Source organism: Myotis myotis, unplaced genomic scaffold (assembly GCF_014108235.1).
Source record: "Myotis myotis isolate mMyoMyo1 unplaced genomic scaffold, mMyoMyo1.p scaffold_m19_p_15, whole genome shotgun sequence".
Lineage (NCBI taxonomy): Eukaryota > Metazoa > Chordata > Mammalia > Chiroptera > Vespertilionidae > Myotis > Myotis myotis.
In genome coordinates this window covers 41316449-41459376 of record NW_023416319.1, presented here as the reverse complement: position 1 = coordinate 41459376, position 142928 = coordinate 41316449, and the positions used below count along the sequence as shown (strand labels likewise).

Genomic DNA, 142928 nt, shown 5'->3' with positions numbered 1-142928 from the left:
CGCGCCTCCCCGCCCCCACCGTGCCTGGGCCGAGGGTGACCCTGCGCTGTCTTAAATGCCACCCCTGCCCTCTCCCCCGCTGCAGACAGTGTCGTGGGCTGCCCAACCCACCAGCCAACTGGGCCACGGCCCTCGGAGACCCTCCGGTTCTCAGCTCCTGGATGCCCCTCAGGGTCACGGGGACCCCTTACCATTCTCCCCGCATCTACTGGTCAGACCCCTGGGGTTGGGGAGGCAGAGCCTTCCTTCAGGCTCCCGGGTTTGTCCTGATGCTCAGTGGGGGTTGGGAACTACTGCTCCAATCCAACCCTCTGTACTAGGGATGGGAAACTGAGGCCCAGAGAGGGAGAGTAATTCGCCCCGAGTCACACTGCGTGTCTGCAGCAAAACCAGGACGCAGAGAGAGGTTTCTGGCCCTGCCTTGGGGGGCCCCCGTCCCCCGAGGCCCCAGGCGTAGGGAGGGCGAGCCTGCGGTCCTGGGAGCGGGTCAGGGGCTGTGCTGCCCAGCTCCACTGGCTGTCACCCTCCCGCCTGAGCCGGAGCTGGACGCAGCCCTCCCTCCTGCCCTGCACCTCGATCGGTCTCCTCCATGCTGTAAACCTGTCTTGTAAAAGCCAATGAAAGGCCTGGCCGTGGGCCACAAAAGCCTTCTCGGGCCCCCTCTCTGGTCGCATGTGGCTCCTGGAGAAAGCAGGAGGGGCAAGCTGCTGGCAGTCAGCTGCTCGGTAAATCTGTAGGAGATATATTTTATCACTTCCCGACATTCCTCTGTAAAAGCCACTCGGCTGCGTTTACAAATTACAGAATTCGCATGATGTCAGGGACCTGGCCGATGGCCTGGGTGAACCCAGCCGGAGCTGATGGGCGCCCTCCCCGCTCAGCGCCTGTCTGGCAGTGCAGCCTCTGGCGGCCGAGTCATGGCGCTCCAGCCTCTGCCTCCGTCCATAACAGGGGATGCCGGGGCTGTGAGGCTATGAGGTCACAGATGGACACACCCAACTCGAGGCCTGGCACAGAGGAGGCCCTTAGGAAAGGAGGGTGGCGTGACAGGTACTGGAGGCTGCTGGAGGCCAAGGGTTATTGAGGGTAAAGGGTGCAAAACCTAAAAGGTCTCTGCCAGGCAGGCGCCTTTGAGCCTCAGGGCACCCTCAGGGCAAGAACGCTCTGGAAGCAAGGCCTGGGCACCTTCCTCCTCCTTCCTCTTACTCCCCCTCCTCTCACACTGCAAGCCTTAGATCCTCCCGTCGTGGAGTTCCTGAGCTTCCCACATCAGGACAGATGTGGCCCTTAGACGTCCATCCTTAGAAGCTCAAGCCCTCCATGGACTGACTGGTTGAGGTCCCCTGCATTCTGGGTGAAGGATTCCGAGGCTGCGTCAGGTGATCAGCGAGTCTGCCATTGGCCTTGGAGCGTGTGGGGCAGCCCCAAGGACGCCCTCATGCGTTGCCATCCTTTCAAGTTCCGACCCCCTTAGCCGATAGATGGGGAAGCTGATGTTTAAGGAGGGGAAGGCTTGGGTAGAGGAGGTCAGGAAGTGGGGGCTGGTATGTCTTAACCACCCACTGTGTGCTGCATGCCAGCCAGCATGTCCATTCATGGACCCTCCTGACCATCCCAGCCATTTGACACAAGATCTGAGGTGGGAGCCGTCACCCGGCAAGCTGGCAGCACCATGGCTTCCAGGAGCGATGGCACTGGGTGCCAGGGTCTCAGAGAGCAAAGACCAGCTAGATCCCTGGAGCAGAAGGAACAGGGGCACAGGGGCAGATGTGGGGGTGAGGCAGCGGCTGCACGGACCTCACCGAGGGGTGATCATTAGGGCTGGAGACTTCCTCTGGCAGGAGTTTCTCCTTCGTCACCTGAGCAGTAACACGGAGCCGACAACCAGTAGTCCTGGAAGCACCAATCTTCTGAAACTTTTCCGAGAGCTCTCACACCCATGGCCTCGTTCCAGCCCCTGGGAGGCCCCAGAATGGGGGTGAGGGCGGCTCAGCCTGTCCCAGTCATACAGGACGAAGGGGAGGCTGCAGAGGTGCCCTGACACAGGTCACCCCCACCCCCGACTCCGTAACTCCTGGCCTACCACACGGTGCCGAGCGAATGCTTCTGGGGAGGCAGATGGGAGCACAGGCCGGAGGGACATTTCCTGAGCTTCTTGGCTTATTTTCTGGAGAAAGAGCCACCGTGCTCTCCTCCTCATCGTCATCTTTTACCCCAACCTCTCCTGTGCCGTGTGCACCAGGGGTTTGCACACCCGTCTCACAAGGACCACAGAAGGCGGGCTCTCATTGGCCCCATTATGCAGAGGAGGAAACTGAGGCTCAGAGCACTGAGGTTTCAACAACAAGACAGTGACTCCAAAAGCTTGCTCTTCCAGCTGCCAGTCTCTGCTGCCGCTGCTTTCCTGCCCCCGTGTCAGGTCAGGAAGCTCGGGCAGAACGTGTGCACAGAAACCCGCACCGGGAAAGCCGCTCGGCCTCCCTGGCTGAGAACGGTGGAGAGAATGAGCGCCCTCTCCCCTAGTTCACTGGAGAAACGGGATCACGGACATGAAACACAGACAGACACAAGGAAGCACGCCGATTGCTCGTCACCACCACGCTGCCGCTGCTGCCGCTGCTGCCGTGAGACGCCACACGGGATGACACACACCGGCTGTAGCCAACGCAGGGACTGGGCACCTCGGATGGAGGGCTCCAGAGGCGGAGGATGAATTGAAGGGCTATTGAGGTTTTGCATTTTCAGCCAGGAGCCTAAAGGGGAGGAGCCGAGAGGGTGGCCTGGCTGGGCCAGACCAGGGCTGGATTCCAAGCCTGGTCCGCCTGGGGAGGGCCCCTCCCCCACACTGCTGCTCCGAGGTTTGGGAACCCAGTCACCCCTTGGGCTTTGATCAAGGGGCCTGCCTCTGAGCAGGAGGGCGCAGGGGGAGGAAAGCTGCCTCAGAGCGGGTGGCCTGGGGTAGTCCCTGCTGGGCTGCGTTCCAGGGGAGCCCTCTCTTCCCCACACTGGCCCACCACACAACCCCCTAAAAATGAATACATGACTGAGCAAATGACTGAATGGACGAAGCGCCCTGGCCTCTCTCTCTCCCCATCTGTAAAATGGGAGATTAACAACAACCCCACAAGACTGTTGCAAAATTCAGAAGCAACGTACACACAATGCTTCCCACGCAGGTGCACTGAGCCCTCATACCAGCAACTCTTAGTTTCAGGAAAGATCTTTGCCACTCAGGGGTCACAAGCTAATTGCCTCTCCATGTTGGCCTTCCCCCTCCCTCCTGAATAAACCCCAGGTCAGCCCACAGCCCCTGAAACTCACTCACTGTCTAATCAGGTCCAGGGACACGGACACACACACACACACACACACACACACACACACACAATTGGCAACAGATGTTACAGAAAATCAGGACGACCTGGATTTGAAAAATTCTGCAGACATTTCTGAGTTTTGTTTCAAAAACTGAAGTCACCGTGTGCGACACAAATCAATACTATATAATTAATGTCTGCCAGCCTGGCCAGCCTTCAGTGCAAAGGAGGGCACAGTGTTGTCAGCCCCCAGGCCGCACCAGCTCAGTCTCACCCCCACAGCCACAGCCCCGCCCGCCTCCCGGAGACCTGGAGGCCGGGGAACAGGACAGGGCTCTCGCAGCTCCCTGTGCCCGGTCATTCCTGGGGCCCCACGAGAAAGGAGCTGAGGCGACAGCTCTGGTCCCTCCCCGGAGCTGCCCTGGCGGGGTCTCTGCATCCTGGAGACCCTGATGTTGTGGCCGACACGGAGGGCGGGGGTGCCCCTCTCCCAGGCCTGGGCCATGCTGGGGGGCCAGGGGTCTGAGCAGCCCCCCTTGGGAGCTCCACATGACAAAGTCCCTTCGACGTGGCCCACCACCCTTCTCTGAACTCGACTTTTCCTTTGGCAAACATTCGTTGAGTGTCTGGTCTGTGCCAGGCAGAGTGGCCCAGCCCTGACCCAACAACTACAATCCAGCCCTGTGGGCTGATGGTTCCAACGGGGAACCTGCCCCACCTGGTCGCTGCCCAAACCAGCTCCAGTTTGCTCAGGGCTCTAGAGGCAGGCCCGGGGCTGGGGGGGCAGGCCCGGGGCTGGGAGGGCAGGCACGGGGCTGGGAGGGCAGGCATGAGGCTGGGGGGCAGGCCCGGGGCTGGGAGGGCAGGCCCGGGGCTGGGAGGGCAGGCCTGGGGCTGGGAGGGCAGGCATGAGGCTGGGGGGCAGGCGCAGGGCTGGGAGGGCAGGCATGAGGCTGGGGGGCAGGCACAGGGCTGGGAGGGCATGCTCAGAGACCTAGCGTCGTGGGGTGGGTAAGCAGATGGATGGAGGACTGCAGGTGTCACAGTGGTGGAGGGAGGCAGGGACAGCCTGTGCAGAGGGCTGGAGGTGGAAGAGAACAAGACACATTCACGAAAAAGGAGGAAAGCCGTGTGCTTGGTGCAGAGTCAGCCACAGGCTCCTGCTGGGAGCAGGGGACCAGTCTCACCCCAGGTTCCCAGCTTCTGATTCTCCTCATCCCATCTCTGTCCCCCACAACCAGGTATGAAATTTCTTCTTCACATACTCCTCTTTTTTTAAATATATTTTATTGATTTTTTACAGAGAGTAAGGGAGAGGGATAGAGAGTTAGAAACATCGATGAGAGACAAACATCGATCAGCTGCCTCCTGCACATCTCCCCACTGGGTATGTGCCTGCAACCAAGGTACATGCCCCTGACCGGAATCGAACCTGGGACCCTTGAGTCCGCAGGCCGACGCTCCATCCACTGAGCCAAAATGGTCAGGGCATACGCACCCCTCTTGCTGATCAACTCATGAAAATGGGTGGCTGGGGCTGCTCCTGGCCTCACCGTTGGGCAGGTGCAGTGCAATTCTGGGGCCACTTTAGACTCAGCTGGGACCTCCTGAGCCCTCCCCAGCTACAGCCCCTGCCTGCCCCCAGGTGCTCACAGCAGCCACAATCAGAGGGAGCCTGCAATGACTCAAAGCAAACTGCACAAACACAGTGGCATCTCCAAAGCCATGGACACTCATGGTGTGACTAGCAATTTACTGAACTTGGCAGTGGGCACAGGGCTAGGGTGGAGAGTCTGTCAGTGGCAGAGTCACACACCTATGATTTACCCCAAGAAAAGATGAGATAGGCACTTGAGACTCGGGGTTCAGAGCCTAGTAGCCAGAGCTTGCTCCAGGCCCAAGCTCTCTGCAGCCTGACCTGCCACCCCATTACACCCGCCTCTAGGCAGGCCACTGTCCTCTCTCCACGTCCCTGGTTGTCCTTGTCCCCATTAGAGGCTGAACTGGGGACTTCATTCATCCTCAAAGGCCTGGACTGAGACCACCCTGTCCCCTCCAACTCTGGCCCAGGGGAGATTCACAGTGAACAATTCAAGATGAACTCAAAGGCCACAACTAGTACCTCCAGTAAGCAATCCTGCCCACCTCCCATGAAAAGGAAGGCTTGCTTCTCTGATTTGAGAGGCAGACAGAAAAAGACAGAAGGAGAGAGAGGCAGAAGAGAGAGACAGAAGAGAGAGAGAGAGAGAGAGAGAGAGAGAGAGAGAGAGAGAGAGAGAGGTGGTATCTGTATCCCTAAAGGCACCTCATCTGTACTGCTCTGCCCGGCACCCAGGACAGAGAGTGATCAGTGCAGGGCCAATGAACGTTTGTTAAATGAAGGAAAGAGAAAAACCATGAAGCAAAGGAGGGCTAAGAGAAAAACCAAGCAGCAGGTCTAGAGAGGAGCTAAGTGAGTCTCTCTCTCTCTCTCTCTCTCTCTCTCTCTCTCTCTCTCTCTCTCTCTCTTTCTCTCTCTCTCTCTCTCTCCCACTCTTCCACCCTCCCCCCTTTTTATTTTTGTATCTTTTTTATGGAAGTGGAGGGAGGCTAGGTGCCAGGCCCGACCTTGCTAACCCAGGACATCAGCTGTCTCTTGTACAAGGGGAAGCCGAAAGCTGAGATCCTTTCTCACCCATGCCCGACCCTCCCAGGCTGCCCAGCACCCACAACTCTAGCTAAGCTCCGCCCAGCCAGGGAGCCACTCCTGGACTCTTGCTCCTCCTCCAGGCCCTGGCAGCAGAGGGCTCCAGGGGCAAGCAGGCCAGGACAGCACCACGGCTGGTCCTCTGGGTGGCTCCTCACCGCCCATGCGCAGAGAAAACAAAGCAGCCACCTGGGCGTGTATGACTTATGGCTTTAATCTCCCTGATAGAAGGCCTTTAAAGATTATTTCAGGGCTGAAAAAAATAGTCCTGGGTAATGAATCACGGCCTTAAGAAGCTGATAAGCAGCAGGGAGCTGGCAGCGCCGGGTTCCTGATTTAATTAAAGTCTTACAGATAGTCCCGGAAACAAAAGCCATTGTGGCCATCGAGGTGATAAAAAGACTGCAGGTTCCTGAAGGAACCCACCTGCCTCGTGAATCTTCCCAGGGAAGAGGGCGGAGGAGGCCATGGCTCAGGCATCACTGCAGATGGCCCAGTCTAGAACCGGCTGAGGCCCCCACGGGGTCGGGAGGTGTCTCACGGAGACCAGGAGCTAGAGCACGCCAGAACCGGGCGGATGCAAATGTGCTGGGACAGGGAGTAGAACGCTGTCCTTCCATCCATCGCTGCCCCTCTCTGGGACTCAGTTTCCATGCCTGGCATCCAGGGAGCGAGAGATGAGGCCCTGGATCTCCAGGAGGTGAGGAGCGATGGGTGACGTCTCCGCCTGGAAGGCCCTGCCCACAGTGTGGTCTCCCTCAGCCCTTGTTCCTCTGTCTTCCTCTTCCCTGCCTTCCTGCTCCCACTCATGCACACGACCGCCTGGCAAATGGGCAACTGCTGAAACTCTTGGGGACACTGAGTGACCCTGGCCCTCTGGGCACCCCTGGGCCAGCCAGGGAACAAGTGACGTGTATGTGTAGCCAGAATGCACCACGGGGAGCACAGCCTCCGGAGCAGGCAGGAGTCCAGGGTCCCATTGAGTCCGCTGCCAGGCTCTGCAAAGGCTCAGACAGAAGCCAGGGGGTGGACCTGGAAGGACAGAGGTAGAGCCCGTGAGACTGTGAGGGCAGTGGCTGGTGGTCTCTACAACCTCAGAGCCTGTTGATTCTCAGAAGGTGAATCAGACAGGTGAGTGGCTGGCTGGCTAGCTGGCTGGACAGATGGATGGATGGATGGACGAACAAGTATCCAGGGGGCATGACTGAGCTGACACTGGGTCCAGTCCTCAGCCCTGGCAGCCTAGGCCTGCACCTTGTGCTCAGAGCAGATGTGGGTGTGGCTGATCTTATCCCCCACGAGGGCAAGCACTGCAGAGTCAGGATGAATTTCCGATTAATTACGAATAACTTTAGCATCATTATATTCCAAATATTGTATTTATTGCTACGTCTGCACCCCTACACAGCGTGTTCCCTGCGCCCCATGCCTGACACAGAACCGCCCTGGAGGTGCCCACAGGGGCAGTGTGTATGGCAAGTTTCTCATTCACGGCCTCGCCTCTAGGCTCTGAAGCCCCCAAGCCTCTGGCTGGACTGGAGCTGGTGGGAAAGGAGAGAGACTCCACCAGGAAACTGCAGGCTGTGATGGGGCAGCACTGAGCCTGGTCCCCACAGCAAAGTCCTCCTGCTCCAGTCTAAGGCTGTGGGCAGCGCTGCTGGGGGCTGGCTGCCACCTAGTGGCCAATGTCAGAATGGCATGCCATGGCACCCAGAGAAGATGGGGCAGGTCAGTGTCCCCGCAAAACAGCCTCCTTATGCAAGATTAAGATTGCTACCCACTTGACAGAAAGGGAAACTGAAGCCCAAGGTCCAGGTGACCCCAAAACCTAAATCCATAGCCAGACCCCAGCGTGGGCTTAGCTTAGTCCCTACTTCCAGGCCGCCCTCCTGTTCATAGGCACTGAGTGGGCCCCCAGGGCTTATGCTGTCATGTCTTATGGGCACAATTACAGTGTTTGGACAGGTTCAAGCCTTGGACTGAGGAGAGGGCACAGTCCTCTCATTGCACTGAGAGTGCAAGTCCCAGCTTGGAGGGCAGAGCCCTCCCAGCACAATTATAGCCAACCGCTATCACTGTAAGCTTGAACCTATGGTCCGAACACGTGGCCCCACGTGCCTGAGTGATGTGGGCTTGATAGAGTTCAGGTGCATGTAGTTGAGAAAGGTTGAAACCAACGAGAATGCTGTAAACATCTTGATCACGCCCCTACTTTGCCTCGTGGCATCTGCTATAAAATGAAGACACGGCTTGTGGGCGCTGGCGCTGTCCATCAGAGGGGCAGCGGCCCACCGAGACCCAGCTTTCATTCTCTTGTCTGTCTTTTCTTAGCCTTTCACTGCCCCCACTCAGAGTCACTGAACCAGGCTGAGCTGGCATGAGTATGCCATGGCCATGCCGGCTCCCCACAATGTCTGTCTCCTGCTCACCAACCTTTAATGCTCCCTGTTGCCGTGGAATGAAGCAGTCTCTCTCTGTGCTGCTGCTCAGAGCCCTCTACAACAAAACCCAAACTTCATTTCCCAGACTTTCTCCTGGGCCCTCCCCCAACCCACCTCTCTCTCCCTCCTTCCCTCCCACCAGGCCCCCAAGCTACAAGGCTGCCCCCATCTCCTCGTGGCCACCGATCCTAAAGCTGAACAGAACTGGGGAGTAGACCTTGAACATCTTCTCTGTCTACCCTCATACCCTTCATAAGCTCATTTAATTTCATACCTTTACCTCCCATGTATTCACCGAATCCAGAATGGATCCCTCTGGCCCAAGTCTCTGCCCCAAACTCTTAGACCCACAGTGTTTACAGTCCACCAGAGCCTCACAGGCGACCCAAACCGAAAGGTCTCAGAACTGAGACCCCAGGCCTCCCTCCAAAACCTGCTCGTCCGTCGATTTCCCATCTCAGTGGCATCTGCATCCCTCCAGTTGTTCAGGCTAAAATATTTCCCACACACCCCACATCCAATCAATCAGCCAGCAAAGCCTGTAGGTGCTGCCTTCAATATCAGCCTGAACTCCCCTCCACCGCTGCCCCCTAGCCCAAGGAAGGCCAGCCAGCCAGCCATTCATGCCCGTGCCTGGATGCCAGCCATTCACATTCACCAAGCAAGGGCAGCTGGCCCACTGCCACCCCACCTGGACCACTACACAGGCCTCCTGGCTGGCCTCCCCGCTTCCCCTCTTGTCCCTGCAGTCGCGTCTTACACAGTCACTCATCCATTCATTCAAGGACAGGCGAGGCCCCCACTGTCATGGAGCTTCCATTGGGGGGAGGCGGGTCTGGGAGACAGTTTATTATTCACTGGATTCACAATTGCTACTAGACAGCAGAAGCGGAGGGAGACACAAAAGCGCACAGCAGGTGGAACCAGCGTGGTCTGAGGCACAGAAAGGCCCCCCGTGAGGAAGGGTGTTTAAGCAGCGCTCCCGAAGCCGGGCCTGTGTTATCAGGAAGAAGAGGGGGTGGGGTGGGGGACGTGAAGGGAAGGGAGACTCGGGGAGAGGGGACAGCCCAGAGCAGCCTGAGATGGGAGGAGTGGCCCAGAGGTGGGGGTGTGGTGGGAGCCGAGACTGGAAGTGAGGCAGGGATGGACCCTTCTGGCCTCAGGGCCTCAGGAGGCGGTCAGGGTGTTATCCCAAGGGCCACAGGAGTCCCTCTTCTGGACAGTGGGTGGGGGTACACCAGGCCTTCATCCTTCAGGACCCTGGAACCCTCCATACTGACTTGTCCCCCAATTAATTCTGGACAAACAGGGCAATGAGGGTGAGTGAGACACCGAGCACAGACAGTAGGTCAGGCTGTGACCTTAGTGTGGAAACCCTGAAGCCCACCCTAAACCCGAGGCTCGGAGTCCCCAAGCGCCACCGTCCGGTATCCGGGTGGGTAGAGACCCCTGTGCCAGCCCCAGCCCGCCCAGGCAACACAGGAGAGGGTCCCTCGATGGCAGCGCTGGCCTTCCCAGAGGCAGTGGTGGACCGAAGCCCACCACGAGGGAGTGGGCCCATTTCTCACAGAAACTGGAGTGTTCCCAGGCCCACCCATCCCAGGGAGTGGCCTGGGGCTGCCACAGGGACACCCAGGGAGTGAGGGAGCAGCCTTCCAGGGGCCTGGGGTTGTGCTGAGGGCTGCAGGGAACGAGGGGAGGCTCCCTGGAGGAGGGGCGGAGAGGGTCTTGCACGTGGAGGGGGTGGCAGGAGGAACATTTGTCCAGGGTCCAAAACAGCAAGGTGCAGGACAGGGCTGCATCTGCCTGCCCTGCCCAGCACCCACCTCAGCAGGGGCTCCGGAGCTAGGGAGGATGATGGAGTGAGTCAGGTTTCATCGTTGGGGGTGGAACACAGTGGGAAGGACAGATGTGGCCGGATGGGGAAGGGGGCTGGGGAGTGTCCCTAACTGAGGCTGGGATGGCACCTTGCGGTCAGTGCCGGCTGTCTCAGTGGGAACAGGGCAGTGATGCCACGGTCGCTGCATCTGTCCGGCTCAGTGTGGCTGCTCCCCAGCAGGCCGAGCAGATCCCCAAGAAATCAGACCCTCCGTCTGGGGAGAGGGGAGGTCACCAGGGGCCAGGAGCAGTGCTCCCTGAGGAGGCAGCAGATGGTGGGCCAAGGGCAGAGGGGGGCACCTGGCTGGGCACTCAGAGGTGACATGGAGTCTAGGGGGCACTGGCCTCAGAGCTGGGGCAGGGCTTCTGTCCCTGCTCTTCACCTCTCAGCGCCTCTGTTGCCTCATCTGCCAACTGAGTAGGTGGTCCTCCATCTCCCAAACACATGGGTGGATGGGGGTGATGTTGGTGGGCACAGGGCTGTGCATGAATGCCAGGCCTCCCTGAAGGGTGACCTGAGGCTGGGGGTGGAGCCAAGCCTTACACAAGGTCCCTGCCTTCCTTCTGCAGAAAGAATCAGGAAGCGCAGGGAGCCCTCCTACTGTCTGGCCTCCTCCCGAGAATTCACAACAGCCCATTGTCCCTCCCCCGCCCAAGCCAGCCCGGCCTGACCCAAGCAAGAGCTGGTTGGGTCCCTCCTCCCCCCTGAGCTCCTGGGACCGTCCATGGTGCTTGCTCCTAAGGAGCTCCAAGCTCTCTGGTAGCTTCTGCTGTTCTCCGTAATCAGAAGGAACATGGAGGGCCTCCTTTCCCCACTGAACCACCAAGAGGGCACTGGGACCAGAGCTCTGCTCCGCGTCCCTTCTCCCGGGGAGCGGCAGGGAGCGCCCCAGGCCCTGCCGATTATCTGGAACAGGTGCCTAGGGGAGCCCAGAACCTACAGGCCGTCTCAGGACATTAGATTAATTAGCTCAGGCTACACACACACGGTAGCCACAGATACAAGGCATCCTAGAATACTTGGTTAGCTCAGAATACCTGTTAGCTCAGATAACCCAGAACTCAAAGGTCAGTTCAGAACACACAAGTTAAAGCAGGTTAATTCATAATTGTTTACTTGGTACACCCAGGATAAATGGGAACAAATGTATTGGTCCAAAACAATAATTTTTCAAAACATTTTTAAATCATCACCCAAGGATATTTTTTCCATTGATTTTCAGACGGGGGCGGGTGGAGAGAGAGAGAGAGAGAGAGAGAGAGAGAGAGAGAGAGAGAGAGAGACATCGATTGGTTGCCTCCCACACAAACCCCAACCAGGCCAGGGATCAGACCTACAACCCTCAGTCCACAGGCCAACGCTCTAACCACTGAGTGAACTGGCCAGGGCTCAAATTTGTTTAAAGCAGTAGAATCCTCTTCAAATATTATTGCATCCAATGGGCGAGCCTAGCAGTACTCTGATGCGTAGTCTTGCTAAGACCCCAACACATACAACAGATAAGGCGGAGCTGCTGTGGTGGGAGGGGGAGGGTGGGGGGCCCAGGCAGGGTGTGCTGATAAAGGCCCAGCACTCAGCATCCAGGAAAAGCTCATCTTTGTGGCATTTGCTGATTTCCGTGGTGTAAATACTCCGGCTGACCTCAGGCTGCCCACCTCCAGTCACTGAAGTCGGAGCTGGCAAGAGATGTGCCTAATTGACTGACTACACGAGCCAGGTGAGCCAGCTCGGCAGAGAGCGGCCCGTTGGGCGTCTGGGTGCTTCTGGGGAAGGCCTGGGACTCTGAGGCTCTCGTGCTGGCCACCCAGGTCGAAGACACGACCCAAACCTGGGGCTGACTGTGCAGCTTCCGGTTTCTGAAACCAGAGGGGGGGCAGGACAAGGCTTCCCATCACCCGCAGGCGTGAGGCCAGGGGAGATCTGACCCCAAGACTTCGCCACGTGACCTGACCAAGTCCTCTCTGCCCTGGGCCTCAGCCTCCTCATCCGTATAACAGAGGGCCTGAGGGCTGTGACCTCCGGAAGTCAGCAAGCTCCCAGCTGTCATTTCCCACTTCCGCCCCCCCAGGCCGGGCACCTCTCCCCTGGCGAAGCCCAGCACTGAGTCACTCTTCCTCAGCCGCACACCTGCCCTGGGCAGCTGGCCTCGAGGGAGGGTGGGAGCTAGTCCCACAGGCCGCCGGCACCTTGGCCAGAGCTGAGCGCTACACGCAGCGCAGGGCCGCCCTGCACCGGGCCCCGCAGGTCATGCCGGTGCCGGAGGGAGCGACAGGAAGTGACTCCCGAAACCAAAAGCCCAGCCTGTGCTTTTATTTTTTATTTTTTTATTTAAACAATTTAAATTATAAAAGACTTCGGACATTCAGAAAAGGACATTTAGCAGCCACCGGGATTTTGCAGATGCTCCTATTCGGTGGGTTTCCCCGCCGGGACATGCCACTCCCTCCTCTCCTCCGGCTCCATGCCCTCTCCCCGGACCCCTCCTGTTCTCACACTGGCCCCAGGGGCGGGTGTGACATCGCCCCTCCCAAGCGGAGACTCCCGGGGGACAGGAATGGCTTCTCTGCACATCTGCATTGTGCTCCTGTCACATGCTCACCTGATGTCTCACTTCCCCTATAGCCGCCTGGTAAGACACAGTGAAGGAAGAACTATTCTCCCCATTTCACAGAAGGGGAAACTGAGGCCTAGAGGGTGAGAGCACAGCACACTGGAGACAGGTCAGCACTAGACCCAGGTCTGTCCCTGAAGTGAATGTGCTCTTCCCAGTGGTCTCATGGTGCCCTCTCCCGCTCCCCTCCCTTCGGGGCCTCCAGGGGGGGGTTATTAACCACCAGGCTGTGTCCATGGGGGTAAACTGGGGCTCTCTGAGGCGATCGGGCCACGCCTCAACCCCACCTTCGAGAGCTGGTTGAGAACAGCATCAGATGAGGTACAGGGCCACTACGAGACAGAGATGACACCGTCGTCCCCAGAGGCTCAGAAAGAAGCCAAGATGTCCCCTCCGCACGCAAATGGCTAAGATAAAAAGGAAATAATAAATCCCAATGTGGATGAGAATGTGGAGCGACCAGACTCACACATGGCTGGTGGGAGTGTAATTGGTTAGGCCCCGTGGGAAACTGTTTGGCAGTATTTGCTGAAATTAAACACGTACCTGTGTTATGATGCAGAAATGCCACCCACAGGTCTTACCCCAAGAGAAATAAAAGCAAATGATCACTGAAGGCCATGTTCAAAAATGGTCATCGCAGCTTTACTCATAATAGCCAAACACTGAAAGCAACTCTAATGCCCATCTACTATAGAGAGGAAAAATAAGTGACTCGTCCTTTCGATGAAATACTACACAGCAATGAAAAAGGAGAAATTGCTGATCCATGCAACTCAGTGGGTGCATCTCACAGGCGTGATGCTGAATGAAAAAAGGGCAGCAGGAATGAGGAGATGCTGAGTGCCGCCATGTAAACGAAGCTCAGGGGCAGATGAAATCAACTTTGGGGATTAAAGTCTGACTAGCAGTCCCCTCGGGCGAGACTATTGACCGGAAAGGGCACAAGAGAGCCCCTGGGCTGTGGGAATTGTTCTGTGTCTGGCTTGATGAGGCGCTTACACAGGTGGATACACATGCAGAAATCCACTGAGCGACACACCTAAGATCTCCGCACTTCATGCTAAGAAATCCTCCAATAAAATGGGTTTTAATCCCTCCAGACGGAGTAGGAAGGGGCGGGACAACCTCTTGGAGGCGTTTGCAACAGCTCAGGTGAGAGAGAATGAGTAAATCAGCAGAAAGCAGGTGCCAGGCGTGGGCTCCGCTAGTCACGCGGCAGGAGGCCAGGGGAAGATGTCAGCGGCGTGGGCAGGCAGGGCCGGCTTCTGGGAGGAGAAAGAGGGGCGCGGCCGGAGCAGGCAGAGACCCTGAGGCATTGCAAGGTGTTGTACCCCTGCCACCCCGTCCCAAAGCTCCAAGCAGCCTCAGGGGGTGAGCTTCTCACCCTGGCAGGGTTCGACCAGAACCGTCAGCCCCGTAGGTGGAGCCCTCTGACAGCGGGGGAAGGCCCTGCCAGGGGCTTTACAGGAGCTCTCTCGTCTAGAGCTATTCTGAAGGAAGCCCATTCTTCCTGTTTAACAGATGTGCAAACTGAGGCTCAAGGATGCCCATCTGTTACTCGGCCTGTTAACAGTCATGATCCACCGGAGGCGGATGACCATTGGCAGGACAGTGTGGCAGGGACAGAGCATGGGTGGAGCTGGCAGGGCAGAGTGTGCTGGGAGAAGGGGGCTTGGCAATCTGTTCCTCTCGGGGCCGCCCGGAGTCTTGGGCACACCCACATTTGGGAACGGGCAGGTTGGATGACAGTGGCAATAACTCTGAACCTGGGTGCAGGGCAGAGGGGCCTTGGGAGATGCCCAGCTTTGTCCTCAGCCCTCACTCCCCCCACCATGGCCCTCTGAGGGAAGGACTGCTGCCCAGTGCACAGATGTGGAGACGGATGCTCACGGTGGTCAGCCAGGGAATGGCAAAGGCCTCAGAGAGCAGTCCCCAAGCCCAGCCTGTCACACTCGACTCATACACCCCCCAGGGGTCCTGGGCATTGGAGGGTTGGCACTGCCAGTGGATGGTCAGAGATGACCAAATACAAGTGTCTCAGAGAATGGGAGAGAGAAGAGAGGAAAGAGACGGGGCGGGGAGGGGGTGGAGGAAGGAGAGAGAGGGGAGGCAGGTGGTGCTGAAGTGGGAGACGAAGCAGATGTTCCCGGCAGCTGTGAACTCACACAACAGACAACAGACGCTACGGACAAACTTGTGGGGCAGGTCCCCACTCCCGCCTGCCCCCTGCATTCCTGTGGTGCCACCTGGGTCCAGGCAGCTAGGAGTGTAAGGGGCGGGGGGCGGGGTGGGGGGGCCGGTGTCAGCAGAAGGCCAGGCCAGACTCTTCCAGAGACACTCCCACTCAAACTGTGTGACCTTGGGCCCCTGTTCCATCTGAGCCACCGAGGTATGTCCCCTGCACCCCCCACTCTGCAGTGCCCCCACCCCCTCCCCCAGCCTCCTGGCTCCCTGTGGGGAGTGGCCAACTCCAAGTGGGCACCTCCAACTTGGAGACTTCGATTTCCTCCCCAAAGGACAGGGTCAAAGACTGCCTGTGACATCTTTGTCCTCCGTTCCGGGGCCTCCCCATGATCCTGGAGGCGAGCTTTGAGCTCTGGGGAAGGGGGTGACTGTGACCGACAAGGGGCTACGTGGTGGTAGGGTGGTGGGGGCGGGGGGAAGCCAAGGAAATCCACCAACATTATCGATGGCTGGGCTCAAGCCAAGCTTTGCCCCTGAAGAGCTGTGTGACCTGCAGCAGGTCACTCGACCTCTATGAGCTGCTCATCCCTGAGGTGGGGACGAGGCTTCGGTCTCTGCAGAGCTGGTGTAAGCACTGGCTGACCCCACAGGTGTGGGAATCGCCCCTCCTCCCACCCCCCACCCCCACCCCCAGCTCAGTGCCTAGACTCCGGGGTGTGAGAACAGCACCTCGGGCAGGAGAGGAGCCGGTGACCAGCCTTGGAGCTAGAAGGGACCTTGGGCAATGCCGAGTCCACCCTCGCTCGCACCCGGGAAGACCAAGGTGCAGAGGCAGCCACGCAGCCCTCAGGCCCAGGCCGGCTGCAGCCCAGGCCTCCGTGTGCCAGGGCAGTGCTCCTTGTCAAGGAGGGGGCAGGAAGGGCAGAGGCCGCCTAAAGTCACTCCGCCGCTCATGCAGACACAGCAAATGCCCGGTCCATGATGGCATCTGGAGATGCCAAGAAGAGTGGGCAAGCCACGAGCCCCCGGAACTCTGCTCCATCATCCGGGACAAACCAATAGCCTTCCCTGGGCCCCAGGCGGGGCACCTGCAGGAGGAGGTGGCTCAGGTGGGATCCAGGCTGGTGGCGCCGGGCTCCCTCTGCCCGCTGTCCTCTGAGGTCCCCTCTCCCTGGCACAGGCTCCGGGCTTAATTAAGCTGACACTGCCACTTGCAATGTCACCCCCGATAGAGTCCCAGAGGGACGAGGGACGAAAGTCACGGGGACCAGGGTCCCTGAAGCCGGCTGCCCTGAGGTCAGGGCCTCCTGGGACTTTAGTGCCGGCCAGCTGCCCTCCAAGTGCCCGGCCCGGCCCGCGGCCTCAGGCTGAGGAGGGGGCACTGTTTACGCCCCTGCTTAATTAAATCCATAAACCGCCACGCAAACCTGGCTGAGGGCCCGCTGTTTACGGCGCCCCATGCCGAGGGGCCTGCATTAGCAGCGGCAGCGGGACGGGAGGAGGAGGGAGGACAGGAAAGCCAAGCTGGGAGGGCTCAGGGGCAGGGTGAGTATCCGGCTGACCCTCCTCTCAACCATCACGGCCACCTCTGTCGCAGCCGCTGTCGTCCTCTCACTCCCAGGCTCCCCTTCCCATCTTCCTGCCCATGTGGCTTGAAACTGAACAAGGCGGCAGCGACGCCTGCTCCCACCTCATTATAGCGGTGCTTACCGCTCCATCTCGGTCACTCACAGAGTCCCCCAGGCAAGGACTGGGGACTTCTAAGGCCCCAGAGCACCCGTGGCCTCACTGGAAACTTCTAAGCCCCAGGCCAGTCCAGCCTCCATGCGGCACAGCCTCCCACACCTAGGTCTGGCTTTCCTTCCTCACAAAGTGTCCCCCTGGGGGAGAGAAAGGCACGGACTAGTCAGTGCCATGCTGGCCAGGGCAGGCTCCCCGAGCAGGAGCCCTGCAGAGTCCCCTTCTTCAGGAAGGGCAGGGTCCCAAGGGCGCAGACGAGCAGCCCAGCTCACCCTCTCTTCTGCACCCCCGGGGACCTGGGGACCAGGAAGCCTGTCCATTAAGGGGGCTGTGTGGTCTGGGCCAGCCCCTGGCTCTTTCTGGGCCCCGTTCTCTCCACCTGGATCACGAGGGGCTCAGAACTGAGCATCTGTAAGTGACCTTCTAGCTCCGACTCTGGACCAGGGTCCATGAGGGAGAACTTTCTCCTCGTCATGCCTGGGGCCTGAGCGGAGACGCCCCGCGTTCAGAGCCAGAACCCCTCCAGCCACCACCAACCTGCTGGGTGAGCCCTGAGGTCCAGCTGGGAACCCCCGTTCCTCCGTTTTCCCATCTGTAAAAGGGAGATAATGACAGGAGTGGAAGCCACGTGTGGGGGGACGGTGCACTGATGAGCGCTCTCGGATCCTCAGATGAGAAAAGGGGGAGTCTCTGTGGGGGTCGGGGGGTAGAGGGCGGCAGCCCAGGGACTCCTGGGGCCAGGCTGGATGCTGGCCGGCCCCACGAGTCTAAGAGGGGCCTCAGCCGCCTCAGCCCCAGGGGAGCCTTCCCAGCACTCTCCCTCGGACCTGAGGAAGCGCCTCCCACTTCGGGACCCCCAGCTCCCTCCCCGGTAAAGGACTCTGAGGCCCTGTGGCCCCGGTTCCCAGTTCCAGGGAAAGTGACAGCATTTACTCCCGGCCCCTCCATGTGACTAGGGCTCGCTGAGCCTCCACAGGTGCCTGGTGCTGTGAGGGACGCAGGGGGAGCCCGGGCAGGAGGCTATGCTGCCAAGAGGCTCTGTCTCCCCTGGGTAGAGAAATTAGTAAAGGTTAGTGCACAGATGCTAAGATAAATGGCCACATGGCCAGACGCCTCGGCAGGAAAAGCAAACATAAGCACTCCTGTCCTCCATGCCCCAACCCTGGCAGACATCACTAATCAATCACGCAACTCCTTCCAGCTGCTCGGGATGCACCTCGCTGATCCTTCTATCACGGGCTCCAGGCAGCCCCCTGCCTGACTTCGGGACTTAGCAAGCAAAATGGGGCTCCCCTGCCCCCAGAGGTCTCAGGGTCACAGCGGGCCCAGCCAAGGAGGCTTCCTGGAGGCAGAACGCTTCTCTCTGTTCTTGAAAGAAGCAAGTGGGTGGTTAAAGGGAGAGGAGAAGGTGTCCAGGTGGCAGGTACAGTGTGAGGAGAGATCTGGAGAGGAACGTCCGCGCAGCACATTCAAGGACAGCTGGATCAGCTGCCAGAGGGGAGACATGCGCAGGGGAGGAGGAGAAGGCAGCGTGGGAGGTGGGAGGTGGGAGGTGGAAGATGGGAGGTGGGAGGTGGGAGGTGGGGGTGGAAGATGGGAGGTGGGAGGTGGGAGGTGGGAGGTGGGCGGTGGGAGGTGGGAGGTGGGAGGTGGGAGGGGTGCCCAAAGTCAGAGGCCAGCCCACTCCCCCCTCAGGCTGGTTGATTGGGCCCGAAGCCCCGGTGCCTTCTGCACTCACTCCGCAGCCTCGGGGGGCTATGGAGGGGCCAGGGGTGAGTGAGGTGGTGCTGGCCATGCCCATCAACCTCCCAAGTGGCGAGGACATTTGCAACCTCATTAAAATGACATGTTGCTGCCCATTCTGAGTTGCAGGGTAGTGCCTGGGATGCACCAACCATCCCTATCAGCCTGGCTTCGTGGGTTGTTTATAGCCATGTCCAGCCACTGGCCCAGGGGCAGCCCACGCCACAGAGGTGTCCTCCGTCTCTGCACCCCAGGGACCAAGTACAGGACAGTCAGCTCAGACACCAGTCCTTGCCCAGGCTTCCAGAACCCAGGATGCAGGGGCACACAGGCCACGGACGGTTGCACAACCCAACTCCTTTCCTTTCCCCTGGGTTTCCTCCCTGGAAGGCATCTCTCTACTCATGTTCTCCTTCAGGGCCCATTTTAGCTCTCACCTCTACCAGGGAGCCCACCAGGATTTACCCCCAAGACTAATCAATTGTACAGAGTGAGGGGAGACCTGTTTATCGCTCCGACCTCATGCTGACATGCTGAGGGATTCGGGGAAGCCATCCCTCTACCCAGGCCCTGGTTTCTCCAACTGTCACTAAGGGAGCTGGACAAGAGCGCCTCCAGGCCTCCAGCACAAGAGCTCTCCCATGATTTCCTGGTGACAGAGTCTGGCTGCCTGGCTGGCCTGTGGCCACCGGTCATCTGGTGTCCATTCACCTTGTCCTGCTGCCCTCAGAGCTTAGCCCAGGTGCTGACCAGCAACCTGAGGAGGGTCGAAGGCCCAGAACCTTCGACCGCCACAGCTGGAGGAGCCTTCAAAGACCACCTGGTCCATACCTCGCCCAGTGGAGGCCCAGAGAGGGCAGTGACTTGCCCAAAGCTGCACAGCAAGTCACCCCCGGCAGGACGCGTTCCTTAGTTGGGTCTCGCTTGGCTCCTGAGTACAAAGCTGTGCTTACTGCTCCATCTCTGTGGCTCACAGAGTCCGCGAGGGAAGGCGGGGAGGAGTGTCGCTGAACCTGACTGGGGCTAGGACAGAAGAAACGGCCCCCGTCTGCCCAGAGCCTCCAATTAAGACGAAAGGAAGAGAGTTTAGTGGGAATGAGAGAGCCACAGAGAGAGCCTCCCCTCCAAGTCTCTCCCCACCAGCTCCACTGCCTGTCATTCCATCACAGTGATTTGGGTTAAAACTGCTCTCTTTAGAGGAAATTCCAAATTAATTTCCTAGCATCTCCTTCTCGGGGAAAGTAGAGCGGAAATCAAGTAAGAGACTCAAAGAGAAACACCCTGACTTCCTTTCGGGGTGCAGAGAAAACCTCTTAAAATTCTCCCCCCACAGGCAGCCCTGTGGCCTCAGATGCCGAAAGCATCAGCCAGGCGACGACCTTCTCCGTATCGCAGCAGCTTTCTCAGGGCGGGAGCGGCCTGACCCTGGAGGCCCCCAAGCCAAAGCGGTGAAATGATGAGGGGGCATCCCAGGGAGACTCGGACACCTGGTCACTCACCCTCCTCCTCCTCCATTAGCCCCAGGCCTCTGGCCGGACGCAAATGGCCCTGCCTGGCCCCCGGGGCCCAGCCACCAGGGTCCCAGCATTCAGGGATGTCCTCTGGGTCCCAGAGGACATAGGCGACAGCAGCGCTGGCTCCTCACAGGGGCTGACAGCCCTGCTTGTCACGAAGCTCAAGGGTCCTCAGCGCCCCCATGGATCAGGCCACAGCCCACTCCTCAGCTGCTGGCCCTGGGCTGCAGTCCCTCAATCGGGGCCCAGGGAACCTGGCCTCCCTCCCACCCACATTTCCTCAACTCGCTCTCTGCCTCTCCCAATCCCTCTCTTTTCGTTGTTGTCTCATTCTCGGCAATCTCTCCCTCAAGTCTCTTTCTGTGTCTCTCCTCTTCTCTCCTTCAGTCTCTAGCCGTGCTTGTGCGTGTGCATGTGTGTGTGTGCGTGTGTGTGCGCATGTGCGTGTGTGTGCACGTGTGCGTGCGTGTGCGTGTGTGCGTGTGTGTATGTGCGTGTGTGTGCGTGTGTGTGCGTGTGTGTGCGTGTGCATGTGTGTGTGCGTGCGCGTGCATGTGTGTGCGTGTGTGTGTGCGCGCGTGCGTGCGTGTGCGTGTGCGTGTGTGTGCGTGCGTGTGCGTGTGTGTGCGTGTGCGTGTGTGTGCGTGTGTGTGTGTACGTGCGTGTGCGTGTGTGTGTGCGCGTGCTCTTCCCCTCCTTCCCCCCACTGCCTCCTGCTCCTCTCCCCCTCTCTGCACCCCCAGCCTCCCCGCCCTGCAGAGCTTCCCACGGGGAAGTGAGCGCTGAATCCGTTTCTCCAGCACAGTTGTGAGCTGATGGGACCTGTCACGGACCCCCCAGCAGAGCCCGCCCCGTTGCCAGCCTCCTCCGGCTGCTTCCCCACAGGCATCTGCTGGGTGCCCAGCCCCGAGCCAGACTCCAAGGCGGGAGAGGAGGGGAGAGGAGCCTTGACGGTCGTGTGAGCCACTGAGCTCCGTGCTGTCCCAGGCACTTTCCAGGTGTTATCCTGAGTCATCCTCAAATAGGAGGGGTTTTAATTTCCTCGTTTTACATGCCAGGAAACTGAGGCACCGAGAGACCACACCGGCCTGGCTGAAGTTCAAACCCAGGTCTGCCCGACTCCAAAACCCACGGGCTTTCTGATCGCCATTTTACTGGGTCCAGAAAGCGGAGCCACTTGAGCTCATGGTGCAACCAGGATTGGAAGCTCCAGGCCTTGAGGTGCATGTGGACAAGTTCTGGGGTGGTCACCAGACCACCACCGTGGGCACCGCCATGGGCACCGCCGTGGGCACTGCCGTGGGCCACCCTGTGCCGGGCGCCAGACAGAAGTCGAAGGGGAGGGCTAGGGGAGGTCAGGAGGCAGGCTCACTGCGGTGGGGTCAGGGAGGCCTTTGCGGAGATGGCTGTCCCCCAGGCAGGGGGAGGGCCCCCCAGGCAGGGCGAAGGGAGTGAGTCAGGTTTGAGGTGGGCCTATGAGAACCAGGGAGGGTTGGCAGAGCTGGACTGGCCAGTTAGGACCAGGCTGGAAGGCCCGACAGAGGAGTCTAGGGCTGTGGGTGGGGAGAAATGCTGGGCCCCACAGTGTTTGTTCCCCTGCAGAGCTCAGCGGCCGGGGAGCCACAGCCCTTTGATTTGGTTTCAGGCCCCTGGGAGTCTCCCAGCCGGTTAAGAAGTGCCCAGGACAGCCAGCACAAGGCCATGGTCCTGGCCTAGCCTGCTCCAGACCTGCTGTGTGGCTACAGGCAAGGTGCTTAACCTCTCTGGGCCTCTCTGTAAAGTTAAGTGACAGAGCCTGCTAGTCTCCACAGGCCTCCTGCCCTGACATCTTGTCTGTCCACAAAGGACCACGGCGCTCTGGGAGGTGGTGACCCAGGCAAATCGGGTGGCGCTTTGGCCAGCAGGACTCCCAGGCAGGGACCCAGACAAGCACACATGAGGAGGAGGGGGAGGGGGAGGGGGAGGAGGGGGAGGAGGAGGAGGAGGAGGAGGAGGAGGAGGGAGGGGGAGGAGGAAGGCTCTTCTGAGGAGGATCCCCAGACTCAGTGCAGCTCTGGGAAAGTCTCGGCCAGGCTGAGGGGGAAGCCCAACAAAGGCTGCCCGTGGAAGAGTCCTACGTTGGGCAAACGAGCCTGGCTCCAGTCCCCGCCCTGTGCTCAGCCATTCGCCAGGGGCAGCCCGGGAAGAGGAAGGACTGGGAGCGAATGCCACAGCACATCCTGAGGTGCAGCGACGGGAAGCTGTCATCCAACTGTGTCCCGTGGGGCAGCTTCTCTTGACGGGAGATCTGAGGTATGGACACCATGGTGACCTCTTGGTGCCAGAGTCCTTCAGGATATTGGTAGACCCACCCCGTACACACACACACACACACACACACGCACACACGCACTGGAACAGGCCCTCCCGGCACAGCCCCAGAATGCAGCACCCTCATCTCCCCAGGATGGGAAGGCGATGCTGGCTCAGAGGCAGATTTGCTGGCTGGGGCTGGAGCAGCCTGGCCTCAGAGCAGCACCCGGGCCTCCTGGGCCTGCCCTGCCTCAGGTGCCTGCTCCCACAGGTCCCAGCAGGGTCTCTGGTCACCCCAAATCACCTCCAGCTGCGGTGCACCTGCAGATGGCTTCCTCCTGAGTGGAGATGGGGCTGGGGCAGAGTTGGAGACAGGAGATGAGAGTCTGGTGCCATCACCTCAGAAAGATGTGCAGGTGCCTGAGTTAGGGCAGGTGAGAGAAGGGGCCAGTTTGAGAGCAACTCTGGAGGCAGAGTCAACAGGGTGTGGCGACTGCCTGACCAGGAAGAGTGGGGACGTGCAGGACAACTCCCAGGACTCTGGCCTGAGCGACAGGAATCCTGGCTCTCCACTTCCTCCCTGGACATTACTTAACCCCTCATACCTCAGTTTCCTTATCTCTAAGACAGTGATAATAATACTACCCGTGTCACAGATCTGTTCTGAGGATTCAACGAGCAAGTATGTGTACACTGAATAGAAAGGTGCCTGACACCAAGTGAGCCCTCAATAAACACAAACTATTATTATCATCATTGTTGTTATGAGGAGGAAATGGACGATGAACAGATGGATAGGTAGGTGGATGAGTGGGTAGACGGCTGTTTGAATGGATAGGTGGATGAATGGAGGAATGGATGGATGGACAAATGGATGAATGGATGGGTGGGTGATATGTGGGTGTGTGGATTGATTGATGGACTTGTGGATGGGTGGGTGGGTGAATGAGTGGGTGGGTAGGTGGATGAGTGGGTGAATGAGTGGGTGGGTGGATGGATGGATGGGTGAATAGATGGATGAATGGATGAAGGACTGAGACGAGGTGGTAGGTGGATAGGTGGGGAGGTGGGGAGGGGGTTCAAGGAAAATGCACGTATTGGTAGCCAAAGAAGGTGTAAGGGCACGGGCAGGAACCCCCACTGCTGCCTGCTTCACAGGCTCACACCAGTCGTTAGTGGGAGGCGTGGAGGGGCACCCACAAGCCTTGTCTAGAAACGGGAAGGCGACCCAGAGGACAAGAAAAGTCACTGCCAGCTGCGGCCACAGAGAGTTCACTAGATTAGCCACCAGCAGTCGAGAGACACTGCTCCTGAGCTGCCACCTGGAGGAGAGGCCATTCGGACAGGAGTGGGGGGGGGGGGGTCTAGGAGAGGGCAGCAGCTAGAGAGGGAGATGGGGGCAGGGACAGAGGAGCCAGAGGCAGGGAAGGAAAGACGCCAGGACAGAAGGGTTGTGAGGAGCTGCCACACAAGCAGAACAGACTAGTGGGCCGGGCAGAAAAAAAAATGAGACTAAGGAAAAGGAGAGAAGAAAAGACATCACTGGGCCACTTGCCCTTCCTCACCTCCCCCAATGCCAAGGTTAAAAATACGTTGTGGGTCGCCCTGACTGGTTGGCTCAGTGGATAGAGCGTTGGCCTGTGGACTGAAGGGTCCTGGATTCGATTCTGGCCAAGGGCATGTACCTTGGTTGTGGGCACATCCCCAGTCGGGGGTATGCAGGAGGCAGCTGATCGAAGTTTCTCTCTCATCGATGTTTCTAACTCTCTATCCCTCTCCCTTCCTCTCGGTAAAAATCAATAAAATATGTTTTAAAAAAATAGGTTGTGGGTGCGGGGGAGACAGAATGAGAACAGTCCTGTAAAGAGAGGGGGTTAGGGAGCTGGGGTCTGGGAGGAACGTCCCCGATGAGAATGCAGCAACAGCCCCCAGGCAGTAACCCTGGGGCTCAGGACCACCCTTCAACCCAGCCCAGGCCTCACAGGACAATAACCCCTCGTGAGTGCTCAGCTGGCTCACGGAGCCCAGGGTCTGGGCCCCCAGACCTGTCAGGGTGGGAATCACAACCCCAGTGTACAGGTAAGGCCCAGAATCTGCAACAGGCCTATCAAGCCCTGGGTCCCACCACGGGAACATGAGCACAGGGAGGATGCCGAGGTATTCCAGGCTCACTATTAAAGACACAGGGCACACGAGTGTCTGTCCTCCCTGTGCCAGCACCCAGCATTGGAGGGCAGGAGGAAAGGGGGTGAGCAAATCAGAGGTGATCCGGCCCACATCTCATGATGCTGTACTACCTTCCTGCCCGGGCAGCTCTGGTGGGGAAACTGAGGCCCGGAGAGAGCACGCCATCTGCCCACCTGTCCACGTCAGCAACGCAAGTGCTAGTAGGTGCTGAGAACCCGGAGCACTTTCTGTTCCCAGCCCAGCCCCGCCCTGAACCGGCTGGGTGGCCAGGTAGGCCCCCTCTGGGAGCTTCAGCTCTCTCATCACCCAGTGCCCGTCCTGCCCACCTCCTGGGCACACCCGTGGAGGAACTAATTAGTGGTTGGTTTACAGAGGCAAAGCCCCGCATTAACACACACACAGGGTTATTAGCCCTCGGCGCCCGAGAGGAGGACCAGCAAGGCGCTGCGCCGGTGCTGACAGGGCCGGATTCCCTGCCCGACTTTAGGGCGTCATTCCTTTTGTGAGCAGACAGCCTGATTATTGGATGTTGTTAATAACCTCTTATGTTTATAGATGGCCTTGCTTCCAAGGATCTCAAAGCTCTTTTACATGTAGCTTCCCCCTATTGCCAGAAGTTCAATCCCACAGCGTGGAGACGCATTGATCTCCATGTTGTTATGAGGCACAGAGAGGTAAGGCTACTTGCCCAGGGCCACACAGCAAATGGGCAATAGAGCTGGAGTCAGTATTCACAGTCTTCTTCTTTACCCACTCATGTTCTGGACACTCACTGATCTCTCGGCCTCTCTCTGGCCATCGCAGGACGCTCCTGCCTCTTACACTTGCCTGGTGTTTTCTTTCCGTCTTGACACCATTTGGTCAAGGCAGGGCGGGTTGAATTATTTCCATTGTCCTGGTGAGGACACGGAGGCTCAGAGAAATGATGGGACTGAAACCCACACAGCAATGGGCAGGGAGAGGACTCGAACCCAGGGCTCTGGACTCCCAATCCAGTGCTCTAACTCGGGCAGCCGCTGCCCCCATCCACCCCAAGCAGAGCTGCAGAGGCTCTGGAGGAGCCCTGAGGGGGCCTAGCACCTGTCAGTCCTTCCTGCAGGCGGTGGGCTGGGGACTGAGCGGGGAGGGATGGCAGGGGTGGCTGTCGCCCTCCCTTGGCCCATGAGTGGTATTGAAGGACAGGTGGCCAGACTGAGTGGAGAGGCCTGATTGACAGGGCAGATAGCTCCCCTCTCGTGTCTCTATTTCCACAATTGCCATCTGAGGACGGGGGTGGGCTAGGTGAGCCCTGGGCCGCCTCTGATTCTGAGGTTGCTGGGGTGTCTAAGAGCCTGAGGTCTGCCAGCAGTATGCAGCCCACCAGAGCCCCTCTGGGATTTGGGGTGAGGGGTGGGGAGTGAGGGCTGCCTGCCCCGCCCCTTCCATGTCTAGTGGTGTACTGCAGAGGGAAGACCCAGTGATAAGGCAGGAGACCAGGGACCTGGCCCTCTGTGCCACAGCTGGCAGCGACCCTGGGTAAGTCCCTCCCCCTGTGGTCATCTGTCTCCTCGTTGATTGAATAAAGGACTATCCTCATGTCCTACCCTAATGTCCCTTCTGGCCCCGGGGCAGCCACAGCCGGAACTCCTGGGTCGCAGCCCTCACAGTACAAGCTGGTGTGGGGTGTGCAGGAGTCCCATTCAGATACTGACAGACATTGATCGCCCAGCCTCCCCCACCACTGGCTACAGAGACACCCAATGGGCCATATGCATCTTCCTTCAAAGCCCCTGGTCTCAGGCTCCAGCCCCGGGTGCCCCTGGGGAGGTTCAGATGGGGAGGGCTAGCTCCCCCAGACCTTAGCCCTAGACCGTGCTGGCAGCCAAATCCCTGGTTAATGAAGATGGATGGGCTGGCCTGGGAGGCAGGGGAGGCAGGGTGGGGCGGAGGGAACTGTTAAACGGGCGGGGCTGGAGGGAGAGAGTGATTAATTATTGAGAAAGATGAGGAGAGGAACTAATGCAAGGATGATCCAAGGCCTCCTCTGAGAGAGCTGCCCTGGGGTACACAGGGCTGCAGCCCCAGAGGGCAGCTGTATAGGGTTTGGGGTGGGCTTAGGAGGTGGGGAGCAGAAGGGGGGGGGGTAGAAGGAACAGCAGATCTGATCTCAGCCAGAAAGTCCAGAGCAGTGAGGGAATAAAGCAAGCCCATCACCAGGCCCAGCACCCAGAGTCTGCCACTGAGTGTGCCCGTCACGTCTCCCTGGAGCCTCACAGCCACTCCATGGGGCAGGTGCTGCCCCTCATTCTACAGCTGGAGAAACCCCTGGGCCTGAGCCTGACTGTGGGCTCCCTGACTCCCAGGCCAGAAGCCCCCACTGCCACCCCCAGCTCCGACCTATAACCTGAGCCCAACAGGACATCTGTGTGCTCACTCCCAGCAACGGGACCCTCCCCATGGCTGCTGCAGGAAAGGGATGCCGGGTGGGGATGTGGTGACAAAGAGAACTGCAGCCCTCTGTCACCCATCCTGATAACAGACAGGGGGTTCTGTGGGGGGGAGGGGAGGGGAGTAAAGGATATGAGGAGCGAGATATTTTCCTAGGGGCATATTACAAGGTCAACCAAAAGTGACTGTTCAGCCGCAGGGTTGACTAGGTCAGCCCAGTCACAGCTGGATTCTGCATCCAACCTGAGAGATGCCCACAGTGAGGTGCTCTCTGCCTCTAAGGCCGGAACCTGCGAGTTGGGCACCCGCCTTGCTTGCTCCCACATTCATACAGAGAACGGATGGCCAGCCCACTGGAACCTGGAGGGGCCCTGCTTGCACTGGGAGGGAGGGCCGGGCCTCGAATGGTGGGGTCTGAGTTGGCGACAGGAAAGGAAAAGTGGAGAAGGAGGAGACTTGGTTGGAATCCTTGGTGTGTTGCTGGCACAGGTTGGGAAAGGAGACCCTGCCTACCAACACCGCCCCACTCCCCACTCGGGGTCTACCAGGCAGCAAAGCAGGGATTGGGACAGCAGACAGCTCCCCCACCCCCACCCTCCACCCCTCACATCCGAGAGGCTCCTGTAACAAAACACCCTGCACCGGAGCCCTCCTCCCCATTCTGTGGCCCAGGCTGCCAGGTGAGGAGCCAGGACTTCGGGAAGGCGCAGGCCTGAGTTTGAATCCCAGCTCTGTGATCTGTAGCTGTATCTCTCCTGGCAATTCAACCTCTGAGCCCTAGTCTCCTCGTCTGTGAACCAGAGATAAACAACGCCCCCTTCCCAGGGCGTTTGTGAGGATGAATGAAGACAAGGTGTGTCCTGCCTGGCACCTGGAAAGCTCTGCACGGCTCCTGCCTCCACAGCTTCGCCTTAGCCAACTTCAAGTCCTGGTTGCTTTTCTCCCAAATCCTCATAAAAGTCTCCCAACTGATGCCCCTACTCCAGGCCCCGGCCCCTCCATTTCCTCCTCTACCCTCTGCCAGGGTGGCCTTCTTAAATGCCCACCTGATCCTGGGCATTCCTGGGCTTAAGAACCCGTCCGTCCCAGGGATGACATTAAAGAATGACTGTGAACTTTGTTCAGGTGCGATCATGGAAATGCCATCGTGTGTGTTTTTAAAGAGTCTCTAACTTTTAGAAATACATCTTAAAACATTTATATATGAACTGATATGTGGTTTGCTTCCAAACAGTCTGAGGGTGGGGGGAGGGGTCCGGCTGGTGCTGACACAGGCTTGGCAAATTGTTCACGCTGAGCTGGGTGGTGGGTCTGTGAGGGTCATTATAGAGCTCCCTGCGTGTGTGTGTGTGTGTGTGTGTGTGTGTGTGTGTGTGTGTGTGTGTGTGTGTGAAGTTTTCTATAGTGCTTTAAATGTGGAGGGATCCCGGCTGACATGGCTCAGTAGTTGAGCATCACCCTATGAACCAGGAGGTCACGGTTAGATTCCCGGTCAGGGCACATGCCCGGGTTGTGGGCTCGATCTCCGGTGTGGGGCATGCAGGAGGCAGCCGGTCAATGACTCTCTCTCATCATTGATGTTTCTCTCTCTCCCCCACCCCCTACTCTCACTTCCTCTCCGAAATCAATAAAAATATATATTTTTTAAAACCTCTAAAAAATAATAAAAAATAAAATGTGGAGGGAGAATGGATGAAAAGTGAAAAATGGGATCATTGTTGGTGGGCACGTAGGAATTCATTATCCTACATGCTTTAGTGTATATTTGAAATTTTTCTTCATAAAAAGATTTTTTATTTTCTTTTTAGAGAAATTCTGTCTGCTCTCGAGGTTTGCCAGGATGGAGCTCCGTAGCAGGACTCCGGGGCGCTCAGTGAGCTGTGCCCACAGCACCACTGCACCTCCCTGGGTCCCAGCACCTATGGCCCTGGGGTCGGGACTGCCTGACACTCCAGTAGGTGTCGCCCCCATGTACCCTGTTCTGTCCCCTCGGGCTGACACGTCTCACAGCCCTACCAGCCGAGAAGACAACGTCTCATCTCGCTTTAGCTCAAGAATCGCCTCCTCTGGGAAGCTGCTCTTACTTCTCCTCTGGCCTCCACCCTGACAGCACTGACCACTGCTCCTTGCAGTCCACACCATCCATGGGGCCCAGGACACGGGCTGCAAGAGGCGTGTTCATTTTAGTGCACCGAGAGCCCAGCACGAAGCCCGAAGCCAGGAAATATCCACTGAGCATCACAAAGGCTCACCTATGCAGCACTTCATCCAGCAACCTGTCCCCAAAAATGGGTTTCATTTCCTGAGTTGACCCTGCCCCCTGTTGGTAGAAAGAAGCATTGCAGGCTTGTCGGAAAGCAAAACTGGAACCCCTTCTCCACCTCAGTCCAAGTCACCCTACCTTCTCCCTCCACCCGTCACGAAGCAGAGCTCTGAACGAGGCTCCATGAGGGACACTCGCCAAGTAAACATGCAGATCCTGTCACCTCAGCCTCTCCCAACCCCTCCAGGCCCCGCTCTGACAAGGCCCCCAAGCCAGCCCCCCAGGACTCACCTGAGAAACAGGCCACACCCTCATTCAGGCCACTTGACCTTTGCCCTGGCCCCCTCTCTGCAGGGAGTGCTCACAGGCCCCCACGCGCACACCCTGTCTCTGCCTGGCCCACGACCCCTAGTGAATCTTCAACGCGCACGCCAACCATCCCCTCCACGTGCACCCACTGTCATCTGAGCATCACTCGGGGTCACTGCCGCAGCCTGAACACGAGCCTCTGTGATAGCACGTGTCGCCCTCACGATGGCATGACAATTACAATAAAAACAGACGGAGCCACGTTTAAATGGAGCCAGAGCTGCCATCCCAGAGGAGCTGCCTTGCACAGCTCCAGCCTTTCTAATGCGAACACAGGGCAGCATGGGGCTGGGCCCAAACCAACACTGTGTCCCAAACTGTCTGCAGGGATGACAAGAAAACAGATGTCATGATAACCAGGTGACTACCAAACGCAACCCAAAAAACCTCCTTTCTAATTAGCGTCACTCTGTTAGCTGTTCTGCACCAATGGAAATGCCTCCTGCTACTGGTGTGGTCTCTCCCCTTCCCTTGCTCGTACATGCTGCTTGCCTTTAGCTCCTAATCGGACCGCTGTGTGGGTTTCTGCCTGAATCCGTGATTCCCAAATAGCTTTTAAAATAAAATCTCCACTAAGTGCTTGTTGCCTCTCACCGTGAATGCCTTTCATGTTCAGGTTCACAGTCTCCTCCCCTAGATTAGAGGGTCCTTGAGAGAAGACGCTGATCTCGGGGTGGCAGAGCCCCAGGAAGAACTGAACTTGTGTGTTTGGTTTCTACCTCTGTTGCCAAAAGTTCCCTTCTGTGCCCCTCTAGGGAGAAACTAGGACTTTCTATTTCTAATGTCTAGACCAGTGATGGCGAACCTTTTGAGCTCGGCGTGTCAGCATTTTGAAAAACCCTAACTTAACTCTGCTGCCGTGTCACATATAGAAATTTTTTGATCTTTGCAACCATAGTCAAACAAAGACTTATATTTTTGATATTTATTTCATATATTTAAATGCCATTTAACAAAAAAAATTAACCAAAAAATGAGTTCATGTGTCACCTCTGACACGTGTGTCATAGGTTTGCCAGCACTGGTCTAGGCCTTTGCTGTCCAATAGGGCAGCCGCTAGTCACCTGTGGCCCTCAGACAGTTGACCGTGTCTCACCTGGCCCTCACCCATCAGCAAGAACTTCTGTGCAGCCCAGCCGGCGTGCCTCCGTGATTAAGCATCGGCCTATGAACCAGGAGGTCATAGTTCAATTCCCAGTCAGGGCACATGCCTGGGTTTCGGGCTCCATCCCGAGTGTGCGAGGGAGGCAGCCAATCAGTGATTCTCTCTCATCACTGATGTTTCTGTCTCTCTCTCCTCTCTTCCTCTCTGAACATCAATTAAAAATATTTTTTAACAAGAACTTCTGTGCAGAAGGAGTGAGCGCCCTGTGACTGGTGGCATTCAGCGTAGCCCAGGGGACGCCTCCTCCTGAAAACCAGCGGCCCCTCCTCGTGTGCCCAGGACCCTAGGTGGGTCCTACACTGTCTTCCAGGCTTCATTTCACTCAACGGCATTTAGGAAGGGACTGTCTGAGCCAGGCGCCGCGCTGAGGCCCAGGGAAGTGATGGTGACAGCTGTCCATGGGGGACAAAATCACTGCCACTGTCACCACCCGCCCCCCCCTTGAAAACCACTTCTCTCGCTGTTCTAATAGGTGGTCTGGATCCCTTGTGGGTGGGGTTTGTGTTGGGGGTGGAGGAGGGGAGCAGCCACCTTGGAGTAGGGTCTGTGGCCTTGGAAGGGGCTGGAGGTAGCTGGTTTCAGGGTTTCACCACTGGCTCTGCGGCTTCGAGCCCTTGGAGAACAGCTGAGAGGGCCCTGGAGGAGCAGCCTCGGTTGCCAGGGGCAGGGGTTCTCCTTCGGGGCCCCTCAGAGAGGGCTGGTGGCTGGAGCATAAGCATCGGCCCCAGAACGCAGCCCAGGACCCAACATGGTAACATAAGGACAGCAGCCGAATGGGAGCAGGCTCCTGGCGCACCCAGAGGGAAGCCAGTGCCAGCCCCCAGGGTTCAGAACTGCTAGGGAGGGGGCTGGAGCAGGAACCCCCGAGGATATATTGCCCTTCCAGCCACTGGGGGAGGGCCTCTACCACATTCTAATTCAGGTGGAGACTATTTTAAGTGACTACTTGATCCCAAAGGTGTGCAGCACTCATACCTATAACTGTCCTCTCACTGTCTCCTTCCTGCCTCCTGGCACGTGGCCTGTAGAAACCAAACTGGAGGGAGGGCGGGGAGGGAAGTTGCCCTTGATTATCACGCACTTGAGGCGACAGCCTGTCAGAACAGACACAGGACCCAGAACTAAGAACCCGCAGAGCTTTAGAGCTGGAAGGAATCTAAGAACTTTCCGTCGAAAGCTCTGCCCCACACAGCAGTCCCCGCGGCAGCCCTAGCCGGGTCGGGGCATTCAATTTCTGCCACGCGGGTGCGTGGGGCTCTCTGCACTTGAGGGGGCCCATCCCACATGGGACAGGCACGGCTGGTTCAAAGTTCTGCTCATCCACGGAAAACATTAGACCTAAACAGAGAGTTCAGCAGCATGACTGGAGACAAGATAGCACCAGAATCCACACCCCTCCCATACACCCCGAAATAGCCCATTGGAAATGTGATGGGGAAAACATTCCATGCACAATGGCCACGCCGGACGATAAAATACCCAAGAATCAACTTAATGAGAAATGTCCAGACCGTACAGAGGAACACAATAAAACTTTACTGAAGGACATAAAGAAGGCCCGAGTAAATGGGGTGATACATCATGCTTGAGGCTGGGAAGGCTCCATAATATGAAGATGTCAATTCTCCCCAAATTAAATCTATAAATTCAATGCATTCCCAATCAGAATCCCAAAGAGATTTTTATAGAACTTGACAAGCTGATTTCGAAGCTCATCTGAAAGAGTAAACAAGCAAGAATGGCCGAGAACATTTTGAAAAAGAAGAAAAATGAGATGAGACTTGACCTGCCAGATATCAAAACACACTGTAAAGCCCGAGTAATTAAAACGGGGTGGGGTTGACTGATCAAAGGGACAGAACAAAGCACCCAGGAACCAAGCCACGAGGCTTATGGGAACTTGGCCTAATACAGAAGCAGCTCAAATCGGTGGGGGACAGAAGGACCAGCCAAGGTAATAAAACAATAGTATGAGATAACCATCTAGCCACTTGGAAAACAAGTCATTGCTGTTATAGCGCATATGCTGTCCAAAAGTAAATTCCAGAGAGATTGCTAATCTGGACACTTTTTACCAACTGTCAACATATTAGAAGGCAATCGAGACCAATATTTGTTCCTCTTGGGGTGAGGAAGTCCTTTCTAAGCAAGACATGAAATCCAGAAACCATAAAGGAAAAGGCAGGCAGATCTACCTGAAAATTTCAGTATTTCTCTATGTCACGCAGCTAAAAAGCAAATGAGCTTCGAAGAAAATATCCACAACATATATAGTAAGTGAAGGGCTATTGTCTTACAAATCAACAGGAAAAAGACCATCTTGAGTTAAGAAAAATAAGACAGCAGGCAGGTTAGTGGGGGAGGAGGAAGGCCAGAACGTGTGCAGTAAGCAGGCTGTTGCTGAGGGCAACACGCTGATCCCACGGGGACCCCGAGACACTGCCAGGCACTCCAGAACCGCTCTGTCGGGGGCGAGGAAGCAGACCTTTACCTCCGAGCCAGCCTCACTGGTGGAGTGTGAGCTAATGGCTCCCTCTCACCTCCAGTGTCTGGAACAGAGCGCGTTCTCTGGGCAGACAGTCCTCAGGCAGAGGGAGGCCCCTGTGGGACATGAGACTGTGTGCGGGTGACCTGCAGCGTGGCGCTGAGAGGACACCGGTGGCAATGCAGACGCTCCACATGGGACATCTCATCTCATCGTTACGAACACCCTTCAAGGCAGCTATTATCCCATTTTACAGATGAGAACACTGAGGCTCAAAAAGAATAAGTAGCTTGCTCAAGATTCCACAATTAGGCAAGGGGAGGAGCCAGACTTCAGAGCAGCTGCCACCACCCCCCTTCCTATGGTGGCCTCTGTGTGGTGACTTTGGTGGGTGCAGAGTAAGGTACAGAAGGTGGTTTTTACCTTAATCGCCCAGTCATTTTATCCCTGCTCTTATTGATGTTATTATTATTAGCATGTATTCTTTGGGTAATTTTTTAAAGGTGGGGATTTTGTTTATTTTGTTTTGTTTTTTATTTTTTAGATCCTTAACTTAGGATCTGGCAAAAAAAAAAAAAAAAGTACTACATAAATGTCAGAGTCTCAGAGTTGTCAGTGCAGACAGTACTTGAACACAGTTTATTTGTTGTGCAGAAGCCAGCTCAGCTTCCAAACACCAGCATGCAAACACAGATTTAGGAAACCTCTGCTGAGGGAGTATTAGGTGCAGAGGAGAGTACCGGCCACATGGGGGACTCAGAGGTGTCACTTTTCATCCTTCAGAATCAAGGGAAAGAGGGGAAGTGACGTGCTGAGGAAGGAGACACACAAAGGGTGGTCAGGCCCGGGTGGGGTCGGCCGGAAAGGCTCCTGGCCAAGCAGTAGGTTAAGCCTCTGCCTTCACTCCAACTTCCCCTCTGCCACACTCTCATGTAGGTTGTGCTCGAGTAAATTGTTGGGCGTGTTTGGGGATCAGGCTATGGGCGAATTGAGGTGGGAGACACTTAATTTGGATTTAGAGGGATAAATGCACGGGATTCTCAGTCGCATCCATGTCTAGGTTAGTCATTACTAGCCATTCTGGTGCTAGACATGCATTCCAGAAACACTCCCGCCTCCGCTGTGCCCACCCACCCAGCATGTGACATAGAGGCGCCGGCCAGAAGCTGTAAGTGGCATCGCAGACGAGAAGCGTGTGGGTAACGGACGAGACACAGGCTCGCTGTGTACAGAGCCAGCGTCTCTCTGGACAATTCTTCCCATCATCAGTGTGTAACATTTGTAAGCACACAATTTCATTTTTTAACAGTTTCCTGAGAAGCGTTTGAGTGTGGCTTCTGTCACGCAGGATCACGTGTCTGAGGTTCGCCCGTGCTGCTGCCTGGGTCAGCCGGCAGTTCCTTTGCATTGCTGACTGGTACTCCGGTGTCTGAATGGAACCCCTTTGTTCATTCATTCAGCTGCGGGGGGACATTTAGGTTCTTTCCAGTTGCGCTGCCATGCACATTTGCATAGAGGTTTCTGGTCTTTCTCCTGGACTGGGATTGCTGAATCACACGGTAAGTGTACGCGTAACTGCATTGGAAATTGCCCGATTGTTTTCCGAAGGAGCTGAACCATTTTGTTTTCCACCAGCGATTAGGGGAGTTCCAGTGACCCCTCATCCTCGTCAGCACGGCTCTGTCAGGTGGCCTTTTCCAGTCCTTCCACGCTCTCCCCTTCTCCTGTGGTAGACAGACTGCCTGCCTGTGATCTGTGGCAGCCCTTAGCGGGGGCTCCCTGCTCCTCCCTGCGACAGCGACCTCTAAAGGTATTGGTATAGGATCCCGACCTAGAACTGCTCTCGGCACCTCCCCCAGGCAGAGGGAGTCTTCCCCTCCTACCGAAATGAAGCCACAATGAGCCTTTACCTAGCCCCGGAAGGGACAGGGTTGCTGGCCCACTCCTAGTGGCTCAAGGCTTCTGCTCCTTTGGGGCAGGGGTCTGGAGAGGAGGACGGGGTCTGGCACTTTTCCCACAGCAGCAGCTGACCCTACTGGGCTGAGGGCGTCTCACTCCCACCTCCTGCCCTTCCCCACTCTCCCCTGAGCACCATAAATAAAAGCTCTCATTGTGTGTACACTCTCCCAGCCACTCCACCGGCAGGAGGCACACGCCTGGCCTGCAACAATGTGTTAAGATTATAGCTGACTTCTTACCCGCTCTTCACGAGGCCACGGCCACGGGTCCTCCCCCTCCCTCCCCAGCCCTGGCACAGGTGAGCCAGTCCGCATCCTCTCCTCCTTCCAATGCAGGCTACTCCGTTGCCAAGCGGCCTCCGTGCCGTGGCAAGCTGAAGAAAAGCGATGATTCTGTAGTATATCCAGGCTTTTCTCCTTGTTAGTGTGGGAGCGACACTCCGCAGCTTTCCGCATCCTGGGCGGCGGTAGAACCCTCTCACTGCGTTTCAAAACTGCCTCCTGCCTCATACCCCACACCGGTCGCAAGCTGATAGTGCGTTTTAGGTTGCGCACTTCCAGGTGCCAATTTTTGTTCAGGAATCTATTTGTCCTCTCAGCTATGGCTGCATAACAAACGGTGGCGTCCTGATAAGAACGAACCACTGTTTCTCATGGTCCCATGCGTTGCCAGTCTCTGCTGGGCAGCGTTGCCTGGGAAGCCCCCGTCCCTCCACAGGCAGACGCTTAGCAGAAGCCGTGAGGTGACGTCCAGTTTTACTGGAGCCGAACACTGCATTCTAACGGGGACCTTTCACATCGGGTCCTAAATTTATCTAACTACAAGGTTAGAAGAAAAGCAAGAACATTTTGTTGTAAAAGGGGTGGGAGGGGACTTATCAAATAAGTCTTTAAAAGCACTAAGTTATAGAGGGAAAGGAGAAATCTCATTACACCAAAATATAAGATTTCTGCCCACAGAGGCCCACATAGAAGAAGTTAGTACACGGATGGCTGAATGGAAGGAGATAGTTGCAATATCTAAAACTGACAAGCAGTTAATGTCTAGCTATAAACTCCTGCAAATCAACTAAAAAAAAAGGAGCACTATAAATTCTAAAAATTTTGCAAAGGATATTACAAAGCAATGAATAAACATTATGTCCCAAATGTTAGGAAGCAATATGAAGAGGTGCTCGGAATCATTAGTAATTAGAAAAATGCAAAGTAAAACAGTGAGCTATCGTTTTATACCTATGAACGTGGCAAAGATGAAAGAGCTAGATAACGCCAAGTGTGAGTAGGTATGTGTGAGGAACGCAGGGGAAAAGGAACCCTCATACACTTCAGTGGGATGGGGACTGGTGCAGCCATCTGGACGGCATCTGGAACTGGCTATGGGTACATAGATATTCCTGGGGGAATTGCTGGATTTACAGGATATGCATGTACACACGTTGTCTAAGAAACTTCCCACAGGCCTGAGAGCTGTCGAGTTGAGAGAGATGTTCCCTGCAGGATCACTTTGTTGTTTGGATGTGCGTGTGTGCGCATGTGTTTGCGTGTGTGCGCGCGCACGTGTGTGTGCGTGCGTGTGCGCATGTGTGTGTGTGCGTGCTGTGTGCGTGCGTGCGCGCACACGTGTGTGCGTGTGTGTGTGTGTGTGTGTGGTGGCATAGTGGCAGGGAGCTGGAAGCAATCTGAGTGTCCATCACTGGTAGAACGATAAATCATGGTGGATTCTCACCACAGAAACCCAAGTAGCAGTTAGAAACTACAGATTAACTATGCATATAGCAACATAGATGAAGAGTAATTGCTCACTAACTATTCTGCTTTGAATTATCCACTATTCTATTCTGTCCACTAACTATTCTGGAATGAGATATGGCATAACAGTACAATTTACAAAAAAAATACAGAGAGGTGAAACAACAACATGCTTTTTTTGGGAAGAACATGTACAAACAAAAATATATATTACCATATTAGAAAGGTCACTATTGTGAGGACATAAGTAAAAGTGGAGTATAGGGATGAAGGTTAATTTAAAAAAATGTTTTTCATATCAAAGGATGTATGTTACCTGACTTCCAGCTTTATAAAGCTACAGTCGTCAAGACAGTGTGGTGTTGGCATCCAGATGGACATATAGATCAATGGGACAGAAGAGAAACTCCCCAAACAAACTCACACATACACGGCCCATTGATTTTTTAAAAACAAGTGTACAAAGGTGTGCCATGCCAGCACGGCCATGGATGAACCTGGCGGTGGTGGTGGTGAAGGATTAGAAAAGACAGACAAGAGAATAAAGCCGTGGCTAGTGGACGCTGCCCTCTCTGATGGAGAAACAGCACCACAACCTGCAAGCCAAGTCTTTATTTTCTAGCCAGATTCCACGAGGCAAAGTAAGGGCGTGGTCAAGATGTTTATAACGTTCTCGTGGGTTTCGAATCTACTCAATTACATGCACCTGATCAAGCTTTGTTTACTTGCTGCACCTCCCGAAGCCCATAGCACTCAGCCACGTGGGACCACAGGTTCGGACCATAAGGTCAAGCTTACAAGCCTTTGGCTATAATTGTGCTGGGAGGGCTTTGCCCTTTAAGCTAGGACTTGCACGTGGCTTTGCCACGAGAGAATTGTGCCCTCTCATTAGTCTAAGGCTCGAACCTGTCCAAACACTGTAGCCGCTCTCCACACAAAGGCAATTCAGTGGAGAAGGGAACAATTCAATACCCATATGCATAAAGTTAATTTGGATCCATAACTCAGAGCATATGAAAAATTAACTAAAAATGGATCGCAGGCCTAAATGTAAAACAAACAAACAAAAAACTATAAAACATAAGAGAAAACATAAAAGAAAATCTTTTGTGACCTTGGGTCAGGCAAAGATTTCTTAGTTGCAACACTAAAATATCAGTCTATAAAAGAAACATTTGATATATTGAGTTTCATCAAAATTAAGAGCATCTGCTCTTTGAAAGACACTGTGAGAATGAAGAGAAAATACTTGCAAATGATCTATCTGCTAAAGTGCTTGTATCCAAAATAACTCTCAAAACCCAGTAAGAAAACAAACACTACATTTTTTAAATGGTCAGAAAACTTGAATAGGTAAAGAAGCACATGAAAAGACGTTGGATATCATCAGTCATTACGGAAACTCAAATTAAAACTATAATGAGCCCTAACCAGTTTGGCTCAGTGGATAGAGCGTCAGCCTGCGGACTAAAAGGTCCCAGGTTCGATTCTGGTACCTTGGTTGCGGGCACATCCCCAGTAGGAGGTGTGCAGGAGGCAGCTGATCGATGATTCTCTCTCATCAATGTTTCTAACTCTCTATCCCTCTCCCTCCGTCTCTGTAAAAAATCAATAAAATATATATTTTTTAAAAACTACAATGAGATACCACTACACACCAGTGAGAATGGCTAGAATTAAAACGACTGACCATGCCAAGCGCTGGTGCATCTGCGGGGCCAGGGACCGGGAGCTCTCACCTATCGACGGTGGGCGTGTGTGATGGTGCCACCCCTGCGGCAGTTTCCTAAGAAGTTATAAACATACATCTACCATGTGGCTTAGCCATTCACTCCTCGGTACTGACCCAAGAAAAATGAAGGCACCTATCTATGCAAGGACTTGTCATCTGAAATTTTCAGCAGCTCAACAACTGGAAACAACCCAAATGTCCATCCACAAGCGAATGGATAACCACGTGGTGACATGTCCAAGACAATGTAATACTATAAAATAAACGTTACTTAGCCATCAGAGACAGGAACTATGGACACCCCTGCACGGGTGAGCCTCAAACAGTCTTTGTACTGAGAGAAACCAGGCACAAAAGGGGTAATACTGTATGATTTCCACTGACATCGAATTCTAGAAAATGGGGTATAATCCACAGGGAGGGGAAGCAGATCAATGGTTCTCTGAAGAAGGAAGAGGAAGGACACTTTTAGGGAGGATGGATATGTTCATGATCTTCATCGTGATGATGGTTGCATGGAAGCGAACATACGTCAAAACGCATCCAATTTTACACTTTAAATGTGTGCAATTTACTGTAGATCAAACCCTAAATAAGGAGTGTTTACAAAGGCAATCTCCCGCCCAGGGTAAGGGGCACAGCTGGCTGAGGGGCAGCGCAGGATTCGAACGCGTCAGCCTGCCGTGGAGCCCGCTTACGTAACCCCTGAGCTCCAATCCACAGCACCGGTGCACCCAGGAAAATGCTGGAAGCGGCAGAGACCGCTCGCGCCGGTTGCGGCCGGACAGAGTTAATGATTACGGGTGGCGGCCCCGCCCCGTCTGCACTCCCCGCCCCGGGGCGGCCCCAGCCCGGCCCCGCCCGCCCGACGGCCGCCGGTGCACCCCGTGCCGCGCTCGCCCTCTCCGCCGCCACCTGCTGCTCGCCCGCGCCCACGCTGCGCCCCGACATGGTGAGGGGGGAGTCGCGCGCCGCCGCGATGGGGGCAGCCCCGTTAGGAACGGGCGTGCGTTAGGGTCCGAGAAGAGGAAGGGGGCCTTAGGGTCCCCGCTCCCCCGCAGCAGACTGCGCTGGCTGGGCGGGGGAGGGAGGGTGGGAAAGGTGGGGAGGGTTCCTCTGAGCCCCTGGCAGGTTAGCACGCGCCTGGTTCGGAGAGTGGGTGGGGGGTGGGGGGAGGTCTGTCTCGCTCCCACCCCTGGTGGTGCCCCTGGGGAGGCTGAGGCCACGAGAGGGCGGTGGTAGGTCCAGGTAACAGGCAGGCTGGCCCGGGGCTCCCAGGCCTGTGCCCCCTCGGCACCACAATAGTTCGGGCGGGGCTTAGCGACCTCCCTGGGTACAGGTGGGGCGGTGGGACCAGGGCCTGGGTGGGGAGGGACAGCATACGCAGCCGCCGTTATGGTCCCCGAGGGTGGTATTGGAGGTGGGGATGGGCTGTGTCTGTATGTGGGAGTGTGGAGAGGGAGATGGGATTCGTGAGTTCCTCTGCGCCCTGTTTACTGCCCTTCTGGCTTGCACTTCTGGGCACCGGGGCTGGCGAAGCCCGCTGGGCGCCCTGTGCTGCCCCTGGCCTCGGAGCCAGCCCCTGGTGCCTAGTTTGAGGTCTGCCCCGCAGTGCAAACACCATGGCTCAGGATCATCTGTCCTGCGGGCTGAGCTTGCCCCCAGGAGGGTCTCGTCTCGTCTCAGGTGTGCTTCAGCACCGCCTCCCCGGCTCCCCACCTCAGCTGGAGAGGAGCCTCTAGACCCGGGAAGCTGTATAAACAGCCCATTTCTGGCCCCAAAGCATTAGGAGCAGTCCAGACCCCAGTGACACCTGAGAGGCACTGTGAAGGCTATGGCTGGAGGGGGAGCTGGTGAGTGAGCCACAGGGAGGCCCCAGGAGCAGGACATGGGTAATCAGTAACCGCTGGGCACACTCCCTCAGAGGCCTGGCCAGGACAGGCCTGATTTGGGATTTACTAAGTAAACACGGCCCCTTCCCCCCTCTGACCCCAGATTAGAGGGGCTTGTCAGCTCAGCCTCGGGCTGTGAGTCCGGGGGTTCCAGAGGACTCTAAAGAGAAGGGGGGCCCTCCGGGGACTCACTAGTACCCACCGCTCCTTTCAGAGCGGAAGAACCAAACAGTGAGCTCTGATGCCCTGGGTGACGTCTGGTCATCCGGTTGCCTGGAAACGTGGAGCAGGCTTCTCAGCCACCGAGAAAGGCCAGCTCCGGAACGGAGCTCTGTGATGCCCATCTCTGCTGCCTTCCCTGGCTCTGCGGCACAGAGGGCAGACAGACCGCGTCTGAGCATCCAGAGAGAGCACGTGATTTCAGGAGGGGAAAAAGATGGACTTTGCCGGAGCGCTTTTCCAATTCTGCCCAAACCCAAGGCCCATCATGAGCCTACTTCTCCCAGGAAGTTTCCTTTTAAAAATGCAGATGACACGCCTTTAATTTACAGTGGTTCTCAACCTTCTGGCCCTTTAAATACAGTTCCTCATGTTGTGACCCAACCCTAAAATTATTTTCGTTGCTACTTCATCACTGTAATGTTGCTACTGTTGTGAATCGTCATGTCAATATCTGATATGCAGGATGGTCTTAGGCGGCCCCTGTGAAAGGGGTCGCGACCCACAGGTTGAGAACCGCTGCTTTAATAACAACGGTGTTTACTGAAGTGTCCCATTGGCTCTTGCTGATGTGACGTGGACGTGCTTGTCCCCTTTCACCCGTGAAGCCCAGGAGATGAGTGCCACGGGCCACCTGGCTGGAGAAAGGAACTGGGCTGGAACCACCCCTGCACGCTCCCTCCACCCATGTGGCCTGCGGGCTGCCTCAGGAACGCTGCTTTCCCCTCCCTCACATTGTCTCCCCAGACCTTGGTGCGCTTTTTACTTAGCGCTGCATGGTTGCCGTCCTTGGGGGATCGATTTCAGGAGCCTCATTCTGGGACCCCCCTAAGCTCCTAGACCTGGAGCCTCCACAGGATAGAACTGACTTGCTTCCTTCAGTTCTCGGAAGGTCCCGCTCATGGCCTGAATTGTGCCAATCCGGGCTGCCCAGAGGGCACTTTGCACAATATACAGATGGGGAACTAGGTTTGCCAGTTGCCTTTGGCCAAGTGACTTCGACTTTTAACCGAGCTCTGTGGCTCAGGCTTCCCAGCCTGACAGGAAAGAAGGTCGGGGAAGGAAGTCTGCGAACCTGTGGCCTGGCCGCTGGGAACCAGAGGCGGCTGGGAGCGCCATGGAGACGCACTGGGTGGTGGTCAGTGCTCGTCTGCTGCACTGTGGCTCAGGGCCGCCTGGAATGTCGTTAGTGCTGGGCCCTTTGCCGGCCCCAGGGACAGAGGCACCGGCCCACTTGAGAAGGATGCCGAGGCTCTCACTGACTCGGGGAAGTGCCGGGGTCTTCCCCTTCCAGGCCTGTCTCCTCTTCAGTGCACCTGGCAGCAGGTACCCGTAGGGGCACGGAGGCAGGTCCGTAATTGGAAAAGGAAGGCTGGACGGTTGGGTGCTCACTTTCTGTAAGGTTATGTGGTAATACACACACGTCTAGGCTAGGTTTTGCTCTTACTCCCTCATTAGTGTAAGAGACTTACTTTGGGGGGATGGGGAACATTACTTAGTTTGATGTGATTGACATCATACTTTAGGATTTTCTCTTTTTTTTTTTTTTTTGTAATCCTCATTCAAGGATATTTTTCCATTGATTTTTAGAGAGAGTGGAGGGGGACGGGGAGAGAGGGAGAAACATTGATGTGAGAGAGACATATTGACTGGTTGCCTGCACGTACCTCAACCAGGACCTGGGATCAAACCTGCAACCTAGGACATGCCCTTGACCGGGAATTGAACCCACAACACTTGGGTGTGCTGGCCAGGACAGGGTTTTCTGTCCTTTTTCGTGGAGTGTAAATCTAAGAACCTATCAGTGCCTGCACCAGGGCCCCACCTCCAGGGCAGGGTGCCACCCTCCCCACTCCAAGTCTATGCTTTAGACCAGCTGCCCTTTGACTGTCACCTGGGTCCAGAGCTGCCAGTGGAAGCTGGCTCAGTTCCCTCAAAGGTCTGGGCCCTCTGCTTTGTCCTGTACTAAGACATGCCCTTGGGCCTCTGGTTTTTCCTCTCCTAGGCTGGCAAAGCACACAGGCTCAGTGCTGAGGAGAGGGACCAGCTGCTGCCAAACCTGAGGGCCGTGGGGTGGAACGAGGTGGAAGGCCGAGATGCCATCTTCAAGCAGTTCCATTTCAAAGACTTCAACCGGGTATGGCCCAGGGGGGGGACAGTTTTCTGAGTCTGGGGCTCATGGGGTCACACTTGTTCTCTTCCTTGAAGTCTTAGACCAGTGGTTCTCAACCTTCTGGCCCTTTAAATACAGTTCCTCATGTTGTGACCCAACCATAAAGTTATTTTCGTTGCTACTTCATAACTGTAATGTTGCTACTGTTATGAATCGTAATGTAAATATCTGATATGCAGGATGGTCTTAGGCGACCTCTGTGAAAGGGTCATTCGACCGCCAAAGGGGTTGCAACCCACAGGTTGAGAACCGCTGTCCTAGACGCTCAAACACTACACTAATGCAGGTTACTCAGACAGTGTCACCCTTGGGGATGGGAGAGGGCAGACCTGGCTTTGGACTCTCCACACCTTGAACTTACATCTGAAGATATTTTAGACAAAAGATTGGCCAAGACTCACCACCTCTGCGGTGTTTCCACCTTGTTGGTGGTCTTCCTTCCTACTGCAGGGAGACCCCCTCGAGCTCCTGCCTCAGAACCAGTGGCAAGATGCTGGGGATGGTGAAAGCGCGAGGGGGTCTCCTCCTAGGAAGCCTGTCAGCCCTCCTGCATCGAGGCCTAACACTGGCCACGGAAGGGTGCCCAGCAGCCTCTCGCGCAAAACACTAACCTGGGTCTCACTCCACTAACAGGCCTTTGGCTTCATGACAAGGGTGGCCCTGCAGGCTGAGAAGCTGGACCACCATCCTGAATGGTTTAACGTGTACAACAAGGTGAGTGATGTGTGCCTGTTGTGCTTGGCGAGTTCAAGTTCCGAGAACTCCACCTCCCTTGGACTTCCCTACGGGCCTCCTCACCCAGACTGTCCACTCCTCCTGCTCCATTCATCTCTACAAATGTTTAAAATGCACGTTAAAACACTGTTCAAGTAGACACCAAGAAGATAAAACCCAAGGAAGGAAAGGCTGTGGGAGTCCGACATAGCCACTGTTCGTAGCTCTACGTGGCCTAAATCTTTCTGAAGGAATGGAAGAATGAGGTAATACAATTGAACTAATAGCCATGCACAGCAAACAGATCAGATATTCTGAATGAACTGAAACAGTCATTAAATGCCTGCCATGGGCCAAGCGCTATCCTGGATTCTGAAAACATTAAGGCTAGAAGACATGGATAGCGTTTAGTGGGAATTGGAGTCCTTTAGTTTTTTTGTTTTGTCTTTAATCCTCACCCGAGGACATGCTCATTGATTTTACAGAGGGGATGGGAGAGAGAAACATCTGTGTGGGAGAGAAACATCTGTGTGGGAGATAAACATAGATCAGTTGCCTCCCTGTATGCGCCAGGCAGGGGAGTGAACCTGAAACCTAGGTATGTGCCCTGACCAGGAATCAAACCCGTAACCTTTTGGTGATGCTGCTCCAACCAGCTGAGCCACACTGGGCAGGGCTCATCTTTAGTTTTTAGGTAACTCTCAATGTTTGGAGATTTCATTTTTAACCTAAAGCTGAAGTTGCCGGTTTTTTTGGAGGTGGAATAGAAGACAGTCCTGCACTGCTGTTACAGAAACCAGTGCTGTCGGGACAGCAGCCCCCAGGGGAAACCCCATAGTGACTGGCTGCCACAGGCAGACCTCAGAGATGTGGGTTCCGGTCCAGACCACCACCACAAAGCGAGTCACACAGATTTGTTTCAGTGCGTGTAAGAGTTATGTTTACACTCTATTGTCCTCTATTAAGTGTGCAATGGCATTATGTCTAAAAAAGCAATGTTCATACCTTAATTTAAAAATACTTTATTCTTAACAAGTGCTATCACCTGAGCCTTTAGCGCAGTGGTTCTCAACCTTCCTAATGCTGTGACCCTTTAATACAGTTCTTCATGTTGTGGTGACCCCCAACCATAAAATTATTTTCGTTGCTACTTCATAACTGTAATTTTGCTACTGTTATGAATCGTAATGTAAATATCTTAGGCGACCTCTGTGAAAGGGTCATTCAACCCCCCCAAAGGGGTCGTGACCCGCAGGTTGAGAACCACTGCTTTCGCAAGTCGTGGCCTCTTTGCTGGAGGGACAAACTCTCTCAACTTGTAGAAGCGCAGCCCCAGGGAAGCGCAGTGAAGCGGGGTATGCCTGTATTCCGGAGCTCGGTGTGGCTGAGCCAACAGCTAGTGACTCCTGCTCTTCGGTGAAGTCCATGGAATCAGCTGGTCCCAATCTCTGGCTCTGTTTCAGGTCCACATCACCCTGAGCACCCATGAGTGTGCAGGCCTGTCGGAACGGGACATAAACCTGGCCAGCTTCATCGAACAAGTAGCCGTGTCCATGACCTAGACCCTGCCTTGCCTCGTTGAATTCTTCAGGGAAAGGGGTGACTGATCTGGAAATCCAGAGAGAACAGGGGAGCCCCCCAAGTGCTGCTGTAGTCAAAATTGCTATGTCCACCTTGCTGCCTCCATTTCGGGGCGAGTCCTTGCTGTGGGAAGAGATGCCAGTGTCACTGCCAACACCAGGAACTCGGACTGTTTTCCTCCACACTGCCCTTCATCTTGGGGCCCTAAAGAAGGTGCCCTCGTTTGAATAAGATCTTCCCATTCCTTACAGCTTTCCAGCAACAGAAATGATTTTCTTTCCAGGCCGTATCTTGCTCCCTTTCTAATTCATTTCCCAAGAAGCTGTGGTAGGAGCTGTGTCTAAGACAGACAGAATCTTAGAAACCAGAACCTTAATGCCAGCCCCCTCCTATGTGATAGAAATGCATGCTTTTATGCCTCAAATAAAACTTGTTTCACTTGGCCGCAGGCTAGAACCTTCTCTTCCACAGATCAATCCAAATTGCAGTCAACAGGCATTTAAAGCACTTCCTGGGTACCACCCTGCCTTCAAGGAGTTCAGTATCCTCCAGGGGAAGCAAACAGGGACACAGGTAACTGCTACTGCGCAGATAAATGAAGGCAGCACTGGTGCAGGGATAGGAACTGCGCGGAGAACAGGACGGGACTAACAAGGTGACTCTGGAGCTTCATTTGAGTTGTGCCTCAGACCTGAATCCGACTCCTGAGGCAGAGGTGGCATCATGAACGAAGATGAAGGTGAGCAGGACACTGTACACACGCCTGCTGAGGCCTACGCCTAAAAAGGCAGCCTGGACCACGCTGTCTTGGCCTACAACCTCAGGTGAGATTTCTAATCCTGACGGCTTTCACACTTTCCTAGAAACTCAGCCACAGTCTCAAGGCTTGTCTGCTTTTCACTCTAAGGGCGATGACAAAAGCCAAGACTTAGAAGATGGCAAGCTGTTTGCCACCTGAGAGTTAAGAAGCCGATTCGCAGATTGGTCCTCCAACCCAGTAAGCAACGCTAGGGCAAGACACTCACTGACGTGCAGGACAGAGGGGGCACTGAGCAGTGTCGTCCACGGGGTGTGCATGCCACACGGCTGTCATTTCATGTTGGCCATTATGCAAGAGTTCTCACCTATGACATCTAACCTGAGGCTGCCTGGGTGCTAAGCTGACTTACAGATACCAGGGTCACTTGGAGCAGGCATCTAGCAATGTCACAACCCAGTCACCCTGGAGGAGTTGGCCCTGCAACAGGCCAGAAGAGGCAGAGGCTGGTGGTCGAGAAATCAGCATATTGTTGGCAAGAGGGACAAGCAGGCCCCCCTTCCCAGCCTATGCTAATAAGGATTATCATTGCCTACATTAATAACAAATTCTCAGCAAAGCCTAGTGTCAAAACCAACAAGGTACAGACAGTGGTCCCTCATCTGCTCTTCTGACGTAAATTTTTCTAAGTGCACTTTGACCTGATGACTGTGGGTTAGGGGACCGCAGCCACATCACACTGTGTTATGCCAGCTTCTTGCCTCTGCTTACGGCGTGAATCAAGGGTTGAAAACACCAAATCAGAGGACACTACAGTTGTATGAAGCACTTTTATGTGGGACAACGACACACTTTTTTTAGAAATGTTTATTCTAAAATTATTCAAGCAATTCAAATTATAGGGAATGGAGTTAAAGAGAAGTGATAATAAAGAAAGCACAAGAAAAACTAAAGCAATTAAAACTCCAAATCAAGAAAAGGCCCTCAAAAATCTGACTTTTACCACACCCAGGCCATCAATTTAGGCCTCCGCCATTACTTTTGTCACTACTGGGTTGAGCTATAAGTGGCTCATTGCTACCAAGAACCCATACAGAAGGCAGAGAGGCCCACAGCTGCAAGGAGCAGGTGTACGCACCCGACACCATTTCTTAGATGGGCCACATCTCCTATCAAAGCATATGCTGGCCCCTCTTTCTCTAGGGTTTACCCCAAAGCAAGCAGGTGCTCAGGGAACTGAGTCATCTGGCATAAAACTACAGCAAAGACCACACTGCTCGACTTGATTCTGGCAAAGGCTGAATGGGCTGAAAGCCAGATGAAAAGTGTGGTTACCTGAACGAGTCTTTGGAACCTGAATAGCCCTTCAAAAAGGCTTCTCGCTTCTTGGTCATAATGGAACAAGACACTCAGCAGTTGTGGGTGCAAAGATAATTGGAGGGGTTGCATCAGTTCCCAAACCAAATGCAAGGTGTGAAGTCCGTGTCCATGGTTAGATGGAGCTCACTGCCCAGCTGGCTGGACACTAGCCCAGATGCTTCAATCTGTCATTAAGGTATACGTAAGAAGTGGATGACAAAGATGACGGCATAAAGCAGGACCCTACCCCTGGGGAACTAAAGACCTGAGTTCCAGACCTCCTTAAAGCAGGTGTGGCCATCACTCCCGGTGGAGCCATGAAAGTGCTGGGAACTAGGCAGGCGTGCTGCTCACCCACTCATGTCTATTTGCCCTAATATCAGTGTCACAGACAACCAGTTCACCACACGGGGGCGATCTCTCACCAGCTGCGGGTTCAAGAGCTGCCAGCATCCCATCTGGGATGATGTGCAGACACCTAATAAATGAATGCAACCATCCACAACAATCAAGATTTGAAACATTTAATTATTTAATTGCTTTTTAAGAGATTATTGCTGCAATTAGGAAGAGAACGTTGAGGGAACGAGGAGGTTAAAGACAGAAGATTTAAAGGAGGCAAGTACCATTTTCCAAGTATAAAACTGGCAATATGAAGTGACACGGCAGTATAGTCACATGTCTACTGACTTCTAATGCAGAAAAAAGAAAGTACAGTTTTTGCAGAGGCCAGTGGACATTTGCCATTCTGCCCACCTCTGCCAGACGGGGTGCTACTACAAGCAGATACACACAGAGTGGAAAGCCCACAAATGTTAACTCAAACTAAGGCTCGTAAACATAAAGTGGCTACAGTAGGTCCCTTTGAAAAATAGTCCCACGACCTTCACCCCAGCCCAACCCCTGCAGCAATGTTATCACAGCACAGGGGGCGGTCCTGGGGGGACAGTGGAGGAAGAGAACACTCTGTAGGGTGCATGCTTCTCCATTTTAGCAGCCGACAAACCACAGTGGTGCCTGCTGGGTGGGGCTGGGTCCCTGGACTTCCTCCAACATAATGAATGCACTGGAGACACAAAAGACAATTCACCCACAGCTCCGACCACTCCTCCTCTCTCAGGAGATGCCCACCATTTCAGCAACTGTAACACATGCACGCGCGCGCGCACACACACACACACACCAACCACTCTTGGAACCCACAATGCACAGGATGACTGACAACCACACACACCCTGCAGCGACATGGCCAGTCACAGTTTTGTGTAGACAGTACAGTGCAGAAGAACATTTTAGACAAAAGTGGTGAGGAGCTGGGGGAAATGGTCATGTTGGCTCCTGGCCAGCATACCCAGCGAGGGGGGCGAGAGGATACCAGCCTGAAGTGGCTGAATCTTCAGGAGTCCCTGAGAAGGGGAACGGACAGAGGAGTTTCTCCCAACCCAAACAAAACCTCAAAGACTGATCCCCACCCCTGGGCCTGGGTCAGGAATAGCCACCACTGCTCCCCACTGAGGAAAAGGCACACATACAGTATGTCGTCACTAGGGTAGGACAGTGGCTCAGGTGAGATCCAGGCAGGCCCCATGCAGGGCAGAAAAGGTAGAAAGTGGGCACAGAGTTTGGCCCTGTCCCTGCACCATTCTGAGCATCTAAAGAAATCACAAGCCCTAGGCTACAACCGACACCATCTTGTTTCCCTATTCCAAAATGTTCTCTCATCCTCGCCAGGGCTGAGAAGTGTCCAGTACCTGAGGCTGAACTGCCATAGTACCTTTGGGAGCTGAATGAGAGGAAGGAGGCTGGAAGAACACACCAATGGAACAAAACATTTTCCCTTGCCTTGGGGACTCACTCATACCCTCCTTGTACCAACTAGGATAAATCAAGGCAACTTGTGAAGGTGCTGTGAGCAAACATATTCTCATATATGATGGCTTAAAGCAGTGAGGGAGGGGAGGCCTACAATGAACTTTGGTGACATATTTGAATTTGCGTGCTCATCCTACCCTGATACTCAGAGAGGCAGCAATAGGCCAGGAGGTCCTAGATTCTCTGGGAATTACAGTCCCTTCCTAGTTCCAGAATAAACCAGTGGGGGCACAATTTCAAATACGAATCTCCAAAGATGGTGGAAACCCAATACCAAAGGGACTACACACTAGAAGAGGACCATGTACCACTGGACACGCTGCCTTGGCAGACTGACCACTGCTGCAGAGTAACAACGGCCTGGTCAGCCTGTGTCTTGGGAGAAGAAAACAGGCTGCAGTAAAAGTAACTCTGAGAGACAAGTGACCCACTCGGAGAGCAGGCTGAAGAGCGTCCTGCGTAGAGTTACCGAACACCCACCCGGGAAACTTCTGTCACACGAATGCTCCCTATTTGACTATAAAACAATCTGCTTGGGATGACAAAGAAAACCTTTTTCTACCTCAAACTGTGCCCCAGCTTCCCTAAGGAATCAGGACAGGCCAGAGCTGCCACCCCATGATTAAGTGAAGGTAAAAGCTAGAAAGATTAGAGAAGAAACGGTTAAAACAATTCCTGGGGTGATGTTTAGAACAAGGGCAAAATAATTACGTCATGGAATCCTTCGGGGCTTTCACATTAAAAACCACAAAAGGATGATGAAAGGAGGAACTCGAATCCTGAGGATCAAGCTGTCTTGCGTCTGTCTCGTTGTGCTCTATGGAGCAAGACCAGATATTGAATCTCTGTGGGGCCTGTTCCACACCCCAGAACCTTCTGAAGGCCAAATGCCCTCGGGCTCAGCGGGGCTTCGGAGAGCCATTCATCTGGCTGCCCTGAGGTACAGTGTCTGTGCTGAAAAGGCTGTCCAGGAAGATCGAGGACAATTCTGCTACCTGGTTCCTGTCGACAGTGGTCTGGGCCATGCCATAGATCGCACCCTGCAAATCCAGTCACAGAATTGTTAATGATGAGGGATCCAGAACGGCTGTGCTCCTCCCCCCCCGATCCTTGCCTTGCATGTGGCCTCCTCTCCCCAACTCCATCCCCACCCCAGGCTCCATTCTATCAGAGGGATAGCCAGCTCGCTAAGTTTTCCCAGGTACTTGCCAGTCATCTGCCTTTCTGCCCAAAGGAACTATCCTGTGGGATTTTATGTAGAAAATTCAAGAGACAATTGGTTTATTGCCTCTCCGGTGTCAAATTTTTCTTTTCAAATGGACACTGCCACCACCTGCCTTTGCATACAGCACTTACAAATTTACAGGGTGCTTTATACTCAGTCTGTCCATTCCCTGGGAATGGACAAGGCAGAAATCATCAGCCACAATGAAATAAGGAAACAGGTTTGTGGATAAGAGGCAGAGGCAGGAACAGACTCGAGGCCACCTGGTTCTTTCAACCCCCTCCCCGTAACACCTAACCTTCAACAGAGAAGATAAAACCCCAAGTGCTCCTACCATTCCTGTGGCCTTTCCTTTAGGGTTCTTCATGATTTGAGTGACAGACTCTCGGACGTCCTTTAGGAACTGTACGGCTACTCGCTTCCGGGTGTGTACTAACGTGACGCAGAAATGAATACTATGAGAGAAGAGAGACAAAGAGAGATGCACCTTAGAAAAAAAATTTTGAAGTTGTAAAATAAAGCAGCCCCCAGTACAGGCATTTATTGGTTGCTCCTTCACGTTACTTGTGACAAGTGTAGTCGTCCACACTGTCCCCAGGGCTGGGAACCAGGGCTCCCAAGTCCATGGCTTGTCAAGCACGGGCTGGCAGGAGGGCGTCTCGGCCTCATCAAGAACCTTCCTGACAGAATGGATACAGCGGCTGTGCTACCCCACCCCTCTCCTCAAAATCTGTCCACCACGAGTCCTTCAGCCATGTGGCCTTTATCTTAGATGATAAGCCCTCCTGGGGACAGGGCCATCGGCTGGGTCTTGAAGGGTGTCAGGGCAGAGAAGCAGCTCTAATGCCCCTGGAGGGCGTCTGTGGGGCAGAGGGATTGTGAAGAGGAAAAGGCAGAGTCAAATGGGGCTGGCAATGGTGCGAACGTGATCGGGTCAGGGTACGTGGGGGACACCGAAGAGCCCTATTCTGCTGGGGGGGGGGGGGGGGGAGTGCTGACTTAAAGGCAGCATGGACGGTGAGGCTAGGGAAGCAGCAGGCCTGAAGGACCAGGAGCACTGGGAGGTTGTGAGCTAAGTATTACTCAGATACAAGTCGGTTTATAAGAGCAACATGAAGACCGTGTACAAGACGGATCTGAGAGTACAGAGAGAGTGGGGGTGGGAATCTTATGACAGACCCCTGATCTCAAGAGGCTGCCACCTAACTTTGCCAAAGTTTAAAGATAATGGTCCTGTTTTGATACTGAGATACTCCAGGTGTCTGGACAGAAATCCTAGATCCTACTGTTGCCACTAGTGCTGGGCCCTAGCAGCCCATCTCTACAGATCACCTTGCTACCCAAGTTCTTCAAAAGTCACAAAGCAAAGGAAGAAAAAGGGGCTTCTTTAAGTTTACCTGGACGGGAACTGCAGCTGGTTCAAGTTCCACCCCTTAGCAGTCATCAGATTAAACAGTCGGTAGATGTCAAAATCATGGGAGCCCAGAGCAATGACCGACAACTGAGGATCCCCAAAAACAAAGATGCCTTTGATATTTTCCAGTCTTAAAGCAAACAAGAAAAGGAACAGAAAGAAAATTCAGCCACATACGGTCCTCTGGTCATCATCTCTTTCATCACCCAATGTTTCCCTTACAGCCTAACCTTTTGGGCTTTAGTTTTCTCATCCTGTAAAATAAGGTATCTAGACTGAGATCAGTAATTCCTAAGCATTACAAATAGTCAAAGGCCCAAACCATATCTAGACCCAATGAATCAGAATCATTGGCTCCTAACCTGTCTGCCCAACTCCCAAATTATGATATCACCCCCATGGACATCTGAGGAATAAGACACTTTTTCAAAATACTGAAAAAACAATTTCTCCATCCCTCAATTTTAAAAACATATGTAGTCTCTAAAGCAAGAACTAGTACAGTTCTCAACAGATAGGGATTATCAGAATCATATGTGGGCCTTTTTTCAAATGAAACATGTCCACTGGCCACTTTTATTCACCCTCAAGATTCTGAAAAAAACCTCCCCAATCCTGTTGACACAGAGAGACAGGCAGTATGTGAACAGATATGCTCAACAGAGCACACAGCTTAGTTCTAGCCTTAGCTTAACCCAAGATTCCATCGCCGCCCCCTTCCCCATTCCTTCTCCAGTTCTTTTCTTATTCCAGTGATTCTCCAAGTGGGATTCCTAGACCAGCAGCATCAGCATCCACTGGGAACTTCCTAGAAATGCAAATGCTCAGGCCATTCCAGATCTAATGAGTTAGAACTCTAGGAGCAGGGCCCAGGAATCTGCACTTTAATAAGCCCTCCAGGTGATTAGGATGCATCCTCAAATTTCAGAACCACTGTCTTGTCTCAGTCATTAAACTGTCCCTCCGTACTTGGTAAGAGCTGCCAGTGGTTAAGACATCCTTGGAAACAAGATGGCCTAGATCAGTGTTTCTCAACCTTCTGGCCCTTTAAATACAGTTCCTCATGTTGTGACCCCCCAACCATCAAATTATTTTCATTGCTACTTCATAACTGTAATTTTTCTACTGTTATGAATCGTAATGTAAATATCTAATATGCAGGATGGTCTTAGGCGACCCCTGTGAAAGGGTCGTTCGACCACCAAAGGGGTCGTGACCCACAGGTTGAGAACCGCTGGCCTAGATGAAGCGCTAACCTGACATTCCAAGTCACAGCAGAGCAAGGGAGCCCTATCCTCCCAGGCCAACACCACACTCCTAAGCTGCTGTCCTAAGCCCTTGGTCTCTCAGGAGACAACGAATGGGCTGGGGCTACAGGTGCCTGGCCGGGCAGATGCCTTGAGCACACTAGCAGACAAAGCAAGAGACAAGGAGAATCCCAATCTTCCACATACTCTGACTTGAGGAAGCGAGACGTTTTGATGATCTGTTTGGTAGCTTCAACATAGCCGCTCTCACCGAAGTGCATCAAGGCAGCCCAGCAGGCTGCACTAATGCCACCAGGCCGTGAGCCCGCGACGGTTGGGGAAGCGTAGATGCCACCCTGCCAGTCTGGATCAACGAAGAACTGATAGCTCCTGTACTTCTTGTCACTGTATAACACCACGGAAGAGCCTTTGGGGGCATAGCCATACTGAGGGGAGAAGCAGACAGGTGATTGCACAATTCTATTCAGCAGACCTGCCCTGGCACGCTGATCATGGAAAATGTTCCCTCACATTCTCTATGATGCTTCTCACTCACATTAAAAATTCAAACTTACAATGTTAACAGGTAGAGAGAACTGAAGGGATGGAGCTGAAACTCTATTTTAGGGATGAAGAATCCAAGGCCCAGTAGGAACAGTGCCTTGTCCTGCTAATCAGTTTACTTCCCCTTTCCCACCCAGCATGTGGTTTTCCTTATTTAAAACATTATTCCAGCCCTAGCCGGTTCAGCTTAGTGGATAGAGCATCGGCCTACAAGCTGAAAGGTTCCAGATTCGATTCCGATCAAGGGCACATGCTCAGGTTGTGGGCTCAATCCCCAGTGTGGGGCTTGCAGGAGGCAGCCAACCAATGATTCTCTCTCATCATTGATGTTTCTCTCTCTCTCTCCCTCTTCCTTCCTCTCTGAAATCAATTAAAATATATTTTAAAAAATAATAAATAAATCATTATTCCAGGGCAGTATGTCAGGATGAAAGCAAAGATAAAGTGCCACTGGAAGCCAGGAATCCAAGTCACTCAGGTCAACTACAATCACGACCTCACTCCCTTCTCATCCTTGTTCACTTACTAGTACACTTCCTTTCTACTAAGAGCTTCAGAATCTAGAAGCTATTTCATCCAGTTTTACAATAAACTGATCTAGATTTTGTCTCAGTCCATGAGGGGGAGCAGGAATGGACATTTCAAACATTACAAGCCAAACATTCCTGAGCACGTTAAGTTCTTCCCTTTTTCCAAAGGACTTTCCATCAGCATACTCCTGCCACAGGTACAGGAACCCAACAGCATGGGAGCTGCAGCATTTACATACCTCCCTCAGGAAGCCCAATTAAACCTCCCTTCATCCTCCCCTCAGATCGCCTCAAGGTTCAGGAAACTCTTTTTTTTTTTTTTTTTTTAATATATTTTTATTGATTTCAGAGAGGAAGGGAGAGGAAGAGAGAGATAGAAACATAAATGATGAGAGGGAATCATTGATTGGCTGTCACAGGTACGTTGGACCAAGCCTGCAACCCAGGCATGTGCCCTTGACCAGAATCGAACCTGGTACCCTTCAGTTCGTAAGCCGATGCTCTATCCACTGAGCCAAACCAGCTAGGGCGGGAACTAACTCTAAAAAGGGCCACTACACTAACATGTCCCAGTTATAGAAATTCTCTCAGCCATAAGACACAAAGATAATGGGTTCCTTTCCACTATTGCTTGTCATCTCTATCACTGGACCCTGTCACCTGAATCAGCTGCCCTGGTGAAAACAAAGAGCCAGATTTCATTTTACATTTTGGGAAAAGCTAATGCTTTAACCAATTTATTTTGTTGATAACGGTCAAAATAATCAGCTGTCTCCTCTGACTGACATTTGGTCCCTTCCGTAGCTCACCTTATGGGTATCCGCTGAAATGCTGGTCACACCTTTCACCCGGAAATCAAATGGTTGCTCCAGTGGGTATCCTGCTTTCTCCATAAAGACGATGAGAAAGCCCCCCAGACAAGCGTCTACATGAAGAGGTATTTTGTATTTGACAGCCAGCTAGTTCCAAAAAACAAAGACCATAAGAGAATTTCATTTACAGCCCTGTAACAAAAACTTTGCAAGACATGGGTGGAAAAGTGGGCTGTAACTATAAGGCCATTATGTACTACTAGAGGCCCGGTGCATGAAATTCGTGCACTTGGGGGGGGGGGATCCCCCTCAGCCTGTGCCCTCGCGCGGTCCGGGAGCCCTCAAGGGATGTCCGACTGACGGCTTAGGCCCGCTCCCTAAGGATGCCGTCAGTCGGACATCCTTAGCACTGCTGTGGAGGTGGGAGAGGCTCCTGCCACCGCCGCTGCGCTTGCCAGCCATGAGACCGGCTTCTGGCTGAGCAGTGCTCCCCCTGTGGGAGTGCACTGACCACCAGGGGGCAGCTCCTCCATTGAGCATCTGCTCCCTGGTGGCCAGTGAGCATCATAGCGACCGGTTATTCTGCTGTTTGGTCAATTTGCATATTAGCCTTTTATTATATAGGATATCTTCCATGTTTTAAAAAGCTGTCTACTTTTTGACATTCCCAATAAAAAGAGTTCATCTTTCAAATGTATTTAGCCTTCAAAATAATTCATCTGAAATGTGGTGTTTATTTTATATTTAAATATGCAGGCCCTCAAATTCACTGCAAAATCATGCAGAAAATGAGCACCACTCTGATTCCAGCTGCCTCTGGAGTGGGTCCAAGGTCCTGCTTGCTAACTTCCCAGCAGGTAAGGAGGGAGGGTGTACTATGGAGCAGCAGATTGAATACCACCCTTTGGTAGGCATGCTCCTAAATGCAGATCATTTCCTGATCTGAATTGAAATGTTAGTCCTACCTCCAAATATCCCATTTAAACAAAGGCTTCTTCCTTCTATTCTCCTCCCCCACAGCAGAAGCCAGTAACCTTCAGAGGCTCCAAACAGAGCTGCAGAGTTTACCACAGAGCTGATGAGAGCTATTCACCACCCATGTGCTAAAATCTAAATTCAAAATCGCTTCTATTTGCCAAATACTGTACCATGAGATTCTATTTTAAAATCTCAGTTTCACTGCCTAGGGGTCCCTTTTTCTCACATACCTTGGCCACTTCAGGAACAGGATCGATCACACCATGAGGGAACTGTGGGGTAGAACAGACGAGCATGGCAGTGTTCCTGGAGATGGCTCTTCTCATTGCCTAGGAGTTACACGTGGGAAGGAAAATGAGCATCCACATCTCAGTTACTCTCCTATTGCCCTAACAAGATTAATCTAGTCTACAAACTTCAGTTCCACTACTGGCCCCTCCTTCACCTCTCCAACCTGGGAGAAGCCTGCTGCCCACCATCGTAGCAGAATACAAACAAGGCTAGATGGGTCCACTGGGGGAAGAGAGCACAATACAAAAACAGCAAAATCCCTTGTGAGGGAAAAAGAATATTGGGCTAAGAGGTAAAAGCCAACTAGCAGTGAAACCTGGTGTAAACTACTTCACTCCACCCAGTCCGTTTCCTCATCTATGAACTGCAATAATACTAGCAGCTTCTATGACCTCCCTGGGCTGCCCCAGGCTCCAATGAAATTCCGATAGCACTCTGAATGCTGGAAAGTTCTATACAAATGCAAGGCATGAAATTAATCAAGAAAGGAATATTATTCAGCCTTAAAAAGAAAAGAAATCCTGCCATTTTTGACTACATGGGTGAACCTGGACGACACTACGCTAACTTAAGCCAGGAACAGAAAGACAAATATTGCATGATCTCACTTAGATCTAAAAACCTGAACCTACAGAAGCAGAGAGCAGAGAGTAGAAAGGTGGCTGCCAGGGGTTGGGAGTGGAGGAATGGGGAGATGTTGGTCAAGGGGTACCAAGTTTCATGCACCCCTATGTTCATAGCAGCACAATTCACCACAGCTAAGATCTGGAAACAGCCTAAGTGCCCATCAGTAGATGAATGGATGAGAAAACTGTGGTACATCTACACGATGGAATACTATGCTGCTGTAAAAAAGAAGGAACTCTTACCATTTGCAACGGCATGGATGGAACTGGAGAGCATTATGCTAAGTGAAATAAGCCAGTCAATGAAGGAAAAATACCACATGATCTCACTCATTCATGGATAATAGAGACCATTATAAACTTATGAACAAAAATAGATACAAAGGCAGAGCTGCCTCAAACAGGTTGTCAAACTGCAGCGGGAAGGCCGGGGAGGGCTGGGGGGCAGGAGGGAGGGGGTAAGAGATCAACCGAAGGACTTGTATGCATGCATATAAGCATAACCAATGGACATAAGACACTGGGGGGTAGGGGAGGCCAGGGGATTGTCAAGGGCGGAAAAAAAAAAAAGGACACATATGTAATGCCCTTTGTAATACTTTAAGCAATAAAATAAAAAAAAGGGGGGGGGGTACCAAGTTTCAATTACACAAATACATTCTGGAGATAAAATGTATTGCCATGTGACTACTAAACAAGTTTTATTAATACTGCATTGTATATTTAAAATTTAATTAGAGATCTACAGGGCAGTCTTAAATATTTCAACCATGAAAAAAAAAAAAAAAGAAAAATGTTAACTGTGCGAGGTGATGAAAATGTTAAACGCTTGATTATGTTGACTACTTCACAATGTATACTGACATCAAAACATTAAGTTGCACTCCTTAAATATATACAATTTTTAATTTGTCAATTAATTGTACATTAATGCCTCAATAAAGATGAGGGGAATAATGCTAATGCTAATAAACTGGAATAGTTTACTTATGGAAAAAATCATTACTTTATACTGGCAATGGTGCTCACTCAGGCCAATCAAAACCACAGTGACACCCTGGCTGGTTTTGTACATCCTGTACACCAAAAGGTTCGATTCCCCGTCAGGGCATCTCTCTCTCTTTCTCTTTCTCTCTCTTCTCTCTCTCCTCTCTCTCCCCCCTCTCTTAGGGCATATCTCTCCCTCTATCTCTCTCTCTCTCTCTCTCTCTCTCTCTCTCTCTCTCTCTCTCTCTCAAATCAATAAAAACATATCCTCCAGTTAGGATTTTTTTAAAAGTTATAAAACATACAAACCACAGTCAGAGTCTTAGAGCAAGTTAGGACATGCTTATTTCACAAACAGAGAAGAGAAGGTGGCGGTGCTGAAGCAAACCCGGGTCTTTAAAGTTAGGAACAAACGGATGAATCTGTGCAAAGACTGAAGCTGTACTCAATCAGCACTGCCAGTGGAAGATTTTGCAACTCTGGCCACTACAATCAAAGACATTTTGAGCCTGTCTGCATGTGACACTGGAAAAAAACAGTCAACTGGGTACACTTCCTGCTTCTCACAGCCCAGGGCAGACAATGGCCCTTCAGAGGAACTCACCCGAACATCCACCTCCATCATTTTGTTCAGTGGAACCCGTATAATCTTCATCCCAAAATAATGGGCTGCCTTGTCAAACGCAGCATGGGCACTCTGGGGGGCCACACTAAGAGACAGGGAAGAAGAGAATAAGGAAATGAGGTTCAAAAGAACATAGTTGCAGCTAATCTAAAACATCAGGAGTAAACTTCTGATTACTTTTCCTCAAAAATTTTAAAGTGTTTATATTTACTTTTTAAGCACAAAAAGAGATATTCTAAAGAACCTTCTCCCTACTATTTAGGAAATCATTTTGGCAACAGGAAAAACTTGGAAGTAATCCTACATCGAAGGATCCAAAATATAAACTAGAGCTGACAGGTAAGAGAACGGGGAATTTGGATCAAATTAACATAAAGTGGTTGCCTATCCAAAGACAGGCACATCAGAGAAGAGCAAGCTTCCTGACACGGTACAGGTTGAGGCAGGAAATGTAAGCTTGCTTGGCAGGGCTGTTAAAGCAGCAGCCAAGCATCAGATCAAAGGTCCCCTCCATCTTTGAAAGACCACGATCCTATAAGAAACTATAATCCCCATCTGCACTGCACACTTGGAAGTAGCATTTCAAATAGTATTAAAAAAGGAAACTGAGTCATAGTTAAGTATTTGCTTTCAGACTTCCCTCAATGGTTCCATGCTTACAATTAACCTGTTCCCTTTAATGGAGAAAAAGCTCTCTTACTAAGTACCAAGCACCAAAGATTTAGCTTGAAGAAAGATGGTAGCCTGATTTATTCTCTTAGGCTAAGTAGGAATTGCAGCATGAGATCATGCAAGTCCTAATCACTGACACTTGTGGGAAAAACATTAACCCGAATAATGTATAAACACACTGTACAAGGAGAGGGTCTACAGAAAAAAAAAAAAATGCAACCAAATAGCGAAACTATGGGGTGGGCCCTAGCCAGTTTGTCTCGGCGGATAGAGTGTCGGCCTGCGGACTAAAGGGCCCCAAGTTTGATTCTGGTCAGGGGCACGTGCACAGGTTGCAGGCTCAATCCACAGTACGGGGTGTGCAGGAAGCAGCTAATCAATGATTCTCTCTCATCATTGATATTTCTCTCTCTCTCTCTCTCTCTCTCCCTCTCCCTTGCTGTCTGAAATCAATACAAATATATTGCAAAAAACCCCAAAAATCTATGGGGTGGCAATATGGGTAAACCTCAAAAAGATTAAAGAATTTTCTATCCCATAAAACTACCCTTAGCTTGAAATTTTTTTTCTTTAAATATATTTTTATTAATTTCAGAAAGGAAGGGAGAGAGAGAGATAGAAACATCAATGATGAGAGAGACTCATCGATTGGCTGCCTCCTGCACGCCCCCTACTGGGGATTGAGCCCGCAACCCAGACATGTGCCCTGACCAGGAATCCAACAGGTGACTTCCTGGTTCCTGGGTCAATGCTCACCCATTGACCTACACCAGCCAAGCTAGCTTGAAATTTTCTTAGGGGAACCCCAAAGCAGCCTGTAAAATAACTTTCATTGAACTAATATAAACAGAGAGCGTTCCTCAGGCTCCAAATAATTTATAATAAATATCACAGAATTCATAGATGTAGTCTTGTCACTTAGAAAAAGGATCTCATTTTTGCTTGCAGTATATGCACCATTTATAAAAGAGAGGTGGGTCAGGGTGTATGTGGGGGGCGTGATTTTGAAAATTAACTGGCTAATCCACTTAGGATTTTGGTGAATGTGAAGAGAGAAGAGTCAAGGACACAGGACAGGAGGAAAGAGGACTAGAATTGCCAAAGGAAGAGAAGACGCTGAAAGCAGTCAGGGTGCTTCAGGCAGCAGCATTCCAGACAAATCTCAGCAGGGGGTGGGGAGAACGACACAGCCCCACACACATACATTTCTGGAGTTCTGATCCCCTTCTCTAAGGCCAGGTCCCGATAAGCTTTGCAGGCCATCAGTATGCTTTCTGTACCCCCAGAGGTCACCTGTGAAAAAGGAGAGATGTCATTTGTGGAGGGAAGTTAGGGGTAGTTATCAGCCTGCCCTGATGTTGACGGTGGTTGGTACAGAAAGAGGTAAGGTCTTGTGTGCCACAGGGCAGACACTGTTACGTCTTCCAGAAGGGAAACCTGGCTTCGCTTGCTAAGCCCACACTGGGTTCAGGAGAAGAGTGAAAACACTAACTAACAATGAGCAGAAGCTCCATGCTGTCTGGACAACTTGCACATCTGCCCAGATCTGTGCACAATCCATTTCCACATTAATTCCTCCAACTGCAGATAGGATAATGCATTTTACACCATTCAAAAGCATCAGGATTGACTTTGATTTACATTTTCAATGCCTACTGAGAACGTGAAATTGTGAAGTTACAATTCTAGTAAACTATGCAATATATTAGAAGACAAAGAACAGATATTAGGCATTCCAAAGTGAACTTCTGGTTTTTGACAAGTTTGAAAAAAAAAAAAAGAAGCCTCTACCTAGTTTGTTATCTGAAATCAAAACAAAAATCCTAATGTTTCTAAATGAAATAAAATGTTTTCCTGAAGCGAGGTCTAGCAACTCTGATACAGGCAACAAAAAGACGCAGCGGTCATTTCAGTCATCCTATTGACCCTAGGGGACTACAATCTCATAAAGGTGAGGGCCAGTCTGTTCATGACAATATTCCTAGCACCAAGCCTCGTAGCAGACACCTAACAGACCCTCAATTAACATTTCTTAATGCCTGGGCTGACTCTCAGTAAGCCATGACTAACACAGGCATATCATACCCACCTGGCTATCTTTTGATAACATCTAAGAATGAATAATTTTAAAACAAGCCGAAAAAGAAAAGCCATAGCACTGAGCTAGGTGGATATTTTCTTAAATTTACCATTTCCAAAGACTTATAGGATCTTATATAGCTTTTACATTACACAGGTGAGCTGATGAGAGACTAAAGTGATGCACCCAATGTCATCCATTAGCATCTGTTGATAAGAAGTAAAACGTCCTACGTTTTTGTATTTAGTGTAGCTAAGTATGAGACAGAATGAGAGAGGGTGATTACTGAAACTTCCTAAAATAATATCCATATATAGGACAAATGGCATTGGGTAACAAATCCCAGTAGTCAGGAGTTATATGGAAGGTTAGCTGAGAAAAGCTGAATCATTTCTGATTCAGGAAGTCTTCATGAAACATGTGACCATCATCCACAAAGTAATGCACTGAACGTGGGCATAGCACACTTGTGTGTAGTCTCTGCACTTCAATGCTGGAGAAGACAAAAGTGCTTACAGCTGAGGTCAGCTCTGCAAATCAGCAGCATGTCCTGTGCTCCAGCACAAAACCTCAGCATGTCACATGAGAAGTCAAACCAGCTGTGAAGCAAGTCGGAAAAGCACCAGCAAAGTCAGTCTCCAAGGAGTCCATCTCTTACTAAGGTCAAGTAATGACATAAGCAAAAATATTTCCAAACCCTAGTTACTCACTTCACATGTCCTATATTTAGTTCAACAGTTAATCAAATCAACATTGATATATGTTAAGCAAATATCAGTGTATTTTTTACTATTAAAGCTGGGATACCTTAATTCTACTTCTAATTCTTATTTCTGATCCCCAAATTCTGTGTTTAAAGATTCTCCCATTTCCCTCCTCCCCCTGCACCCAAAGGGAAATGAAAATTTAGCTGTGAAGTAAGAGGCTCCAATCACTATTTGTTATGTTAGTCAACTTCTTTTAACATTTATAGTAATTCTCACTCTAACAAATGAAATGTGTGTCAAAAACAAGAGCAGGACATGACCTGTTTGGAAATTTTTCTTTTAGGTGATGTTTGGTCTTACTGACATTTGCATAAGCCAGTTGCCTTGGCAACTTAATTTCTTTTGGTATATAGTCCCCTCTCATCCATTTTGAGGCAAATGAAGTTAATAAAAGGAAAAAAGTTGAAGGCTAAAGAACAAGAAGTGTAATACCTTAAATGGGAATAGTCTAAAGACAGCCCAACCCTTAGGCTTTGTCTTCACGTTCCCCACCTCTGAGCTTTCTTCACTGAAAGCAGCTCCTCAAGAGACAGAGGCACATACAGAGACAGAGGCAGACTGAGAAGCTGAATGATCCCAGAGATTTCAGTCTAAAGTCTAAGCTTGAGAAGAGATTGGAGATCTTAGATTCCATCCTTCTCCTGAGCCCTGACACATCCACTAAAGAAGATTGTAACAGGAGAGACATGGCTTAGTTGTACCTACACAAAAACAAAGTACAAATACCCTAGCGCCGGACTTCCAGAAGACTAAAACTACTTCACGGACTTCCTCCCAATACCTGGAAGACTAAAGAAAAACAGTAGTAACAACGTGTAATAAGAACCAAAGGAGGAACGAGATATAATCTGATGCAATAAACTTCAAATACTGGCAATGAAAGGAAGAAGCAAGTTTCCAATCCATAGCAGAGAGCAAAACACAATACATATTCCCTCTTCTAAGCCCTGGAAGTTATCCAGGCAACTCAGCAAAATCCTGACCATTCTCATCAATACTCCCAAATCTTCGGAGAAGCAAATGGAAGGGGTTTCCTTATCTTCTCTCCTGCTCTTCAGATCAGAGTGGTAGACACAGCAGCTAGGGAGAAAGAGCAAAATGCGGAGAGAACATCTGGACTGATTCTTTAAAGTGGAGACTGCAGAAATACAAGATGGGTTAAGGAAATAATCAAAGCCCAATGGGTATTATTCCCTTCCAACCAGGCAGAGTGAACTCCGGTATGGTTAACTTTTAACAAACTATCAGAAGATGAGACCTAGATATATTGAAATACAGGTGTAACAAAGCTTTAGCTGAATCCTGCCTCAACCAAATGCTCTCAGACAAGAAATCACCCACCACGCATCAGAACAAATAGAATGTCCAGAGAGAGTCACCTAAGCATGAGCCAAGATGAAAGAAAATGGCATGGCAACGATGCAAACATACAAGGAAAAAAGTAGCGTGCAAAATAAAGCCAACTCCGACGGTAACCACCTAAGGAGAAGGACATTCCTCATAGCCGTTGCTCACTACAAGACAACATCATCAGGTCATGAATTCCAGAAAAGAGTTGAAAAGCTGGACACTGAAACAACAAAATGAGACTGCAAACTTTAAAAAAACACAGTCCCAACCAGCACCGATACAGAACTAGGAGCAGAAAGGAACAGAATAAACACGGCTGAGAATAAAAAGTCTGACTTAGAGCAAAGGCCTAAGATAAGGTTAGTGAACCCAGATAAGTAAGACAGAGACTGAAAGATCAATGTCCCTCTACACTTGGAGAACTATGTCCATGTGGCTGCCGTAACCAGAAAGCGTCCAGAGAAGAAAGACAGGGCTGGGCGCAATCTGTTTGGAAATCGTATTCCCTAAGGAACAGCTGAGTAACCTAGGAAAAACAGGGAAGAGATTCAGGGGTAGAGAGGCTTTCAAGTACACAAAGGTCTCTCACGTGGAAAAAAACACACAAAACAGTCATGGAACTTCTATCTCCAGCAATACAGATCATATACCTTGGGCAATGCTCCTACCTGAAACTAAAAAACCTGGTAAGCCCTAACCAGTTTGACTCAGTGGTTAGGCCCCTGGACTAAAGGGTCATGGGTTTGATTCTGGTCAAGGTAACATAATACCTCGTTTGCAGGCTCAATCCCCCAGCCTGCTCAGGGCGCATGTGGGAGGCAATCAATCGATGTGTCTCACATCAATGTTTCCCTCTTTGTCTCTCCCCCTCCCTTCCACTCTCTCTAAAAAAATCAATGGAAAAATATCCCCAGGTGAGGATTCATTTTTTAAAAAGCCTGATAAAACATTACTTTTTTAAAATATCTGCCACTGAGCTAACGTAAAGGAGTATCTGAAAGTGCAAACAAAACAAAATCAAGAATCCTACAAAATAAGTGAGTGCCAAAGCTGGCTTTAACTCTGAGGGTGGCTGCCAATCCCAAGAGTCCTTAAACTCCCACGCCCATTCAAGAACAGGAGATAAATTTAGGACCTGCCCAAAGTAAGGAGGCTAATGGGAGATGGCTGAAGAAAAATGGAATTACACCCACAATCTGAGGGTACAAGAAAAAAATCCCACTGGTACAGAAGAGGACATCAAGAAAAATTGCTGTTGCTCAGGTAAAGAAAAATAAGGATTTGTAAACCACGTATGAAAAGGCAGCTTTTATGTGAGTTTGTGGTCTGAACTCAACTACCTCTGTAGTGCAAAACTATAAGCTATGAACTGGACTAAAATTGGTTCCAATGTGGTAGTACTTCCCAGCAACTGACAGAAGTAATTACAAACCTTTTCTGGAAGAACTTAACTTAAATCTAGGCCTTAAAGTTAAGTTCCCAGGAAAATGAGTGGTTTATAGTAAAAAAATAAATAAATAAAAAACACAACTATAAGGATGCAAGACAACACGAGCGAAACCAGCAGAAACAGAAAGATAAGGCCATGAACAATGGAATTGTCAGAAAAGAATCCTATATAATAAAAGGGTAATATGCAAATTGACAGAATGGTGGAACGACCAGTCGCTATGACACACACTGACCACCAGGGGACAGGTGCTCAACACAGGTGTTGCCCCCTGGTAGTCAGTGTGCTCCCACAAGCCGGGCTGATGGCTGGCGAGCACGGTGGCAATGGTGTCAGTCAAACCGGGCTGAGAAGACCCTCCACCCCTAAGTGCATGAATGTCATGCACCAGGCTTCTAGTATAAAATAATTACATGCAACATATATAAATAAACTAAAAGCCAAGGGACAATAAAGAACCACCAAACAGATTTAAAAAACAAAAGAAGAGCTCAGCCCACGTGGCTCAGCTGGTTGAACGCTGTCCTGTGCACCAAAGGGCTGCTGGTTCAATTCCTGGTTAGGGCACCATCCCTGGTCGGGGCATCTACTAAAGGCAACAGATCAAAATCAATCTCTCTCTCTCCCCCCGCCCCCCGCCCCTTTCCTCCTCTAGTGAGGATTGAACGAATGAACGAACAAACCAAATAGAATTCTCAAGAATGAAAAATACAGTAAACAAAATTTAAAAACCCAATGGAAGACTAAAATGTAATCAGACACAACTAATAAGGGAATTAATAAAACCCCTGTACTGATCACGCAGCTCCAACAATTATCAGCTCATTGCCAGTCTTTTCATCTACCCCAGCTGCCCCAGGCATTGCTGCTACTGAGAATATCACTTGTTCTAATAGTTACACCTTTACAGGTAGTTTTGTTTTGTTTTTTCCTGGCTGCTTTAAACCCTGTTTTAGCCTTTCTCAATCTGCCCTTCATGTTTCTTAGCTTTGCTTTTGTACTTTCTATTTATTTGTCTCTCTGGATTCTTTTTCCAGTTGTTTTAAAATCTGTCTTGTTCCATAAATTTTACTTAGAAACCATGTAAGTATTTTACAGAGTTATAAATGAACCAGGGTTCCTTGCACAAATGGCTGACCCCGGGTCTAGAGCAGAAACGTACAAGATGAACATGGAATAATAAAAATATTTTGTCAAAAAAAAGGGGAAGAATGGAAGCTTTACTAGTAAAAGACGACATGAGTCATGCAAAAGGACCCAGGAACCGAAATTAGAAAGCTCCCACTGGTCAAAAATGGAGCGATTTGGGCATCAATTTGAGTAACAACTCGAATGGACTGAAACATACATAATTTCCTTATCCACCCTACTGTTGATAGACATCTGATTTATTTCCAGTTTTTAGCTATCATGAGCAATGCTGTTATGAATATACATCTATCCTAATACACACACGTCTTTCTAGGATATATCCTGAGTTGGAGAATTTCAGGGTCTTAAGACTTCTATCTTCAACTTTATTGGGTAAGGTCAATCTGTTTTGTGCTTGTTTAACCTTTGGTCTCTTAAAAGAGACACAGGAGAACACTACATACTGTAAGTATATTGTCATCTACCCTCTATATCACACTGTTCATCAAAATGCCTTACGAGAACCTGTTATTGGTCCAGTTTGTAACTATTTTGGAATTATTTTTGGGAAATGAATGCCATGAATACCAGTTCTGTTACCTACTGAATATTTGAACATGCTATGCTGATTTACCATGGTGCCAACATAATAGTAAAACAGTACAGCTTACTGGAAAAACACAAAAAGTAACTATTAAAAGTTATTGTTTTTGGATGGGCCCTTCGATAATTAAATTTGCAGACTTTATAATGATTACAAAAGTATCTGATAGGGTGAGCACCTCTAGGTTACCACTGCAGCACACTGGGTTAAATCTAACTCTATGCTGCATAAGCTGAGATTTCATTTTTTCTAGGAAGACAGTATTAGTTTGTAGTAACAAATCTAAACAGAAGTTTATCAATCACAGTTTAGGAAAACTAACAAATGTTTACTGAAAAGAATAGTTAAAACATGTGTGTCTTAAATATAAATGATACCATCTTCCTGTATTCCTAAACCAACTAAATGATATTCGATTTATGGCAAAATCAGAAAGTAAACTTCCAGCTCAATTAAAATGAGAAAGTATAAAAACAAGTCACTACGACATGGTTCAACAAATTATATACATAAATGGATAGGAAGGTGGGTGGATGGAAGAAAGAGAGGAAGGGAAAGAAGGAAGCAGAGAGCAGATAGGGCAAAATATATTTAGCGAATCCAGGGTGTTCTTTAAACTATTCTGGCAACTTTATGTAAATGTAAAGTTTTTCAAAGTAAAAAATTGAAGAGAAAGATTATCTAGAAGAATATATGCCAAAATGTTGATACTCTATGAATTACAAAACTACAAGCAGTATTTTTATTTTTTAAATATATTTTTATTGATTTCAGAGAGGAAGGAAGAGGGAGAGAGAGATAGAAACATCAATGATGAGAGAGAATCATTGACTGGCTGCCTTCTGCACGCCCCCTACTGGGGAACAATCCCGCAACCCAAGCATGTGCCCTTGACTGGAATCGAACTCGGGACCCTTCAGTCCACAGGCCAATGCTCTATCCACTGAGCCAAACTGGCTAGGGCTACAAACAGTATTTTTAAATTGCTGTTAATCTGGATCTTTCTACAATAATCACGTATCATTTATGTAATAAAAAAAGGAAAATGTTCTAATTTAAGCTAAAAAAAATACTGGATGCCACCTGCATATACTTACACATCCACAGGAATCCGGTCCCCCATTGAAAAGGGAACAAGCTATCCTCACAATCTCTGCTTCTATCTTCCGGAGTCCTGGGAAGATATCTGGATGCAGGGGATTACTCCATGCAAAATCTCCATAAGCCTGCAAAGGAATGCAAGCAGATATGAAGCAAGACAATTAAGCTGTACAGAACAATCATACACTAAACCAAAATTTCTAGGTATTAGGCACAACATTAGACACTGGAAAATGGTAGACTATGTCCCCCAACCTAAAGAAGATCAAATTACAGTGGAGGAGACACACAGGAAAAGAAATTATTTTACAATGCGGTAGGAGAGGAAGTATGATGTGGTTAAAAGCAGACTACAACGCCAAGCAGCCTCAGGTAGAAGGTTAAGCTTTGCCTGTCACTTCTAGCTGTGTAATCTCAGGACAAATAACCTCTGAGGCTCAGTTTTCTCATATGCTAAAAGGGTAATTAAGGTGCTGATCTGATAGGGTTCTGGCGATAAGCAAATAACAGAACACACTGCAAAGCACTTAGTAGAGTGTCTGGCACAAAGCAGCCGTTGTTCTATGTGCAATGCCAGCTGTGTGTGCGCGGGAAGGTAGGGGCCTTAAGGAGGGAATAATGAGCATCCTGAGTGGTCTGGAGGTGTCTGCTGAGCGGAACCCTGAGAGAAATAGGAATTCACATTCACAACAGGCGGAGTGAAGGGCGAAAAGCGAACAACGTAAGAGCAAGGTGCGCTCTGTAAAAAGAAAAGGCACCGGTAGTGTTTGCATGGGAAAGTAGTAGGAGTGTTTGCCAAAAGTATGGGAGCTGGCTCACGGAGGGCCTTGGCATTCTCTGCCTCATAAGCAGCTTGTGTTTTATCCTGTAGATGACAGGAAGCCACGGAAGCATTTTTAAACGTGGAAATAAGGTTGGAGCATTATGTCAAGATACAGCTGAGCAAAACCTATACTTAGTACGGTATAAGCCGTCTGATCATAATAATCAAACACAAAGATCGCAGAGACCATCAGTCAATGCCGATTTTATATGGCAAAGTGGGATTTCAAAATTAAATCTGACTAGAAATGGAAGATGCTAAAGACAATTCTAAAGTCAACAAAAATGAGAAGTACTTTCATTATAAGTGAAACCACACTCATTCTCAGATCATCTGATTTGAGAGTCAGGTAGTATCGGAAATTATAACCAAGTTTCTCTCCCATGTCTCTTCTTATCAAACAAAATGTGTCTTAATATTAATCTCAAACTCTGGGCATACCTTCCCTGTTAATCTGCCTTCTACACAGGGTGTCAATAAAGCCTGCACACATAAACAATATTTTACTTTATTACAGACTGAAGATGTCTTTGACAGTATTGTATGTGTTCACCTGTTTGGGTGAAGAGAAACTGTCTACACTTTCATTTAATTACAAAGTAGACAGCAATGAGGTACTATAAACTGGCACAGACCACCGCACTCCCCTCGAGTCCCGGGCATCACCTTCACGAGGAGCTCGGTGAGCTTCTCCTCCCCACTGTACACCGCTCCGGAGGCTCGCCCTTCCTGCCACATGACGTCTGCAGAGAAAGTTAACATCACTGGGTCAGTAAGCAGAAAGTTTTAGGAGGACAGGTAGGGTCTAAAAAGAAGAAATGCAAAGAAAGTCCTTTGAGTACAAAAGAAAAAAAAATTTTGAGTAGAAATCCAAAGGTGTCTTTATATTATATCAAGAAAGAAAAAATCCATTACAGCTACCACAGCAAAATAAAGGTCATCAATTAGTATCAACATATGAAAAAGATACCCACAGCACTTAGTACAATAAAGTCCAGTAAGTATGCTGTCCTCTTCCCCTGCCGGGGTCCAGCCCCAGCAGGTCCAGGGGTTCCCCAAAGGTGTGGACGGAGTCGGCGAAGAAGGAATGACACGGAGACAGCGTTCAGTTGATCAGCAGCCTAGCCAGGATCTCTAGCCAGGATCTCCAGCCAAGTTCTGGTCTGGATCTCCAGCGAAGTTCTGCTTAGGATCTCCAGCCAGGTTCTGTCATCAGGTTCTAGTCAGGTTCTCTTGCCAATTTCTGTAGTCAGGTTCAGTCCAGGATCTTTTGCCATGTTCTCTCGCTAGGTTCTGTCTCTAGGTTCTGAGGCCAGTTTCTGTCCAGGAACTTTTGCCATGTTCTCTCCAGCGAAGTTCTTCTGTCTCCAGAGAACGTTCTGTGTAGGTTCTGTGCCTAGGTTCTGTCTCTCTTGGTTCCGTATTCTAAGTTCTGTGTAGGTTCTGTCTTCTTAGTTCTGCCTTCTAAGTTCTGTGTTCTAAGTTCTGTCTCTTGCTGTCTTGTTACATCTGTATTTATACCAGTTGATTCAATCCTATCAATCTCTATTACAAAGGTTAGGGTGTTTCTTATCTCCATTCCAGGGAGTAAAGATTATGTAGCTTATGCATGATTGTTCGTAGTTAAAGTGATTAATTACCCGCCTGGCACTTAGTTGAGGGGTTTTATTCCCTCCCTAACTTCAGGGGAAAATCCCTACCTGGGGAAACAACCTTTCTCAGAGACCTTGGTTAAAACACATAGTGCCAAGAAGGTGAGCAAACATATTAAGAACAGTATGCCATATATGCCGGGTCCCTTGAAACAGCAAGCATGGACCGGCTCCCGGCATTCCCCAACTGCCTTCTCGCAGCAGAAACTTTTCCCTCCATCTATATATCATTCTATGTTCTCTGCAGGGCTCAGCTTGCCCTTGTCAGCAATGCTTCCTTCTTCCTTCCCGCCCTTCCGATCTAGTCCTAGGGAGTGTGGGGACTGTTATGAGCAGAGGTGGCAGAGAAAAAGTGAAACTGCAGTACAGTCAGGAGGGTTGGAGTCAGGGAATTGAATCCATGGCCACACAAGCCACAATGAGACAGCTTAGCCTCAGGGCCCCTCCTTCAGACAGAGTCTGGAAACCCACCCAGAATTAGCCACCTGCTTCCAGCAACATCTGCTGCTCCATCCAGGATCAGAACAGTCAACATTGGGGTAAAGCTCACCAGAAAGATTCCTGACCAGAATACAAGGCCCACCTTTCCATCTCCTGCCTGAGGTTCCACATCACACACTCTCCATTATACCAACAAATGTGTGAATGTGGGTGTCTGGGTCCTTTTGCTACAATATGGCTGTGCCCTGTTGAAAGTGAGTAGTAGTCGCTGTAGTCACTAAAAGTGACTGTAGTCATGGGCTCCACAAAACAAAGATCTTCAGCTCCAATGAAAGGGCAGAGGACTGAGTAGTGAATATCCAGACTAACCCCTCAATCTCACCAACCTGCCAAACTCTGCTTTGCTGCCAGCTTGACTTCCCTCTTTCCATAGAGGACCCTGCTCTGTACCAGGTGTATGTTCAGGCCAGAGGCCACCAGACTTTCAAAATTAGGATACCTGGTTTCATTTCCTGTTCATTTACTGCTGTTACAGAGTATACTAGTGGATGGTGACTTAAAAATGGAAGGGAAGGCAGCAGCCAGACCTCATCATCACAGAAACCCTTAATATACAGGTCTCAGAGTGCTAATTCCTACTTTATATCATCTACAAATCCTGGACTGTACCTACTTTTGTACCAGCCAATGTTAAAAGTTCAACATATTGCATTTAACATTTTTAAATGTATTTTTGATTTTTAAAATAGATTTTTATTGATTTCGGAGAGGAAGGGAGAGGGAGAGAGAGAGAGAAACATTAATGATGAGAGAGAATCATTGATCGGCTGCCTCCTGCATGCCCCTTACTGGGGATCAAGCCCGTAAAGCTTGTGCCCTTGACTAGAATCAAACCCGGGACCTTTCAGTCCACAGGCCAACAGACTCTATCCACTGAGCCATACCAGCTAGGACTAAAATGTATTTTTTAAATGCAACATGGTATCCTGGGCTGGGTCCTAGAACATAAAAAAGGACATTAGTGGGAAAACTGGTGAAATCAGAAGAGAATTTGTAGTTCAGTTAATAGAACTGTACCAATGTTAATTTTTAGTTTTGACAAATGTTATTTTAAATGTTAAAATCAGGAGAAGCTGGATAAGGGATAGATGGGAAATCTATTATCTTTGCAAATTTTCTATAAATTATCCCAAACTAAAAAGCCTACTTTAAAAAAGTATTCATAATATGACTTTAATGTGTAACAAACATGCATTTGTGTTAATAATTAACATTTATTGAGCACTTACTATATACCAGGTATTATCCATTTACATGTATAATCTTATTCAATCTCTATAATCATCCTTTCAAATAAGTATTCCCATTCCCATTGCAGAGAGACAGAAGTTGAAGCATAGAGAAATTAAGTAAGTCACTCATTTTTATTACACATACTATCTTTTCAAAGAACAAATGTATCTGTTTTTCTCAGGCTTACAAAAGGAAACGGAACCAAGTTCCACTGTCTGAGATTTGTTTGTTTTATGGATGAAGATGAATCTAAATATAAATTTTAAAATATGAAAGTCAACGTTTGAGACAGGCCCTTCTGAGCATTTACATATCTGGATGAACCTTTCTTTTCTTCTCTTGCACATGTGAGAGAGAGGGTGAGGCTGAGTGTGTGTCTGAGAGAAAGAGAGAGAGAGAGAGAGAGAGAGAGAGAGAGAGAGAGAGAGCGCGCGCGCGCGCAGGATGAATTGTTCTTAACTTCACAAACATTAACTGGCCGCCCAGCCAGGTTACTGAAGTAGGTAGCATGCATGTGCAGAGAGTCATACCCATAGAGCTGTACTCCTTGAGCTTCTCCAGAACTTCAGACGAGCTCAGACCTTGAGAGGGCAGAACCTTCACATACTCCTTATCCACTTTCAGAAATGACATGTTCTTGATAATATCATCCTTGACCTTGTTCAACTCATCTTGGATCTCCAAAGGTAAGAAAGACAAAGTTAACAAGGAGGCGGAAGAATACAGTATAGAGAAGAACCAGTTGTGACACTAAGTCAACTGCCAAAGGCTGGGCACCACACAAACACTACAGAAAAAGGAGGGTACTTTTTTCTTAAAGAGAGATGATGACAGTTTGTGCAACTACTTTCTGGCATGTGCAACAGTTTCTTAGAAATCTGAAAAGTTGACTTTTTCTCTGAAGGTCAAAGATGCACTCGTTCCCCCCCGCCACCCCATGTCAACATCACCACTGCTCTACTTGGTTTGCATTTGCTAATGTCAGCACTTCTTTGAGGGCAACATTTGAACCTTGTTCCTGCCCTGGCAGCAGCTAGTGTGTCCGCTAAAGAAACAAAGGTAGAGCCACGAACAGTCACCAGAAAACGGGCCAAACAGCAGTAAAATGGACTCTGGTGCTTGTCCAAGTGATGAACTCCTTCAAAAGACAGGTAGAGAGCACAGGGGGCTTCTGGAGGCCCTGCACACCTCCCCCCACGTAAGCTCAAGCCACCCTGGGAAGTGCCAGGAAGACAGCATTCTATCCCTCAAGCTGGCCACAGCTTGTAACCAAAGTGCTCACTCAAAATAAATAACTTGTCTCTGAGCCTCAAAATCTGCTTCTAAAATATGAAAGGTGATTCATTATATAGTTTCTAAGCCCCTTGCAATTCTGTTAGTTCATAAATCTAAGAATAGGTTCTGAAACCCTAGCACTGTCTCAAAATATGAAATTGAAAGAGAAAAAAACATGAAGAAAAATAAGGGCAGGAAAAATATAGGGACTGAAAAGGGGAAATGCTATTATCCTTAATGAGCCAGTCCATCCATTATATCTTCCCTCTTCCCTGACCCCTTATTCTATAAGGACCAAAGCAGATTTAATTTGGGGGCTTAATGTAATTTGGAGTAAAATAAAAGCCTATGTATCTACTCTCATGCCCCATCTCCACCCCAGTTATTACTTCTACTTCCCCACAGGAAATGAACTTGATAATACATAGTTGGGAGTGTTTATATAGTGCTCTGAATGGATTTCAGTTAAAGGCTAAAGATAACTGACATCATTGCTGGTCTGGCCAGAAAAGGGAATTGAAAGCCAAAAATAAAAGAAAGATTGATGAGAAGCTGAGGTGAAGGGCAGGATACTGGAGGAGATGAAGACATCAAGAACTCATTTGCTTCCTTAAAGCTTGCAATGGGGCCTGCCCTGTTTATCTTCATCTGTGATAAAAAGGAAGGGTACAGAGGTGACTGTTTTATCCTCAGTGAGGGTGAGGGCAGAGAAAATACAGTAAAGGGAACATACTAGACTATGGATAGGTACAAAGAGCAAGAGAATAGCTCTGTTATCGAAGTTTCTAAACCTGGGATCAGCAAACTACAACCCAAATCTGGCCTACGCCTATTTTTGTAAAGAAAGCTCCCTGGAATACGGCCAGGTGCATTCCTCTACCTATGATCCTGTTGCTGCATTCCCTCTGCAAGGGCAGAGTTGAGGAGCTGTGACACAGTATGGCCTACAAAGCCTAAAATGTTTCATATCCAGCCTTTACAGAGTTTGCCAACCTTGATCTAAACCACATAAGCACTCAACCCCCACATAAATAACTACAATCAGCCCAGCAAATATTGCTCCAGAGCATCATGTCACTTCTGTCAAGTTTTCTAATTTCAAATTCTTGACAGACATCTCCTTTCTCCTTTAGTCACATATGTTGCAGAAAAGGTTAAGGTTTCTCGATCTTGGAGATTCTGACATGTTGAGCCATAATCCTCTGCTGTGTGCAGGGGTGGTCCTGTGCATTGTATGTAGGAAGTTTAAGCAGCATCCCTGGCCACTACCCACTAAATGCCAACAGCATTCCTCTCCAGCTGTGATAACCAGAAATGTCTCCGAACATTATCAAATGTTCCTTGGAGGTGGAGGACACAAACACACCTCCCCCTTGAGAATACCAGGTTCAGTCAATAAAAGGAAAGAGGTATGACGATGGGGGTGGGTAGGGGAGGAAGATCTATACAGATCCCACTTACCTTGCGACCAATAATAGGCATCTTCCTGATGAGCTTAAAGCATTTCTTTTTAAACCTTGACCATAAACCTAAAAGAAACAAATGGTTCTATTATCGATGGATACAACATGCTAGTCACAGTGCACGAACTATTCGGGTATGTCCTCTGCAACCCCATTTGCCCTCAGGTCACAAAGGTAGAGTTTCTTTCCATAAAAAAAAAAAAAAAAAAAAAAACACTTTTAATTTAAGTAAGTTATATGATTACATGGCTTAAAAAGTAAAAAATAAATAAATGTATGCACACAGAGTTAAAAGTTTCTCATCTACCCCCAGACCTCATCCTAGCCCCATGAAAACACTGCTACTAGTTTCTAAAATACCCTTCTAGAATTTCTTTATGCATATACAAGCAAGAATAAAGATCTATTCTTATTTGTCTCTATTTTTACACAAAAGGTAGCAAGCATATTCTAGCACTGTACTAGAACTTCTTCTACTTAGAAATATTTTCTTCTAGCCTGTGTTGCTCAGTGGTTGAGCATCAACCTATGAATCAGGAGGTCAGGACACATCTCCAGTCAGGGCATATCCCCAGTAGGGGGCATGTAGGAGGCAACCAATCAATGATTTTCTCTTTCATCATTGATGTTTCTCTCTTTCCCTCTACCTTCCTCTCTGAAATCAATAAAAATATTTTTTCTTAAAAGATTGGTGCTACCTCACTCATTTTTTATAGCTGTAGAGTATTTCATTATATGTATTGCCATAATTTACTTAACCTGCCCCTTTCCTGATGGACACTTAGGTTGTTTCTAGTATTTGCTATTACAAACCATGCTAAAATAAACTTTATAACACATACCGTACTCCATACATACAAGAATACCTACAGGATAAATTCCCAGAAACAGGGCTGCTTGGTCAAATGACATACGTATTCCAGAATTTTCTACCTTCTCAAGGTTTACAGAGGTCCAACATTTCTCTTCCCTCTCTGAAAACAAATGACCAATGCTTGCTTTTTTTCAGGACCTAGACTCGTCTCTCATTCAACATATATCCTAACAACACTGTCTGGACCTAAAAAGGCCTCCAATACCATTACATCACTCAGTCTCCATTCTGTTGGCCAGTACATAAGGCAAATACGGAATTCTGATCCTGTTAATGACAGTAATTACAAATACATGGCATCGAAATAGACTATTCTACCTTTAATGAATTCACATTCACTACATCTAATTGACTCAGACAACAAGATTTTGAGGTTGGCACAGGAGGTAGGTACTACATACTATCCAAAGGCAACAATGGGTGAAAGCATTAATAACTTGCTCAAGGCCACAGATCAAATTGGTGATGGAGCAGGGATTTAAGTGAAGTCTTTGTTTTTCTAGTCCGAGACTCCCAGGACTCTATGCTGCTTCAAATGCACAACAGAAATGTTCAGTTACCCCAAATGTGTATAAGGAATCTATACTGAGCTTTCGTACAGGGCATGAACTGAACATGAACTTTTACTGCATTGCTAGGAGATCTGGGCATTCCAACTTCTCTGGCCACAAGGAGTGTGCTCTCAACAACAGAATGTGTGTGTACCTTCTTTCAGTCATTATATAAAGTCTTGCATCTTGCTGTTTTTGCTTAGTTGCATCCCTGTCTTTCCACCTCACTCTATGGTTAACTCTCTATAAATGACTGGGACAAAAGCCGGTAGTTAAGACACAGACTGAATAAGAAGACAAAAAGACTAAAACCTCTTACCTGTAGTTACTTTTTTGTTTACATTTTGAAGTATTTCCTTTCAGTCCCATGTTCTACACATTGTAATATGTAACTGAGATCTTATTGTATATACAATATTGTATACTCTTCTCACTTAAAGCATTTTCTACATTAATAAAAATAGTCCATCAAATGAGTATAACTTAGTATTGGATATTTAAACTGCTTGTTATTTGTCTATAGTTGACCCTTGAACAACATAGGTTTGAACTGAATGGGTCCGCTTATATGCAGATTTTTTAAAATAAATATACAGCACTCTGAATCCCCAGATTTCCAATCTGCTGTGAATCACAAACAGTACTTTTGATCGCAGTTGGGAAATCTGCAGCTGAGAAGGACTAACTACATGCATTGTTCTAGCCAGTGATGGCGAACCTTTTGAGCTCAGTGTGTCAGCATTTTGAAAAACCCTAACTTAACTCTGGTGCCGTGTCACATGTAGAAATTTTTTGATGTTTGCAACCATAGTAAAACAAAGATTTATATTGTTGATATTTATTTTATATATTTAAATGCCACTTAACTAAGAAAAATCAACCAAAAAAATGAGTTCGCGTGTCATAGGTTCGCCATCACTGTTCTAGGCCATCTATAATAGTAAAAGTATAATATGCAAATCGACTGAACGGCCGAACAGTGAAACGACCGTCCGGATGATCCTTCCAGACGAAGCTGGGGCTGCGAGGGCCGAGACCCTTGCACGAATTTTGTGCATCGGGCCTCTAGTTTTATATAAGGGACCTGAGCATCCACTAATTCTGGTATCCGTGGGGAGTCCTGGGACCAATTGAAGATAGCGAGGGACTGTAGTTAAGTTTTGGGGGAATCAAAAGTTATACATGGGCCCTAGATGGTGTGCTCAATGGTTAGAGCGCTGGCCTGCTCATTGAAGGGTCTCAGGTTTGATTCCTGATCAAGGGCATGCATCTGGGTTGCAGATTTGATCCTAGAGGCAACTAATCTAAGTGTCTCTCTCTCTGTCTTTCACCCCCTCCCACTCATCCCTTCCTCCCTTCCACTCTCTCTAAAAAGCAATGGAAATAATATCCTCAGGTGCGGATTAACAACAAAAAAAAAGTTACACATGGATTTTCGACTGTGCAGGGGTCAGTCCCCCTAATCCCATGTTGTTCAAGTGTCAACTGTACCTCTAGCCATGTTAAAGCTGTAAAGATTCAGAACCACTTTCTTATTTCATAAATGAAGTAGTAATTAATGAGGTGGAAAGAGGTCCACAAATTAGCAAACTGATTCAGGTGTCCAAAAGTATAGTAATGCGACTAGATAGGGAAGAAAGAATAGACTAATTTGGTGAAAGGTGAAATGAAATGGTACAGGGTAAAAAGAACAGAATACAGGATCAGAGATGGAGACATTAAAATGAGAAGACCATGTGGTCACGATCTAAAAAGATGATCTCGAAAGTAAAAGTCCCCAGAAGTACAGAAAGAAAAGTAATTAGAATACGTTAAGGTAATAAAATAGAAAATGTCAATGTAAGAAAATCAATGCATGGCTCTTCACAGTTTACAAATTCCTTCCACACAAATTATGCCACTCAATCCTCGTATTATCCTATGATTAGGTAAAGCAGGTATTTTTATGCTCAATTTATTGTGAGGAAACAGGCTACGAGAACTTAAGGGTGTTGTCAGGGCTAGAAACTGGGAGAGTTGATCACACTCTCCTACCGCATAACTGATTTCTGTTGATGAACTACTGACAATCAGTTAAAGGCAGCATCAAGTGATAAGAATTTGAGCAGATAATGACACAGCATAAAGAAGGAAGAGAGAACACCTTAGAGAGCTGCTACCCCTTGCCCATCCTCCCACCGGTTCCTGCTGCTGCTTGTTCTTATCTACCCTGGCATCCATTCTGTGTTCTAGAATTACCCTTTCCCTCAGAAAAGTATTCAGAGTTTCAGTATTAGCAAAGTTTATCACTAGTCCAGACTTCAGACTCCTCTAGGGCAGTATACTAAAAATAACTTGATTGTTCAGTGGTATGTAGAATACTTCTCTACATGAGCAAGTTTCTGAAAAAAACATGGCATTGCTATCAAAATGATCTCCAATGTCTGGAGGGAAGACAAATATTTTTATATGTCTAAAATTCAAGTTGGAAGTTACAAAACAAAAAGTGTGCTGTGTGTATATATATGCATAAAACTATGAAATTGCCAACATTCAACAATTTTTGACCTACAGAAACTACATTTTGTATGGATACGTAATATAGACACAAACAGTGGTTAGATCTAGGTAGCAAAATTTTAATTTTCTTATTATGGCTTACCTATGTCTGATTTTCTACAATGAACATATACTTCTGTAATAATAAAAAATAGGCTATTAAAAATAAAACAACTGAAATGGCTTGAATTGAGCTCACAAAGATCTAGGTGCACCCTGCTACTATGAATTTCCTCATGGAATGCTTCGGGGCCAGCACATTCTTTTTGGAACACTAAAGGCAGTAAGTATCAGGACCTAGGATGCTCTGCTTCTACCAGTTAAGCAAAATGTACATGAGCACTGTGGGCTGCAGAACTGGAAGTAGAAGTAAACACCTAAAGCTAATACTAATTATAGCAAAGGAATACAAATCTCTAACCTTGTCTGTTTTTACAAATGCACTACCTTAAAAGGAAAAGTATATAGAATAGTGGCTATCAGGAGCTGGGGAGAGGAGGGTATAGGGAGCAATTGTTTAACGGGGACAGAGTTTCCATTTAGGATGATGAAAAAGCTCTAAAGAGGGATGGTGGTGATGGGTGCACAACATTGTGAATGTAATACCCCTGAAATGTACATTTTTAAAATGGGGAAAATGGGAAATGTTATCTCATGATCTATATACTAGAGGCCCGGTGCACAAAATTCGTGCACGGGGGGGTGGGGGTGGGGGGGAGATCCCTCAGCCCGGCCTGCACCCTCTCCAGTCTGGGATCCCTTGGGGTCGGGATCAGGCCTAAACCGGCAGTCGGACATCCCTCTCGCAATCTGGGACCACTGGCTCCTAACCACTCACCTGCCTGCCTGCCTGATCACCCCTAACTGCTCTCCCCTGCGGGCCTGATCACCCTTAATCACCTGTGCCTCGGCCCCTGCTATCATGGCTTTGTTTGGAAGGACAACCAGAAGATGTCCGTTCAACCCAGTCTAATTAGCATATTACCCTTCATTAGTATAGATATAAAAGCCTAAGCGACTGGCCAACCAGCTGACCGGCTGGTAGCTATGATGCACAATGACCACCAGGGGGCAGACACTCAACACAGGAACTGCAGAGCAACAGCAACTTTGCAGAGTGCCCTCTCGAACTCCAGGACCCCTTGGAGGATGTCGGACTGCCAGTATCGGCCCGATCCCCACAGGCCAGGCCGAGGGACCCCACTGGTGCATGAACACATGCACTGGGCCTCTAGTAATAAAATAAAAGAACCCTGGCCAATTGCTCAGTGGTTAGAGCACTAGCCCTTGGACCAAAGTGTTGCTGGTTCGATTCCAGGTCAAGGGCATGAACCTCATCGTAGGCTTGATCCTGGCCCCGGTCAGGGAATATGCAGGAGGCAACCAATTGATGTTTCTCTCTCACATCGATGTTTCTTTCTCTGTCTCTCCCCCTCTCTTCCACTGTCTCTGAAAATCAATGGGAAAAATATATTTGGGTGAGGATAAAAAAAAGAAAGAAAGATGGGAGGGAGGGAGGGAGGGAGGGAGGGAGGGAGGGAGGGAGGGAGGGAGGGACGGACGAACGAACGAAGGAAGATTTATTGCTACTCCTGAAAGTCCTATGGAATAGGCCACTTCACCTGGAAGGATAAGCTGGTGGGTACCACTGAATCAAAGGCTTCCTGGGTTCATGGATTAGTAGGATTAATATCATTAAAATGTACATACTACCCAAAGCAATCTATACTTTGATGCAATCCTTACCAAAATACCAATGGCATATTTCACAGATCTAGAACAATACTCCAAAAATGTATATGGAACCAAAAAAGACCCCAAATAGCTGCAGCAATCTTGAGAAACAAGAACAAAGTTGGAGGAATCATAATACCAGATTTGAAGTTATACTACAAAGCCACCATAATCAAAACAGCCTAATACTAGCACAAGAATAGGCACAAAGATCAATGAAACAGAACAGAGAACCCAGAAAATGACTTAAGCGATATGCTCAATTAATATTTGACAGAGGAGGCAAGAGCATACAATGGAGTAAAGGCAGTCTCTTCAATAAATGCTGCTGGGATAATTGGACAGGTACTTGCAAAAAAATGAAACTAGACCACCAACTTACACCATACACAAAAATAAACTCAAAATGGATAAAAGACTAAATGGAAGTCATAAAACCATAAAACTCGTAGAAGAAACCGTAGACAGCAAAATATCAGACATCTCAAGGAGAATTTTCACCAATATATCACCTAGGACAAGAAAAACAAAGGAAGAAAAAAAAAACAAATGGGATTATATCAAACTAAAAAGCTTCTGCACAGCAAAAGAAACCAGCATCAAAATGAAAAGGGACCCATTGTATGGGAGAACATATTTGCCAATAATACATCTGATAAGGGTTTAATTTCCAAAATATGTAAAGTACTCTTACAACTCCACAAAAGGAAGACAACCCAATTAAAAAATGGGCAGAAGACCTGAATAGACATTTCTCCAAAGAGGACAGACACACAGATGGCCAAGAGACATATGAAAAAATGCTCAGTCACTAATCATTAGAGAGATGCAAATTAAAACAACAATGAGGTACCACCTCACACCTGCCGGAATGACTATCAGTAAATCAACAAACAGCAAGTACTGGCTAGGATGCGAAGAAAAAGGAACCCTAGCACACTGTTGGTGGGAATGCAGACTGGCACAACCACAATGGAAAACAGTGTGAAGTTTCCTCAAAAAATTAAAAATGGAACTGCCATTTGACCCAGTGATACCACTGCTAGGAATATATCCCAAGAAACCAGAAACACTAATCAGAAATAATATATGCACCCCTATGTTCACAGCAGCGTTATTTGCAATAGCTAAGATTTGGAAACAGCCCAAGTGCCCATCAGTAGATGATTTAAAAACTGTGGTACATTCACACCATGGAATACTATACAACTGTAAAAAATAGGGATCTCTTACCTTTTGAGACAGCATGGAGGGACCTGGAGAGTATTATACTTAAGCAAAATAAGCCAGTCAGAGAAAGACAAGTATCACATGCTCTCAGTTATATGTGAAATCTAATGAACAAAATAAACTGATGAACAGAAAAGATCCAGACATTGAAACATACAACAGACTGGCATATTTCAAAGGGTGTAGGGGAGGCAGGGGGAAAGCAGGAAGAGATGAACCAGTGAACTTATATGCATATATACATAGCCCAGGGACAGACAACAGTGTGGGGAAGGCCTGGGTGGAGGGGGCTAATGGGGATAAAAAGGGGAACGTCTGTAACACTTTCAACAATAAAGATAAACTTAAAAAAAAAAAAGGTTCCCAGAAAGGAATAAGCCTGAGCAAAAAGACAAGGACTGTGTCCATTTCCAAACCACAGAGCAGACACAGCCTGGGACTAGCACAAGTACAGGCACTAACAGGGTTAGTCTATCTACGTTTTCAGAGTTTGAGGAAAGCCTGCAAAGACTAGGAACAGAAACTGAGGACTGGGTGTTTAAAGCTGGAGTGAACTAATTTTACTATGCAATGTTACAGAATGGCTCAATGGCTATTTGCATGATAGAAATAAAACAGAATCTAGCTTCTAATTTGATTTTCCTGGAGGGAGAGAAAGAAAAGCAGAAAAAATAGTTAAAGAGCTCCTTCAAACAAATGTGATCAGGGAAAAAAAGGTAGTTGTTGAAATTTTAGACATATGAGAAATGACAAGCAAATTCCTTCAATGTTAATGGTTTCTTATCCCAAGGAAGTTAAACTGGGATACCCTAATAAGGTAGGAAAGGGATTCAGGAGTGCTACAGAACACCCACCACCACTCCTACCATTTACTTCCCAAGCACAAAGTTCAGGGGAAAACAATTAACATGGAGGAAATATGTAATCAGGTTGGGGGGGGGTTCTTTTTGCGGAGGGGGGGCGTGGGGAGGGTAAGCAGGACCTTAGGAAGGATGTAGAATTTACAAACTGATGGCTAAAAGACTTCTCATCTTCTACACTCTAGAGAAGTGGCTTCCTCTTCCCCATATCAATTAGCTCCCTGAGGCACTGCCCAGGAAGCTCAAAGTGCACTGTCTCCTGATATCAGAAGGTCAAGTCCAAGAGACAGGGCCCTCTATCACTTATTTAGATATCCCCAGAGCCTAGCACAGTGCCTGGTACACAGCAGACACTGAAATGATCATTGTATGGGTGCTGTTTCAATTTCACCTAATCTTGAAAGGATGGCCTAAAATTAAAGCAATGATTCCTACTTTGGGAGGTCCAGGCGGCACAATTACGTTCTAGCCTAGAAACTAAAACTGAAGAAGATTTACGCCGCACTCAGATATCTGTGATCCTTACAATGACTAATTTCTCACGAGTTTTTATGTAAGTTGCAAATCCAGAAAAATCAACATACTAGTAAGCAGTAATAGTTACACAAGATTCCTATTATAATAAGACTTTGCCAATCAGAAGACAATGTCTCACTTCCCATTAAATTTTAAAAACCGGAACAAAACTAAAAGGCAAGGAATCAGTCATCATCACTATGAGTTTCAAAGCTAGTGAGCCTCCACTGTTTCTTTACAGAGAGGACGTATACTTACTCTCCGGTTGGAAGACAAACTCATATACCCAGACTACCAGCAGGGTCCACACGACACTCCATGCAATTAGCTGCCAGGGCTCATATTTGGTGCAATGACCATTTACGTAATTCTTGGCCTTTGTGGAATATACTTCCAAAATCTCGAAGTAGGGCTCAAAGGCCTTCTAGAAATACAAGAGAAAAAAAGAAATATTACATTCAGAGAGAGAAAGGAAAACTCCGTTCCTAGTTTTTCTTCAACACTCATCTTTCAAGGGCAAGGACATTCATAATCTGGCCCCACCCCAGCAATAACCTCATCACCCAAAGCTCCTGCCCCTTTCACTCCGGGGAGCACTGCCCTGTGAGTCCTGTGGACTTTGACAAGATTTCTGATCTTCTATCTACTCTGTAAAGTACAAGGATAAGCTACATCATCATTTCAGCTCTAACGCTTCAGCATGACTACAGTATTCACTGTCCCACTCAACTCAAACATTCATTCTCAATATGGATGTCTTTCTCCTCTTCTCGACTTTATCTGAATTTCTCCCACCTTCTGTCCAGGATTTGGCAGACTGTTGCTATAAAAGGCCAGAATAAGCACTGTGGGCATCGCAGGCCAAGAAGTGTCTGTTACAGCGATGCCGCTCTGCTGTTGTAGCACAAATGCAGTCAGACAGTGGGTACACAAAAGAACGTGGCTGTGTTCCAACAATATTTAATTACAGATGCTAAAATCTGAATTTCATACCATTACACACAGCACCAGATATTCTCTTTATAAAAACAATTTTTGAAATGTAAAATATCATTCTTAGCTCATAGGCTGTACAAAAATGGATAGCAGTTCTGATTTGGCCCACAGACCATAGACTACAATCTCTGCTCTAAGGCCCTATTTGACTAAAAACTCTGGGGGCCAGGGACATATCTTAACACTATGTGCATCACTCACAAATAAGAAAAAAGTCCTCTCATCTGAAATTTACCAGAATATCCTATTCATGAGAATACACCTCTCTCTTTAAATTCTCAAGTACCCATTTGTGCCTCTACACCAGGAGTGGGAACGTCAATTATTTGGTCTGGCCCTGCCAAGGCATTAGGGGTGAGTTCATTAAATGTTTGACCAAGTATAGCAGGGTAATTTTTAAGTTGATAATTTTGTATGGCCTGCAAATGATGTTATAAATATCCAAGTGTCCCTTGGCAGAATAGAGGTTCCCCATCCCAGCTCTACACAGAGCTTATCACAAATCACCTTGCAGTCTACTCATCTGTTTCTTATCTCCCTGACTACATGGTTAGTCCTTGAAGACAGGTCTTAGTCATATTTACAAGCCCCCGTGTGCCCTATACAAAGTAAGTTAATCTGATAGTTTGTTATTCATTCACTTACTCAACATTTATTAAGCATCTCCAATGTTTAAGGCATTAAGCTGGGGGAACATTTAGATAAGTATCACAGGTGCCTGCCCTTACTGAGCTTATACTCTAATGGGAGAGGTATGTGTGTGTGAGTGTGCATGCCTACACATACATGCATACACAAGTGCACACATATATAAACAAATAATTAAAACTCTTCAGCATAGCCCAGCTGGTGTGGCTCAGTGGTTGAGCATCAACTGATTCCCAGTCAGGGCATACACCCAGGTTGTGGGCTCGATCCCCAAGTGTGGCAGCCAATCTATGATTCTCTGTCATGACTGATGTCTCTCTCTCCCTCGCCCTCTCCCCCTCCCCCTCTCCCTTCCTCTCTGAAATCAATAAAAAATAAATTAAAAAAAAAACTCTTCACCATAAACACTATAAAAAGAATGCAAGTGAGGTGCTAAGAGAGACCACTGAGGAAGGCCTATCTAACTCTACCTAAGAGGAGATAAGGAAGATATGACAGAAGATAAAATCTAACCAGGTTAAAAAGGTAAAAGAATGATCCAAGAAAATTACCCAGGCAAAAAACATTAAAAAAAAAAAAAAGCCATAGGAGGAAGAGAGAAAAGTAGCTGCAAATGCATAAAAGAAATCTGGGAATAGCAAAAAGCTTATGTGTTAGGAGGGTAAACTAGATGAGGGCAGGGATCCTATCTGTCTTACCAGGTACTAAATCCCCAGCATATAGAGACTGCCCAGCACACAATTTGTACTGAATAAAAACTAGGACAGTGGCTGACAGTAAATGAGTAAATATGTCAATTAGAGCACTGAGGCAGAAACACACTAAGTCCAGATTACCAATGATCCTTTAAAAAAAAAAAAAAAGGGGGCATGGAAAGTGGGAGTATAAATCGATAGGCACTTTTTGTAACGTGAGTTGCCAGTGTCAACTGTCAACATTCATTCATTTTGACCCAGAAATCCCACTTTTTGGCATCATGCACATGTTTATGGACACTCACTTCAGTATTCTCTGTAACAAAGGGAAAAATGTAAATAACAAAAATGTTCATTTATAAAGGAATGGCTAAATAAACTATAATAAACACTTTTTTTAATCCTCACCTGAGGCTGTATTTTTTACTGAGTTTAGAAAGAGAGGAAGAGGGCGAGAGACAGGAGAGACAGAGAGAAAGAGAAAAAAACATCAATGTAAGAGAAACATTGATCAGTTGCCTCCCGTATGCATCCCAATGGGGGATCAAACCCACAACCTAGGTATAAACCCTGACCAGGAATCAAACCCGCAACCTTCTGGTGTAGGGATGATGCTCCAACCAACTAAGCCACCTGACCAGGACTGTAGACATTTTAATGCGGCATTAAAAAGAAGATAGATCTGAATGAACTACATGGAAAAATTTCCAGAATATAATGTTGAGTAAAAATAAAGCAAACTGTAAAACAACAAAAACAAAAATAAAAGTCATGTGTTGTTAATCGGAAAAGTAATTTTTAAAAAAGATAGCTGACTGAGAGCTAAAAAGGAGGACAGAGATTAGAAATGAAAATTTTAGTTTAAAGGGATTATTGAAACAGTCCAGGAGAAAAATACACTGGGCTTGACCTTAAACAGTAAAACACTGGGGACAAAAAGCAGTATGGATTTGAAAAACATTTTTGGTAGTGAAGCAAACAGGGTTTTATAACTTATTAGACATAGAAAATATGGAGTGGAAAGGGTACAAATAACTCCAAGTTCAAGTTTGAGAAACTGAGTAAAAGAACAGGAGGGGAAGTAGAAGAAGATAGGAGTGATTTTGAGAAAAAGATAATGATATTTCCTGTTGAACATCTACCAATGTTCTATCTAATAGGTGCATGAAAGCTTAGAAGGAGACAGTGCTCAACAAATGTTTGTTGAAAACATTTATACCCTTAGCAATTAGGCTGCGGCATAAGGCCATTAACTTTAGGCAAGTACTGGGTTCCCTAGAGGGCTATCCATGGAAACATGGCTTATCTACAACCTCCTCTTAAGTTCTTGGTGACCATTCCCCAGAGCCCATTGTTGCTATCAACAACCTCAAATCTGCACACCAGTGGCAGTGGCAGTCAAGACCTGAGGAAAGACCAGAGGAGTCCATCATCATCAAACATGTCATAATTTCCATCATTATAAAGAATCTTGTGGTGAAAGCTGTGATCAAACCAAACGGTTTAATAGTGTGGATGAATGGGATGATGGAATAACAATCATTCGGATCAGATTTTCCTCTGGTGATATAGTTCCTAATTTACCCAGAAAACAGAGGTTATTGCCAATGTCAAAAGATGACTGTAGCCGAAACCGGTTTGGCTCAGTGGATAGAGCGTCGGCCTGCGGACTGAAAGGTCCCAGGTTCGATTCCGGTCAAGGGCATGTACCTGGGTTGCGGGCACATCCCCGGTGGGGGATGTGCAGGAGGCGGCTGGTCGATGTTTCTCTCTCATCGATGTTTCTGACTCTCTATCTCTCTCCCTTCCTCTCTGTAAAAAATCAATAAAATATATTAAAAAAAAAAAAAAAAAGATGACTGTAGATATTATCACTCTTCACAGCACTGAACAATAAAGCAATATAACTAATATTAGGGAGAGGTCAAAGAATCAGCAAATGCAAACTAATTTAATTTTTAAGCCTATTAAGATATGAAGGCATTCCTTGCTAAAATCTATAAAATTATATTTGGCAAGAATATATATATATATGTAATTGCTACAAGAATATAATGGGAGTCCTTGAATTCAAAGTCTTTAACAGAAGATATAGTTCTAATTTCTCTTATTCCAAAGACAGAATGATACTGTACTTAGATGGATCCTAGCAAGCTTTTTGAGCATGAACTAGTTGGTCACAGAAATTACATCTCCTGGCCTCATTCCAAGATCCTTCTTGGTTACGACAAACAACCTAGGCTCAGTCCCCAATGAACTGAAGCACATAGCGCTGACATGTCATTGCATTATGGGGCTCTGTGGGGTAATGTATGCTCTCTCCTTGGAGAAAAAGAATGAGGCAGTTCCTTGGGGCCTTGCAAACAGCACAAACCCCAGGCTGGGTCCTGATGCAATACTCCAGCCATTTGGGAAGCAACAACCTAAATGCTGAAGGGACCTTTGGAGATTGAACAGAGACCCCAACCTGAAACAACATGCCTAACCTTATATAGACAGGCTCTATCAGAGCACAGACTAGGAACCCAGGCCTGCTGACTTACTACTCAGTACTCTTCCAAGTCTTTATTTTCAGTGTTCATAGGCAAAGAACACATTATGATCCAGTGCCACTCTAAGAGTTTTCTTTGCACAATGTATGTTCTCGTGTAACTCCTAGCAAATTATTTCACTAATCTGTATCTCCAATTCTTTATCTAGAAGGAACACAAAATAATCATCTCAAAATAAATTGTATCTGTGTATGTATCTGTGAGTGTGTGTGGATGTGTTATCTCCAGCCCTTGCTTAACAGGACAGTAGTTTGGGTAAAATTTCCCCACATAAGGCATTCCTTCCTTTCACACTTTGTTATAAAATTGGAAATATATTCCTTTAGAGAGAAAAAAATACTTTGCTCAATGGAAATATATAAAATGACAGTAAAAAATACCATCAATCTTTTGAAAGTATATTATTAAAGTATATCAATTAAAGGAAATAAATTGATAAACCTTAGTAGTATGAAGATTCAAAATGTTAACTACTTTTAAGAAGCTATTGTCAAATAATGAAGACTAAACTACCAGCCTTTCTCTTCTTATTCTAATGATTTAGGTGGTGCCTTAAAATACATCAAAATCACATTCAATAATCCTAATCATTATTAGACAGCTGCTAGAATTTATGGGAGTTTAATATCCTGCTATTCCCAAACATAATGAACCCCTTAAGCGCTCAAATCACTTCAAAGCAGCAAGACACTTTCATGAATGTAACACGATAGTGGAAGTCTGCAAATCTGGGGTGTGTTACTTATGAGACCCATGAGTTTCAAACTTTTCCAACACGGTCCCACAGAAACACACTTTACAACAATCTGGTACACATAGCAACAAAAAGATATAAAACCAAACCAATAATTTCCAAACACCTAATACCTAACACCTTATTACTTGTGATGCACTCACATCTCTATTTCTTCCTTCTTTTTTTAAATGCTTGACCCCACTAAATTGATTTTATATTCCTCTAAATAAATCATGACCTTCAGGTTTGAAATTAGTGCCCTAGAGTGATTTTACTCCTGGCTTCCTTAAATTTGGAATGTGGTTGCATAAGGCAGTGAAGAGAATGAACACTAACATGATTCTCAATACTTTTTATACTTGTAATTTATTCTCTTAACATTTTTGTGAGGCCAGGATTATGATATGATGAAGTAACTGAGTCAATGGGGATTCAGAATTCTTCAGTCATGAGTTAATTTCCTATCGATAGTCACCGTTATCCCCAATAATGTTAATTAATCTCTTTCAGACCCTAAATCACCCCAAGAGAACAAGATTCTATAAGCAAACTTCCCATACTGGCACTACCCGCACCCCTTTTCTCCCAAGAAAACTTCTTTGAGAACTAGTACTATACTTGACCAACTGCCAGTTAGACGGTGATTTTTCCCCATTCAATTTCTTAATTACCAATTTATACCAGAAGAAACATTCTACAAATGAGAATCATTAAAATATATTTCCAGGTCCACACTGATGGTGCTTCTTTCCTGGGAACTAATACAAATCGTAGCAATCCCTACTCAAGAGGAGCAAACCATCTGCATTTGTCTTATTTAAGGACAATGGCATCTCCACTCAGGCAGCCCCTAGAACTGCCTACCACACCATCCTATGAGACCAGCCCCACAATGATGCCACTGCTACAGAGATGCCTACTGCGTAAGGGTTTCCATCTATTCAACAATTATTCCTGAGTGCCCACCACCTACATGGCACTATTTCACAGGGATGTGAGTTCACCAGTTTGTTTCACTTAAAACTTTCTCTTCCCTTTAAAACTCAAAGATTAGGTGGCCACCTGATTACAGAGGGAAAAGAACTAATTAAGAAAGAGAAGGCCTTGCCCTAGCCGGTTTGGTTCAGTGGATAGAGTGTCGGCCTGAGGACTGGAGGGTCCAGGTTTGATTCTAGCGAAGGGCACATGCCTGGATTGCGGGCTCGATCCCCAGTAGGGGGCATGCAGGAGGCAGCTGATCAATGATTCTCTCTCATCATTGATGTTTCTAGCTCTCCCTCTTCCTTCCTCTCTGAAATCAATAAATATATTTTTAAAAAAAGAAAAGAAAGAGAAGGCCAAAGGTCCGAGACAAACATATAGGAAAGGGTGAAGCACTTAAAAGCATTACTTATTAATAGAGGATACATGGCAATATTTATACAACTTAAAATTTTTAAGCATCTTTTATATTATCTTATTTGTACTTTATTACCTCATGAGGTTCTTAGGTTAAGAATGAAAAATTTCACTTTATGGGTGGGGAAAAGAAGTTAAGAAAGGTTAAGTGACTTGCTCTATGGAAAACCGAGTAGTAAATAGCAGAGTCAGAGCTAAAACCCAGGACTTCACACTTCAAGTTGAATCCAAGATTTCTGGAACCATTGCTCAGTACTTCAAAACATTATAAACACCAAAACCTAACTGGAGGAATACAGCCTAAAAGAAGAGTACCAAAGAGCTGTAAAGCCAAGCAGAGGAACCAACAAGACATTCCAATGTACTTTCTCCTTCTTGTTCCCCTCACATTAAAAAATCAAGCTAACGCCTGGCTGGTTTGGCTCACTGGATGGAGCCTGGGGACTGAAGGGTCCCAGGTTCAATTCCGGTCAGGAGCATGTACCTTGGTTGCGGGCACATCCCCAGTGGGGGGTGTGCAGGAGGCAGCTGATCGGTGCTTCTCTCGCATCGATGTTTCTAACTCTCTATCCCTCTCCCTTCCTCGCTGTAAAAAATCAATAAAATATATTTTTTAAAAAATCAAGCTAAACTTTAAAGAAAAACATTTCCGCTGTCATGATCTACTCTACTGATAATTCCTGAACTGCCACAGAGACCCAGATTGCTTGCAAAGAAAAGGCAGTAATTTTCTCAGCTGAGTATTACACAGAACAAAGTCTTCTAATGATGTCTGGTCAAAACTAAAGTGCACACAAATTAGTTTCCTTTGGCTCTAATAAGAACTTGTACCTTTCAAACTTCCTGCTTTGTCCAAATACAGACTGCTGACCACAACACAGACCAGGCTTCCAAGTGTCACTCACTAGAGGAAAAATTCAAAACAGTAATGCCTAATAATACCACTGTAGTATCATTCTAAATCAGGATTCAGGGAAAGCTACTTCCTTACAAAAGGTTCGTCTTCTTACATAGCACAACATCTTCTCTGCATTTGTAAGATGCCAAATATCCGTATGCCACAATTCAGGTTATTTCTCAGGAGTCAATCAGGGCCAAACTGCATGAGCCAAATGAGTTAGTCTGTCCTAGAAGGAACGCACTCTACCCTGGTGTGGGAGAATAACCAAATGATTATTTTAATATCTGAACTCTCTTATGGTACCAGGTCTGATAAGAATATAAACAAGAAGGAGGACCTAATTTTTGTATCTCCTACACCATCTAGAATAGCATCTTCAACATGGTAGGAACTCAACATTTATTCAACTAAAGTGAAATATTGCATATACTTATGACAATTTGTTTCCTAAGATCTAGGAAGATCCTGCCACCTCCTCTCCCACATTTCTCCCAGTGGTGGTGGCTTGACCAAGAAAAGAATGGCTGGTTATTTGTAACCACACTCTGCACACACTGGCACCCTTCTAATGAGCACACAAGACACATCATGTCATAGGCCATCAGGGTTAAATTAAAAGGGAGGTTACAGATCTGTTCATGACCCACTCTCCGTCCTTCACAGATGAAGACACAGAGGCCCAAAGGTCACACAGCTCACAGCCAGGACTCAAACCTTCTGGCTCAAAATACATTGTTTTTTTCCACTACATTTTTCCACAGCCCAGGTTTCCAGAGCCAAACTATCAGTGGCACAAACTATCAGAAAACCAACAGGTTCAAAATAGACAGTTCTCATAGTTACATCATCTAGTTTATTCCAGGAACTAAATTAAGAGCCACAGCTTTACTACTCTCCCAGCTAAGACAGACAACACTGCCAAGTGATCTGAACACTGTCCTACAAACAGTGAGTGCTTTTGGAGTGTGAACAGCTATCAATGATTTTCTCAAAACTCACTCTTCTCTCAGCTAGAGACTTACACTATTACCTACTTCCAAAAAAAAAAAAAAAAAAAAAAAGACTGAAAGGAATCAGTTTGAAAAGTACTTCAGGAGAGTTGTCTTCAAAATCATAAAATGTTGCTGTTTGAAGGCAGCTTAGAGACCACCCAACCCAATCCTTTTCAAGGATGAAGAAATTGAGGCTCAAAGACTAATACTAAAGTGTGCCTTCCCTTGGGTCAAACTACATGCAGAGGCCCCATCAGAATCTAACCTCCTGGTCAATACTCTTTCCACTAGTGAAGAACATCAAAACCAGTGAAGTGCATCAAAATCATCCAACGAGCTTTTCTGAGAATATCCCACCCGATGGTTCAGTAAGTACAGAGTGGAGCCCAGAAAAAAATGTATTTTGTAAAACCTCCCCCATATGATTCTGATAGGCACTCCTGGTTAAAAACAGTTTCTCTACATTATAACTTGTCCCCTTCTCTTCCCATCCCCTTCTTTTACAAAATAATTACCCAAGAGTTAACATATTACTGAGACCCAATCACCAAACTTAGTCAGGGGGTACAAAGAATCACCATGCTTTCCTGGAACTGTTAAAGCCAGGTCCCAGCCTCATGAATCAACGAGATCAACTCATTCATTGTTCCTGGCTAATATTTATTCTTTGGCCAGATACTAATGAAAATCAAAATCTTCTACCCTGCAATGCTGCAGAGAAGAAAGGATTTGTTTTCCTCCTTCCTCCACTTTCTTAACCTCTAACACACTGCACAACTCAACCCTCAACAGCTTTTCCAGAAGAGCCAGGAATCCAAACTTTAAAGCAGGAGTGGGCTGTTGAGAAAAAGAAAAACCTGTTTTACCCAGTTCACCCACTACCTAATGTCTTAAGATCAAACGATAATTTAAAGGCTGAGACTGGGTGAGGGAGTGAAGTGAAAATACAGAAGATATCCAAAGAGTTAATTATTTATTCTTTACTTCTGCCCTAAAAACACAGATTTCATATCACATCCTAAAGAACTTCAAAGTACAAAGTAAACAGGTAAGAAAATACTACCGTCTTTAGAGCCCCAAAAGGCATTAAAGTTCATCAGCAAAAATAGATCACAAGCCCAAATGGAAAACTCCCCTGAGTCACTGAAGAAGTTAAGAATTGAGCAGCAAAACCAGACAGCCTTCCAACCAACCACTAGTGACTGTGACAGAAATGTCCCAATCAGCATGTCTTAGGAGGTAAAGAGTAAACCATAAACTTCCCCCAAAATTCCACAACGTGAGTCAAGAGATCTAGTATCTGAGAAGTTCCTCTCAAAAAGCTTAACGGCCCATGTGCTCCCCTTAAGTCACGTCTCAAGCCAAAGGCAGACATGCTCAGCACTATTCCACAAGCGTGTGTAAGTCTAACTGCTCCGTACTTGGCACTGGAGTGCTCAGGCAAAGCTCCTTACCGTCACGGCGATACAATCTTGTCTTCCGAAAGGAAACAGACATGCAATATGCTCTAGTCATTAAGGTGCACTCGTGGAAAATCAAAGCTTCTGAGCTCATAAAAGCTGATAGCCCTAAACACTGCCAAATGGTCATTTAAAATGTTGTATTTATTTACTTGTGCTGAGGACAGGGCACCAACTGAAGACAGATGCTGACTTTTTCAACTAATGATTTTGAGCACCTTCTCAAATACATCAAGACAGACACTACAGGGAGCTTCAACTAGTAGAGAAGACTGAAATGTATAAAACTAAGTTCAGTAAGGAGAGGAGCAGGCTAGTGGTTGTAGAGGTAAGAGCAATTATGGGTTTTCTTGGTAAATACTTTCTCAGCATAAGGCAAGTAGGTAAGATGTGGGGGGAGAGTACATGAAAACCTGAACATACAATGCTGCTATGAATTTGCCATGAATTCCCCATCTCTTCCAATAAGTAGCTAAATGACTTATTACAAATATGCACAGAAGTTACCTTTCAAAGTACAAAAGGAGCCCATTATCCTCTGAGGACTAGAAATGAGAACTCCTTGGATAATAAGCAAGGTCTAGTGGAAATAATCCCATATTCTTCACACATAAAGGAAGTCTTGACTTCCCTAAGCTATCACAATGGGAGAAGTAGTCATGAGCTTTTCCCTTCCCAAACTTATCTCAATAGGATTATCTACTTTTGTCACTGAGTTAGGATACCTAGACTTCCCAAATGATAAGTATTTATAGAAATCTATTCAATAGTCATACTGCTATTAGAGATGAGAAATACTGAATATATGCTGAAAAGCGTAACTTAAGTTACAAAGGCTACTTCTTGGAGATTTCTAACATGTAATCCTGTTCAAAAGAATAAACTTCAGACCTATCCCTGGGTCTCTAACTGACTCTTTGGGAAGACTGCTTTCAAAATCTAGTCAAAAAAGGAGCTACTTTTTAAAACTGAAGTAAGACTAAATTTAAAATCTTACCATTTGCAACGTCATGGATGGAACTGGAGAGCATTATGCTAAGTGAAATAAGCCAGTCAATGAAGGAAAAATACCACATGATCTCACTCATTCATGGATAATAGAGACCATTATAAACTTTTGAACAATAATAGATACAGAGGCAGAGCTGCCTCAAACAGATTGTCAAACTGCAGCAGGAAGGCTGGGGAGGGTTGCGGGGCAGGAGGTAGGGGGGTAAGAGATCAACTAAAGGACTTGTATGCATGCATATAAGAATAACCAGTGGACATAAGACATTGGGGGATAGGGGAGGCTAGGGGACTGTCTAGGGCGGGGGGATAAAATGGACACATATGTAATACCCTTTGTAATACTTTAAGCAATAAAAAAAAGAAAAAATAAATAAAAAAAAAAAGACAGAAAAGACAAGTAAATAAATAAAGTATATAGAAAGCCAAAAAAAAAAAAAAAAAGACAGAAAAGACAAGTAAATAAATAAAGTATATAGAAAGCCAAAAAAAAATAAAATAAAATAAAATAAAATTATCATTTGGAAGAGTTTCTGACTTTCTGATAACCTATTGAAAGTGCAGGAGAAAATGTGTAGTTCCAATAGAAAATTAGTCATTGGCTAGGACATCCCTCTAGGTTATCCGATTATGATTACATGGAAGTTATTTTATAATGTAGATAAATCGATAATGTAGATAAATATAATGTAAATGATTGAAAGCAATGCAAACTAGCCCAGGCCGGTTTGGCTCAGTGGATAGAACATCGGCCTACGGACCAAAGGGTCCCAGGTTCGATTCCATTCAAGGGCACGTACCTTGGTTGCAGGATCCTCCCCAGCCAGAGCCCTGGTCGGGACCCATGCAGGAGGCAACCAATAGATGTGTTTCTCTCACATAGATGTTTCTCTCTGTCTTTCCCTCTCTCTTCTACTCTCCCTAAAATTCAATGGAAATATATCCATGGGTGAGGATTAACAACAAAAAATAAGAAAGCAATGCAAGCAAATCTTCAGCTATAAACAGGCAATCTGCCATGTCTGGTAAAGGTTCAAATGACTTCTCTCTCCACTATGAAAGAAACTAATTTTGCCTCCATTTCATATTCATTTTAATATTCTTGATCTATAAATACGTGTTTTCCTTTGAACCAATTATAACATCTGCCTGAATTCTTCATTCTAAGTAAAATATTTAATGTGTATTCATTTTCTATCTGTATGAGTGTAATGATTTTATCTTTTTTTTTTAAATTCTCAGTCCCCTAAACTCCCCCACCCCTCCCCCCCCCCAAAAAAAATGCTAGGGAACATAAAATCTTGCAAATAATTATAAAGGGTTCAAGACATCCTGAAGGCCAGTCATTTGGGTTCATATTCCCCATAATAACCCCTTCTTTAAAATGAACCTTAGAAGTAGTCTTAAGATGACAAACTATCCTATTATATTAAGATGAGACCCCCTATGTTCCCTGTGAGAACAAAACAGAAACATGATTGGATATAGCCAGTATTTAAAATTCTCCAGAAAAAGCCTTATAACTACAATAAAAAGAAATGAAGTTCTGATCATGCTACAACATGGATGAACCTTGAAAACATTATTAAGTGGAAAAAGCCAATCACAAAAACGACATATTCTATGACTCCACATATATGAAACATTCTGAATAAGGAAATCTATAGACAAAAAAAAAAATCATTTGATGTGTGCCTAGGGCTAAGGGATTAGAAGGACATAAGTGACTGCTAATAAGTACAGCGTTTCTTCTGAAAACTTTTAAAATTTGATTGTGGTGACAGTTGTACAACTCTGTGGATATACTAAAAACCACTGAATTTTATATTTTTACAAAGAAAACATTATGATGGAGCAATTCGATTACGGTCACCAAATACCAACTAAGACCAACCACCTAGGATTTTGTATGGACTCACAGGCTTAAAAAAGGGGGGGAGAGAGGGCTCCTTTCTGAAAAAAAGTTTCCAAATGGGCCAACGACAGCAGAAACTGCAAGTCCAGAAACAGAAAGTAACGTTTTGGAATTCAAATAAAAGCAACCAAAAGTATCTGATAATAGTTTATAAATGTATAGAGCAATTATATATAACCTAGACAAAGAGGATCATTACTGTTAAAAGTATGTATTTTAAAGATTCTATATACAGAATTACTAAGCGCAAAAATTGTGAAACTTTTAAAAAACACGATTTTTCCTTTGGCAATTCATAAAACATACTCCAGCTACTACCCAGGATATCTGAAAACAACAGCCATCTGAATACTGTCCTGAGTCAACACCCCATCACTACTCGTGTGGACTCTTTGAGCCGTGTTAATGGTGTTCTACAGGCATTTGGGGTGTCCTAGGAAGTCTGGACTAGTAATCTAAGTCTTCAGCTCTAATTTTACCTCTCACTTAGAAGCTGTGTGACATTTGGTACATTAATAAATGTCTATGCAACTAGATTTTGCTCATCTGCAAAAATAGATGCTGTTGCTATAACTCAATGAAAAGTTCATAAGAAAGAAAAAAAGGTACCACAATCAACTGATAGCGTCATTGTGAATATTAAATGAGGTAAAGGTAATAATAACTGCAGGTAAGGAACACTAAATATTTAATGAATCTGAATTCTCTGATGAGCATTTCCTTTCCTCTTCAGTAAGCAGTAAGGGAAATAACCTTCACAGTGTCCCAAAGTCACAAAGGTAGAGCTGATAGACGTTTTCAACAGTTTGATTTATGCCTATGTTGTATTTTCTTACATATGATGGCAATGAAATGCATGTTAATAGTGAACTACTCCTGAGTTTTGTAAGACAGATGTTAAGCCAACTCTGCCTTCACCAATGTAACTCAGTCATAAGGTTGCAAGTGACCCTTTGCCTATCTACAAAACAGGATTATATACTTACCTTCTTACGTTTACAGATCAGAAACCTGATTTCAGTCATCCAGTAGATTGCTGTTCACTGCTATAGCCATGACTCTTGGGAAAGATTTTAAAATCCTAAGATTGGCAACAAGGGCTGGAGATTTCTAACATGTTATCCTAGGTTTTCTTCCATCCTTGCTGCAACACAGCTAGACAAGGAGGTCTACCAAGGTATTCTCGTACTTGTCTGAGATTCCTTCCTAGTACATAGTCCTTCCTAAACAGAATTTTGTATTTGTCTTAAAGACTTGGTACCGTTAAGACTGAAAGTCAAGATAAGACTGATGCATTCCTTTGGGAAAACATCAGTTCTCCAGAAAACAAGGTTTCCCCGATACTGAGCGCAGAATATAAATATACCAGAATAGCTACTTAGGTTCCAAAGAGTTTCAGAGGACTATGATTTTGGTCTCGGAATTAACTGCTATAAATGGTGTTTTACAAATCTAAACTCTGCCCTTAACAGAGCCCTTTTAATACTCAAAAAGAACCAGGGCTGCTTTGTTTCCATCAAATGTTTATTAATACTTATAGACTACATTAACGAGAATGCAGAAGGCTTTTACTCTCTAGGAAAATTACAGGGGGGGAAAGGGCATTTCACCATTTAAAAGTGCCTATACTACTTCAGGAAAGAATTCTCAATGCTCTCTCTAATGTTTAGTGTGCAGAAATTTAAGATTTGTTGCCCAAATCTCAATCCAAAATGTATATATTAAGAAAATCACGTAAGAATGTAAACTGGCACAACCACTGTGGAAACCTATTGGGCAGTATACCTATGACCCAGAAATCTATTTATGTTTACCAAAAAACATGTTCAAGAATGCATCAGCATGGCCCTGGACAGTGTTGCTCAGTGGTAAGAGTATCGGCCTGCACACTGAAGGGTCACAGTTTGTTTCCTGGTCAAGGGCATGTACTTGGGTTGCAGATTCTTTCCCTGGCCCCTTTGGGACAGCTGTGGGAAACAACCAATGTCTCTCTCACATCAATGTTTCTCTCTCTCTCTGTCTGTCTCTCTGTCTGTCTCTCTCTCTCGCCCCCTTCTACTCTCTCTAAAAAAATCAATAGGAAAGATATCCTTGGGTGAGGATTAACATACATACATACATATGCATCAGTGTCACTCATAATAGCCAAACACTAGAAACATCAATGTTCACGAACTATAGAAAAAAGAAATTAAGATATTTTATATACTGTAAAACTACATTGCAGTAATTTTTAAAACTATTGCTACATAAGAGCATTGCTGAATCTCACACACAAAATGTTAAGCAAAAAGGACATTCACAAAAATATGCCTATTGTACGTTTCCATTTATGAAAAGTGCACAAATCAGCAAAACTAACCATAGTGATAATGATAACTTTTGGTGGGTTATCAACTGAGCGGGCTATGAGGAACTTGCTGGGATGCTGGATATTTTTCAGTCTTGATCTGGGCAGTGAGAACAGTGTATCCATGTGCAAATATTGACTGATCTGTACAATTAAGATTTGTGCCTTTTATTATATGAAAGTTATGCCTCAAAAAAGAAAATGCTACACTCTTTTTTAAATTAAAAATGATTTATTCAATTCATGGGATAGTAAGACACATAAATAACAGTTCATCTGAATAGGCTAGAACTGTCCTGCAGTTTCTGCCTGTACAAAAAGGCAAGTCATTCATTCATCAACATTTACAGTTTGCCTATTTCAGGACAAAAAGCTCATGTAGTTATATTACATTAAGTCAAAAAGCATCAAAAAACACTTACTTGGTAGGTAAGATGTAACAATTTCAAACCTGTATGAAGCTAGTAACAAAATCACAAAATATATACAGTAAAATTTCGTAGAACTACAAGGAGAAGTAGATAAATAATTGATAAGGCATAAGACTTGAAAAGGACCCACAAATCCAGAAATCCAAATAGTTAATAAATATTTAAAAGGACACATTAATAATCAGGAAAATGCATATGGGAATCAATCAGATTTCATTCCTACCAAATTGGCAAAATATGCAAAGCCCTATAAATACCAGGTTTGTCAAGCTGTATAGGAATAAGAACTCCAATATGCTATTGCTAGGACTATAAGTTGTATCAACCTCTTTAGAAAAGTTTGGCATTATCTAGTGAAGTTAAGGATATACATTTCTTACAATCCAGTAATTCCACTCCCAGGATTAATCCCAGAAAAACCCTGTGATCACTTGCCATATACAAAAAAAGCTCATAATGGCAATGTTCAAAAAAACCCCAAATTGGAACAATCGAGATATCTATCATCAGTGAAGTGGAGAAATAAACTGTGGTAGTCATACAGTAAAATACTACACAGCAATGAAAATGAATGAACTAAACTACATGCAACAACATATCTGTATCTCACAAATACTGAACACAGGAAAATCAAGCATACATATAAGTACATTTACATCAAGTTGAAAAATAAAACTAAACTTAAGATTGCATACATAGGCAGTAACACATGTAAAGAAGAAAAAAGGAAAACAAACAAAAAAAAACAGCAAGGGAATAATTATCCCCCAAATCAGGAAAGTAGTTTCCCTAGAGGGGAAGGAAGAATAGGGCATGTGGGATTGGGGGTAAATATTCTAGTTTTTAACTTGGGTGGTAGAGAGATTATTTCCTTTATTATTCTTTAAAATGTAGATATGTGCTTCATACACTTTCTGTATGTATAATGAATTTCACATGAAAACGTTTTAGTTAAAAGTGGGACAAGGCCTTCTTTCCTCTTCCTGCTGAATGAAGCAGAAACCTGATAGCTTGAGCTTAAAGCAGCTAGCCTGGCCAGGAGGGGATGCATTATAAGTGACAGAATTTCCTCAAAGACCTAGGAACGGCCATATCCATCAGGAACTGACTACTCTGGATTTCTCTTACTTCAGAGAAAAATATTTCTACTTTTTAAAGATCTCTATTACTTTAGATTTTTCTTTTCTATACAGCCAAACTAAGACATTCAGTGATCTGCATAAATACTTTCCAACAATTAAAGCTGTCCCACAATGGAGAACTCCCTGAGAAAGTATCCCGCACCCACTCCTGGCAGGGCTCTGGGGAGGGGAGTCCTACACAGTAAGAGAAGCTGGACTGCAGGATTCCTAAAGGTCTGTCAAGCAATTACGATTCTAAGGCTTCTGCTGGAACAAGCAGCTCTGGGCTTGCCAAAGCTGTGGCAACACTCTGCCTCTGAATCTGCCTTCTGTTATCAGTGAGAGCATTCCTTTTCTATAATATTCCAGACTCTGCTCAGACACTGCCTTCTAGCTGTGCTTTCGGAGCTAATGTGGCCTTGTTTCTAGCATGCGGGGCAGCCTCCCTTCTCTGCCAGATGCTCCGCCCAACCTGCTCCAGCTCTGCATGCATGTGCCTTACAGGGCTGCCCTGTGTGAATTCAATCACCCAGGTTCCCTTATTCTCTGGTTTCCAGTGAGTCTGACCAATGAGAGTCTCTGGCAGGAGTTCAGAGGGTGGGAAATGAAAGAGTTTGAGGTATTTATTCCTCTTAATTCCCTCCTGCTGGGCCACTGGTTGGCAGTGGCTACATTCCTACAGGTTCCCTTCTCCTTCAGCTAAGCTCTCTCAAGGTTTCAGAAACTACTCCCCTTCCTGGCTCCTTCAGCCCTAAGAGTAATAATGGCTCTTACCCTGAGTTGTTTCATCATCCCTGTTGGGCTTCTTTAACCCTGCCCAGCTCTGTAAATAGTCCCTTCATCTCCTCAATCACACTGTGGGAGTGTGCCAAGAGATAACCGATATACCCAACGAACTACTTTCCGCCTTCCCAGAGGGCTCCTACTGCCCCTTAACCAACAGCATGGTTTCTCTCTCAGTAATTGGGCTCTGTATGTTTCCACACATGAACTGATTCACTACAAATCAATTCCCTATGGAAATTTCTTAATCCCAGGCTGACTCTCAATTCTGCCACCATTGTGTACAAACTTTATGTAATATTAGATTGGACAAAGACTAATTAAGAAGGTAAATGTTACTAAAAATTCCTGACACACAGACTGCAAAGCTAAGCCAAATACTGAGATTTCAGGGTTTCTCTATTTATAACTCCCCTTTCCTTTAGACTAAAGGCTGCAGAAATTATCATACTTGTTATTATAGTTTTGCTTTATTTTAAACATTCAAACAATGTTAAATACAGTGCTCATCCTACTGGCCACTCAAATTATCAACAAAATTTTACATCTCATACCAGTCCCAATGAATCTCCCCTTTCTTCTAGACAATCCTACAAATAAGACACTGGATTAAAATGAGCTTTTTGTGTCGATCTTTCAATTTATTGCTTAAATCCCAATTGAGATTCAGAAAGAAAGCATCCCTGAAAAAGATCCAAGGGTTAAAGATAAAGCTCTAAGATCTGGAAAGATTCTATTTTTGAACCTGAAAAACAAAACTAAAACAGGCTTACAGTTTTGTAAATAAAGTGCTGCAGCCCTGGCCAGGTTGCTCAGTTGGTTGGAAGGCTGTCCCATATACCAGAGGGTTGTGGGTTCGATTCCCCATTGGGATGTTTCTCTCTCACATCAATGTTTCTCTCTCTCTCCTTCTCTCCCTCCTTCCCTCTTTCCTCCCTCCCTTCCTCTCTCTCTAAAAAAATCAATAAACAGATCCTCAGATGAGGATAAAATAAATAAATACTTTCTTTTAAGAAAGTGCTGCAAAAATATTGCAAAGGAAAGCATTTCTTAAGAATATGCCTCTGGCCCTGGCTGGTGTGGCTTCATGGATAGAGCATCAGCCCTCCCACGGAAGGGTCTCAGGTCAATACCCAAAGGCATGTACCTGGGTTACAGGTTCAATCCCTGCCCCAGTCAGGGCACATGAAGGCAACCAATTGATATGTCTCTCTCACATCAATGTTTCTCCCCCCCCCCCTTTCCATGGTCTCTAAAAATGGGGGGCGGGGGGAGAACAAAGAATATTCCTCTGCTGCAGAAGACCATGCTGTACATTCTCTATATTCCAAAGCAGCAGGGCTTGATCCATGGGCAAAATAACCCCAAGTAACACTATAACAGGCTCATTACACACACACACACACACACACACACACACACACAAAAAAACTCATTCGGCCTGGAATGACCCACATTAATACCTGGGCTGCAAATACTGTTAAGAACCCTAGATGAGAGTTTCCACAACCTGGGCACTACTGACATTTTAGGCCAGATAATTCTTGGTTGTGGGAAACTGTGTGCACGGTAGGGTTTTTAATTGCATCCCTGACTCTAGCACTCCTCAAGTATGACAATCAAAAATGTTTCCAGACACTGCCAATGATCCATCCTGGAGGGCAAAATCACCCTGGGTTGAGAACCTCGGCCCCAGACAAACAATTTTCACTCAGACCCAGCACTACCATGGAGCAGATGGTTACCCTGATTTACCCTTCTGGACGGGAAAAGAGAAAAGCCACCTAAGGAGTAGCCTGAGCTTCTTCTTAAAAGTATCTGGCAACTTGTAACCCTAGCTTAGGGAGAAGGAGAATAGGGATGAAAAGAATGGCTGCCAAAGTGAAGAAAGATTGCTAAAAATTGCCTGACTTGAATTCCCTCCGAAAGTATCACAATTCTCAGATGAATACTACTCACTCATTTCATTCTCTCTGAGACACAGGTGGAATGTAGTACAGCCCATGACATGTCATATAGGAGCAAATGGAAAAAGGCAAGCAAACGACCCTAACCAAATGAGGGCAAAATTAAGGACTGACAGCCCAAGCTTCTTATCCTGGAATACAAGGTTTGACTTATATGACTCCAGTTGATCTTCAAGTTTTATTACCACAGCATACTGTCCACATATGTAGTTTTTAATCTTATCAATCCCAATGACCTCTTTTTATAACAAATATTTTATAATGCCCTTTTATTATTCTAAAATGAAACTCAAAGATTATAACATTATACTTATAGGCATAACTTTTTAAATTTCAACATAATGCCTCAACCGCAATGTAAAAGAAAATAAACAGGGATATTTGTATAGTAAAACACATATTTTCAGACAAGACTATTCTAGAAGACATACTCATGGGCAGACACATACACATTTCCAATGTGCCCGCTTGAGGGTGGGGCTTTCCCACCTTTTCTGCTCTACACAAACCCCCTCCCATCAGTCACAAAGTGCAACAATCTCTCTCCCTTATGGAGAGTATGACCCAGAGGCAGCCTTATAAAGTAAGTAAGAGGAAAGGATCTCAAGTCAGATCGACTGTGGTAAAAATGTAGCTCTACCACTTCACTGCTGACAGCCTAGCTAAGTCTGGTGTTTCACCTGTAAAAGGAGGATGCCAGCATATTTTCCAAAGGGATTTTGTGAACATTAAATGAGTATGTAGAGTATCTATTTCTGCACATAACATGGAATACGTGCTCAATAAATATTAGCTGGTAGACTTACATTACTATTCCTGAATCGACCCTGTATTATGTTTTAGCTTATGCCCATCTTCCCCCAGCAGAAAAGATGGATGACTGGCTACCCACTTATCAGAAATTCTAAAAAAGGAGGCATGCACAACATAAGAAGTTGCATCATATGACTTCTATGATTGTTTCTGAGTTTCTACAAGGCACTGCCCTGCATTGAGGTTTACTTTTTATTACCTGGGATCCTTTCTTCCCAGTTAGAGGGCGAAGAATATGTCTTACACATCATACAAAGTAGCTAGAGAAACACCTTGAACTCAGATCCTGGCAGTTTAATGCCCCCATTGAAAACCCACCCTGGTTCTTTACATTTTAGCTTCAAATAGCACAGTTTAGACAAGGAAAAAATGACTTTTTCAGTGAAAGTTCCTCAACCGACATGTATGGTGTCTTAGGAAAATGATGAACCTCAAGGACCTGTTGTTATCCATGTGAATTAATTCCTTACACCGACAAGCAAAGCAACACCCCTAAACATTCTAGATTATCAACTGAGGAAGTGAAAAGTAATGGCAACAGCTACAGAAATACTTCAAAACAAAACAAATTCCAAAGTTAACATTCGGAGTAAAAGCACTCACTGCTCAAAAAGACATATAAACACAAAGGAAACACAGAAATTGCCAACTCTTAAAAACCATTCTCCATTGACCCTCCAAGGTGCTAACAGTGGCTATCCCTGAGCAGTGGAATTTGGGGGAGAGGGTGCTTCTTCTTGCATATTTATAATAGTTTCCATTGTTTCTAACATATTGCTTATACAATAAGCATTTAAAATCATACTGAGACTGTTTATTACTGACAATCCATAAGACTTGAAGCAAGAAACTACTTTAGGTGAAATCTTCTGGATCTGCAGATAAACCAAGTATTTATCTCTCTAAAATCATCTTTGTTCCCAATCGAAAACCAGAACTTAGTTTCCCTCTGTATGTCCCGACCTTACAGGTTTTGCCACGATAGCAAGTCAGCACCTGGTATGAGAAAATCTCACTGTTAGTTTTTGCCCAGTGACAGCCACCACCCCTCTGGGATGGTGAGACAAAGAGAGGGAAAGGAATTGTTCCTAAATCCATGATTTTGCCCAGAGACATCGGACTCAATGAAGTGACTTGTTAAACATTAAATGCAGACACTTTTCCTATGTAGCTGTTTGAAAGGTCTGGGTTCCCACAATTCCCTCTATGGAATCATAACTGTCTCAAGAATAAAACGTCGTTTTGGTGAACACTCATGTGGCAATGCTAGTCTCCTTGTTTGGTGAGAAAACAGCACAGGAAGATCTCAGGAGAGGAAAATGCAGCCTCTTCCACAGCAGGTAAACACACACCTCAGCTCAACAAAACACTTAAATTCAAACTGATTCAATTCCACAAGCAGTTGTTAAGCACTTACTACTGCAGAGCGCCATGGCGGGTGTTTATTCATTTCCATAAAAAGAAGACCTATCAGCCTTCTGAGGCATCCTAACTGTAGTCCGGGAGACCATCGCTTCTAGATTAATATATGACCGACCCAGACAAAATGCAATAGAAGTTTTAAACCTGCTCTGGCAATATGGGAAGGGAATGATTAAAATCAACTGCAAGAATTTTGAAAAAGACTCTTCTTCATGTGCATTAAATATATACTCATCTATTGAATTCAGTTATTCATCCACTTTAATCATTAAGCCCAAACTAAAGGTGGCAGAAATGCTCAGCCACCAAAAGCAAGCGGCAGAGGTGAAATCTCCCTACTCAGATCCCTTGGACTAAAAATAAAACTGAAGGGACAAGTGCCTCCGAACCAGGAGGATGTTCGGGCAACACTCACCAGCATGAGAACGTCCGCACTGGGCATCTTCCCTTTCCAGCCCCGCTCTCAGCGCCGCTCCTCTGCAAGGGGAACCAGGTTTGTTTACTTCTACAGCTTGTAACTGTCACGCCGACCCGCCTCGATCGGGCCGGAGCAGTCAAGAAATGGTTCTCTCCCTCCTTTGAGAGCTCGGGTTTCACCCCCAGCTATCTATCACACTCCACCCCCGGCACCCCACACCAGCGAATCAGGACCTCGCGGGCACTCGGCTCCGCTCCGACAGCCGGCCAGACTCCCGATCCAGCCTCCCACAGAGCAAATGCCACCAGGTAGGGACCAGGGGCACCGCCCAGCCCGCCCCCACCGAGGCCCGGAACCCAGAAGCCCGGCCCATTCAACCGAGCCCCGCGGGGAATCGGGCGCTGGAGGCAGCCCAGCCGCAGGGTCCAGCCTCCGCCGGACTCTTTAGAGCCAGGCCGGCCTCGCTCGCTTCATCCCTCCCTCCCCAAAACTCTCTCCTCGCGTGCAGAGGCGCAAATCCTGCCTGCCCCCACCCCTCCTACCCTCCCTGGGAGTGGAGTTTCAGATCCTCGCCCACCCACTCGCACACCTGCACCCACTCAGGGTCCAGATGCGGGGGGCCGCCTTTCCCCCTTCCGCCCGCACCCGAGCCCGCCCCCAGCGGCTAGCTAAGCCCCTCAGTGCCCACGGCCCTCCCTCCTCTCCTGACCCCTCCCACCCCAAACCCCCCGAGTCTGACCCTACTCTCCTCCCCGGCCGGGACCCGCCTCCCACTCAGTCCCTCTCCCGCTACCCCCGGCCGAAGCCCACCTCCCCGAACTGGACTCTCCTCCTTCCTCCGCGCCGCGGCGGCCCCTCTCCCCGCGCAGCCCGGAACCAGCTTCCCCGCTGCTTCCCTCGGACGCGGGCGCCCGCCGGGGTCCTCTCCGCCGCGGGACCGACTCGTGAGAGGCGAAGCTCGGGCTCCCCCTGCCGCCGCCGACGCCGCCGAGATTAGAGGGCCGGCCGGCCGCCCCGCCCCTCCCCGCCCGGAAGTGGCTCCTCCGACGCGCGTGCGCGGCCCCGCGCCGCCCCCCGCCCCGCGCGCGCGCCTCCCCGGGGACCCACGGCGCGTGCGCGGCGCCTACTGACCCGGCCCCGGCCGCCTGGCCCGCGTGGGCAGGTGCGACCTCCCTCCCCAGCCCCCAGCCTCTCCCTCTGGCCACGTGTGGTCACCGGTAGCCCTGGGGAGAGTTGGCCTGTAGGGCGCTACAAACTGATCTAAGCAACGACCCGACATGGGGCCCGAGAGGAGGCCTTGAATGTGCCCCTGTCTTTTACCTGAGGCCCCCCCCATCAGTGGGGGCGTGACAAAGGGGCGTGAAAACTCCCTCACTGGAGTTACCGTCCTCATCGCCCCCGCCCCCACGGAAGTGGAGCACGGAGACTACCTGTTGTGGAGGAGGGAGGAGTTTTGCTTTGCCCTCAAGGTTCTTCCTGCTCATCTTCTAATCAAATGCACTTGAGACGTTGTAGCAAGAGGAAATGACCCAATGTAATTACATTCGGATGTGGGGAACCCCGCACGAGACCCCCAGGTACGCGAGAGGCTCAGGGACAGAAGGGGGAAATGGGGAACAGATGTGAGATTCTGAGCTAAGGTAAAGGAAGGCACCTGGCGGCTTCAGAAGGTCATGGCAGGGAGCACATGCTCGGTAATAAACAGGTCATAAAAAGTGGTTTCTGGTGATAACTCTTATCATGGGCCAGGCCCCCTAATTCAAATTCTTCCAAATATTAAAGGGGGGGTGGGGTGGGAGAAGGGACATGTTTATCTTGAGCCTACGGGTCTGGGTTGCTTTTAGCTCAAAAGAATCCTCATACCACAAGCTGGTCTTGGGGTGACTCATTCTGAAACACCCCCCCCCCCCAAGCTGTTGGGCAAAAATGCTACCAATACGACTTTATTTTTGTGAGCATTGTTGGGACCCATCTAATATTTAAGTGAAAGTGCCCATCGGGATCACAAAGGTCCCCCTTCATTTCCAAACAAAATTTAAGTTTTTCATGACTTGCCCATGTTGTCATGATAGTAATTCAGCAGAGGCAGAAGGCAGCATAGTTACATGTCACTGGTCAATGATCTACATACTGTGTGTTTTTTTTCCAAGAGATTTTTTAAATGATACCAAGAAGGAATCTTGAAATCTTAATAAAAATGACACTAACTAGGGCACCAATTCCATCCCCTTGCAAAATGTCCTGACACTAATTTAGGGCAACATCATCACTATTACCGTTACCCTCATCAAGGATGAAATTCCTTGTTACCACAGTTTCCCTTCCCTGCACATCCCCTCAGTCCTTTCCAGTTTCCCAGCCAGAATGGTTAAAACCCCCAAGGAGTCAAGCAGTTTATCTCCGGGCTTCCACCCTCCCACCCCCACACCATCAAAAGTCTCAGGCATCTCTATCATCCAGAGCCCCCGAGTCAGGCTCTGACATTCCATGTTCTTATTCCTCTTGCTGCTGTTCCTCCATAGACACGCATTCTCCGGGTTGAAGGGTCAGAACATGTTCTGGGGCCTCCTGCCAATGCTTACGCATCAGGAGTTGCTTTGAGATTCCAGGCATGTCCCCCCCCCCCACCCCAACACCATCTCTCACCCCTCTGCCTTACTCCTTTTTCAGACCCTGGGACCTGCTCTCCCCAGTCTCCTTCCTGGCTGCTACCTCCCACCCTCTAATCTAGACTCTCGGTGCCAGCTGACTGCAGGACAGGGTCCACCTGATTCCTCCCTGCCGCCTGCAGCGCGGCTTCCCTGCTCCTCACACTTGGTAGGCGGTCTGTTGATTCTTTCCAGATGAACAAACCAAGTCAACCATATTGACTAATCCTTGCTGTTATGGACGGAATGTTTGTTTCCCTCAAAAATTAATATGTTGAGGCCTTAACCCCCAATGTGATAGTGGGACCTTTGGGAAATAATTAGAGCTAGATGAGGTTATGAAGATAGTGCTCCCATAAAGGAATTATTGTCCTTACAAATAAAAGGAAGAGACAAGGGAGTTTTCTCTCTATCTCACCCCTTCCCCCCCCACACACACACACATGAGGTCATGTGAACACACAATAAAATGATTGCCCTTTTCAAGCTAGGAAGAGGGCCCTTACCAAAACCAAATCTTCCAGCACCTCGATCTTGGATTGATCAGCCTGCAGAATTGTGATAAATAATTGTCTGTTGTTTAAGCCACTCAGTCTCTGGTATTTTATTATAGCAGCCCAAGCTGACTAAGACACTTATTTTGCCCAGAACTATGCTAGGCACCTTTACATCTAAGTCCCTATATATGTCCTAACCTGCCCAGATCAGGTGACTCTCATCATCACTCAACATGTAAACAAGGCACTAAGGCCCAGAGAAGGTAAATGATCATCCCAAAGACACACAGTAGGAAGGGGCAGAGTTTGGATGGAAAAATAAGAATTCACATTTTGTTCAGAGGACCTAAAATGTGCTTGTTGGTTAATTAGAATCAAAGAATGTTAAAAACAGAGGGGCCTTCACCTATTTGCCAGCTCAGCCATATAGTATAGGCATAAAGAAACTGTGGCCCAGAAGGGAACATGACTGCTGACAGCTCTTGGCAGAGGCCATGTATGTATGCATACATACATGTGTGCACACGTGTGTGTTATCAGGGCACTCTGCTCCTCAAGCCCACACTCCCTCTGATGGCAGAATCACATCAGGGGTTATAAGAGAAGCAGCCAGAACAAGGGACTCATAGGGCTGAGGGGGAAACCTTCAGCCTTCACAGGGGAATCACATTGTACCAAAATGGAACAAAGTCCCCACTGACTATGTCTTACATGTCCTAGCTGTATTGGTGAGCCCTTGGCAGAAAGCAAGAGAGAAGAGAGCAAAGGGGATATAAATAAAAGAGAGAATTACAATTCAGAGAGACGAGGAATGTGAAAAAGCAAGGTGTTGCCTAAGGAGGGGGCACATGTCAGACCTCCTTCCTCTCTCACCTCCGGCACTCACACTGTGGGGGCTTCAGGAGGCCTATGAAGAAGGGGCTTAGCTGGCTGAAGGGAGGCAGAGGTGGGGCTGCCTGGGGCTTCCATACCGAATGTCATTTCCCAGTGAGCAGCCTGACATCACCTAGGAGCTTGTTAGAAATGCAGGGTCTCAGAGCCCCACTCCAGACCTACTGAGTCTGAATCAGATTTTAACAAGATCCCCAGATGCTATATATGCACATTAAAGTCTGACAAGTACTTCCCTGGACACCCTGCTTGCAGGGAAAGCGCTGTGTTTTTATGAAGATTGCATGTTTATTTGAGATGATTCAAGTCTGCTGATGAGGAAAAAGCATGGGGGGTGAGGAGGAGAACTAATGCCCCCCAAGTTGGCCTTTGGTGTCATCATGGTGTCTTTCAGGATAGAAGATTGGGAGGGGTTGGAAATTCCTGTGGGAACCAGTGAGGGACTGAAATCCCTGTTGAAGACAGAAGGCTTAGGGGTGGAGGGGACTGTGGAAGATGGTCTGGGATTTCCCTCCACGTGGTTTCTTTAATTTAGCCTGAAAGTTCTCAGAGCAGTACTTGTATCTACCAATTGGTCAAATAATTCATGTCAGCAATTCTGGTTCTGCTTAAAATGGCAGTTCTCGGGGACCTAGTTAGTGACATCCCTCGCCCCCCCCCCCCATGCATGAGCACATACGCCCCCACTCTCAAAAGCCAGAACGCACTACCCATGCTTCCATTCCTGTCCCTGACATCCTTCACTCAACTGAGAACCTGTGTGGAAGTTCAGCTGAAGACAGGGCTGTGGGCAGATCTTACTGGTTAGCAGCTTCTCAATCCCTCCTAGAAAGGAATGGCCCACGGGAAAGCCCCCTTCAGGACTCACGGAGGCTAGAATGCCCTGCCCAAAGGGTCAGGAAACCAGCCGACAGAAGCAGGCTGGGTTGATCACAATAGACGGCCACCTGGGAAAAGAGAAGCTAGGGGCCAGCCAGATGTGGGAGCACCCACAGCAAGGAGTGTGTGCCCTGAGGTTGGCACCTGGGACGGAACAGAAAGGTGCAAGTGAGTCACAGAGGTGCATGTCCCAGGTGCCAACTCAGCCAAAAGTCAGAAAGGCCAAGACCTCAGGGGATCAAGGGTTATTCCCCAAGGAAGCCCCACCTTTCCCAAGGAAGCCCCCCTGTTGCTATCCAGGCTGTACAATCACTCCTAGCAAAGATCAAAAGCAGAGCCACTACTTATCAAAAACCAAATAAATACGAAGGTTTGGGGGCAGAAGGAAACTCACTAGGGCCTGCAATGACAAAGCAGCTTTGAAGGCAGGTAAACAGGCTTCCACCCTGAGAACAAGTAGTTTAATTCTCAGAGCCTGGGCTTCCTCTGTTGTGAAATAAGTGCTAACAGCATTTACCCTCGGACCTTGGCGGCAATTACAGGATATGGATACGTGTACGCAACACAGGTCCTGACCCACAACAGGCATTCAAGAACTCCTACTCCAGCCCCCTCCTCACATGTCTACGGTGAGTTCAGATAAGACACCAAGCTGGGCTCTGTGACCTGCTCACCCAAGCCCAGCCTTCTCACCTTGTTGCTCTAGGTCTGATTTCGTTTCCTCATCGGGATCTGATTCTGACAAGTTGATTCATCCTTCCAGCCCGTCCCCTTCTCCAACAAAGGCACCCTAGGCCTTTTTGAGGCCTATCTGAGAGCTACAGGTCTACGGTTTCCTGCAAGGTTTGGTGTTTGTAGATCAATAAAGTCCCAAACCAATTGGACTCAACACTCCATTATGGCAGTTACAAAATATATTTCTTATAAATAGGGAATGTACTACTTACACATATAATTCTTTTCAAGGTAACAGAATGTCTAACTTTAAAAGTGAAAGCCAGGATAATAAAATCATACATGAAGTTGGAAAATGTATGAAGTTACAATGTATAAAAAAAACTTCTTGTATGTAAGCTGAAATCGAGTTTTCAGCTCATGTAACTATGAACTGACCTTTCACCTACATGCATGTTCTGGCAGGATGTTCAGAAGACGGGCAGGATTCAGGACAATTCTTCATTCTGAATGCCTGTCCTTGTGATGTCTGCATTACAAGACATCTAGCCTGCATCACTGAATGCCAAAGGAGCTACCCCCTTCATTTTCACAACTAAAACTTGGTGCTTTTTCAGGATGCCTCCTAGGGAGCTGCACTGCCCCACTGAGACCTGCTCTTGTGGACTGATGATAGGAATGCACTCGAGCACAAGACTCATTTACTCCCCATAGCTGAATGTCTCTCAAGCCAGAAGGGACGTAAGCATCATCCAAGCCCATGCTTCCCGTTTAGCACTGAGCATCAGAATCTCCAAGGACCTGTTCCAAGTTCACGTGGCAGGGCTCTCCTGCAGACCTAATGAATGAGGAATGGAACCCACACATCTGTATTTGGAGCACCCCAAGATAAAAGCTGCTAAATTCCATATCCATTCTCCTTGAGTTCTATGCTTTAGTCCCACATAGTATAGACTGAACCAGGAATTCCTGACATTCCAGCCCCAGAAGCCCAGGCCCAGAAAATATAGTGAAACCTATGGGTTCATGTGCTCAGTGGCTTTGGATGCACTCTTTACCCTCTCTAAGTTTCAATTTCCTCACCTCAAAATTGGGTAGAGAGGGGAAGCTGCTCTCCAGCTCTATCAATTTAGAATTCTCTGTGCCCGCCTTGGGTTGTACCTCCGAGAAGCCTCTGCTTGGACACTCCACCTTTCTGTCCACAGGTTCCCAGGAGGGCCCTCAATCATGTGATTATTTGGTTGGAGAAAGTGTCACCCCTGGTTCTGTTTGGAAGATGAGTCATGTTGCTAGAATGCCCTGGGAGGTCAGGCCCCCTGGCTCCCTCTCCCACTAGTGTTGACACAGATGGGATGCAATAAGGAGGCACACATAATGTAAGTCCTGAGTAAACAGAGGACCAAGGTGGTAATTATAAACATTGGCCCATGGCTACGCCTTGTCTGGCCCTGAAGAACTGGTTTCCAGGGCTGACACTCAGAGGGGCTGAGCATTGGGCAGCTGAGCACACCTGTATCCTGAGCTCAGAGGTCACGGTGGGAGGAGAAGGCATCCATCTCTACAAGGGGGTGAATACCTTTTATGTCCTTAAAATGTAACTAAAGGAATTTTCTCTAGAAGGTTTTGAAAGAACCAACTCCATGCCCACAGAGCTTGACCTAGGCAGAGGAATCAAGGACAGTGTGAGAGCACAGGGTGGGCTCAGGAATGAACCAGGAAGAGAGGGGCAAGAAGAGTGTTTGGACTGAGGGAACTGTCTATGCCAAGGCCCGCAGGAAGGCCAGTGCGGCCTGAAAGATGAAAGTAAGGGGGAGGGGAGGGAGAAGCTGGTGTGCTGATCAGTAGAGACAAATGTGTAGGCCAAGTGTGCAAATGCACATGCCTTCAGAGGCCCAGGCAAGTAAAGTGACTGTTATCTTTTGGGAATGTAAGCCTCAGGCTCATTCATTCATCCATCCATTCAGCTATTAAATGCTAGGTTGCAATATCCTGGGAAGGGGATGTGTCATTGTGCAAACAAGATGCCTGATCTCATACAACTTACATTCTAGTGGAAGGAGACAGACAAATAAACATATTAAGTAAACTATATGGAAAGTTAGAAGGTGCCAAGGGCAATAGAAGAAGAAGCAGCAAAGTTGAGTATGAGAAAGTGTGGGGCCTTGGGCGGAATGTCTTAGGTGCTGCAATTTTAAATAGAATTTAAATGATAGGGTAGGCTCCACATTTCAATTTTCCAAACAAAGTCCAAAATCCAGATTATTTGGTAAAAGTCTCTCAATTTTGAAATTGTGATGGAGCCTGCCAGAGTGAGGGATTATTTTCATTCTCTTCGCTAGGACTACTTTAGCTCTTTATGTTTAACAATGGGAATAGTTTGGGCACCCCAAGAGGCAGAGCCCAGTGAAAGGGTTTGTCACTGCCCCGTAGACAAAACCTCCAGATATTAACAACACTTACAGCCACCTGCAGAGAGCTCTCTCTTTCATATGCCCAAGCCGGTCAGAATTCCTATTTTCTGCAGGCAGACACAGAGGTACTACCCACAGTCCTGCTTGCCCAAGCTCTGTTGGGAAGACAAGGCTATTGCTTCAGAGAGGAACAAAGCTCTCCCTGGATCAGAAATGACGCAAAAGGCTGACACCCAGTCATACCTGATCTCCTCTGGGCACTGGGAATCAGAGGCAACATGCAATGATCGCTCTTTATTCTTAATTTGCAATAGGAAACAGCAAGCCAGCATAATTTCTGACAAAAAGAGCCAAAAAATGTATAATCATGTTTTTCATGTGGCAGTTTGCATAATTTGCCTTGTGACTCTGATGTAACTTGCTGAATCACCCCCCTCTTTGTTAATTCCATCTTTTTTTCCATCAAGATGGGGGATGGGAATCTCTACTTGTATAATATTTGTCAAGAGATCTTAAAGGTCATAAAGGGGAATCTGACTAAGGTACTCCCAGAACTTTGGGCAACTCATTCAGTTGTTTTGAAGTTTTATTTTTTCGTTGAAATGTGCCATATTTATGGACAAGTCTACCGATCAGAGTGGGCTTGATGAATATTCACGGAGTGAACATCAGTGGTCAGCACCCAAAAATCAGAATCACAAGTTCACTTGTGTGTTTTTTAATTAATTTTTTATTGTTTGGTTTTTTTTTTTTTTTTTCAAGAGAGATCTATTTGTTGTCCCACTTATTTACACATTCAGTGGTTGCTTCTTGTATGTGCCCTGTCTGGGAATTGAACCCGCAACTTTGGTGTATAAGGAAGATGCTCTAACCCAACTGAACTACCGGCCAGGGCTCAATTGCTTTTTAAATAAATGCAACTGAGAGCTGGATGCAGATGATAAGCCTCCTGTCTGAGACCTCAGGGCCTTGTAGGAATACAGTACTTTGATCTTTATCCAAAGAACAGCAAGAAGCTATTGCAGTCTTTTTTTATCCAGGAGCCACTATCACATTTGTGCTTTAAAACAATCCCTCTGTAGAATGGCTTGGAGAAGATCCAAATGGGCAGAGTAGTTACAAGGCTTTTACTTTCATCTAGGCAAAGAATTAAGATAGTTCTAGGATAGAATAATGGCATAAATTTAGGAGATGAACTCTTGGAAATTGAGATAACACGTTAAAACAAGATTCCCAGAGCCACCCTGTGCCTTGGCTCACAGGCTTCCAGGTATGCCTTCAAACTAGGAGCCTCAGGGGAGAAGTCACATTTGTAGCTCAAGGCAAACTCACCCACATCTAGTGTGCTATACCTTTAACTTGTTACAATAGGATTGTGGTACCTCTCCCATAACCATGGGATTCTTTCTGACTTGATTTCCCCCCAAGTAGAGTCGGTTGCATTTCTAATCAATAGGTGGTTGCATGTGTACTGATGCTATTTCTATCTACCCTCCTGTTAGGGGTTGAATTGTGTCCCCCAGCAATTCATATGTTGAAATGCTAACCCCCAGTACCTCAGAATGTGCCCTTATTTGGAAATGGGGTCACTGAAGATATAATTAGTTAAGATGAGGTCATAGGGTAGACTCCTAACCCAATATATCTAGTGTGTTTTAAAAAGGAGAAATTTGGACACAGACACACAGAGAGAGAGGATGCCACACAAGAGCCAAGGCAGAGATTGAGGTGATGCTTTTACAGTCAAAGAATATCAAAGATGGCCAAAACCACCAGCTAGGCGTGTGGCGTGGACAGAATCTCCCTCTTAGGCCTCAAAGGATCCAGTCCTGCCAGCACCTTGATCTCAGACTTCTAGTCTCCAAAACTGTGAGACAATATATTTCTGTTGTTCAAGCCACTTAATTTATGGTACTTCGTTACAACAGCCCTAGAAAACGAATACACCTAGATCCCCAAACCAGCCCCAAACTTCAGTAGGTTATGAGGGAGGAATGGGAAGGGCAGGGTGACATGACCATTCCTGAGCAGCCTCGTGTCCCCTCTGAGCATTCAAATGTCAGAGTAGTAGTTGGGGTGGGAGCGCCTCCAGAATCCATGGGGCTCACTGCCAACTGGCTTCCTGGTGGGCGAAAACGGCCTGAGGCTAGTCCTTGTGGATCTGTTTGAGGGGACTGCTCCATTCAGTTTTGAGGTAAAAACCAACATCTGCCACTTCGGGACAGATGTTCCAGGGGGCACTGAAGAGGAACCACTCACTCAGACGTCTTTTAAATGCTTACTCTTACTATCCACTTTCCACGTAACAAGTATTTCAAATCTTTAAGCCATTTCCACTGGCTGCCCATTCAAACATCTAACTCAACACTCCCTGGTTAATGCATCATCTTAGAGTCAATTAAACTCATTTCATTTGAATATTCCTATAAGTCCCTTCAATTCATAAGTCATTCCAGTCCTATTAAGCAAGTTGTTTATTGCTAGTATAGGCCTACACCTGACCCCAGTTATCCCCCTCCAGGGAAGCCTTACAAAATTTCTAGTTGGGAATAGAAAGACCCAAGGGGATTGCTTGATGTTGTCTCAGGACACAATCTCACAATCATAAACATGTCAAATTAAGGCCTAGTGGCAGACAATCCTATATAATAAAGAGCTAATATGCAAATGGTCATCATGCTGTAACGGCTCAGACACTCAACGCTGGGGAGAGAGGAATGGGGACCAGCCAGGCGCAAATGAGCTCATGAGAGAGGAATGGGGTCCAACCAGGCTATGGCCCCAGAAGAGGGACAAGCTGCATGCTCCACGGTCCTGGGCACCAGCAGCTGGGGCTGCGTCCTGGGAGAGGGACAAGCCGCCCACCCCACGGTCCCAGGCGCCTGCGACTGTGGCCCAGGCAAAGCCACCTGCCCATTGTCCCCTGCAGCTACGGCTGGCCTGCCCAGGCAAAGCCGGCCCGGGTCCTGGGTGCCTGTGGCTGGCCAGAGGGAGGGAAGCCTGGGTCCCAGGTGCCTGCAACTGGCTGGAGGAGGGAATCCTGGGTCCCCATTGCAGGGCAAGGCAGAGGTGGTTAGGGGCAATCAGGCCTGCAGTGGAGCAGTTAGGGGCAATCAGGCCAGTAGGGGAACAGTTAGGGGCAATCAGGCAGGCAGGCGAGCAGTTGGGAGCCAGTGGTCCCAGATTACAAGAGGCAGTCGGACATCTCCTGAGGAGTCCCAGATTGGAGAGTGTGCAGGCTGAGCTGAGGGATTCCCCCCCCTTCCTGTGCACAAATTTTGTGCACCGGGCCTCTAGTTAGTTATATAATATAGGATGAATAAGGATCTGCAGATTGTCTGGACTGTACCACAGGCTATGTGGAAAGTACTTACCTGGTAAGTCTTACATAAATGATAACCTATAACCTATAGCACCAATCACCTATAATAGAGGTACTGATCTATGAATTAGGTTATATATGGAGAAGATGACTGCAAAGGGAAGACACCATACAAAGCCTAGTTAACTGCTCTTCTTGAACTTGGCCCATGGGCCTCTTATGATCAGTGATCATATCATTTATTATTCAACCTGGGACACTTTTTTTCCCTCTTTCTTTTTTTTAAGAGCAAGGGAAAGGTTGAGAGAGCTAGAAACATCCATGATGAGGGAGAATCATTCATGGGCTATCTCCTGTATGCCCCCTACTGGGGATAGAGCCCACAAACCGGGCGTGTGCCCTGACAGGGAATCAAAAACTGTGACCTCCTGGTTCATGGGTTGACACTCAACCACTGAGCCACAACGGTCGGGCTGGAACACTTTTGAGCTGAGGATATAAGTTTTCTGGGACAAGAGGCATAAATGGAACTGTTTTGGTCTCCCTAGCCATATGGAACTACTTAAGTTCCCATAACATGCCATGGGCTGTTATGTTCCAAGACTTGTGTATATCCTTTTCCTTCTTGCACCATCCTCTCCTACCTGGTATATTTAGAACACATTATATAGCCCATTCCTTTATGGATCCTTTCCCAAGACTCCTAGATGGGCTAGGGGTCTCCTTTCCATGTGTCTTCCATCCTCTTGAGGATGGATATTACATTTTTTTAATCTTTGTGTTCATGTTATACTCAACAAGTATGTATCTAATCAATTAGTTTGTGACTAGCTTGGAGAAGAGGTGGGTGTGAGAACTAACTTCAAGTGTCTAAAGCAGTGATGGCGAACCTATGACACGCGTGTCAGAAGTGACACGTGAACTCATTTTTTTGGTTGATTTTTCTTTGTTAAATGGCATTTAAATATGTAAAAATAAATATCAAAAATATAAATCTTTGTTTTACTATGGTTGCAAATATCAAAAAATTTCTGTATGTGACACAGCACCAGAGTTAAATTAGGGTTTTTCAAAATGCTGACATGCCGAGCTCAAAAGGTTCGCCATCACTGGTCTAAAGGGTTGTCATCCAAAGAGGGCCTAGGCTACCTTATGTAGAACAAGAATACTCATTGGAAGCCTTAAGGAGCTATATTTCAGCTCCATATTAAGAAGAACTTCCTAACCAACAAGACTATACAGAAAACAGGCAGCAGAGAGCTCTTTGTCACTAAAGCTGTCTTGTTGACTAGCATACACTTGGTAAGAATTTGAGGCAAGGATGCAGGCATGTAGTGGGGTGAGTGGCTTGGATAACAACCTAAGACTCTGTGATTCATTCATTCATTCATTCATTCAATGAGTACTTATTAGGCATCAGACATTACACCAGGTGCTCCATGAATTAGCACAAAACAGACACGCCCATGTAACCACCATGCAGAGCAAGGCCTTATGCTTGGTAGTGAATGAGACAGATGCAGCCTCTGACCTCTGGGAGCATACAGGCTTGCAGAAGAGATACGTGTAATTGTAGGAATTATTGGGTATTAAAGAGAACGTGAGAGGGGAACTTGGGGTGGGGGTCGGAAAAGAGACATGTAAGTTGAAAAGGCCTGACTGTAGGAAGTTTGTTTGGTTCCATGACCTTAGACCTTCTGGAAAGCTCAGGCTTCTTTTCTCTTATCTGATGCCTGCTCTTCCAGTTGGACAACCTGCTTAGACCAGTCTATACCTGCCAGCTCCAGAGCTGTGAGTCTTTCTCAGGTGACAAGTAACCAGGTACCTTTGACCATCCTAGGGATGACCACATGGGGTCTTTAGTCACACCCCTTTCTTTCTTCCCCTCTTCTCTGCAAGACCATCAGAAGACGAGTCACACAGACTTTGGGACAATAGAAGGACAAGCAATGCCATGGTAGGTGTACTCAGGAGTTTGGCAGAGACTCAAACTCTCAGAGTGCCAACCCTTATCAAAGCACCCAACAATACTGGCCACAATTCAGAACTCCAGGCATGAAGTACAAAAGACAGCAGATGAACCAAGGGGCATGTGACCACAGGATTTCCTCCTTTACACTGATGGCAAATAGCACCAGGATAATACAGAGACCATTCAAGAAATGTTTGCTCGATATTGATAAACAAGTAAAAAAATATATATGCACCTTGCATTGAACCTCCACGATGGGCCAGGCACTGTGCTAGATGATTGCATATGCATTATCATATTTAATCCTCAAACAGCCAGCCCCTGCCTCTCTCCACCTTCATCTGCCACAAGGAGAGCAGAATTATTTTTCCTATTTTACAGATGAGAAAACTGACACTTAGAAGTTATAATAACTTACCTAGGGTCATATATCTAAAGACTGGCAGGCCTGTGTGTCTTCAGAGCCTGTGCTCTGGCCTCTATTCTGGAACCTTTCATGGGATTAAATGAAATCGCAACAAAGCCAAGTGGTAAAAATTAGCTACTCTCTCTGAACACCAAAGGTAGGTGAGGAAGCCCTCAGCATTCAGCAGGGGAGGAATATAAAACTTGAGTTCAAAGCATAGGCAAAGTCAAAGGAAAAACAATTGAGGAAAAAACTTTGTATTACTCATATTCCAAAAGGATAACCTAGTATATAATTCATATGCCCACATAAGAAGGACTAACAAGCAAATAGAAAAATGAACAAAAGATATGGACAGAGATCATAAGAAATATATACAAACAGCCGTTAAATATATGAAAAGATGTTCAACCTCACTCACTAAAGAAATGCAAATTAAAGCTAGACAAAGGTCACATTTATCTCCTGTAGACCTTGGCCAATGGTTTCATCCATCATCTATGTAATGAAGCCTCCATAAAAGCCCAACAGGACGGGGTTTGGAGCGCCTCCAGGTGTATTTAACATGACAGCTATTAGGAGACGATAGTATTGGTGAATGCTCCCACGTGCTGGGAGAGGGGTGCCCCTCAGTGCCACGGGGACCAGCTCCTGCGCTCAGGACCTTTCTGGACCTTGCCCTGTGTACCTCCGCATCTGACTGTTCATCTGTATCTTTAATGATAGCCTTGATAATAACCTGGCAAACACAAGCAACTGTCTCCCTGAACTTTGTGAGCCATTCTAGCAAATTATCAGACCCAAGGAAGTGATCATGGGAACCCAATTTATAACTGGTCAGTGAGAAGTACAGGTAAACAACCTGAACTTACAACTGGTGTTTGAAATGGGAGCCATCTAATGGGATTGGGTCCTTCACCTGAGGGGTCTAACGCTATCTCCAGGTAGCATCAGAATAGAGTTAAACTTGAAGAACACCCAGCTGGTGTCTGCTGAGATGGAGAATTGCTGGATGTGGGAAAAACTCCTATATATTTGGTGTCAGAAGTATTGAGAGTGGCGGAGAAAATGAGTTTTCTCCTGACAAAGCGTTAGATATCAGGCTGTATTTAAAACGACAGTTATTAAGAGACTGTAGCTTTAGTGGGATGGTAAACAAAAAGCATTGGGAAAGCAGAGAGTCCAGAAACAGGCCCATGGCTAGAGGGATGCCTGAATTTTGATAGGGATGATACTGCAGAGAAACAGGTTATGAACCATGTTTTTAATAATGGTATTGGATCAAAAGGATATTTTTATGAAAAAAAAATATTACTCTTGACCACTATCTTACACCATACACTAAAATAATCAAACCCAGATTGATATCTAAATGTAAGAGGTAAAACAATAAATCTTCTAGAAAATAATATAAGAGAGAACCTTGGGTCGGCAAAGATCTTTGAAATAGGACACAAACACCACTAATCTGTAAGAATGAGATTAATAAATGGGTTTATGTAAAAGTTAGGAACTTCTCTCTGTGGTAGGCAGCTAGACAGATATGAGCAGAGCAAGGGCAATGGGCCAGGTATGGAAAAGTCACCAGGACGGAAAGCTCAGGGCGCCTAGAAAATGTCAAGACTGGGAAAACAAGGATCTCGCCCCCCAGGATAACCTTTCCTCCCTAGCATATCGCTTAGTCATGTGAGTTAGACCTCCTGACCTTTCATATGGCTGGTCATGCTGTAGGGACCCTTCCCTGACTGATTTCCTTCCTGGCTTGTTGCTAGTCACGTGGGTTAGAGGCCCTAAGCTGGACGAACAAGAGGATGAGAGAATAGCCTTAAGCATTAAGCCCCAGGACAATGACATTCTGACCAGCATCATATACATCAAGGCCTCCGTTGTGTTTCAGCTCCAGGCTCAGAAAAGCAGCAAAACCAGACAAGCAACCATGGCTGACATCAGGACCAGCTGCATTGACTAATGTCCCCCTGCCCTGGTACTGACCAATCAGTAGAGACCACAACCCTAGAAGGACACACCTGGAAAGCTGATGAATATTCTAATGGATTCTCCCCTGAGACCTCCAGATAAACTCCCTCATGACTGAGGACCAGTGTGGCTCTCTCTAGGGAGCACACCAGCGCCTTTCCCAGCCTCTTCCCCCAGGTGCATTTTCTTGGCCTCTCTCTTTCTCCTAAGCCCATTTCTTCTACCACTCACTTCTTTTTACCTGTGTGACTTTCTAAATAAACTTTATAGTTTGAGCCTTGGCTCTGAACTCTTAACCAGAACTCAAGTACTGAGGTTGCTGAACCGAGGGCCGGTCTGACCCCACCTGTCTAACATTTGGTGCTGTTCTTACTCTCTCAGCATCATCTCCATCAAAAGACTACATTTGGAGACAGAAGAGCAAGCCCCAGAGGGGAGAATACTAGTATATTAGCAACACATATCACTGAGGATTTCTCCGGTCGCCAGTTCCCTCATGTGTAGGGTTAAATGAGATAATAGAGCACAGTGCCTGGCGAGCAGGGCTCCATAAAATTTTATATTGCTCCTCTTATAACCGCGGCAGCAGGCAGGAGGACTGTACTGCAAACCATTTCCCGGCAGACAGACTCTCTCTCCTGTTTCTGACACGCCACGAAGAAAGATGTCAGAAGGTTTCCTCAATGATCCTCACAAACCAGTGTTGAGGGCAGTCCCTAAAGTATCCCCTTTGTCCTTCCAGCTGCGATCGCATGCAGATCGGGGTCCAGTTCTAAATAATACCATCGAAGGGTTAGGAGGTGCAACGGGGAGGGTGACAGTGGCTTTTACTCTCAGCTGTGTCAGCTCGCCGTGGGGGCTCCCCAAGTGAGTGCAAAGCCACAGGGAGGGGCTGGTCAGGCGGGAAGAAAGCCCTCTTTGCTTTCAGACATGTTGTCATTCATCATAACTGTCAGCAGGAGGCCCAGAGCATGGAAGAGGGGCTTTCAGGGTGGGTTCAAAGGCTCACCTCCTTCCTGCTGAGACAGCCCAGGTAAAGCCAGAGCTTAAATGGGGAACGTTCTGGAGAAGCCTTAGGGCAAGGCCAAGGTCAGAGGCCACTCCCTGATGTGGTATGAATCCCCACCCCTCAGCAGAAGGACTTGGGTTTGCCTCTGGCTGTCCTTCTTCCTTTTATTCCTCCCCAGCAACCAGCAGCCACTGGAAGAGGAAGACAGCGAGTCTAGAAGCATCCGGCCGCTAATATGAGGCTGGGGGAGTGAGGATAAAGACCCTGGAGTAGGCCCACCCCCATCAGTTTTAAGGGCCAGAGGCTTCACCGCTAGGACAGCATCAAGCACTTCGTGCAAACCTTTCTGTGATTTACGAACCTGCTTGCACCCTCGCAGCCTCATCTCACCACAGCCCTGTGGACTGAGCACTGTCCTTACCCCCAGTTTACAGCTGTCCACGCTGAGCTCAGAGAACTGCTTACTTCCCCAAAGCAGCCTCAGGCTACACACCTATCCCACCTTATAGTCCTGCCTCCCTCAACATACCAACAATAAAGATACCATGAATTTTTTAGCATCTCTTATGTGCCAAGCATATAGTCATATAGGTGCATCACTTCCATTACCTCATTTGTCCAGAAGGACCCCAGAACTAGGGGAGAGTACCCCATTTTAAAGGCCCAGAGAAGGTAATAACAATAAGAGAGCCGACGTGGTGCCAGGCACTGTTCTAAACACTCTAATGTACAATCAATCACTCAATCTTCCCAACAATCCTGTGAGAATAAGCGGAAGTATCGCTTGCATTTCAGAGATACAGAAATTGAGGCTCAGAGACATCAAGTCCATAGGCTGAGGCCACACAGCTAGGAAAGAACAGAACTGGGATTTGAACCAAGCATTCTTACCACTGATCCGCATCTGGGAGTACAAGCCACTTACCCAAGTGACACATCTAGTCAGAATTTATTTGAAACCGGCCCCACTGAACACCCAGGATCTTTCACCCAGCGATTCCACCTCAGAGGGGTTAGATGCAGTGGTTCTCAACCTTCTGGCCCTTTAAATGCAGTTCCTCATGTTGTGACCCAACCCTAACATTATTTTCGTTGCTACTTCATAACTGTCATGTTGCGACTGTTATGAATCGTCATGTAAATATCTGATATGCAGGATGGTCTGAGGCGACCCCTGTGAAAGGGTCGTTCGACCGCCAAAGGGGTCGCGACCCACAGGTTGAGAACCGCTGGGTTAGAGGGATACTCTGGGTCAAGTCTCTCCATCTAAGGGACAGCGTTCTGCTCATCAGTCCCCAGAAACGGGATGCGGAGAGGCAGAGCCCTCCACGGTGGCATCGGGCCGGTCAGACTGACAAAGCTGGGACCCAGCCTGACCGACTGTCTTTGCCAGTGTCTCCCTCTCTGCCTGCTGGTCGCTGGCTGAAACCAGCCCCTGCCTCTCATTCTCTTTTTTGGTCCCATTGAAAGCACTGAATGGGAGGTGGAGAGGGAGCTTGGAGGGAGAGGGGGTCTTCAGTGGGTAGGCGGAGCTAGCTGGGTGGGGGTGAGGAGAGGGGTTCTGGGGAGTGGTTCTGGAGTTGTGGGGAAAGGGTAACCTAGCAACCACTGGCTTATGCAGTCACAAAGCAGGCAGTCTTGTCAACAGAACCCCAAGCCTTCCCCTTGTCCTCTTGCTCCCTCCTGTTGGGGCACAGAAGCTTCTCTCCCTCATGCTATAGTGAGTGTTTGCCTTGGTGAGTCCAGGGATCTTTCCAGGGGAGGAAATGGACATGAGCCCGTCTGGGGCCCGGGGGAGGGCCCAGAGGGGCTGAGATGGGGAAAGGAAGTTCTGACCTAGGTTTGAAGTGAGCGTTCAGACTCCTTGTGCCTGGCTGGCTGGGGGCCCGGCGGGGAGGGACTTGGCGGGGAAAAGACAGGTGGGACCTCTTTACAGCAGCTGGGGGGTGTGACCCTTTAGGATCTTATAAAACCAGTTTAATGGATCACGCCTAACACTTACAAGAAGCAAACAAGTAGGATGAAACTATCAGTGAGCATCCTATATAGCAGGGTAAGGATTGCTTCAGTTTCACATACACACAAGCATGTGCACATGTATGTGAATGGAGGCATGATGTAAAAATTAAGTTTCCTTGCCATGGTCACAGTCAGGAGCATTTGAAAGTTTCTGTTTTAACGACTACCTTTGCCTGTTGGCAGGTGCGTTGGGGGCTTCCAAATGCCCTGTTCTCCAGCCTGCAGCCTCTAAGTGCTCTGGAGTGCAGCCCCCATGCCCCCCCCCCCCCCCCCCCCCCCCGCCACCATGTCCAAATGTCCAAAGCTTCCTTCAGAGGAAGCTCTGCCAACTGTCTTTCTTTTTCTGTTGTTGTTCTGGGTTATTTTGTGTTTCGTGTGTTTTTTGTTTTGTTTTTATTTGTTTTGTTTCTGTGGGGTGTGGTGTTGTTGTTGTTGAATAGTTTTGTTGATTTCAGAGAGAGGAAGGGAAAGGGAGAGAGGGATAGAAACACCAATGATGAGATTCATTGATAGGCTGTCTCCTGCACGCCCCCTATTGGGGACTCAGCCTGCAACCTGGGCATGTGCCCTGACCAGGAGTCAAACTGTGACCTCCCGGTTCACAGGTCAATGCGCAACCAGAATCACAGTGGCCTGGCTGTTTGTTTTTCTGTTTTTCTTTTTAGAGAAAAGATCAGGAGTCTTTGAGTCAGGTTGTCTGGTTTCTTGCCACCTGACCTCAAAATCTCTTCCCTTCCCTGATCTCAGGCAATACTACATCCTCCTCCATCTGAACTTGATGAAAGGCTGGCCCTGGAGGGGTCTCTGGGGTCCCTTGCAGATTCTGTAATTATGGGGGTTAATTCTCAAAATGCACTAACTCTAATCCTGACACCTGAACCCCCCAACATTTTGGGTATATGAATATGTGTATACGTTTGGGTCCATAGATTTAGATCAATTACCATTCTTGGCTTTGACACCTATCATCTTTCATCCACATCAATTAGTTTATTTAATAATATAATGGACACTCGTAAGTGTACCTCCCAAACCAATAACGAGAATATCACCACTAACACATCTTATGTGCTCTTCTCCCAACTCTTCCCTCCCCACCTGCTCTCAGAAATAGCCACTAGCTGAATTTTGTGGTTACCATTTCCTTGCTTGTCTTTTCTTGTTTCATCACATATTTATGATACTTTTACTTGCTTCTGAATTTTATTTTTTATAAGGATCTCAGGCCATATGGTCTTTTGCCACTTGCTTTCCTCATCTTAGCGTTATAGTTGCAGGACTCATCTATGTAGCAGTGGTTCCTCCATTTCAATTACAGTGTAAGGCTCATTGTCAGAATGTACCACAGCTTCCTGATGCGCTCTTCTGCCATTGGACATTTGGACTGTCCCCAGGTCTTGCCAATCTGAACCATGTTAGCTTGACTGTGCTTACATAGAGCCCCCGTTGTACATCTGCGAGAGTTGCTGTTGGGTATATACCTGGAAGAGGAATTGCTGGGTGATATAGCATGCAAACATGCAATTTCGCAAGATATTGCCAATGCTTTTCTCCCAAAGTGTCTGTTCCAGTTGATTTCCCACTGCCAGTCTGTAAGATGTTCTGATACATATTCAACATGGATCTTTGTTCTGTTAGAAACCATACAATGGCTGCGGAGGTGAAGACCCAACCCGCTGAACCACCCCGGGCGAGGTGAGGCCCCAAATGCTTACCCTGCTGACCGAGGAGGTGGTAGGGACAAAGGGGGCCTCAGGGGAACTCAACAGACTGGGAGTCCAAGAAAGGCAGTCCTTCCTCACCTCCCACTGCCATCAACTAGGCCCTGATTGGCTTCTCAGGCCTGAGGTACCACAGGTCGAAGGTGGGCACCCTCTCTGGATGGGGAGAGGATGTGATGGCAGGGGCCAGGGGCACTGAGCACAGAAATTCCAGGGATTTTCAGGTGGTGACCTTCTGTTAGTTGGGGTTTGGGGAGGCCAGCTAACTATGACTTTCAGAGAAGGTTTGCTTTATTTCTTTAAGTCCCAGATCTCTTAGAGGCGGCCGGAGGATGGAACGGGAAACTCAGGGGCCTGGTCAGCAAATTCCTCAGAGGGTCCAGAACAGCTTGCTTAGCATATCCAGAGTCCATCTGTACCAGAGAGGGACTCCCTCCAGCCAGGGTCACCGGGAGAAGGGAAAGCCAGGCACCAAGGACCAGCCCATCGTTGGATCCTTGCTGGACCGACTTCGACATCATCCTCCAGGGGCAAAAGCACAGCATCCTTGAGAAGGGAAGGGGTGCAGGGTGGAGAACAGTGAACCTGAGACGGCTTGTCTCCAGTGAAGCGAAGCAAGAGCTTGAAGCTTCCCTGCAGCGTCGCAGCTCTGAGAGCCGCAGCATCAGCTGGGCGTCTCCTGGGAGGGCCCCAGGGGGCAAGGACTTGCTGGTGTAATCTGGCCTTGGGGACAGCTTTGGCCCGCATGCTGTGTCTGGGCCAAAACTGCCCCAATGGCATGGGGGAGGGTGACAGCCTGTAGCTGGCTTCTCTTGGGCAGCCAACAGTTTGGCTTGGGGAGAGGCCCTTGCTGGGGCCAGCCCTCTGGCTCTGGAGGTGTATATAATGTGTCTTTGCTCCAATCCAGGCATTTGGATGGCTGGTGGGTCTATAGCTTCTCTTTCTGGCTGTAGAGATGGTCTGTGAAAGAAAGCTGGGGTCCCGGGGAATTCTACCTGAGTTTTCTCAGATGGATTCCAGCTCCCTACTAAGGCCCCTGAGGAAGACAGAAGCCTCCCTGGGACTGGATTGTCCCAATCGGGAGGAGACCCTGTGGGAGGCCCAACTTGGAGGCCGGCGGGTGGCAGAGAAACCCTGGAAACCACATTTCAGAGTATCTCAGGAATGGACTCTGAAAAGCCCCAAGCTGGGGCAGACACTGCTGCCAGGAGGCCTCATTAGCTTCTCCTTGACCTTCTTCTTCAGTCCAAAGGCTGAGCCAAAGGCTGAGAAGTCAGAGCACAAGCCAAGAAGCCACGGGGTCGAAGGGCCCCAGAAAGAACCTGTGGTCCCAGGGATCGTGGATTTCAAGGTGGTCCGAGAGGAACTGAGGAATCCCAAGCCCGAATCCCCTAACACCTACCACTTCGGCCGCCTCAGCCACAACTCCTTCTTCTCCCGGCATCACCCCCACCCCCATCGTGTGACCCACATCAAAGGTAGGGCTGGGACATACACCATTTAGTTACCTTCGACCTGCTCCCCTAATTTAAATGGTATATGTCCTGATTTCTATCAGTCTGTGTTCTCAGAATTACAGGGGACAGACTATTTGTAAAAAGGAAATTGGGTCATACTCTATCACAGGGGTTCTTACCGCTGGTTCTGTTAACATTTGGGCTGGGTAGTTCTTGGTTGCGGGGGTTCATCCTGTGCATTGAAGGACATTTAGCGGCATCCTTGGGTTCTATCCACTATTTGCCATTGGTACCCACCCCCCCATCACAGTCACAGTTATTACTGATGCCAAATGTGTGCTGGATGGCAAAGGTGCTCCTGTTGAGAACCACTGCTCTACAAAGTCATGCCATATTGGGGGGAGCAGAGGGAATTAAACAGAAAGGTTAATATTCATGTTAAATGGAATTGGGGTCTGGAGTATGTGTATATTAATATTTAATATTGCACTTTTTAAAACTCTTGCATAGATTTCTCAGTTTGAAATCTCAAGACAGCTTTATATTTAATAATGCACTTTTTAAAACTCTTGCATAGATTTCTCAGTTTGAAATCTCAAGACAGCTTTATAATCTTTGAATGCTGTGTAATAAAAAAAATTGTTTCTTACAAGCTAAATATTTTATAAATTTAATGGAAGAATCCATTTCTTGTTAACTCTGAGCAATTAATTCATAATTTCAGGGAAGATTTGTCACAAGTATTAATTTTACTGAAAAGTAAAAACAATTAAAAAATTACATTTTAATACGGTTAAAAAAAAAAAAAAGGTAGGGCTGGGGTCGGCCAGGGCCTGGTGGGCAGTGGAGGAGGGGTGCTCTTAAAACCTGGAAAGGGAGGACCCAGCCTCTATTTCTAGGGTGAGGCCCAGAGAGGAAGGGGACTTAGCCAGGGTCACAGAGTGGCTTGGCCACTTGCAAGCACTTGACCAAGCCAAGAGTTGCCTTGGGGGGCAGGCTCCAGGGGCAGACTACATGTCCCCACAGGGTTTCCCTTGCTGCGGGTCCTCCCGCCTCACAAACCAGAGAAAGGGATGAATGTTTTGCCTCTGAGCTGCACTCAGCTCATAAACACAGGCCATTTCATCCTCAGGTATCTACTGAGTGTGAACTGTGCCCGAGTCAGGCACTTTTTTGGACCCTGGGAATATGACAATGACCAAGACAGGGAGCTGACTCTCTGGTGGGGAAGAATAGGAAATAGATGAGGTGTCAGAGCGTGGGAAGTGCCAAGGCTACAGAGGGAAGACATGACCAAGAAACATGACTTTTAAGCAAAGAACTAAAAGAAGAGAGAGCATGAATCAATCATGTGGATGTGGGGGGATGGAGGGAGGACGGAGCGAACAGCAAGTACAAAGGCCCAGCAGCAAGGAAGCCCATGTGGCTGGAGCCGAGTAAGGAGAGAAGGGAGGTGCAGCAGAGAGGCAGTGAGGGCCCAGGCCACTGCAGTCGTCACTAAGCCATCTCACTGAGTCGGCTGAGAACCACCGAGAAGCTGAGAGCAAACACGTATCAGGCGTGATCTACTGGCCTCTGTGGGGATGGTGGCTTGGACCAGGGAGGTAGAGGTGGAAGAGTTAGTGGTCCGGCTCCAGAGATATGCAGAAGGTAAAGCCAACAGGATTTGCTGATTGATTAGAAATAGTGTGAGAGAAAGAGGGGGATCAATGTTGACTCCTGGGTTTTTGGCTTGAGGAACTGGAAAACTGGGACGAAAAGACTTCAGAGGGGACCAGTGGAGGAGAGGAGACGAGTCAAGAGTTTGGTCTAGGACTGAGAGATGCAAAATGCGAGACCCTTTTAGACATCCAGGTGGAGGCACAGGGGGGGCAATTGGGTCTGGAGTTCAGGGGAGAAACAAACAGGAGAGCGATTCAGGTACGGATGGTGTTTGAAGTGGCGCCTTGATGGGCTCATCCAGGAGACTGTGTAGATACAAGAGATGAGAACCTGGGGACGGAGTCCCAGGGACCCCAAGGCTAAGAGGCTGTGAGGAGTACGCAGCAGCGGGAATGAGGAGTGGCTGGTGAGCCAGGATGAGCCAGGACAGTGAGGGGTCCAAAAGGAAATTGTTTGGGGAAGGAGACAGTGAGCAACCATTCTTCCCCATTCAGGCTGGTCCTCAGAGCGTAACTGTCCAGTAGTAACAATATCACACAGACCTTAGGCCGAAGGGTCCTCCTGTGTAAACCGCCTGCCACTGCCTCCAGGCTACCCGGCACTCGGCCCTGCACAAGCTGACAGATGGCGAGATGTTTCATCCAGGGAGTTTAGCTAAATCTCACTCCCTGTGGTTTGAGCCCAGGTCCCTCTCCACACCTAGGGGTCCCTCTTGAGGCTGCTTACCTCTCTCTGCTCACACCTGCAGTCATTGCTGTCATCGAAAGCCCACAGGACCTCAGGATGAGGGTCGCAGGAAGCCCAACTTGCTGCGTGACCCTGAGCCCGACCCTGAGCCCATCCCTTCGCTGTCCATTCTAAGTGCCCCGGGGGTAACGTCTAGGTGGCTGCAGAGTCTCTCCACGCTCTAACGATCTACGGGCTCTGGTTACTGGAAGTGCTCTACCAGTCCAGCCTCCTGGAGCTATTGGGGTCCACGCACCCACCCCTTCCCACGGCCTCTGTCCCTTCACAGATCTCACCGGGAAGCCCGTCTGTGTCGTCAAGGACAGGTTCTCTCTGACCTCCTTGCCTCAAACTGCACTCTTCTCCCCCTCTCTGATGGGGATGCCTGCCCTCTTTGTCCCCATTGGAGACCCACAGTCCAATCGGGATCCCCGGCTTAAGCCAGGTGGGTGCTGGGGCCACAGACCTCTACCTTGGGGCTACACCTCTTCCCAAGGGCTGCACCGCTTGGGTGGGTGCCTGAGAAGGAAGTGGGATCTGGTCAGGTACCCCGTTTTCCCCCTCATTTCCTCCAGCTTTGGCATCTGCATTATTTGCCAACCCCAAGATCTCAGCAATGTGCCCCTGCTTGGATTTGAGGTGTTTGAGGAGTAACCACAGCAGAGGACAAGCAGATTTGGGCCAGTCGTGTGACTTCAGGCCGGAGAGGAATGATACTGGAAATTATTAGTACTTGTACTCAGGCACCAGCCATCAGAACAGGCAGCCATACACAGCACCACGGCTCGCTCTGAGCCTCTGCTCCGCGGGCTGTGGGCTGTGCCCTTTCTGTTAGGGGTGCGGGGCAGGGGCTGGGACAGCCTGCAGGGCAGAGGTTTGTTTGGGAGGCTTGCTTGGTGCTCTGTACCGCCCTCTCCAGGAGCAGTTCCATATTTTAGTAACTGGCACTGCATAGCAACTGAATCTCAATCTTGGCTTCAGTTTCCTAAAAGAGGCAAAGCTAGATTAAACCACTTGCATTTTGGCACAAATAACCAAATATGGTCCAATGTCTCCCATAAAATCATAGGCTAGGACATTAAGGGCCCCCTCCACACCCACCCTTCCACCCACCAATGGTGTGATGCCTAATTCTTCCCGGAGGGCACCATCTCCCCTCCCCTTTAAGATGCAGATGGAAGGCTGGGAGGAAAGGAGGCTCTTCCACCCACAGCATCCCCAACACCTGGTGCCACAGGGAGGGCGAGGAGGAGGGGCCCAGACAGCAGTTGCCAGGATCTTGTCCCCTCCCCCCAGAGGCCTGGAAGAAGGAGTTGAAGGAACTGGCTTCCCAGGTGGTCATCTTCAGCAAGGAGAATGAGCCGAAGAACAAAGAGGTGGGTGCAGAGCAAAGGAGCTACCTGGGAAGAGATGAAATGGAACCATCTCTTTGTACGAAAATCATTCCCAAGTCTGACCACACTGACCAGCCGGAGAGCAAGTGCTCATTGAGATGCTGCTGTCTGCACTGAGGAGGAGGAGGAGCCAACAAGTACCAACCCAAGGGCCGCAGTGAGGGCTCGAAGGATCAGAGAACATACCCAAGAGGAGAAATCCAAGAAGGGTTCTTAGTCCAGAGGTGGACAGGGGAGGCATCCTAGTGGAGGCACGCAGCTCAGAAGCCAGGAACACAGGACCCCTCTAGAGAGCGAGGAGCTAAGTGCAGGGCCTAGTGGGCAGCAGCGGAGGAGAAGGTGGGAAGGGGCCGAACTTAGTGTAAGTGTCTAATCTCATAAGGAATGGAGAGTCACTGCAGGTTTTCAGACAGTATTGGGGTGGCCTCGTGGGAACTATTTGCTGACCAGTAAAGACAAGTGGGGGGCAGCTTGAAGGTCGTAGGAATTGGTCCTAGGACAGGCCTGGCCCTTTGTGAATGAGTCTCATTCTGCGCTTGTGCTGGGCAGCAGAATTCTCATCCCTGCTCTGCAGCTACGTCAGTCACTGCAGCTCTTGGGGCAGCAGTCTGGGCCTCAGGTTTCTCTTCTTTAAAAGGGGAAGAAGGATGCTACCAGTCTTCATTGAAGTTGCAGGGTCTAGAGGCCCCAGGCCTTGTGCCCATTGGCCTGGCTTAGGAGGGTTTCCCGGGGCTAAGAGAGAATGCCAAGCTGTGTGAGACAGACCTGGGGGCAACTGAGCTAGGAATTAAGGTAGGTGTGTGTGTGTGTTGGGGGGGGGGGGAGGGCGGTGAGGGGCTTGGCATAGAATACTGTTTTCAAATCTTTGATGAGCTTGGGGGAGGGATAGCAAAGAGGACTTGCCCAGGACCATGGTGAGTGAAGAGGGGATGGGGGAGTAGGTAGGAGGCCAGCATTCAATGAAGTTCCAGGAGGAAGAGCTTTGGCTGTATGGAAGGGCCCCCTGCTGGGGAAAGGGGTCTAGGACAGTGTGGGGCTGGCCTGGTCCACATCCTGGGTCCCTGCAATGCTGTGATGCTGAGGTTCCAGGAGAGGAGGTGATGGGCGCCCTGGAGATGTGAGCCAGCTTCCTTCTCTTCTCCTCTCCTCTCCTCTCCTCTCCTCTCCTCTCCTCTCCTCTCCTCTCCTCTCCTCTCCTCTCCTCTCCTCTCCTCTCCTCTCCTCTCCTCTCTCTTCTCTTCCCTCTGTCTCCTATCTATCTATCTATCTATCTATCTATCTATCTATCTATCTATCATCTATTCTCTCTCTCTCCCCTCCCCACTTCACCTCCCGAGTCTCTGACCACTTTTCTTCCAGGAGGAGGTGCCTCAGCGGGAGCAGGGTGCCAAGTACTCTGCAGAGACTGGGAGGCTCATCCCTGCTTCCATTCGAGCCCTTAGCAGCCGCCACTCCCACCAGGGCCAAGGGAACCACCCTTCAAGCAGAGATGGCATCCAGGCCTTCGTCCTGCAGGATCAGGAGCTGCTGGTGAGACCCTGGGAAGGCGATGGGCTGGGCAGGCCGTGGCCTGGGCAGGCCGGGGGATGGGGCCTCAGAGCAGCCCTATCTGATGGCAGAGAACAGGGTGGTATACCCCCAGGCTTATAGATCCCGGCTAGGACTCTCACAAGCTGCTGGAAAGTGGGGCCTCTCCCGGGGATACTTGCACCTGAGACTGTAAGATTCAGAAACTACAGCCCTAGGAGTCAGGGGCCTGGATTCTAATCCCTCAGGCTTCCAGGTGTAAGCCCTTTCCTCTTTGTTAAGTCCTTTCCCCTCAAGGGGCCTTGGTTCCATGATCCAGTCAAACTGGGAGCATAAACATGTCACCACTGAAGTCTGTTCCAGCTTTGGCACTGGCGAGTTCCTGAAGGGAGCTGCAGTGGTAGGATGAGATGCATGGAGTGGAAGGTCCCACCTAGTGTGTCCTCAGACTGCACCCCGGGGTGGGTACCCTGCAGCCTGCAAGGCCGGTGCCAGCCTCGTCTCCCCTAAGAGGATCTGCTCTGTGCTGGGACAAGGCACGAAGCTGCCCACCTCCACATTCGAGTTTCCCATCAAGGTCTGAGACGAGGCCACGATGGTTCCAGGGGGTTAAGGCATTGAAAGTCTCTGTTAAGCCCTAGCTGGTTTGGTTCAGTGGATAGAGAATAGGCCTGCGGACCGAAGGGTCCCGGGTTCAATTCCAGTCAAGGGCATGTACCTCGGTTGCAGGCTCCTCCTCAACCCAGGCCCTGGTAGGGGCTCATGCAGGAGGCAACCAATCGATGTGTTTCTCATTGATGTTTCTCTGTCTTTCCCTCTCTCTTCCACTCTCTCTAAAAACCAATGGAAAAAATATCCTCGGGTGAGGATTAAAAAAAGAAAGTAAGTCCTTGTTAAATGCACGCACGTTCTCCAGGAAAGGCCAGACAATGAGCCAGCTTCTTGACACCATTCCTGTGACCAGTGCTTTCAAAACAGTCCAGTGAGGTGAACAGAGCAGACAGGGCCCGGGATCCCCCATTCCACAGATGGGGAGGCTGAGGCTCTTCCAGGTGCCACACTGTGGCCCAGGTCCCCAGAGAGCGAGCAGCGTAGCTGGGACTAGAACACAGTACTTTCTCCACCGTAGGGCGGCCTCACCTTGCCTGGAAGTAGGTTCTCGGGTTCCTTGGGGAGGGTGCAAAGGGCAGGTAAGTTGGAAGTGGTGAATTGAGAAGGACCCTGGGGCAGAGTGGGGCTGGGGTCACCGTATGGGGTGGGGACCTGAGGGCAAGGGTGGACACCCTAGCAGGCACAGGCCTGGGGAGAGGTGAGCCCACGTTCCCCTCTGACCGCCACTGGTTCAGGTGGGCTCTCCTCAAAGAGGGAACCCCACTTTCCTAGGACGCCAGGTGCTCCACCCCCCATCGCAGCCTCAACCTCCAGCCAGCCTTAGCCCCAGCGGCCACCGCGGCCACCAGCACCCCCGCCTAGAGAGCCCCCGTAGCGCATTCGAGAGAGAGCTGGATCTTTTCCACACGATCCTTGCCTGGAGAGCGCAGAGGAAGAAGGGCCCTGACGCAGCAAAGGTGGCCACGGCTGAGGACGGGGCTGCGAGCAAAGCGGGGAAGGAGCTCCGAACCGTGCAGTTTGCAGAGCCCGCTGGCCCCAGCCCTCGGGCCGCCCACTGGGAGCAGCCCGCCTCTTTGCTAGCTTCTCCAGACTCTGAATTTGGGAACTTCAGGGTGGGGAGGCTCGTGGGGACCCTGAAATCCCCCCACCAAGGACTCGGGCATTTGGGACTCGGTGCGTCTCTGAGGAGCTGAGTGTGCAGCTCTGACTTGGCCTTCCCAGGGAGGGACTCCGGGGTACAACCCCCCCCCCACGCAGGGCTCGGAGATAAGGGCCCACAGCTCTGACTCCGAGGGTTAGTGCTGCCTCAGTCTCCCTGCTGGGTGGCCCCTCTCTCATAGCTCAGCCTCCTTACCTGCTCAGTGAGGAGGCGGAGAGCCTTCCTCCAGGGCCCTTGGGAGAGCAAGCCCTCTGTAGCCAGCGTATCCCACGCAGAGTTGGGGGGCAGCGGGGGGAGGACCATTGCGAGGACCAGTTCAACCAAGCACGTGGCCCTGGGAGCCCACTTCAGGGCAGGCACCTGAGCTGCTGGCTGGAAGGTGCCGTCCACACACTGACCCAGGCCTGTCCTCCTGCCCACAGATCTTGGAGCTCCTTTGTCAGATCCTGCAAACAGATTCGTTGACTGCTATCCAGTTCTGGCTCCTCTACGCTCCTCCCAAGGGTGAGGCACAGCCCCAGGCCCGGGGCCGCCTCTGAGTGGAGGCTGCCGAGGGCCCGGCCCTCTGCTTCTGCAGGACTCAGAGGTCGCTCGGCGCCCACCCTGCCTTCGCCGGAGCCTTTCTCCTTTCCGGCCCGAGCTAACTTTTCCCAGCGGGGCTCCGCTGCTCCCCCACCCCCTCCTCAGTAGGGTTCCATGACCCTGCTCCTCACAGGGGACCCCTCCCCCACGCTGACTGCACCCAGGAGGGAGAGTCCAAAGCCCAGACTGAGCAGACACAGGCCCCTTCACCCACCACTGTGGGAAATGCACACACACACACACACACACACACAGATGCAGATACACGCACATAAGAACACACATGGACATAAGAATGGACATGTATGTATGCACTGGGACGGAGGAGAGGGTATGTCTAAAAAGGAGGGTGAGGAGTGATGAGAGCCAGAGATTGGAGGCGGCTTCCTGATGGGGAGAGTAAGGGGAGGAGAGGGCCAGGTCCCCTATAGGGTTCCCAGAGTGGGCCAAGGGGTGTTGTGGGCAGGCGGGCCAAGGCCACGGTACACACGAGGGAGGTTGGAGGGGCTGGGCACGCAGCACACACAGGGTCCAGGGAGAAGCAGGACCTGCCCATGGGGCCCTGTGGGCAGAATATGAGATGGTTGAGAAGCTGCCTTGGGCCGGGGTGGGCAGAAGAGCCGGAGGCCCTGCTGCCTGCAGGTCCCATCTGGCGACAGGATGGGGGCTGGGTCATGCCCCTGAGGACCCTGCTCCCTGTGCTTACAGAAAAAGCGCTGGCGCTGGGGCTCCTGCAGACGGCAGTGGCTCAGCTCCTTCCCCAGGGTCTGGTCTCTATCCCAACCGAAAAACTTCTAAACCAGCTCCAAGATGTCCAAGAGCCATCTCAGGAGAGGCAACAGCCAACCTACAGGTGGGCTTCACCCCGCACCTGCCCCTCTGTGCCCAGAACTGCTCCCTCATGGTCAGCACTTGTCCTTCCAGGTGAGGCTAGTGGGGTGCGGGGAAGGGAGCCTGGCACTGGCTGGAGCCGGCTGACAGCCTGTCCTGGAGGAAGAGGTCAGCCCCCGCCATGGGACCCTCCAGGCTCTTTGGCTGCTCAGAGGCCCTCTCTGCCAGACCAGACTCAGCCGCCAGCCGTGGGGTGCCTGAGGGGGTGACCTGTGTCAGCTGCAGCCAGACAGGGCTGGAGGAGCCGCAGCTATCAGCTAGCCCCCCAGGAGCTCTTTGGGAGGACACGGTAGAGAAGGGATGCTAACACAGGCAGGCGGCAGTGCCTTTATGTCGGTATTAAGCACCCTGGGTGGCTGGAGAGAAAGAGATTAATTCCAAGGTGGGGAAAGGGAGGGTAAAGGCCTCACAAAGCAGGTGAGTAGGGTCTGACAAGTCAGCACTGGAACCTGCAGTATTGAGCACCCATTCTATCTCCCTGACGTCGCTGGTGCTCTGCACAACCACCCATGGAGGCCCTATGACCTCCAGAGGAAACTGAGGCTCAGAAAGAATTGAATGACCCATAGACACCTGGCCGGTCGGCAGAAGAGCTGGGACCAGGCTTGGGCTCGCCTACCTGATACGCCCAGCAGTGCTCAGATCCACAGAAGAGTGTGTTACAAGTGAAAATTCCTAGAGTCTGACACACAGGTGTTGGGGGGGCGGGGGCCCACACAGGGGCTGTGCGTGTAACATCACCCAAGCACTCCTGATAGAACTTGGAGAGCACTGCTGGCCGAAGAGGATGTGAACAGGCCAAGGAGAGGGTAGGAAGTGTCCGGAATGGAAGTGATGTGCACACTTTCGGGGATGCTGAGTTCTGGGGTGGTTGGCGCGTGGCGGGCTTGGGGTCGCTTAGGTCTGTTACAGGTGTGGGTGCTCGCTTTGGCCCTGCACGTGGTTTCTTTGCCGCTCGGGAGGCGGGGGAGGCCCAGGAGAAAGGCAGACTTCACTGTGACCTTGGCCAAGACACCTCCCATCTCTGAACCTGTTGTACCTCTCAAAAGCCCCTCTCCCAGAGCGTAGGTGCGTAAAAAGGCTTGCTGAAGTGTAAAGTCGATACAAGATAATACGAGAGCATTATTCATGCTTGTAAACACTTCATTAGGGAAGCAGGCTCTCGGCTCCTCCATTCCCAGGGGAAGGCTTCCTGTCTGTGAGGCCAAGAAGGGGCCGGGGGGTGGGGTGGGGGGCTGTAGTGGCCTCCCTCACAGCTCCCGGGGCAGGAGGGCCTTGGCTCCCTGTGGCACTGCAGGCGATGGAGTCACAGTTGTCAGGGTCTGGCTTGGGTAGTGCTTGCTGGTTCTCAGGGAGGATTGGCTGCTCCTCTTCCGGGAGCACCTTCCTCACCTCCTCGCCCACCTGCTGCTCTGCTATGGTGCGGTCCATCCTGACCGTCCCGGACCTCCTTTCCTTTGTGTTGGTTATAGCCAATCCCCAAAGAAGTCAAAGACACCGCCTCTTCCCAAAAGCGAAAAACCAGGTAAGATTCCGTGCGGCAGATCCCTGCAGGCTCACCAAGGCCCACCCTCGCTGGATTCCTTGGGGGATGTAAGGCTCCTGGGAGATAGGTCTCTGCCCATCCATCCATTCATTCAGCAGAAACTCATTTAGTGCCTATGTGCCAGGCTCTAGGGGTCACTGGGAATCTTGGGGGCGGGGGGGGGGGCGTAGGGGGAGATGAGGGAGGAGGCTGCGACAGTCACTCTGGTGCCTGAGACCAAGGCAGGGGAGGAGAGCAGGGGTGGGAGGGGAGAACAGGCAGGTATCTCCAGGTACTATATTCTCCCCCACTAGCCTGCAAAGGGTCCTGAGTGGCTGGCGGGGGGTCTGCATAGAGTAGGCACTTCATTGAAATTTGTTTCCTGGATGTAGTGAGGCTCTGAGCTCCTCGTCACCGCAGAGCCCAGAGCAGAAGCTGGGTTGACTGGCCCTCCTGCATCTCCCTCTGCTCTCGCACATCTGCCCGGGGCCTGTTGGGGAGAGGGGGCCCCCCCCAAATCCCCTGGGCAGCTCCAGGTAGGGCCTGGCCCCTCCCCTCCTCTCCGCCGGCTGTGTCTCCCCTTCTCGCAGAGTACATCGGAAAAGCACAGGTTCTCCAGGTGCATCCCAGCCAGAGCACAGAAGAGAAAGTGGCAGAGCCGAAGGCGGAGTGCTGAGGAGCGGGCGCCGCCTCACCCACCTGGCTCCAGAGCCGCCTCACCCACCTGGCTCCAGAGCCAGCTTTGCCCACCCTGCTCCAGAGCCAGCCCTGCGCTCCAGCTCGTGCCTGCCTCAGCCGCCTCAACAGCGATACGTCCTTTCCTTTCACGTAGAGCCCATTAAAGCACCACCTTCCCTTTACGAGGACAGTTCCACTCTCCTCTCAGCAGCACGTCTGTGCTTGGGGCGCTAATTCCTGGAGGAGTGAGCTGCAGGGAACCATCCCACTCCCTTGGAGAATGCCCGGGTGCCAGCGTGGGGCTCACCCGGTTCTTTCGCGTCCCAGGAACTGAAGGGCAGGTAGTGGCTAAGACCTGAGAAGAAAGCTCTGCGTCTCTCTGAACCAAGATACACAAGGCTCTGGTAGATTGGAGCGGAGGTCAGGCATCCACAGGCCTCCTTAAAATCATCAGCGATACCAGTTATTGCATTCCTCCCAGGCACTGAGGCAGGGGCGTCAGTAAGAGTTAATGAACACTGTGAACTGAGCCAAAAGAGTCAGGCAGCTTTGGGCAGAGATAAATGACACAGATTTACTCAAGGGTCTTAGGGTTTGCAAACTGGAGACCCAACTAGGCAATTCCCAGCGTGTTCCACAGGAGAACAAAAAGCTGGGGGTTCTTAATAGTAAAAAGCACATCCAGGTCTGCACTCTTGGCCCCCGGCTTGGTCCACGATGGTGGCTGTCTGAGGTCTGGTGGTCTAGACAATGGCACAGTTTCTTCTTGAGGTAATTCAAAGGGTTAATGGAAGGTTTGATGCCCGGCCAGGCATTAACGCACAACGCACTGGTGCCCATCCAGGTACTGACGCAGGACTGGAAAGTTCAAAGCTTTAAGTTCCCAGAGTCAGTCAGAACAAGAGTAATTGTTTCCTCCCGCCTCAGCCTACTTAATTTTAATAATTGAGCAGCTTGATGGTAACAACTCCATTTTATTTCTTCACTCCTCAAACACTATGTGAGTACTTTCTATACAGTACTATATTTATTCTCCCCAAAGCTCCATGAGGTAGTGGGTTAATATCAACCTCCCATTTTACAGATGAATAAACCGAAGCTCAGAAAGGTGAAATAAGGTGTCCACAGCCACATAGTAAGTGGCAGAGCCCGGCTCCAAACACAACGTTTCTGGTTTTAGAATCCCCACTATACTCTACTGCCTTACAAACGGAAACCCTCACCAAAAGTTGTGGTTGCATACGGGTTAGCAAAATGGTGGTTGGCAAGGTCAAGGGGGAAAGGGACATTATTATATAAGTGTGACTCAGATGCACCCAGGGTGCCCCTGTCTTTTAGGATCTAGAGAAGATGGCCTTGACGCTCTAGGAAGTCCAGTGTCATCCTTGAGATTTCTGCCAATCCCATGAAGGGTGAAGGGGAGGAAGGCACTGAGGATTTACAATGTCAAGGTCGCTGTGGCTGTCAGCTCCTACTTCTACTGAGCTCAGTCCATGGATTGTGGCTCCATTCCACAGCACTGCTCCACCTCACTCAGTTCAGATGGATTAAGTCCCTGAGGGTTTTCCCAAATATTCCATTCACAGAAAACTTTTTTTTTTAATAATCCGTACCTGAGGAGTGAGGTTATTTTTTCCATTGATTCTTCAGAGAGTGTGGGAGGGAAAGGGGGAGGGGGAAGTAGAGAAAGAAACATTGAGAGAGAGAGAGAGACATTGATTGGTTGCCTCCCACGCACACTTAACTGGGAATTAAACCCAAAACTCTTTGGTGCATGGCCAATGCTCTAACCACTTGACAACCCGGCCAGAGCAGGCTCATTGTAGTTTTTTCTGTGGTTTTTTTTTTTTAAGTCCCGGTGTCCTTTTTAAAATATATTTTTACTGATTTCAGAGAGAAAGGGAAAGGGAGAGAGAGAAACATCAATGATGAGAATCATTGATCAGCTGCCTCCTGCACACCCTGCTATTGGTGATCAAGCCCACAACCTGGGCATATACCCTGACCTGGAATGGAACCATGACCTCCTGGTTTATGGGTCTATGCTCAACCACTGGGCAACACCAGCTGGGCTCATTGTGGTTTTAATGTGCCTTTCCCAGGTGGCATCTAGTATTTAACACCTTTTCATGTGCTTACTGGCCATTGGTGTATCTGCTTTGAAGAAATGTCTACTCAAATATAATTTTGCTGTAAAAACAAAATCCCTGTTTTGTACGAGGACTCTCGATCCTGTCTGGACCTTAGTTCTACAGGGAATGCCCTGCAAGAAAAGCCTGCCAGCCATGCTGGTCTGAAGATCTCACATTTTTGTTTGCTTCCGTGTAGTCCAGCATTTGTTCATTCTATCCACCTAAGCCTTCGTTCGCCATCAGAGACTATTCATATAAACTGATTTTTGCCTACACACTTTGTTCCTGCCAGCTGGGAGAGGGAAAGCTGCATACTAGCAATTTGCCCATCTCCGTCTGAGATGATCTGTATCCCTAATGGGAGACAAATATCAAGTGTTACAATGCCCATTCGGGCACTGCCAAGCACACAGTCCCCTTTCCACCCAATTGGGGGTGGGGGAGAAACCTGTGGGTTTTCTAGGCTTCTCTTTGCCCAACTGCTCTCATTGTGCTGTTTTCGGGGAGCAAAGCACGTGCTCATTCCTGGAGCCTTCATTCGGCTTGGCCTCAGGTGTGGCGTCTCTAGGTGAATCTCCCAGAAGCATGTGGTTTTGGTTGAGACCCTGCCTAGGTTTCTACATTAGTGACCCATTCCTGGCTACTTCCATTTCCTCTGGGCCACTGAATCATGCAAAAGGAAATAAAAATGACAACAACGATGCTGTAACTGTGTTTTACTCTTGGCTGACTTGCTTGTGAAGGAGTAAAAACCTGAAGAGGATACAAGCACGAAAATCAGCTCAGACTAGAAAACCCACAGCGCCCTGCCATTCCCCAGGCAGGCTGGGGGGCAGACCCACAGGAACTTGTGTTCTCCTCCAGGTGCTGCAGCCGTTGTGCAATGCCACAGTCACCCCCTATTTGAGTAACGGTCGCCTTCTTACCAAGGAGACCCCCAGAGCCCTGTGACTTTTTGGTTTATTCCTGGCCACACCCAATTGCTAAAGCACCCTGCCTCCTGACAGCACCTGCCCCCAGTTAATCCTCGTTTCCCCCAATCCTGCCTCAGAAAGTCGCCAATCCAGGACTGATAGCTTCAGGGGGAATCCAAACCTCAGAAAAGACACCCTCCTCCCCCTGTCCAGCATCACTCCATGCTGCCTCGACGCCCCAAGTCAGTCAGTTTGATTTTGTTGAAACACAGGCTTGTCCTCCGGGTCTCTGGCTGTTTAGCCTTTGGAGCTGGTATTACACTGATGCAGCCCAGCTCTGTTTTTTCCATTTGGCTCAGCTTTTGTTTCCCATCGGAGATAATTAACCCAGGTAATGATTGCTTAGGTGTTTTCTTCCCGCCAGCAGGACAGGGGAGGAAAAGTGCTATTAGCAGCTCTCCCAGCTCTGTCTACCTCAGTGGTTCTCAGAAATCAGGATTTAAAAAAGATTCCCAGGTGATTTTAATGTGCAGCCAAGGTTGAGAACCACTGGTCTACCTCCTGGTTGTTTTTTCAATCCTCATGGAGGCTATGTTTTTATTGATTTTAGAGGAAGAGGGGGAGGGGGGGGAGAGGGGGAGGGGGAGGAGAAATACTGATGTGAGAGAGGAAACATCGACTAGTTGTCTCCCGTACACTCCCCAACCAGGATCGACTGAGGACCAACCCCACAACCTAGGTATGTGCCTTTACTGGGAATTGAACCTGCAATCCTGTGAGGCATGGGACTACAGCAACCACCTGAGCCACACCATCCAGAGCTGTCTACTTCTTCTAAAATAGGGTGGGCACCCCAACATAGCTGCCCAGGCAGGAAGGCGGGCAACTGTCCAGTCCCAATCATGGACAGCACTTGGGTGAAGGGCTAATGAGCAGGGTGCACCTCCCAGGGGCTCTCCCCAAATCCCTGTCACAGAACAGCCGTGGTGGCACTTGGCCTGCCCCCAGCGAGCTGTCTGTCCCGGGGAAGTCCCTCCTCTCTTTAGGCATCCGGTCAGCCCTCAGCTCACTTAGGCCCCTTCTTACTTGGACAGTCTGTGATTCTAAGTTCAAACTATAGAATTAAGTGGGTATCCCGGTAATAAAAGTCACTAACATTTGTTCAAGGCCTTTGATGTCCCTGGCACTATGCTTAGCATTTAATATATATGATCCCATTTAGTTCTCATAATGAGATTAAATATTACCATTCTCCCCCCTCCCTTTTTTAGGTGAAGAAACAAGGCAACGGGAGGTTAATTAACTTGTCATAGCTAGTAAGGGACAACCGAGCATGTAGTCAGCATAGCATCCTGCTTTGCTAGGTATCATGATATCATGAAGAGATCAAAAAGATACTGAGGCACAGAGAAGACATGATCCCCTCAGTCGTACAGCCAGAACCCTCTTTGGCCCCTCTTTCTAAAGCTGCTAACAGCACTCCCTCCAAACCGGTCTAGCCAGGGCAAAGGGAAGGCTCTCCTCACAGGCTCCTAGCCCTTTAAAGTAACCTGACCTGGAGCTGCACACCCCAGAACTGAAGAGACAGGGGGAGAGGGAGGAGCTCCAAGCAAAGCTGCT

The 142928-nt window shown here is 48.6% G+C and overlaps 3 protein-coding genes across 4 annotated transcripts; 2 read left to right on the top strand and 1 right to left on the bottom strand.

Annotated features, from left to right (window-relative positions):
• The first annotated feature begins 39502 nt into the window (after positions 1-39502).
• PCBD1 (pterin-4 alpha-carbinolamine dehydratase 1) lies at positions 39503-45768 on the top strand. Its single transcript, XM_036336995.1, has 4 exons — positions 39503-39697; positions 42862-42993; positions 43663-43743; positions 45207-45768. Exons 1-4 carry the CDS (start codon positions 39539-39541, stop codon positions 45303-45305), a joined length of 471 nt encoding a protein of 156 aa, XP_036192888.1. The 5' UTR covers positions 39503-39538; the 3' UTR covers positions 45306-45768.
• Positions 45769-47948: 2180 nt separating this feature from the next.
• On the bottom strand, positions 47949-107121 carry SGPL1 (sphingosine-1-phosphate lyase 1). Of its 2 annotated transcripts, XM_036336994.1 has the most exons (15): positions 106433-106582; positions 105620-105681; positions 83275-83440; positions 74712-74779; positions 72506-72653; positions 69256-69332; positions 67763-67891; positions 60488-60576; positions 58591-58696; positions 56313-56411; positions 55102-55251; positions 53406-53644; positions 51935-52081; positions 50872-50992; positions 47949-50352 (listed from the first exon to the last, which is right to left on the bottom strand). In XM_036336994.1, exons 2-15 carry the CDS (start codon positions 105644-105646, stop codon positions 50212-50214), a joined length of 1707 nt encoding a protein of 568 aa, XP_036192887.1. In that variant the 5' UTR covers positions 105647-105681; positions 106433-106582; the 3' UTR covers positions 47949-50211. The 2 variants fall into 2 exon arrangements, with proteins under 2 accessions (XP_036192887.1, XP_036192886.1); XM_036336993.1 differs by lacking the exons at positions 83275-83440; positions 106433-106582 and adding an exon at positions 106943-107121.
• TBATA (thymus, brain and testes associated) lies at positions 107070-138387 on the top strand. The gene is made up of 11 exons (XM_036336996.1): positions 107070-107199; positions 125967-126023; positions 127295-127527; positions 130184-130339; positions 131191-131274; positions 131370-131374; positions 132648-132818; positions 135009-135090; positions 135877-136021; positions 137532-137584; positions 138175-138387. The coding sequence occupies exons 1-11, from the start codon at positions 107147-107149 to the stop codon at positions 138258-138260; spliced, it is 1125 nt and encodes a 374-aa protein (XP_036192889.1). The 5' UTR covers positions 107070-107146; the 3' UTR covers positions 138261-138387.
• The last annotated feature ends 4541 nt before the right edge of the window (positions 138388-142928 follow it).

Excerpts from the sequence above, each read along its gene's own strand:
- PCBD1 (XM_036336995.1), top strand. The coding sequence starts at position 39,539 with ATGATTACGGGTGGCGGCCCCGCCCCGTCTGCACTCCCCGCCCCGGGG. Across the intron at positions 42,994-43,662 it reads ATTTCAAAGACTTCAACCGG|GCCTTTGGCTTCATGACAAG; the intron begins GTATGGCCCAGG and ends CTCCACTAACAG. Across the intron at positions 43,744-45,206 it reads GGTTTAACGTGTACAACAAG|GTCCACATCACCCTGAGCAC; the intron begins GTGAGTGATGTG and ends GCTCTGTTTCAG.
- SGPL1 (XM_036336993.1), bottom strand. The coding sequence starts at position 107,106 with ATGAGCAGGAAGAACCTTGAGGGCAAAGCAAAACTCCTCCCTCCTCCA. Across the intron at positions 74,780-105,619 it reads GTGCGGACGTTCTCATGCTG|GTTTATGGTCAAGGTTTAAA; the intron begins GTGAGTGTTGCC and ends TGTTTCTTTTAG. Across the intron at positions 69,333-72,505 it reads CAAGGAGTACAGCTCTATGG|ACGTCATGTGGCAGGAAGGG; the intron begins GTATGACTCTCT and ends CTTTCTCTGCAG.
- TBATA (XM_036336996.1), top strand. The coding sequence starts at position 107,147 with ATGACCCAATGTAATTACATTCGGATGTGGGGAACCCCGCACGAGACC. Across the intron at positions 127,528-130,183 it reads TCGTGTGACCCACATCAAAG|ATCTCACCGGGAAGCCCGTC; the intron begins GTAGGGCTGGGA and ends GTCCCTTCACAG. Across the intron at positions 136,022-137,531 it reads AGGCAACAGCCAACCTACAG|CCAATCCCCAAAGAAGTCAA; the intron begins GTGGGCTTCACC and ends TGTTGGTTATAG.